Source organism: Peromyscus maniculatus, chromosome 9 (assembly GCF_049852395.1).
Source record: "Peromyscus maniculatus bairdii isolate BWxNUB_F1_BW_parent chromosome 9, HU_Pman_BW_mat_3.1, whole genome shotgun sequence".
Classification (NCBI taxonomy): Eukaryota; Metazoa; Chordata; class Mammalia; order Rodentia; family Cricetidae; genus Peromyscus; species Peromyscus maniculatus.
In genome coordinates, this window is record NC_134860.1 from 64,851,331 (window position 1) to 64,995,509 (window position 144,179).

A 144,179-nucleotide genomic window follows, 5' to 3' on the forward strand; every position below is an offset into this window, starting at 1 on the left:
TCAGAATGGTTCTTCCAATGTTACGGAATGCTTGAGGACACACACACACACACACACACACACACACACACACACACACTTTGTGACTCAGCTCTATCCAGTTGTTTTTCCCATTTTTATCTATCAACTGAATCAGGTTTATCCTGCGATCCTTCAGTCAAGTGGCATTGCCCACAGGCTTTCCCAGAACCTCACCATCAACAGCGTTTCTTGACCTCCTCACACCTGGTCACACATACTTCAGAGTGGAGCAAGAGGAGCCTCTCCTTGGGGTGGGTTTCTAGGTTAGAGAACCCAGCTCTGACTCCCTCTAGCCACAGACTTCTCCTTGCTATAAAGGGTCCAAGGGACTAAAGTCTTGTCTTATTGACACCTGAACTCTGAATAGTCACAGTTTTCTCTCTCTAGCCTTCAGGAATTTCATCTGCCTCCATCCTCTTTGGACAGACATCACAGATTTGTACTTGTAAAGATCCACTGCCAACAGGTGGCTCTCAGGATGCCTGGGCTAAGGGGTTCACATGAAGTTGCATGGTCCCTGCAGACACAGGGAGAGAAGAAGATCAGGTCCAAGTGTGCCATGTTGGATCCTTTTGATGTCATCATTTTCCCAAGTGACTTTTCAAGCTGAGCATCCGTGGCCTATGTTAGGTTAGATGCATATTTCAACTTAAAGTAACCCAAAATGTACAGGGGGAGAAAGGAATTCACAAGATTAATTCATTCATAAGATTAGTAGTGAGAGCCAATTAGGACCAGGAGCAATATTCTTCAGAGAGTTAATTTCATTCGAACTCACTAGCAACTCTGCTAGGTTTCACTGTTCCCTGTAAAAATTAGAAAATCAAGACCCAGAAAAGTCTCACAGGAGATGGGGCTTGCTCCTCAGGTCTCCATGGCCACTGTCTCTTCACTACACCTTCCAGGAGTCTGTGATGTCAACCATGCATTACAGAGTGACTAAGGAAAATGTGCAGTGTGCACACAATGGAGTTTGATTCAGCCATGAAGAACAACATTATGTCATTTACAAGAAAGACTTGGATCTGGCAACCATCGTGCTAAGTGAAATAAGCCAGACCCAGAAAGGCAAACATCGCATATTTTCTTTCATGTGTGCAACTTAATCTATACATATATGAGTATAAAATACATAAATATTATATATGACACGAATGCAGAATGGGAACTATTTGTGAAGATTTAGAGAACTAGTGGGAGAGCGTAATGGGGGTGAATATGGTCAAAGTGCATGACATAGTTGAATAAAAACATCATTTTTAAAGCTATCATTTTGTATAATAAATATAAGCTGATTTAAAAAAAAAACAGCTAAGAGTAAGTAGTTCCCCATTTGTGAATTGGTGGTTAGCAACCAGAAGGCTAGTGTTGAGAGTCTTCTTTGTAAAGACTGACATTTGAAAGCTGAGACCTACTTGGTTGCAGAGGTGGATGTTGGACTTGGGCAACAGGTAGTTAGTGGTTGGGATGGATGTGTTCCCATTTGTCGGGCTTAGAGACTCAGGAATTCCAAAGACCTTCATTCATTTTTCCCTCCAGAGCTTGTTTTCTTGCAGACAAAACCACTTCCCTTCTCTGCCATGGATCACGTATTAAAGAGAATGAATGTTCATGATGCAGGGAAAAAGGACACAAATCTGAACAATGGCTCTCCCTCTAGGGGGCGAGATTCCCAAAGAACTCTTACACATTTACCAGATGGGGTGAAAGTCTTAGAGGTGGTAGAGCAGCCTCCTCCAAATGGGGAGGGGAATCTCAGAAAGCATATAACCTAGTCATTAATGGGCTAGTGTTAAAAGAGCCGAAATTCTTGTCTGCACATTCACCAGGCTTCTTCCAGACTCCAAGGGTCAGTTTGTGAAGAAGCAAGCCGTTTGCACACACTTTCTATGACACTGATGTCAAATCGAATCAAAGATAGTAGGTGTGGGTATTATGTCTCCAGGCACGGGGTTAGGGGAGTTTATGTATAGAGGAGAAAGAGCTCTAAGTACCAGTTAGTCAGTGTTAAAGGACCCCTGATCTCACCACATGACTGTGTCTCTGCACATTTTGGAATACTGCTATTTTTTTTTAAAAAAAGTCTATAAACTTCTTTTTTGGAAAATGAATAATATTAACACATTTTTGCTCAGGAGAGGGATACAGGTACAGCACTCTAGTGATCCAACCCAGGCTTTCATCCACGCATGCAAGCAAAGACTCCGCCTACTACTACAGGCAGCTGAAGCCCTGTGTTCTCCTAAGGCTAATTTCGTATTACCAGACTTAAGGAATTCTAGAAAGCACTTCAAAAAAAATTATGTTCTGTCTGAGTCAATAACGACAAAAGAGGATGGCCTCAGAAATGGGCACCATTCTGGGCAAACTCTTGTTTGTCCTTAATATTCTGAGTAGTCCTAAGTTAAGCAGACCACAGAATTTGTCAGGAAGAGATAAATAAAAAGACTGTGTGAGCCCTCCACTCAAAAACTATTAAAAAAAAAAAACGGAAGAGAAGAAATTCTCCTCCGAGGATACATTTTTTTTTTTTTTTGAGAATTGGAAACAGATAGGTTTAAAGATACTACATTGTGGTAGAAATTGCCTTGAGAACATACAATTTTTAAAACGCCATCTAACCAAATGAAAGTTGGATCATATTTTTTTTCCCTGAAACTATTGCAATCAAGCTTAGGCAGTCTTCTCTGGTTTGCGAACTTTTTAAACATCTGCAGACAATGCCGTGCACTTACACTTCTGACACCACTTCCTGACTTAAATAAACCTGGGCTGTGACTCAACTTTTTAAAGTAACCTTTGGGCAATTTATGTAAACACATGGTGTATTCAGTAAAAACTTGAAAGGATATCTGTGTTTGTTTGTTGGTTTGTTTTTAATGTATGCATCAGCCCATTGATAGGTGGAGACCCAGAGAAGGGAAGGAGGGAGAGGGATCTAGAGTGAAGATAGGGAGGAGAGAAAAGGAAAGGGGGAAGAGAGACACAGAGGGACAGAGAAACAGAGAGGGGCAAGATGAATCCACTTCCAGGCAGGAAGGAGAAAGACACCAACTCCGAGGTTTACGAGATTGTGCGGGTTGCCGCAGAGGAATACGGTAACAGCTGGAGATTACGGTACTCTCTGGGCTACTGCCTGTACTACGTCAACCAGAGCCGCAAAGTTCCTCGCTTCTCTTTTCTGGTGTCCAGGAACTGAATATCAAACCGGTGATCGCGGAGTTATTGGCTCGTTATATTTGTCTTTTCTTTTCTCTGTTACCAGTCTTTAATTTTAAAAAGATCTAGGAGAAGCAGAAGCGAGCCCGGAGTTTAAGGTGCTCGGCAGTGGTGGGTGAGTCAGCGGGTGCTAAGGACTGGGACTTGGTCTTTGGAGACCGTCCCCTCTCCTCCCTGCAGAGAAGCAGCGGGCGCTGCAAGGACTGAAGGTCCGCTCTTCCCCACGCCCGGGCCTCCGCATCCGCGCAGCAGGTGAGTAGCGCTGCGGTGCCCGGCGCAGGCATCCCGCAGGGCCGGGTGGGGGTGGGCAGGTGTGCCTGGCTTCCAGTTGACACTGGACCTCCACTTAGCCCTGCGTCTTCGCTTTGGGACCCGACTTGAATACCAGCACCCCAGAGCTCTGTGTTTTCCTGATTTGCCATGAGAAGTTACCTTCTAGTTAACAAGTGTCATTTTAACCCAGTTATAGACCCCAGATGGGAGAAAGCGGGTTCCGCAGTGGCGTGTTTTTGATATCGCTTGTGAAGGCTTGAACTTGGGATTTTCACAGCAGCCTTCGCCTGAGATCCCTGCCTTGGGGCTCAACCTCAAAAGACCAAGTGTGCATGTCCCCAAGCCCGGCACTCCTGTCCCACGTTTCCTAGTCCTTTGCAGTTGTAGAAATCGGGTTATTTAGGTAGATCATGACCCCTGGCCCAGAAAGTCCCAGACATCCCCGACTGCTGGCACGCAGGTTTGATTTTTTTTTTTTAGACCCTTGGGGAATCCGCAGTGACTGTTACTCGCAAAGCCTGGTCCGAGGAGTGATGCGCTCCTATTCAGCTCCCCAGAAGCCCGGGTGTGGCTAGAGGCTGGAATCCGTAGGGCGGGCGCCCCTTGGAGATCCTGCCTGAATCCATCAGGGCCCTGTTTAGCCCTGGGGATCAGCTTTGCTGAGAACCTGGCTCTCGCGCGCGGGTAGCTTGGCAGGTAGACAGACTCGCGCGCTCTGCTCCCACGAGCGCCAATTCCGCGGGAGTGAGCGTGCGCGTGGCCCTGCGGTTCCGTGCTCTCTGAGGTTCGCTCTCCCAGGCCGCCCTCTCCAGGTGACTGTGGTGCAACCTGTTCAAAAGGCAACCCGGAGGATCCTCCAGATTTCCACCCGCTTGACTCTGTGCGACAACCCGCCGCCGCAGACAAGGCTGTGGAGCTGGGGTGGTGGTGCAGGGAGGGGGCGTTTCGGGGCTTTTATTTTCTCCATCCTGGCTCTCGGAAATCCAGCTTCCAGCTACTGCAGCTTGGGGTTTGGTTGTCATTATTTGAGGTGGGGATGTTGTTCTGTTTGTTTGTTTAGGGGGTTTTGTTTTGTTTTTCTGCTTGATTTTTGTTTTGGGTATTGAACTTGGTCAGCCACGGGGAGGTGGAGCACTAGAAGGCAGCCTCCCAGAGGGGAGGATTGGGGAGGACTGAGAAAAGGGACAGAGCACGCGATCCCCTCCTGTGTCTACTCATCGCCTGCGTCAAGGCCGCACAAAGCCACTCCTGGACTGCAGAGCAGCGGGCTCCCAGCAGGAGTCTGGTTACTGGGCGAGCTCAGCAGGGCCTGGCTGTCTCCGGGCCCTGGCTCACCGTCCGCCTTTTTCTTTGCGCTTTTTATTTTCAGCTGGATTCAAATGAACGAAGCTCCAGGGCCGCTTCGGTCTCAGCAAATATTTCAGACCCATGCAACCTCGCCAGAACGCCTAGAGGCTGGAGCTAGCAGGAGCCCATAGTTGGGCGACCAGCTGCAGCGCCCAGATGCCCAGATGTTCCTTTTGAACTTCGACGGCTAAGCCACACTTAGCTGCTACCCTTTCGGCAAAGACTGGCAACAGACTTGTGAATTTCTAATTTACCTGTGAATGCACAGGATGGATCAGACCACACAGAAAAGCGAGCTCCTGTAATCTCTGGGACTGCATTCACAGCGTGACCCCTTGAACCTCGCTGCATGCTTAGGGTAGGGAAGGTGTCCCCAGCAGTCCAGAGCTTTCCTGGCCATGTCACCGTTAATGATCTGTGACTTAGTGTGGCCCTCGGAGGGTTGCCAGGGCTGCCCACGGTGGTTTCCAACAGGTGTGTTCTCTCCCTTCCCCAGCCCAACCCAGCTGGCAGGATTCCCCCAAGCTGAGGTTTTTTGACTTGGCTTCCTCACTCCCACCTCCGCCCCCACCACACCAGAGGGTGGCCGTCCAGAGCCGGACCTGGCCCCCCTCCCTGGGACCATGGTGCTTCTCGCTGAAAATGTTTCCGAAGGTTCCAACTGTACCCACCCACCAGCACCGGTGAACATTTCTAAGGCCATTCTGCTCGGGGTGATCTTGGGGGGACTCATCCTATTCGGGGTGCTGGGGAACATCTTAGTGATCCTCTCAGTGGCCTGTCATCGGCATCTGCACTCTGTGACTCACTACTACATCGTCAACCTTGCGGTGGCAGACCTTCTTCTCACCTCCACCGTACTGCCCTTCTCAGCCATCTTTGAGATCCTGGGCTACTGGGCCTTTGGCAGGGTCTTCTGCAACATCTGGGCGGCAGTGGACGTCCTATGTTGCACAGCGTCCATCATGGGCCTCTGCATCATCTCCATCGACCGATACATTGGTGTGAGCTACCCACTGCGCTACCCCACCATTGTCACCCAGAGGAGGGGCGTCAGGGCTCTGCTCTGCGTCTGGGCGCTTTCCCTGGTCATCTCCATCGGACCCTTGTTTGGCTGGAGGCAGCCGGCCCCTGAGGATGAGACCATCTGCCAGATTAATGAGGAACCTGGCTACGTGCTGTTCTCCGCGCTGGGCTCTTTCTACGTGCCACTGGCCATCATCCTGGTTATGTACTGCCGAGTCTACGTGGTGGCCAAGAGAGAAAGCCGAGGCCTCAAGTCCGGCCTCAAGACCGACAAGTCGGACTCAGAGCAAGTGACGCTCCGTATCCACCGGAAAAATGTCCCGGCAGGAGGCGGTGGGGTGAACGGTGCCAAGAATAAGACTCACTTCTCCGTGAGGCTGCTCAAGTTTTCCCGAGAGAAGAAAGCCGCCAAGACTCTGGGCATCGTGGTGGGCTGCTTCGTCCTCTGCTGGCTGCCTTTCTTCCTAGTGATGCCCATTGGTGAGTGTTCTCAGCCCCCGCTGCTGCTTAAGGTTTACAGGGAGGGGAGTCTCCACGGGAGACCTCGCCTAGGGTGGGAGGAGGGGGTCTGCATTTCAAAGTGCACAGAAGGACTCCCTGGTGGGGATTAGAGATTTCCCTCTTTCTATTCCAGTCTCCTTTGCACTGGGTCCTAGGTCACTTGGTCCTCTGCAGCCAAGAAGGCTCCTCCTGGCTGCTCCAGATTCGTTGGTCTCTTTATTGAGAATGTCAACTTTTCATAATGCTTTTACGCCTGTTTATTTTAAATCTACTCACTCCCTTTAGTGTCCCCAAAGCAGACTGCTGAATACTGCTTGTGCTCTACAATGGGTGGGAAGAGAGTCCCATTGGCTTGTAAATAAAATAACCACCACGCTGAATTCTGGGCAAATGTGTGACAGCAGGATCGATCGGGTTAGATGTTTCGTTCCATGGTGTTAGTTCTAGCGTCTGCTTAGGCTCTGTCTGCCCATTTTGTTTTCTGAATTCATTACGGAAGAGAATATGGTAAGCCACCCATGACAACAGAAATGGTTTTTTTTTTTTCATCCAAACCAATTAAAAACTGTTAAGAATCCACCATATCAATCCCAGTGAGCAAATACTCTTTCATTTTCAGCAGCGAGTTTGAAAGCAGACATCACTCTTACCCAAAATCATCCCGGAAGTTACAGAAAACAGCTTGAAAACAGTACAATAATGTTGCAAATCCAATTTTTGCAGATGCAAAATTAGCTGTTATCAAAATTAATTAGCTCATTCTAAGTATCAACGAGCTGATCCACTCAGAACAGTCCCCTGTCTCTGAGAGGCCTTCGATGCAATCCCAAAGCACTTCTTGGCTATTTTTAGTTTGTAAGCTAAAACCCAGACTCACAGGCTGGTTACCACAAACTCTAACAAACATAAATTATAGCAAATAACGACAATAACACAACCCCTCCAAAGTTCCTATGAGGCCAGTGTCAATTACAGAACCATACTTTGCAACATTGCGTCAAAATAATAGGTCTAGTTTTTGAGTGCCAGCGGTGCCCCAGATGTTGACCAGACTTTTCAACCAAGCTACCATCCTGCCACCACAGGTGGCAGAAAGACACTTTTCAAGTTCTATCAAATGATATAGCCACCAGTCATGTGTAACTGTTCAAGTGTAGATTAAAATTAAATTATACCCAAATTCCCTCTCTCAATCCCACTAGCCACTTTTCTTTTTTGTTTCTGTTTTTTGTTTTTTGGGGTTTTTTTGTTTTTTGTTTTTTTTGTTTTTTGTTTTTTGTTTTTTTCGAGACAGGGTTTCTCTGTGTAGTTTTGTGCCTTTCCTGGAACTCGCTTGGTAGCCCAGGCTGGCCTTGAACTCACAGAGATCCGCCTGCCTCTGCCTCCCGAGTGCTGGGATTAAAGGCGTGCGCCACCACCGCCCGGCCACTAGCCACTTTTCAAGTGCTCAACGACCAGCTCTGACCAGGAGCTACATTTTGAGACAGTAGGGACACAGGTGATTTCTACCGTTGTGGGATTTCTGTAGAGCGAGGCTACTGGAGAGGCTGACTCACCGTATGACCTTTGTGCCTGCCTATCACTGTTCCTAACGCTTCTCCTGGAAGGATGTTGGAGCTTTGAGTTTACAGGACACTCTTCAGCCTCTCTGTTTACTTCTTTTCCCACATTCCTCCTCTTTGCATCCCCGAGAGTACACGATTATGGCTGTACTTGCTCACTCTACAAATGCTTGCCGACCCTGGTTTTAGCTGCTAGCGGGGAACAAGACAGAAAAGCCTTTGCCCAGGAAGTAGACATGCGCAAATGTGCCCTAAAGGTTAAGGATTTATAAGAGCTATCAGAGAGCAAGCAGAGTGAGGGGCCAGGGAGCCTAAGGACGATGGGTCAGTCTGGGAAGTTCTATGCAGTGTCGAGACAATCAAGCAGAGCATTGACTCAACTGAGCTTGTAAAATCCAGAGGGAAGAGCAGGTTGGCAGAGGCAACAGCAGATGCAGAGACAGGAAAGCTTCGTCTGCTCAAGCAAGGGCAAGAGGCAAGGGCGAAAGGAGGCTGAGGGCAGATGAGGTCACGTCACGTGAGGTCTCTTTGGTCAAGGAAAAATCGTGTACTTGTCGACTTGCGGTTGGAAGCTGTTGGAAGCCGTTGGCGGGTATTTAAGCAACTAAGTGGCTCGTCTTTGTACTTTGTAATGATTGTTGTGGTAGCTGGGTGAAGAATGGCTGATTGCAAGCAAGAGTGGAAACAGGGAGACCGGCGAGGAGGCTTCGGAAAGGTCTGGGAGAGAGATTGTGAGGCCTTGGACTCTGGTGTACTGGGCGAGTGGAAGCAATGGAGAGGGAGCACTCTGGATGCTTCCCTCAAAGGCGGAGCTGACAAATGTGGACAGGGGAACGAAAAAAAAAAAAGGAGAAATCAAGTGTGATTTCCAAGTTCAGAACCTGAATAACTGGTAAAGGGTGATATATTTGAGGGGGGGCAGGGAGAGATAGAGATAGAGATAGAGATAGAGATAGAGAGATAGAGATAGAGAGATAGAGATAGAGAGAGAGAGAGAGAGAGACAGAGAGACAGAGAGACAGAGAGACAGAGAGAGAGAGAGCTGGGAAGGGCTGGAGAAGGTGGGACATCATAGTGTTGCTTTCCTGCTATGCTGGGAACGTCTATTAGACATTTGAGTATCTACAAGGTGGGTAGTGGTGCGAACTTGGAGCTGTGAAGGGACATGTGTCAGGCAGGAAAGAAAGAAGACAAGAGCGAGGAGGAGTGTGGCCCAGGAGGTAGGAGAAAAATGAGGAGAATGTGGAATCCCCGAGGCAGAAGATAAATGTTTAAAACACGAATAGCTTAGTCTACAGTGTGAGTTCCAGGACAGCCAGGGCTGTTACACAGAGAAACCCTGTCTGGAAAAATAACAACAAAAATAAGAATAGTCAATTGCGTCACACACAGCTCCTGGGCAGAGCAAATGGAGGACTGGACACCAGCAGTGGCCTTGATGATGAGGCAGTCCTAACTGATGGACAGTGGTCAGGTGGGTCTGGTCACTCCTGCAAAGAGATGGGAACAAAAGCCCAACTCTGCGTCTTCGGGGAAGAACGGAAGATCAAGGGGGGTGAGGAAAAACAGCTCTTAGGAAGAGTTTGCTAGAGGGGAGTTGGGAAGGGGTATTGCTGGAGAGATCCAGAGGCAGTTCTCAAAAGCGGAAGACAGGCCATGGTGTTTGTATTCTGGTGGGAAAGATCGGATAGAGCAGGACAGCAATGGCATAGGCAAGAGCAGAGAGAAGTGTCCAAGAGAAGGAAACGACAAAGAAATCAAGGATGTGAGCACCGTGGCAAGAAAAAGTGGAGGAGAGCATTAGAGATCTCTTCAGAAAGCTCCAATATCCCCCAGTGAGCTGAGAAGCAGAGAGGGGAAGGAATGAGGAATGTGTCTGTTGAAAAGACATGAAATATCTTAGGAACAAGAGTCTGTGTATTATGAAAATTTAGTCAAGACAGTAAAGTCCCAAGGGCCCATTCGGAATTTATGATCATGAATATGAAACAGAGCAGGGAAGAAGGCTACATGATGCTCTCCCAAAGCTAAGTGGCTGATGGCTACAGAGGTGTGGCTGAGGATAGATAGGAGTTCTAGGGAGCAGGGTAGAGAGGGCACATCTGTGATGGATGGACATGGACTGGGTCAGATCACAGCCCACACAGAACAGATGGTGGAAAGGGTTAGAGACCATGGATACCTGGGACCTCAGGACTGTGTTGGTGACGGGTTCTAAAGAGATGGGGCATAATGACTCAAGTCCTGATGTCCTGAAGGACAGGTGGATGCCTGGGACTTAAAGGAGTCTTCTCCTGGGCTTACGTGCACTCTCAAGGAGTGAGAATGCTTGGGTAAAGGTGTTGTGACAGGGGACTTGTGATGTAAAAAATAAAAGGACACAGAATCAAGAGGAAAATTGAAAACCTATAGTTAACAGTGTGTTAGAAGGCTGCTCAGTGAGGTGGGAGATCCCTAAACTCACCAATATGTGATTGGCAATTTCCTTCTAACACCAAAGGAATACGAAGACGTTTCTCCCAGGAGATACGGACAGGTGATAAATCCCAAATACCAAAGCAGAAAGAATGGAAAGATGCATACAGCATGCCCTTGCTTTCCCAGGGCCTGGCAAGCTAGTTAAAGAGACAAAGTGAGTAATTAGCATGGGCCCAAGAGACTGATGCTCAAGCAGTATTAGGACCTTGTGGTGAGGAATATAGTGGTTGTAGTCATCTGGAAATCATTGAAGAAGCTTCTAGAATACCACTGCTGATGGAGCAGGTTCTTAAGACAGCACTGCTTCAGCTGAGCCATCAGTGAGATGTTATTTGTTTTCATTAGCAGCCTCAAATGCATTTTTCACACAAGATGTGAACAGAAAAATAAATATGCCATTATGTTTCCAAACCCCAAGAGAAGAGGCCATTAATCTGCATTAGGCGGTTCGAGAATGAAAAGATAGAAAGAAAACTGGGTCCTGAAGGAAGGGGGTGTGGCAAGCTGAGACTGAAACACCCACATGTGTGCTGTCCAAGGAAAACCAATGAGGGAATACTTTTCGTTACCAACGGTTTCTGACCACTGAGGTATGATGGCTTATACCTGTGATCTCAGCACTTGGCAGGTGGTAGCCGGAAGACCAAGAGTTCAAGATCACCCTCCGCTCCACTACACTCAATCTACAGTGAGTTAGAGAGTAGCCTGCGTTAGGAGAGACCTGTCCATCAAAAGTCCCCATGGAGACCAGGAGGAGGCTTTGTCACTCTGACATTGCTAGGGTAAGCCCCTTTTCCCCAAGCTTCTCCCCACCGAGCCTGGGATGCGTGCGGGATTGAATAGTGTGTTTGCAGGTGAGAATCCAACTGAACGGCTTTCAAACCCAAGTCTTGCTTGTCCTCTTTCCTTTCTGCGAGTCCATTGTTGGGCTGAAACTCAGAAGCCATTCAGCTGAGGGAGGTCACACTGGAGGCTGCTGTCAGCCATCCTGAAGTTGCAGTGACAGCTTGTAAAACGTGAGTGTGGACGGTAGAGAAGCGTGGAGAGGCTAGGAAGGTGTCAGCCTTCAACTGTGTGAAGGAAGGAAGGAAGGCTGGAGACTGTCCCCTAGGGAAGGTCCAGCAGCTGCATGAGATCTTTGGTACTTAACCCCTTGTCTGTCACCTACCACTTCCTGAGGGCTGAGACTTAGCTCCCTTTCTCATAAAACAGCAGTTGCCATACAAACCAGCTTTCCATGTAGTGCCTAGCTCAGAGCAAATGACAATTACTGATCTTATTAGGACTCATACGAGCTACAAATTATTATGGCTATGTTGACATATGGCTGTTGTCATGGGGGGGATGGCTGTTGCCATGGATGGTGCATGTCCCTGGGGGTATGAGAGGGAGAGCGCATTAGAAAACAAGAGGGGGCACCATTTATCAAGCATATAGTTACATGCCTGAATTCTTTGTTTAGTACCCTGTTTTAACCCAATGCCTGCCATTGCTGTTGGACCCGTATGGTTGCTTCTGCATCAAAGGAGACAATAAATAAGTTGGATTTTGACTTATATGGGCAGAGAACATTTGAGAATTGTGCTTCCCAGAAGACAGAAAATGTACAGCGGCAGTGAGGGGGAATGTGTTCTAAGCTGGGGTGTTGGGGTGAAGGAAGAGCTGGCGAGATGCTTACCAAATGGGAACAGAGAAAATGATGCGTTTACTCAATACAATTTCATAGACTATCTACTATGTTTTAGGTGGCTAGAGAATCACTGGAGATAATGATGACAAACCCCTGAAAATCAGGACAACTGAATATGTAGCAAAGGCTTCAGACAGCTGAAAGTATACCAAAGATGCATAAAATATACCACTGATGCATAGAATGGCTTCTACATGTCACATAATGACTGGTTCCTCAATAGGTGCCCAGGTAACAGGTGTCAATCATTGCTTCCCAGTAATGTGAAGACAATCTAATCATGATCAGAGTTTAAGATAAAAGACCAGTATTTCATCACAAACCACCCCAATGCAGTGCCACAAGGCAGCATCCACTGTAACCGCATGTGAGTCTGTGGATGTAAGTCAGAACCCAGCTTGGATAGTGATCAGAACTGGCTGGCCTTCAATGGTGGCCTCCATTCCTCCAATGCTCTAAATCAATTTTCTTATAGTGGGACCATTTGTCTCCATGATAGAGTATTACCAGGCCTCTGTGGAACAAGCTACATCTACTTCGGGCCCAACATCACTGCTTCCTCTTTTCTGGATCAAAGCAAGTGAGAAGACTCAACCTTAGTCCAAAGAGAAGCAGATCAGTCAGTGTCTTGATATGGGAAGAGTGAATCCACATAGGGAGGAAGGAGAATTGTGGTCTTCCTGCCAAGTGCTCATCATGGGTGTGTCAAATAACCTCTCTCTTTTATCTACTGGCTACACTGAGAATTTCTCATGAGCTGTACTTTGCATAACACTCAAGATCTTCTTTGTCCTTCCTGCAGGTTTCCAATTTCCAGACACACACGAACAACCCCAAACCATATACAATGCTAGAAAGTGGGTCTAGATGGTACCTTAAAGACCCATACAGTATACTAGGATGGTCCTAGGCATCAAAGATCGAAATTCTCTCACAGAATGACCTAACCTTTGAGCCAAGATCTACTAATGTTTGATCATTAGTGCTTAAAAGTGAGTGGGAATGCTGGGTATATGGCTCCATTGGTAGAGCGTTTATGTAACAGGCAGAAAGCACACTAGACTCCATCCCCAGCAATGAGTCAACCAGGCATGTGGTGCACACCTGGAATCACAGCACTCAGAGGTGGAGACAGGAGGTTCCGGAGGTTCAGCAGTTCAAGCCCACTATGTAGTGAGTTCAAGGGCCAGCCTGGGCTACATGATAACTTATCCAAAACAAAACAAAACAAAACAAAACAAAACAAAAAACAGAATGTACACAGAATTTGGCAGGGCCATCCTGATGCTCACAGTGATTCTGCAGATGCTCCTGTGGGTATCAGATGAAGCTGCAAAGAGAGGCACCAGATCAGGCAAGGTTTGAGAGCCATTTTACAAGTTGTTTTTAATCCAATGACAGCCAGGGCAAGAAAGATGACAAGCTCACATTTCAACATCTCACAGCCTTGATGAAAGCAAGATTGTGGATAGACCAGTTGTGAGACTTTTGCCTCAGACAGGCCGAGCTATCACCTGCCAGGTGTGATCTGCATCACGTGTTCTTTCCGGGAGCCTCTGCACGGCTCTGGGGTGCCTCTTGGGCCAGCGCCTCCTGCGTTCTGATTTACAAGAGGACATATCTCATCCTCACAAATAGTATACCCGCAGTTGGCTTTAAATTGACGCCAGCTCCCTCCACAGGACCAATCCGTCTTGAAGACATACGGTCATATTCAAAAGAATGCATTGCTGGCTTGGGAGCTATTGGCCGTGACTCCTGCAGTGCTTTGAACAATAACTAGCTCTTTCAAAGCACTTGCCTAGCCTGGCAAGGTCTTAGCCCGAGGAAGCCTAACTCTGCAGGCACCACGTAAGGAACACAGCGATAGCCTTACCTCAGAGTTTTCGGTGGGGAAGAGGATGTTTTCAGAGGCATTTTCTTTGTCTAATGAATTTCTCTGCTTCCCACCCTACAATTTAGCTCACCAGTCTGACACTTACATAGAGGCCTTTCATTTTTAATAGCAGATCTCTCTGCTGTTTGGACATTTCTTTGCACGTTTGTATTGGTCACTTATATTTCTTTCCCTTTGGCGAAATTGCTTGTCTGTGCTTTGAGGGCATTTTTCTGTTTCTTTATGGTCTTCCATCCATGGAAGATGGTAATCACTCATAACCACTGGCTTGCCTGCCTTCTGCAGAACTCATATGGGTTGAGGAGTTGGAGCTGCTTTATTCATTTCCACAGCAATGCACACACAGAGACACACCACAAACATTCACACACACACAGCTACTCACACTTTTAATAACATCCCAAATTAGCTCCTTCAGATCGGCTCATCCTACCTGCCCCGTCTCCTTCACATGACTTGGTGCCTTGGTCCACTTGGATGTCATTCTACACCAGGTCATTTCTAAACAACAGAAACTTATTTCCCAAAGCTCTGACACTGGTGGGTCCAAATCAAGGAACCAGCAGATTGGGTTTGTAGCAAGGCCATATGTTCTGGTTCATACATTGTTCTAGCTGTCATGATGGAAGAAGGGAGTTTGGGGGGCCTTTTCCCTCATCCCATCCCAAAGCCCCTACCTCCTAACACCATTCTATTGAAGGCTGAGATGTCAACATATACCCGTGGAGCAGAGAGCCCTCAGAGCAGAGGACTTGCCCTTCTAGAACTTACCTCAAACATGCTGACTATGCCAGATTCTTGTAAAACCCCAGGGTTGTCAGAGATAGGAAATAAGGGCTTGTGTTAGTCAGCTTCCCATCACTATAAGACAGTGGTTCTCAACCTTCTTAATGCTGCAGTCCTTTAATATAGTTATGTTGTGCTGACCCCCAGCCATAAAATTATTTCATTGCTACTTCATAACTTTGATTTTGCTACTGTTATGTGGCAAAATATAAATATCTGTGTTTTCTGATGATCTTAGGCTACCCCCGAGAAAGGTCATTCAGCCCCAAAGGGGTCATGACCCAGAGGTTGAGAACCACTGCTATGATGGGTTACCCAAGGAGATTGGCTTGTTGGGGCTCACGGCTCAGCAGACTGCAGTCCAAGGTTTAGGGGCCTCACTGCTTAGGGCTTCTGATAAAGACAGTGCAGCATGATGGGAGACTATGGCAGAGCAAGTACTTAACTTCGTGAGCCAGAAAATCAACCAAAGATGAGAGAACAGGAATCCCCTATCCACCTTGGAGCTCACTCTCAGTGACATAAGGACTTCCTATAAGTTCCCACCCACTGAAGGTCCACAGTGTCACCCCAAACTGCCAGTCCTGGGAGCAAGGCTTTACGGAACCCATTACAAGATGTTTAGTATACAGACGATGACCCTGAGTTTGTCTGGTTAGTTTGTGGTTTTTCAGCCTCCTGCAAAGAGAGGTTGGTTAGCACAGTGGCTGGCCCGTGGGTATCTAGTTTCTGACTCTTACACCTGAGGAGCCTCAAGCTGATCACCTGGTGAGCCAGCCACACTCTACCCTCCCTTCCGTTATAGACCCTCAAGGCCTGACCGTGATCCCACCATCCCTGGCTAGGGTCCACTTGCTCTATTGCCATTAGGCAGGGAGTCACTCTGTCCCAAGAGCCCCCTTGCCCACCTCTGCTAACTCCCAAGCCAAATTCTCAGTGGTGTTTGCATCCCGGTCCCAGCACAGAGAGGTCTATGAGCTCCTTGCACGTGTGTACCGGCCCAGGCTTCTGTCTGTCTCTGGTCAGCTGCACAGCCCTCCGCGCCAGACTGCCTTCCCCACACACCGGGAATGGAGAGTGTGAGAACCTTCCCTGTCCTCCTTTGTCATTTTATTGGCTCCTGGAGCTGTGTTGAGGAGGGAGCTCAGAACATCTCCCTCCCTCTCTTCACAGTCCCCCAGAGTAGACAGGGCTGAGGACTCTTCCTTTGGCAAATAAGTAGGATTCTGCTTTGAATCTTGCCCCCCAACTTCCCAGGGGGCACCCAGCTTCTATAGAACAACCATAGCTAACGGACTGCTGAGAGACAAAAATGGGTTTAAAGAGAAGACTGGAGATATATTTATCTAATCCTTATACACGGTGACCATTTTTATTTGCGTTTTATGGGGTTTATTTTTTTTTCAGTCATGTAGACATAGAAAATAGCTATGCAGTCAAATATTTTAATCCATTTCTTCATGGAATGTGTCCTCTGGGGATACTTGGAGGCGCTTCCCCAGTGTGAGTCAGATAGCCGATTTCTTCCAAAGCGTGGTGTATATTCTATCTGGAAGTTTTTGTTTGTATCTTGGTAGACGACCCATAACTGTATTAATTTTGAAATGGTTTTAGATCCGTCCCCATAGATTTATCGAATAATCTATCGGATCGGATCATACTTTGAAACTGCTGGTTGTCATGTAACAGGGACCGTGAATCTGTCTTACTTCTCTCCCATTCCTCAGTCTCTGTCCTTGGGTGTTGGTGCCACACTAACTGAATTGTTGTGCCTCTGTATCACTTTATTTCCCTATGTTCCTCCACAGCTCCCTACGTGTTTGTAAGGGACGCTGATCCGTTTAAGACCTCCTGGTTTAAGACTCCTGAGTGAATATTCCTTTTCAAAATGATCCCGTGCAGTTGTGAGTGTCTACTCTTCCCGGAAACCTCTGGGCTCTTGGTGTCACTGTGCTTCTGGACCCAATAACTGTTGCTGTCTCTCGGCTTCAGGCACACGTCTCCCAAAACCCATTTGTGACAATGGCGTTAGGAGGTTCTGCCTTGATACTCTAAACACACACACACACACACACACACACACACACACACACACACACACACACGACACTGACTGTTGGTTATGGGTCAGTACACCTCATCAAGTTGAGGAAGGACCTTTGCTATTCAGGTCCTGTTAGCAAGTGCACTTTAATTTATTTCCCCTTTGGAAGACTGTTTCATCAGAGCTGGATCTACAGCTTCATCAAGCACAGGTTTTCTTTTCAGTCTCTTTTGGTGACATTGACGTAACTTTCTCCTATCCCGTTGTCCTATCTTACATCTTTGGATTAGGTGTTGATGGACTAGGAAGCCGACCCACTAAATACTTACTTGCAGTTGTATTTCAGCTTCCATGCGCAGTCAATCATCTTTACCCCCTTTGGGAAACAGCTTTATGAAGAAAACTGTGACACTTTTCATCTTCTTTTCCGACCATCAGCAACAGTTGAACTAGTGTAAGAATTATGTGTGCCCTGAAGCTTTGAAAAATTTGCCCCATAAAACACTTGGGCTCGGCTCCTTTTATGGATGTAAGTCCTTGAGGAGGCTCCTTTCTATTCCTTCCATGGATACTGATCTATCCTGATTGTCAGGTTTGATAATTTTTCTTTTATTTTCCATTTCCCTTCGCCTTGACGTTGAACATTTCAGTTTGGATTTATGCATGGCATTCTATAATTTCTCCTCTCTTGGACACCTTTCTCGTCTTCCTCGTTAGACAACAGCGACCTCTTTCTCTGACACCATTCCTGTTCACGGTGACAAACTGGAAGACTGTCAATTTTATTAGTTTTTTTAAAATTTTCTTTCAACAATTTCAGATTCGGAGTTTATTATTTTCATCTGTTTTCCAATTAGTTAATTTCATCTCTACCAGTTTCATTTCCTGGTTACAGTTTTGTTTTTCAATTTTGGCCTGACCACAATGTTTGTGTGTTTTGGTTCTCTCTTATTGAAGATTGATAACAATCAAAGCTATTCATCTTCCTCTAAGCAAATTCTCATTTCTTCCCCTAATGTCTTACTCTCCTCTTTTCCCATCTGCTTGGTCTTTATTTCTAATTTTGGTTTTTCTTTTGTTCTGTGTAGATGTCAAAGAAGTCCTTTGGTAGTGGTTAATTTGAAAATAATTGGTATTTTATTGTCTGGTTTCTTAAAATTAATTCTAATTAACTCCATTCTGATCAGAAGATGTAAACTCAGTAACTTTTTAGCTATGGAAATAATTGAGGCTTTAGAATTAATAGATGATCAATAGTTCGTATGCTTCACAGATTTAGTGTTTAATAGATGCATCTTGACAATTCATTTCATTTTTACCCTTATCCATGATCTAGTTTGCCGAACGCTCTGAGGGCTGGTACACTCCCGCTGCTCCTGAGTTGCTTGTGGGTGCTTCTGTGTGGCCTGATGGGAAGCCGTCTTTGTCAGCCTGGGGCTGCCGTAACGGAGTAGCACAGACTGGAGGCTTAAATAGCATCATTTATTCCTCGCAGCTTTGGAGGCTGTGATGACTCCTGGCTGGGCTCAGGCTCAGGAGGAGGCAGGATCAGTTTCCAGACTCACAGACAGTCACCTTCCCTGTGTCTTCACATGGCAAAAGAATTAAATCCTCTTCTCCTTATAAGAACATCGGTCCCCTCATAAGTCTCCACCCCACAACCTCATTGAGTTCTAGTAACTACCCATCTGCCCACACCCCGCCACACTGAAGACAGGAGCTTCGGCATACCCGTGGGGAGCATGAACACCGGGTGCTTCTGTGCCATTGGTGTGTGTGTATGTGTGTACGTCATTTATGGCATCAATTTAATCCTTAGACTTCAGGATAGAAGCTGCAACACTGACAGAAAGTGAAGGGACTGAGATACAATTGGGAGCCAGTGACTTCCTGCTTGCCCTGGGTGGCCGCCTTGCCTGGGGCAGTGCAAAGGGCCTCTCTGTTCAACCCAAGCCCTAGGCTCTCACCCACAGGACACTGCCCATCTTCTGTACTCTGCCTGCTTGTCCCCGGGAAGTGGGGAGGAGGGAACAGCGTGGTGTTAGGCTGGTAGCTTTCAAACCGAGTTTCAGAATCCTGTGTAAATTATACCCAAGCTATAAACTGGATTCAAGCGGTGCCTTGCTGGTGACAGCAGACTGGAAACCCTGAGGCCTGGGCACTAGGTGCCACCCCACCCCCCTGCCGCTTCCTGCTGGCAGCCCTGCCAGAGGATCAGAACACAGGTTGCTCTTCACTCATGGTGTCAAATTCCAGACTCAATAAATGGCCGAGAGAGGACTGCTGCAGGAAGAGCAGCCTGCCTGCCTTCTCCAGAAGGAAGGGGACAGAGCTGACCTGGGCTCACAGGCTGTCCTTATTCTGGAATGCCCGCGGAGCAGTAGCCTTTGCCCAAAAAGGGTTTGAGAAGGGAACAGTTTGCACACTCACTTTTTTTTTAAATGTGCTGTTCACATTCAGCTTATTGCCAGGCATCTAGTTGCAAGTTAGAAACCTACAATTCATGAGCTGACTGTGTAGATCTGTCCCTCGTTATGAGAAATGTTTTGGAAGGATCCCTGCGGTCTACAATGGTGTTGGCTTGTCTTTTCTTATGATTTCACTATCACTGGCCGGTTACTAATTGGCAATCTTAGAAAGAGAAAACTTTTGAGCCATATTTCATGCATATCAGGCTGACCTCAACCTCCTTATGGAGTGAAGAATGGCCTTAAACTTCTGACCCTCCTGTCTCCAGCTCCAAAGTGCTACAAGAATGACCGGCATGGGCCACCATAGCCCACTGTGCTTCCCACATCTTAAATAATGACTTTTTTAAGCCCCCGGATTCCTGGAGGTTCTTAAAAAGTCTTTCCATCGTCCTGTGTCTATGTGTTTGTTTACCTGTGGTTATTCACATGACATACAGTTTGCTGTTTTAACCATTTTCAAGCGTCAGTTCAGTAGCATTGGACAGTACACTGAGTATTGTGGTTCCATCACCCACATGGAACTGTATCCATCAGCAGTGATTCCTCTCTTGCCTCTGGCAGTCATCCATCCTTCTCTGTCCACATAACTGGCCTGTCCTTAGTACCAGATCTGTAAGGAATGACACAATGTGTGGCCTTCTGTATGTCCTTCCCTTAGCCTGCTCTTCTGAAAGTCACCCATGTTGTGACTTGTCAGCATGTAGTCGCTTTGTTGGCGATTGGCTAATATGCCATTTTGTGGATATACTATGTTTTACTTACCTCTCCTTCCACTGATGGGCAGCTGAATGGTTTCCACCTTTGGGCTAGTTTTGGATATTTGCCAAGATGAATACTCATGTACCAGTCTTGGTTTGAGTGTCTGTTGCAGTTCATTTGGATACATGATCAGAAGTGGAATTGCTGAATCATCTAAGGCTTCCATGTTTGGTTTGCAGAGGGTCTGGACAGCCCTGTCCCACAGCAGCTGGCCCACTGTCTGCAGCCACCCAATGCACGAGGGTCCCAGTTCTGTCACCACAGCCACCACATCTTCTTTTCTTGCCTGTAATCATTGCAGCCATGGACACTGAGGTTTGTTTGGGTTTTGTTGTTGTTGTTGTTGTTTTTTGTTTTTGTTTTTTTCAGTTTTTTGAGACAGGGTTTCTCTGTGTAGCTTTGAGCCTTTCCTGGAACTCACTCTGTAGTCCAGGCTGGCCTCGAACTCACAGAGATCTGCCTGGCTCTGCCTCCAGAGTGCTGGGATTAAAGGTATGTGCCACTGCCACCCAGCCTGTCTTGAGTTTTTACACGATGAAGTTCATCTTCTTTTCCTTTTGTGGTTTGTGATTTATATCGGAACCACTGTCTGACCCAAAATTAGAAAGATTTATTCCTACCTGTACTTATAAGAATCTCATGCTTTAGCTCTCACGGTTAGCTGTGAATTGATTCTTGTATTTGGTGTCAGGTACGGTCCCACCCTTTTTCTTCAGCATGGAGAGATCCAGCTGTTTCAGCACCATGACTGAAGTGACCGCTCTCTCCCCCGCTGAGCAGCTGTGGCACGCGGACACATTGCTCATATGCCCATATAGAGGCCTGAGGGTGACTGTGTTCTCGACTGCTGTCCACCATCTTCTCATAGCCTCAGTGGACTTAGAGCTCACCACTCAGAGACGGCCAGCTGTGTCCGCCTCTGCCCCACGGGCACTGGTTACAGTCATGAGACACGGCTCCTAGCTTTCTTTTCTTTTCTTTCTTTTTTGTTTTCTTTTGTTGTTGTTGTTGTTGTTGTTGTTAACATCGGTGCCTGAGGTCAGAACTGGGGTCCTCATGCTTGTTTGGCGGTCACGATACTGACTGAACCATCTCACGGGCTCCCACCCCACTATGTGGAGTCCAATTGCGTATCCCACAGGTATGTTATCTTTACGTTAGCAACACACTGTTCTGTCTATTGTAGTTTGGAGTAAGTTTTGAAATTGCTACTCACTATTTTTTATATCTCTGGATACTAAATGGAAGCTTTCAAAGATTATTACTTCTTATAGAAAATTGTGTAGTGTAGTACAGAATCATGTTTTCTTTGGGATGTCTAATTCCAAAACCTACCATGACAGAAGGTTCAATATTAACAAGTTGTGGTGCTGATAAATTATTTTTAAATATTCCAAGATATGAAGATGCTAATCTTCCTGATAGGATCACTCAGTGTCTACACATAGTAAGTGAGCAAGAGGCACCTTGTAAATAGTTATAATTAAAATAATAATGGGGACCATAGCCTGACCTGTTGAGAACTCTCTTGGCAGAGAATGCAATCTGAACTCATGAACCTATTTGTAGATTTTCAACTCATACAATATGTTTCACAAGTGTTCATATTTTATTTGGGCACATACCTCACTAGAAATATTATATAATATGTAGTATATGACTCTTTACCTTCATGAAAATCTAAATTTCAAAACACATTTAACTCCAAAGATTTGGGGAAAGGAATTGTAGGTAGTTACCTCACAGGGCTCAGAACTCTGAGGATTTCCGGTCTCCACTTAGAAATACACCAAGATGATTAATAGCCACATTTGGTTTGTGCAGCTAACACTGATGGCACCCCTGAGCTCTGCTGGCTAAGGCATGGCGTGCTTCTGGGTTACTCCTGGATCCACTGTGCTTCCCGACAATTCTCCTTCTGTTTCACTTACAGTCTTCAAATTTGTACCTTAATCAGTCTCTTTGATTGATTGTCACCTTTCTGGATTATCTCTTCAGATCACAAGCTCAGGCCATCCCTGAGGTGCATATGGTCTGCCTCGGGCATAACCAGTCCAAGATCATAGCTTATTTTACTCTATAGTTTGCTGGTAGGGCTTTAAGAGTATTTTTTTTTTATCACATTTTCTGCTCCTGTTAATGGGGTTCGTAGATGATAAATAATTTAGCTGATGCTACCAAGCTACTACGCGAGAGAAGCTCTGCCGGTGTTTTCTTCCTTGTCACGTTAATTTTCTTTGGCAAATGCAGCATTAACTGTGGCAGTCACTTCAGGAGAAAACAGACAACCCCACACTTTCCAGCCCACCCCGGATATTAATAGCTCTTCTTGTCCCCTGCACGAAGGGGAGAAACAAAGGAGTTCAAGCCAGAGAAAGGCACCAGGAGCAGGGGATCGGGGAAGCAGGGAGCAAATGATTAACTCTGTGGTCTAATGTCCACTGGGTTCTCTGGTTTGTTCATATCCAGTGCTGACCCTGAACTTGCTGATTAATCATGAGTTCTTAGGAAGCACAGGGGTATTTACTGTACCCTCAGTCCTGAGCTGAGTCTCGTGAGGTACTTGGAAGAAGACCCACGGCCTACTTTGAGACGAAACAACAGTCATCGGGACGAAATCATGTGTGTTAGGAATGGTCCAGAAGCTCAGAGATACGATGGAGCAGGGAGGGAGAGCTTAGGTAGTCACAAGATACTCCTTGGAGAAAAGGAATTCAATGGAGTCTTGAAGAGTAGGATTGGAAAAGCTGGTCAAAATGCCAAGAGCGGGCATAGGAAATGCATGAGAATAGCCTAGTGAGATAATCAGTGGATTGTGTGTGTGTGTGTGTGTGTGTGTGTGTGTGTGTAAGTGTCGTATAGATTGAAAGAGTCATGGAGTAAACAATGATCCGATTAGGTGGGACATTATTCTTAAAGTCTTTTTGAAAACCAGATAAACATTTGAGTCTTGAACTAAGAAGAAGTGAGAAACCACTGAGAATTTGCAAACAGCTAAGAAACATAAAGAAATAGGGTTAGAGTAAGTTCAGAAGCATGTGTGGAGATGAGAGGTTCAGGCTGATTCTCAGATTTTAATGGCAGAGATATGACAGGGAGACACAGAAGACCGGGAAGAGAGTGGAAACATTTCAAGGCAGATCAGTAGGAGTCAGAGGTCACACACATATGGGAGGATCAGAGTGGAATTCGTGGGCACTCATGGGTGGAGAGCCATGTGGAATACTACATAGGTAGAGGTGATGGGCAAGCAGGTGGCCCCAACAGACCTTGAGTTTAGATAATATTCAACCAATATTATTCTGTAGAAGTGCTGCCCTACAAGATGCCCCTAGACACATGGTATCTAAGAACTTCCCAAGGGTCATAGGAATTAAATTGAAATTACGTAAAGTTAAAAGTCAGCGTCACCACACTGCAAGTGTTCCATCTCTACATGGAGCTAGTGGCGCCCATATTGGACCGAATAGAGATAAATAGTCCGTCTCCTCAAAGTGTTCTTTTGGGTAAGACTGCTTTAGAGATCAGGACCAATATCAGTGCTTTGAGGAGGAGAGAGCTAGCAACCCATTTCCCTGTTCCTGATGCCACTGGGGAAATCATGAATAAGAGACACTGGGCATTTCTCAAGGAGGGCTAGGAGATGAATTTTTAGACATGGATGCAATTGGAAGGAAGGAACAGAACAAAAAACATAATCTACCTGAGGTTTGAGAGAAGTAGACATTCAGGATAGTATAAAATCCTGATAAGAGGGAAAAAAAGACAATTGTCAAAGATAGCAACAAGGGCAGAGGGAAAGAAAGCCACAGGAGCACGGTGGCGGTCACCTGAGGTCATCCGTAACCTACCAGACTCCACGCCGAGTGGGAAAGAGTTCTCATTGGCAGCAAAGCCCCATCTCAGGTTGTATAGCATTCAGGACCTGGAAAGGGTTTCTCAACTGAGAAAATGTCTCCAGATTGGCCTGCAGGCAGCTGGGCACTGGTGGCGCACATCTTTAATCCCAGCACTCAGGAGGCAGAGGCAAACAGATCTCTGAGTTTGAGGCCAGCCTGGTCTACAGAGAGCTAGTTCCAGGACAGTCAGAACCACACAGAGAAACCCTGTCTTGAAAAAATAAAAGACAAACACAACAAAAAAGATTGACGTGTAGGCAAGACGGTTGGGCATTGTCTTGATTAATGATTGATGTGGGAAGGCCTAGCTCACTGTGGGCCGGGCCACCCCTAGAAGGGTCCTCAATTGTATCAGAAAGTGGGCTGAGCAAGCAATGAGGAGCAAACCAGTAAACAGAGTTCCTTCATGGCTTCTGCTTCTGTCTCTGCCTCCGTGTTCTTGCCTTGAGTTCCTCCCCTGATTCTCCTCAGTGATGTCTAATAGTCACAAGCTGAAGCAACCCTTTCTTCCCCAGGTTGGGTCACGGTGTTTTATCACAGTAATAGAAACCAACTAAGACAGCAATGTAAGGAAGCAAGGGGTCTACTCTGGCTCACAGTTCGAGGTTACAGTCCATCATAGTCAGGGAGCCGTGGTGGCACAGATATGAGGCATGGGGCTCCATTGTGCCTGCGGTCAGGAAGCAGAGAGATCAATGTTCATATTTGTTCTCTCCTTTTCATTCAGCCCAGAAACCCGTCCCTTGGAATGGTGCCCACCCCCCACGCCTTCAGTGTGGGTCTTCTCACCTCAGTTATCCAAATCTAGAAACTTCCTCATAGAGGCACACAGAGGTCTGTCTCCCACATGGCGCCGAGGTGGCACAGTCAGTCAGTATGCCCATGGCAGGATCCACAGGAATGACCACCTTCACATGTGGATGGATGTGAAGGGAAGGAGGAGGGGGTAGAGTTTGGGGTCTCAGGTGAAAGGAGCCGCAGGTGGACAGGAAGACAGAAATGTCTCAGAGCGCCGGATCACTTTCATTTCCGTCTTCCCTGGATTCTTCTTTTGGATTGGCTTGTTCTTAGACCTCAGCACACTGCAGCCTGATGTGCAATCCTTTCTATCTGTTCACTCATGCAACCCTTGAAGACGGCTGGAGCAGTGATTTGGGTTCTCATTTTGAAAAAGAAAGTGTGGCAGGGTGAGATGAAGTAACTTACCCGGGGTCACGCAACCAGTGTGTGGCAGAGCGAGAGCCGGAGTCTGGATCTCCCTGGTGCCAAATCTCATGCCCTTAATGTCCCCTGTGCCCTTCAGACAAGCATGCTAGAGAGGCCAGTCTTCTCCAGCTATGGTGAGTGGCATGTCCACAGCTGTGCCCATGCCCACATAAGGATTCGTTTGCTCCTTTCAGCCGTAATTCTGTCTTGTTACTGAGAGGTGGAAAAATGGGTGTGGGAAATAACACAAATAACACCTCCCAGTGTCAGCCCAGCCCCCACAGGGGACAAAAGTGCTTTAGCAACTCCTCTAAAGTAACTAAGGCCAAGCTTGACCTTTGAGCAGTTTCTCCGTTTAGAGTTAAATTTGTCTTCAAACAAATATAGTCTGAATAAATCAAAACCTCCTGCTCCAGCTATGTAGCTGGGAAGGTGATATTTCTAATCTGATTTAAAATTTTTCTTTTGCCAAATTCCACAGGACAACATATTAAAAAAGGAAGGAAGGAAGGAAGGAAGGAAGGAAGGAAGGAAGGAAGGAAGGAAGGAAGGAAGGAAGGATGCCAATGTTAGAATAAAAAAGAAATACCCCAAGAAGTGCATTGTTATAAGCCATCTCCATGGTCATCATAAATCTCACTTTATGCTTCCCAAACCCAAGTCTGGGATTTTCATTGTAACTGCCTTTATCTCGGCTGATATAAATAATGATGTTTGTGTAGAAGCCATTGGCAAAAACTGGATGTGTGTCAAAGGTCAGGTGCCAATATCAAATGGATCTTCTGGGACAAATACCAGAAAGAAAAATCCTGTGCACAGTACCATCTCCCACCCAGTCACTGCCTTCCCACATCCTACTACTGTGGGGACCAAGTTCTCAGTGCTACCCAGAATTCCTGTCCTCTCAAAGTCAGCCCACTGCCTGCATCCCACTGTGAGCATCTCTACAGTCCAATTGTGTCCCTTAGAAGGGAATTATAGCCACAGGCCCTTAGTTTACTAATGTTGACTCTCTCTGAGTGTTCTTGGGTAATAGTGTTTCACAAGGGTCAGGATGGAGATTTGACAGCGTGAGCCAAACACGAACTTGAGAAACTGCGTATTGCCTTCCTGTGATTCACCCAGGCTCGCGGATGGAAGCAAGGTCCAAGGTCAGTGTGCAGCTCCATGCCAAAGTGTCTCATATGGAGAACATATGGCAGGAGGTAGTGCCAAGGGCCTTTCTCTCTCTTGACCTTGGCTAACTTAACTTGCCTGACCCTCCAGTCACAGAGGAGTCATGAAATCAGTTTGTGTGTTCTCCCCTGACTCCATGCCCTCTCCATCCCCAGGCCCTCCTTTCTTCGAATTTCCAGTCTCTGGGAAGGACAGAGAAAAATACATGCTCCTTCCACCACATCACTTCTACTTCTTAAAATGAATGCCAGTGCATCTCTTCTGGAGAGCTATCCCAGACTGGACTAGGGTTCAGAATAGCTTTAAGAAACACACTGAAACCCTAGTGAATGCCAGACTCCAAAGACCTCTGCCTTCACAGTTGGCCTGTGACCAAGTGCTCAGCACAGGGCTCTGATAGTCACACAGGTATAGTCAAAGGGGGTCAGAGTATCACTCTAGGCTCACAACCTATCATCTGTTGAGACAATTAGCGGGCATTTGAATCTCAATTTCTCTCTCTCTCTCTCTCTCTCTCTCTCTCTCTCTCTCTCTCTCTGTGTGTGTGTGTGTGTGTGTGTGTGTGTGTGTGTGTGTGTGTGTGTGTGTGTGTGTATATGCATGCCTGTATGCACTCGTGTCCATGTGTATGTGTCTGTGTGGATGTGTGGATGTGTGGATGAACATGCTTCTGGAGACAAGAGGTTGATGCTGGGTGTCTTTCTTAATCACTCTCTACCTTACGTTTTGAGACAGGGGCCCTCCCTGAACCTGGAGTTCACTGATGCAGCTAGACTAGCTGGCCAACCAGCCCCACGGACCCTCTTGTCTTTGCCTCCCCAGCACTGAGATGGCAGGCGCATGCCACCACACCCAGCTGTCTGAGGGCACTGGGAATCCAGATTCAGGTCTTACTGCTTGCGTGGTAAGCACTTTGTCAAATGAGCCGTCTCTCTGACCCCCATGTTGGTTTTGTGTGCTGGGTGGGAGGTACGGGTGCGGCTGTGGGGGGAGGGGACTATGGAAGCCAGAAGTCAATCTGAGGTGTTGCTCCTCCCTGGTGCTCACCTTATGCTTTGAGACGGAGTTTTACTCCGGCCTGAAGCTCACCAAGTAGGTTAAGCTGGCTGGCCATTGAGTCCTCGAGGTCCGCCTGCCTCTGCCTCTCGAGTGCCGAGATTAGAGATGCTTACCCGCACGCCTGGCTTTGTTTAAAACAGATTCTGAGGCTCAAAATCAGGTCCTTGTACCTAGATGTCAGGTACTGTGTGGACTGGGCCATCACCCCAACCCTATATCACATACTTTAGATCCCCACATTCGTAAGCAACCAGACTCTCTCTGTCCCTCAATAGCAGCTCTTCCATGTGAAAACTTAGTCTTGTACTAGTTTGAGTTCGATATCTAACTTACCCAGCTAAGAACGAAGTCGGAGTCATGATGATTTGTACTCTCCTTCCAAATCTGAGAGGATTGGTTGGAGGACAGATAGCTTATCTCTGAGAGGAGGTGGCCCTGTGTGGTGTGGAGGTGTGTATCCAGAGAAGGGATGAGAGGTTCCCTGAAGCCCAGGGCTACAGAGGAGCACCTTGGACTTGGATTTTTGTTTTGTTTTGTTTTGTTTTTCGAGACAGGGTTTCTCTGTGTAGCTTTGCGCCTTTCCTGGGACTCACTTGGTAGCCCAGGCTGGCCTCGAACTCACAGAGATCTGGCTGGCTCTGCCTCCCGAGTGCTGGGATTAAAGGCGTGCGCCACCACCGCCGCCCCGCCTTGGACTTGGATTTTATCTGCCATTGCTTTTGTTTGCTTGCTTACTTTGTAGTAATGGAATCCAGGGCAGTCCAATGAGTTCCAGCACCTAAACGGCCCAAACTCTTCCTTGCCCTGTGTACCCTTAGAAAGCTCCCTTGTCCCCAGGCAGGCCTCTGTGCTCTATCAGCAGGACAGCTGGGCTGGCTTAGGGATCAGTACTTAAGCCCCAGAACTTATTCTACGTGCCTAACCTGGATCTGTCTTAATCATATTTGAATTCTCAAGACCTACTAGGCATCAGTAGTAAGGGCTGAATAAATATTTATTGAATTAAATTAAAGAGAATGAAAGTCTCATTGTATTTCATTGGAGAGCACCTGGCCAGCTGTAGTTTGTTTAATACAGGAAGCTTGGGTTTTCTGCCTGTCCCCTAGACTCCAAAGGTGGCCTCAGTGATTTGATCTTTAACTAGGTCCAAGCTGGCTTCTTACGATGGAGATTCAGACAAGTCCTGGATTTGGGTCACATGTTGTTGAATACGTAAATACACATGGGAAAAGCAATTCGGTTATCCAAGGTGCTTAAGTATGGTCTATAAACTTAAAAAACATGTATCCTAGCTGATTTTTATGCCTGGGGGGAGAACATGGTGTGAAACATCTGTATGATTAACTGCCTGCCTGGTTTGTACTCAATTACTTGGCTTAACTTTACACAGCTTGGAGAGGCAGGAGTCTTGTGATTGGTGTAGACAGCCAGCTGGAACAACTCAAGCCAGGAAAAAAAAAAAAAACTGAATTGTCCTGATTGTGTGTCCCGCTTACAACAAGTTGATGAATCTAATTTCCTTGCCTACTGCGGTACTTCAATAAAGACTAAAGTAATACAGAAAGACAGACATCAAGGTCACTAAAGGTCACCGGGGAGATGGCTCAGTTGGCAAATGTGTGCCTTAAAATTGTGAGGACCTCGGTTCCATCCTCAGAAGTCATGTTAAACGTCCCATCACTGAGGAGACAGAGACGGAAACATCCTTGGGGCTTGTCTGGCCAGACAGTATAGACTACTTGGCAAGTTCCAGGCCAGGGAAAAAGCTGCTGCCCCTCCCCACAAAAAGGACAGTACTGAGGAATAACACCTGAGGTTGTTCTCTGGCCTCCACATCTGGATCCCACAAGCAAGCTTGTGCACATGCACACACACACACACACACACACACACACACACACACACACACACACACACACACACATACACGGAGGGAGGGAGGAGCCACTGAAGCTGGGACCATTCTGAGTCACGCGTCCAGTCACAGAGCCATCTGCAAACAGGCTAGCTCAGCAGTTCAGGCATCTAGACAGCCTCCACCAAGCAGCCTCTCCCAAGCTGGTGTGGCTGTACCACATCTCCTGGACCTTTAGTCGCTCTGTTCCCATGCCTATTAGAGACTTTCGTATTAATCTTCTCACTTCTCCTAGTCTCTGTGTGTGTGGATTTTTTTTTAATGTAAAATCTGTTCTCCTCCTGAAACTGTTTCATCCTACATGGGATGAAAATCATAGGGGTGAAAGGACTTGACAGTCTCTTCAGGTAGGGCTGAAGGGGTGTAAGCAGAAAAAGATGAAGCCGACAAGTGTTAGTTTTATTAGAATTCCCAAGGTCAACTGGTGACTCTGTCAGTCAAGCTCCTTTTCTCATTGTTTACTAATAATAATTCTTGGGCACAGCAGATACAAGACCGTGAGTTAGGAAGTGGCTGGACTGGGATTCTCCCCAGGACCTCTAGAGTCTAGAGTAAATGCCTTTCCCAGCTGCGTGGCTCTCCTGGTCTGCTATGGGCCTCTGTTCTCCCCTCTGCCCTTTGGAGCCTCGTTCAACTGTGCACAGCCCAGTGTGACTTTAATACTAACCTTGACTCACCACCCACACAGCCCCTGGTAACGAACACGTGGAGGGGGGCCACACCTGACACCTGCACAACACAGAGGAAACACACCTGACACCTGCACAACACAGGGGAAACACACCTGACACCTGCACAACACAGGGGAAACACACCTGACACCTGCACAACACAGGGGAAACACACCTGACACCTACACAACACAGGGGAAACACACCTGACACCTGCACAACACAGGGGAGCACACCTGACACCTGCACAACACAGGGGAACATACCTGCACAACACAGAGGAAACACACCTGCACACAACACAGGGGAGCACACCTGCACACAACACAGGGGAGCACACCTGACACCTGCACAACACAGGGGAACATACCTGCACAACACAGAGGAAACACACCTGCACACAACACAGGGGAGCACACCTGCACAACACTGGGGAGCACACCTGACACAACACTGGGGAGCACACCTGCACAACACAGGGGAGCACATCTGCACAACACAGGGGAAACACACCTGCACACAACACAGGGGAGCACACCTGCACAACACAGGGGAGCACACCTGACACCTGCACAACACAGGGGAGCACACCTGCACAACACAGGGAAAACATACCTGTAGAACACAGGGGAGCACACCTGCACAACACAGGGGAGCACACCTGCACAACACAGGGGAAACTCACCTGCACAACACAGGGAGAGCACACCTGCACAACACAGGGGGAGCACCGCTTCTGAACAACCACCTGGGTTTTGCTTGAAAGTCCTGTAATCTGTTTGTGATTTCCAACTTGGCATAGGAGAGCTACTGGCTAGCTCTCACATGCGTTTATGCAGGCAGATACTGAATTTGCAAAAATTGCTTTGTTTACAGTTATGGTACTGACCCAGCCCCCCCCCTCGCATTTTGTGTTTATTGAGAAAGGGTCTTACTACAGCCCAGGCTGCCCTCAAACTCTTGATCCTCCTGCCTCAGCCTCTCAAGCCCTAGGATTGGAGGCAGGCACCACCATACCCAACCACATCTGTGCTCTTAGCATTTAGTAAGTCTTCAGTGACTTAGCAACACTGTTTTTATTGTTTCTGAAATACACCTGCTTTCTGACTGACAGGTCGTTTGCCACTTCCCCTTACACAGATACCGCATGGGAGCCTCAGCATTGGCCCCAGGAAAGGGGCTTTGGCATTTATGAAATCATGTTCAGCACCGCAGCCATATCTGCTCACTGAGCTGTAGACTAGAGGCCCCAGTCCTTTGCCAAATAGTTGACTCTATTGAGGAGTAGGAAGAACCCAGGATCATGAAGGAGAACACTATAGGACACATTCTGGCTTAGACACTACCCACTCAGGATATGCTGTGGAGTGTTTCTCTAAGCACCCACAAAATGAAGTGTGTAACAAGTTCCCCATGGAGCTCAGAGATAGATTATTGGGGACTTCCAAAAGAGAAGTGATTTGTATACCATAGACAATGAAGCATTATGGATTTATAAGATAGTGTTGCATAGATCATGAGGCATGAAGGTTTGCCTACTCCAAAGGAAGCCAGGCTTTCTCTGGTGAGTTACACAGCAGTCAGTGAGGGCCGCCTAAGAAAGCTAAGTGTTTGGAGATATTATTAGCAACAATGAGACCAACCTTCTGTCTGCTGCCGAACATAATAAAACCAGCAGCTGCTTTTCTTGTTTCTTTTACATTTACAATGAGCACCTGATGGATTTGAAAATGCTGACTCTCCCCACAAAGGATGTGGCCATTACCACCATGTGAGGCCTCAAAAGTCTGGCAGGCACATTAAAAATTAAAACTGAGGTCTATACCTTTCACCCATGAGGTATGAGGCCCACAGGAAGTGGGAAGCAGCCAGTGTTCCAGCTGGATGAGCCGCTTCTCTGCCAGATGTTTATTGTCATGGAGACCCAGCCACAGGATGTGCACTGAGCTACAGGCTCTCTCATCATCAGTAGACACGGGTCCAAATTGTAGGCCTAAACTGCTTTGTCTAAGATAATGCCTGGAGAGTTCAGGGACAGGAGCTGGGGACAGTGGTACGAGAAGCCCCTGTGCAAAATGATATCTGGGAGAACCCACACTTGCCTGAGGAGAGACTGCTGATTTCTGTGTCCAAAAACGTTTTGGCTGGGTAATGTAGCACAAATCTTAAATGGTCTTATTAATAAGAACAAACCTAGAGCTGGGTATTGGGGTCAACGCTGGAAGATCAGAGAAGCAGAACAAGCCACAGCTTCCTGACCTTGCCAGTTCCTCAGCTGATCCTGTTTCCTCAGACTGGAAACCTCTGAGTCCTCATTCAAATGGATCTCAGCTGAACTGCTGCTCAAAAGCCTAAAAGCTTAGCCAGCCAAAAGCTTCTAGTTCCTGGTTTTCATGCCTTATATAGCTTTCTGCTTTCTGACATCACTTCCTGGGATTAAAGGTGTGAGTCACCATGCTTGGCTGTTTGGCTGTTTCCAGTATGGCCTTAAACTCACAGCGATCCAGATGGATCTCTGCCTCCCAAGTGATAGGATTAAAGGCGTGTACTACCATTTTCTCACCTCTATATATCTAGTGGCTGTTCTGTTCTCTGACCCCAGGTAAGTTTATTAGTGTGCACAATATTTTGGGGAACACAATACCACCACAGGGTAATTGACAGAAAGCCTGATCTGTATTTTATTACAAGTGTTTATAAATATACACAACTTTATTTTCATATATTTCATTTATGTGTGTGTGTATGTGTGTGTGTGTGTGTGTGTGTGTGTGTGTGTGTGTGTGTGTGTGTGTGTGTGTTTACACTGTGCATGCTATGGTGCATATATGGAGGTCAGACAAAAACTTTGTGGATCTTACTGTCTCCTTTCACCTTTATGGCTGCTCTGGGATCAAACACATGTTGTCCTGCTTCACAGCTGACACTTTTACCAGGTACACACCATCTTGCCGGCCTGTATGCAGCTTTAAAAATACAATTTAAAATCTAACCAGTCAACATTCATTCCCTGCTCCGTCTCATTTTGTCTTTTCACCCACACTGATTCCTCCAGGTGAAATTAAGAAGGCTTTTTCCAGCGTTCAGTGGTTTGGGGTTCTGTTCACTAATATATTCAAATGGATAAAACTGATACAGTCACAGTGTAGGCATGTCCTCTTGAAGAAAGGAACGGTTTCCTGTAAGTCGGTCCCTTTTGTGCAGTTTTCCCTGTGGCTCATGCTGTACCTCTTTGCTAATCGTATCCCTAGGTATTTCATGGTTTTGCTACTAACGTGAATGGAATCTTGTCTTCCATTGTGCCAAATTCTGGTTGTGTCATTACTAAATAAAGCCACGGGGGTTTTAGGCATTTATTGTTTAGCCAGATATATTCCTGCTTTCCTACTACACTACTAATTACTTCCAGCTAATCCCCATGGGTTATCCAAGCATATAAACACCATCCTAACTGACCAGCTGCCTCCTCTTTCCAGTACTCATAATTGGACTTTCTCCTGGTTGGCCGCACTGGCTGTTATTTCCAGAACAGCCCAGTCTTAGTTTCTTTCCCTGTTACTGTGATAAAATCCCCTGACAGAAGCAATTTAAGGAAGAATGGACTTATCCTGACTCATGGTTCAAGGTACAGCCCATCACGGTAGGGAAATCAAGGCAGCAGGAGCTTGAAGCTCGCTGGTCATGTTATATCCATAGCCAAGAAACTGCGTGGAGCAACGGGTGTTCCTTAGTGCTCAGCTTGCTTTCTCTATTTTATGTGGTCCAGGATCTCCTGCCCAGGGAATGCTGCCACCCACAGTGGGTGGGTCTTCCCATTATTAAGGCAATCAAAATAATCTTTTCCAGGCATGCCATGCCCTGAAGCTTATCTCCTGGGTGATGACAGATTCTATCAAGGTGACAACACTATCACCAGCACCAAATAGATGAAAATACCCAGTTAGAATAGGACAATCTTCTGAACTGTTTCTCCCATGTCGAAAGCAACAGGTTACTTTGAGATTGTGGGAGAACCTCCTCTTCACCTTCGTCCTCCCTACAACACTTGCTAATAACAACAGAATCCCACGCTGAACAGCAATCTTGGGAGGAACTAACAGGTTGAATGCATCATTTCTACTTGCTTTGGTGATACAGTTGGGGGAGAAAGTGTCTACTGATGAGGCCCTTCCATTTTTATAGCATCTTAATTAGTCTCAGGAGGAGAGCCTGAGTCACACTGGGCTTCTTGTTTCAGGCAGAGGCAGAGAAAGTACCTTCATTTTTTCAGTACTCTGAGTCACTCTCTGCCTAAGGCAGACAGTGGGGTGTCTGCTTAGGGCCTTTACTCTGTGATTTATCCTCGGGGCCCAGTACGAATCCATATTCAAGGTACTGCAGACAAGTCAAAGGGAGATAAAATTTATCCCTTGCTTCTATTTTCATCCCATTCAGAAATAGAAAGCAGTGAGTTCTCAGGAACTGGTTTGCACTCAGCCAGGAGGCCGAGCACCTGCTGCCATTGTGACAAGGTCAGAGAGAACCATTGGTCCTGAGACAGAACCAGCCAGGGGCTTGTCTCTCTCCCATTGAAAAGGAGTCCTGTCAGCCTTGATAGAGTGATTGGCATTGATATATTTTATGAACTGAGAATTAAAGAGCTTTCTTCTGCTTGCTTTTTCTTAGAGTTGCACCCACATGCCTATCGCTTCACAGATCTACACAACCTGTACCCATGCCCCAAGTGCTGCGATGAGCCATCAGCCCATTCACATCCACTCCAGTGTGTGGATGATTGACAGCAGATAGCTGAGTGTCTGCCCTGATGGCTGCCCTCTGCAGATGGGAGCTATCTTGCTCATCATGACTTGCTCAGCCTCTTTCTTATAGAACCCAGGACCACCAGCCCAGGAATGGTACCACCCACCAGGGACTGGGACCTCCTCCATCAGTCACTAATTAAGAAAATGCCCTACAGCCAGATCTTAGGGAGGCATTTTCTCAGTTGAGGTTCCCTCCTTTCAGATGACTCTAGCTTGTGCCAAGTTGATGTAAGACCAGCCCACACTGCCCACACTCCAGACATGGGCTAAGGCCTTGGTCCTGACTTTGTTGTAGCCCAACTCTTCTCTCTCCTGCATCCGACTCGCCTTGCTCCCTCAGGTATAACACTGGGAACAGGTCCAATAAGCTGACTGGAGGAGCATGTCCAACTCAGCCTCCTCCCTTAGCCCACACAGTCTGTTTGACGTCATTCTGTGTACATTCGTGTATATTCCCATGGGTGTGTGTGTGTGTGTGTGTGTGTGTGTGTGTGTGTGTCTGTGTGTGTGTCTGTGTGTGTGTACGAGCATATGGAAGCCAGAAGTCACCCTCTGTTGTCTTTGTCAAATGCCATCCATCCTGGTCTTTTTAAAGACAGTGTCTGCCACTAGGCTGGGACTTGCCAAGTAGACTACACTACCCTGGCAGTGAGCCCAAGGCTTTGCGTTTCTCTCCCTCCCTGGGGCTGGGTTCCCAAGCTCATGCCACCACATCTGGCTTTTCTTACGTGGGTTCTGGGGACCAAACCCAGGTCCTTGAACTTGCAAAGCAATTGCTCTACCAACTGAACGGTCTCTCCAGCTCCACCATGTCGGTTACGCCCTGGCACTGCTCCTCGTGGCTGGCCACCGCCCGCGGCGGCCATGCTGGCAGAGGAGAGTGCCATGGTTACCTTTTTAGAGCTTTATTGGGAGAGAGCGGGGAGGAGAGAGAGAGTGGGGGCGGGAAGGAGAGAGTGAGAGAGGGAGGGGGGACAGACAGAAGGAAGAAGCGGAAAGGAAAGAGAGGAGTGCACAGAGGGCCCACCCACTTTTTAGGCTGGGATGCTGCCAAAGGCTGATGATGTAATTAAGGACCGAATCCTTACACACCACACCTTTTATTTCTCCCCATCTCTTGTCCCATGTACAATCCAGTCTGTACCTGCTTTTTTTTTTTTCTCTTCACATTTTCAATGAAAGCTATCCATAGTGTCTTAGAGACCTTGCTTCCTCTGTAACCACCTACCTTGCCCCAGATTGTGGTGATATATTGTGTACCCTAATAAACTTGCCTGAGGATCAGAGGACAGAGCCAGCCACTAGATTAGACATAGAGGTCAAGCAGTGGTGGCACACACCTTTAATGCCAGCACTTGAGATCTCATGCCTTTTCTTGGGAAACACACATGCCTTTAATCCCAGGAAGTAATATGGCAGGACAGAGACAGGTATATAAGGCACAAGGAAACAGGAACTCACTCTCTTTAGGCTGAGGATTTCGTAGAGATAAGAACCAGGGGCTGGCTGTTCTGCTTCTCTGACTTTTCAGCTTTTAACCTGATATTTGGCTCTGGATTTTTTATTAAAAGACTATCTAAGATTCGAACAACACCAGACTCCACTAACAGTGCCTCAATGGGCATAGGTGCTTTCACTATAATGAGACAGACTTCTAACGGGAGAGTGCCAGATGAAGGGGCTGGCATGCTTACAGGTGTAAAACAAAAATGTCACCAGTTCCCTTTCCCATGAAGCTGGAGCATGTTTCTCTAGCCATGAAGGAGAGCAGCCTGCTATTTCTTGGCCCTGTAAGCATCCCACCTGCAAACTGATGGGCAAGCCAGGCCACTGTATTCCCAGCTGCATCGCCTCTCACTGCTCCCATGTTGATGGAAGGAGGAATTTGCCAGGAGAAAAGGAAGACCGGTGGTCTCCAAGGAAGGGAAGTGCCTAGGCTCTTGGTGGCTCTTCCTCTAAGCAGAGGAGAGACCAGCAGGGCATCCTTCCCTCCTCCTCTCCAGCCTGCAAACCAGGGACAAAGGGGAGCCAGCCTGGAGTATGGGCTATCCAAGACAAAAAGCACAACAGTGCACAGGCTGCTACTACTGCTGACAGCCCCCAGAAAGGAGTGGGGGGCACTGAAGGGCAGAAGCTGAAGATGGAGCAAGGATAGGCAGAAAGATGCATGCAGAAACACCCAAAGAGTCCTTAGTTCCCTGTGAGTAGGATGCTATGTTTTTCTCTGGGAGAGGAGAAGACAGGAGAGAACTCTGATGCTGCTCCCCTGCCCAGCCCAGGAGGGGGACAATCAGGATGACTATTCTCGATTTTAGAAAAACCTACTTGGACTATTGCAGCACAACACACCTCCTCCAAGTGTCCTCTGGAATTCATGACCTCCCAACTGTGTGTGTGTGTGTGTGTGTGTGTGTGTGTGTGTGTGTGTGTGTGTGTATGTGTGTGTGTGTGTACATACGTGCAGAGGCCAGAGGAAGATGTCAAGTGTCCTGCTCTATAACACTCTGTCTTATTCCCTTAAGACACTATCTCTTATTGAACCTGGAGCTGGTGGCCAGCAAGTCTTGGTGATCCTCCTCTGACGTGCCCACACTGGTAATCCTTCTCTGACATCCCCATACACCCTGGTGATTTTCCTCTGACATGCACACACACCCCAGTGCCGGAGTTACGAATGTACAGGACCACAGCTGGGCTTTTACATGAGTTCAAACTCAGGTCCTCACCCTTGCCTTCACGGTAAGTGCTTTTGCCTGCTAAGCAATCATCTGGGCCCCCTCTTAACATTTCATAAACTGGTCATTGTCAGTGAAGAGGTGTTGTCAAGGGCTGGCTCCCAGGCAAGTTCGGAGGGGCTCAGTGCCAGCACATCTGGCACAACATCATCATCACTGTGTTCCTGCCTTTGCATGGTTGGCATCTTCTCCCCCCCTCATCTGTGTGTGAAATGGAGCTGACCCTATAGGCTGATTTGTGGCAGAGTCGTTATCCACAACAAGCATTTCATAGCTCCATCTATTTTCCCAGTTCTTTTAGATCCCCCTCATTAGCTGCGTTAGGCATGCTGTTATCTTAATCTTCGTAAGGTCCATGTGAGCTTGACAGATCCGCAGGGGCTCTCTGTGCGGCTGCCAAGGAAATGTGATTACGTTATAACTCCACAATCTGGGGCTCCTCAACCCCCCTCTCCCACCATCTGCACCCCAGATTCATCTCTCAAATGTATACTTCTTTAACCGTGAGAAACTACGGAATCTGTGAATGATCACGAGTCAGGGCGAACAATGGCGCTTATATGCAGCAATATCTTGTGTTTTCACCCAGTCATTCAGTCTTGTGTAGACAGTAGATAAACAACAAACAGAGAGAGAGAGAGAGAGAGAGAGAGAGAGAGAGAGAGAGAGAGAGAGAGAGAGAGAGAGACCCCACCCACCCACCCTGATCTCCTTTCAGAGCCTGCTGTGGCAATGCGGACCAACTCCAGTAAGTGGCAAAGAAGCTTCCAGAACATTCAGGGGTAGAACTGGCTCTGTGATTTGGAGGATTGGCTAGGGTAGGAAATGCATCTGGGTGTGGACAGAATGGCTCATTTCTTAGTTAATCCCTTAAATAAACCGTCCATCATATCCCTAGATTCTTGCTGCAGCCACAACTGGTGAGAAGGTCCAACTGTGCTGTCCATCCAGCCTGATCGTCTTTGGTTTTCTTTTGTACTAATGCTGCCTTTTCTGTATTAAAGGAGTATCATCTGACTCCAGGGTATCATCTGTGAGGATGACTGTGTGCTAATGTGTGTATATCTGCATGTATGTGTGCACATATGTACGGAGGCCAATGAACAACCTTGGCACCATTCCCTGTTTTTGTGTTTTTTGTTGTTGTTTTGTTTTCTTTTTTGTTTTCTGCGGCAGCCTCTTACTAAACCTAAAGCTAGGTGAGCTGGCTAATAAATCTCAGCCATTCATCATTTCTGCCTTCCCTGTGCTCGGATCACACCCCACCATACTCAGCTTTTTGTTTTAGTTTTTGTTTGTTTTTAATGTGGGTCCAGGTTTCAAACTTGGGTCTTCATGCTCTCACAGCCATCACTTTTTCAACTGAGCCATCTCTCCCAGCTCCCATGGTACCTTCTTTCACGGTCACTTCTCGGGGGTCCAAATGTGTGGTATCCTGACACGAGGTAGCTGTAGGGACTACACTTAGAGTTCTAGAGATGGCAGGAAACACCGTTTCAAGCCAGTCATTAGGACTAGCTTAGGGAACACTGCCATTGACAGTCATGTTCTTCCTTTCCTTTGAAACGAACCCCCACGTCTACCCTCAGGTTCAATGGCAGGTGCCAGAGGACTGTGCCAGCCAGGCCTTTTTCTAGTGTTGTCCGGTGTCTACGCAGCTTTCTTCGTTCTTTCAGAAACAGACTGGTAGTCGTTGTCAGGGGACACTCAGGGCAGGAGGTGACAGTGCTCACACTCTGATGAACACAGTCCCTATTCTTTCACCTAAAAGCCCAACTCTTCCTGCCTGAGTGGGTTCTCAGCAGATCTCCCATATGCCACACACTTGAGTATATTAGAAACTCAAGGTAATGGCCACCCTCGCACCCTGCTCCAGCATGTGACATTCCTTCACCCTAAAATACCCCAATCAACTTCTAACACACACACACACACACACACACACACACACACACACACACACACACACACTCAGCATTTACAATTAAGGAGCCATGAGTCCCCAAATGAATAAGCTTCTGCTTGGCGTATCTTCACCTTCCCTCAGGTCTTCCTTTTCTCTTAGGCTGCTCTGAATCCCATCACTAGCTCTCTGCTCATCTTTATAATGAACCCAAGTGTGAGAAGGGCACCTTGTGTTCAGGACTGTGAGATGTCTAGCTGCATCTCTTTGATGTCTTATTGAGCATCTTATGTTGCTGACTGGACACTTGTTGCTGATTCTCATCCTTTTTCCATTTGTGCTAAGGAATATTTCATTAGAATTACATGTTGTTATATTTTATTATATAGTATTTATATATTTACATGCAAATTTGTATATATACACCATGTATTATATTATAACAATAACATACTGTTAAAGATAAGACATGAATGGAAACTTGCAATATTATGCACAGATGCTGGTATTTATTTTTTTGTGTGTACGTGTATGTGTGGGTGTGCATGTGGGGGCCAGAGGCCCACATTGAATATCTTTCTGTATAACTCTCAACCACATTTCTTGAAACATAGTCTCTGACTGAATCCAGTACTCACTGATCCGGCTAGGTGGGCTGACTGGCCGGGGAATCGGTGGTGCTCCTGTCCCCAGCCCCTCCCTGCTCTCACCCATGCCCAGCCCTGGAGTTACACACAGGCCACTACGTCTAGCTTTTAAGTGGGTTCTGGGGACCCAAGCTCAGGTCTTTGTGCTTGTACACAAGGAAACTTTCCCACTGTACTTCCCAAGTGCTTTGCTGTCTTGTCTAAGGGACACATATATCTCTTTTTCTTGCTTTTTAGAAAGACTGTCAGTGAGCTGGGGGCAGTTCTGTGTGATAGATAACACCGAGACACACTTGAATTTGCTTTGTCTATGGTCATATTTTCATCAACCCCATATATGAACCATCTTGTGTGGAGCAGGATTTACCCAGACTCTGATGTTAACAGTGGATAGGACAAGCGGGCTGCCTATACTGTACTGGTCACTGTGGATAATGGTCCAATCCCAACTCAGGTGACAGGTCTCTGAGATCCCAGAAGTCATGATCTAGTGTGCCTCTGCAGCACTGAGAACTGCCACCGTGGCAAAGTTACATATATCTCAGACATAGGATAGTTGTCCAGCACTCCCTTGAGACTACAACCTCCTAAGGTGGACACTGTAAAGGAAGAGGCACAGAAATCCAAAGACAGCATGAGTTGGCACCTGAGAAAGGCAGAATTTGAGCCAGGTCCTGGGCTCCTCCTACCCAGGGTGCCCTGTGTCTGACGATCACATGCCCCTGACAAGTGGCCATAGGCATTGCTTTGTGAAGTTGTTTTCGTTGTTCAGCTCAACTAAATATCAGATCAGGAAGTACAAGGATTTGAAAGGACTGGGATAGCAAGCCACGGCTTCATTGGGAAGGGCTTTTCAGGGCATGAGGCTCTCTCAAAGCAAGCGGATTTTGTCATATTGTGGAAATCCCAGTGTCACTTGGAAAAAAAAAAAGTCAGTCCCAGATTCTTTTCTTTTTTCTTTTTTGGTTTTTTGGTTTTTTGGTTTTTCAAGACAGGGTTTCTCTGTGTAGTTTTGGTGTCTGTCCTGGATCTCACTCTGTAGACCGGACTGGCCTCAAACTCACAGAGCTCCACCTGCCTCTGCCTCCCAAGTGCTGGCATTAAAGGCATGTGCCACCACCGCCTGACCCCCCCCCCAGATTCTTTTGTACCAAGCCTACATCTTCACATCCCTTCACATCCCTTCACATCCACATCCCCAGCCTATATTATCACACCCGTATCTGTCCCTAGCCTGTATCCTCACACCCATACCTACCCCCAGCCTAGATACTCAACTTGCCCACCTGTCCCAGCTTACATCCCCAACCTCCCACCTCTCTCCAGCCTACATCCTCAAATCCTCCACAAGTCCCCAGCTAGTCTGGGAAATGAGAAACACATATGGGTTAAAGTGTTAGTGCCTGACGAGGGACATGTACGTGACCTCTTCCAGGAAGACTGCTTTTATTTTACAGAGATGGGAACAAGGGAAGGGAGCTGGCATACCTGAGCTTAACTCCAAATCTGGTCCCTAGTGAGCTCCTGGGAATTAAGTGCCACAAATAAGTCAGAAGAATTTGTTTAGACACCAATATTCCTTAATATGAGAGAGAGGAGGGAGTGACTGGGATATCTGAGACAGGTTTTTGATCTTTGTGTGAAGTACCATGTTAGTATCACACAGTTTCACAGATGAGAACATGGGGTCTCAGTGCTATGGTCTGACTATTTGAACCCCCAGATTCATATGAGGAAACCTTATCACCAGTGTGATGGTAGCAAGGGCTGAGAACGTTAGGAGGTGATGAGGTCATGAGGACATACATAGCCCTGATGGTTAAGATCACTGCCATTACGAAGGGGCCCCACAGAGCTGTTTAATTCTTCCACCTGTGGAGACACAGCTACAAGATGGCACCTATGAATCAGGAAATGGACTCTCATTAGACACTGAATCTGCCAGCTCCTTGATCTTGGCCTTCCCAGCCTCTGGGAACATGAAGGATGAATCTCCATCGCCGATATGCTACGTGATGTGAGCTATTCTGTTATAGATGCCTGAAAGAACCAAGACAGAAATGAAATGGGGCCTGCACACCACCTTGCTGGGGCGTGACAGAGCTGAGATCTCAATCTATGCCCGTGTTACCCCAAAACATTTCTACAAAACCTCAACACTTGATCCAAAACTGTTGGTTACAGTGAGACACAGAAATTATAGTCTGGTGTCTGGTGTCCTGCGGCAGTTCTTACAAAGGCCAAGTATTCCATAATTACAAGTTGCCACTGTGATTCAGCAGTATGGGGTACGGTGGTCACAGTTAATGCTCCCATAAAAGAATTGCATTCTTGTACTCCATTTTATAGATGAAGACACTGAGTCACAAACTTGTTCAACCATGCATGGCCATGTCATCCATATGCACAGTGCCCTGGCTCTAGACAAAGCACAATACAGTGTGCTGGAAAGCAAGCAAGAGACCCACTCCCTACTGCCTGTGTGGGGGAGGTGATGTCCATGAAGGCAGCATGAGATGATGCTAAGGCTATGGAGCCGAGTGAGATCAGAGATGATGAGGGGCATAAATTTGATAAGCGTATGTCTACAATGCACTCTCTCTGTCTCATCTTTGTGTGTGTGTGTGTGTGTGTGTGTGTGTGTGTGTGTGTGTGTGTGTGTTCACATGCACACAACAGCCAGGAGATGTGATCACATGTCCTTCTATAGCACTCTCTGTCCTATTCACTTGAGACAGAATCTCTCACTGAACCTAGAGCTGAGCTGGCAGCCAGTAAGCTCCAGCAATCATCCTGTCTCCATCCCTCAGAGTTTGGGGCTTATAGGCAAACACGTGGCCATATCTGGCTTCGGACATGGGTGGTGAGATCCAGATCCGGGTCTTGGCACTTGCAGGGCAAACACGCCTACCCACTGAGCTATTGTTCCAGCTCTATACCACAACGTTGTGAAGGCCTCAGAGAAATGCTCTATTTCCTTTAAAATCAGAATAAAAATTAACCTTATGTCAAATAAGATGTACTGATGCACAATAAAGTCATCTCTGTGCCAGTAAGAGCTATAGAATATTATTTTTGGTATTCTGCATGGCAGAAGGGTCCCATGAAAGCAAACGTAGCTGGAGCTGGAGCAGTCACAAAGCCACATGCCATCTTCCTGTGGTCTTCTCCATGCTGATCAGTCAAAGCCAATTAGGTGGTGGTATAGCCACAAATAGGAAGAGTCTGGATCCCTTCTATAGCACATGTACCTGTCAACCACAAAGACCCAACTACCAGTTAGAAATAGATTCAAGAGATCACGTATGACCTTCATCAATTGCTTTAGCATTCCTTATGCCTTTTTCTTGGCAAAATGAGAATGTGAAGAGTTATATATTCTGAGGAAAGCCACAGAAAGAAATTCAGTCAGCTCTGAGCTATGACAGGCAGAGAGTGGTAGCTTGGCTGGAGCCCTGCCCATGGTCACTGTCTCCACAAGGAGAATGAGGTCAACTTGTGGTGGTGTTGGCCTCAACCACAGGAAGAGGAGGGAAGTGCTCACAGAGCAGAATGTAATTCTGGCAGGGCCAGAGCCCAGCTCAGTATCTGGAACACTGGAGGAATTCAAGAAATGGAGTTCGCTTCCTCATGCAAACAAAGTGAGCACGCTTGGAGCCTGGCTTTCTTCTGTAAGAAGCCATTCCATGGACAACTCCCCGGTGCCCAGCACTGTGCTAACACGCCCTTTGCAGAACACCGGAGGGTGGAAGGTATGGTGCCTAGTGCTTGTCAACTCCACAGGATCTAGAGTCACCTTGGAAACGAATCTCTAGGCATATCTGGGAGAGATTTTCTAGATTAGGTTAAATGAGATGGGAAGTGGGCAATACTAGCCCCGTGGCCTGGGGTCCCAGGATTTATAAAAGGGAGAGGGATAAGCGTTCATCTGTCTCCCTGCTTCTGCAGATACAATGTAACCCAGCTGTTAGCTGTCTGCAGATACAATGTAACCAGGTGTCTAGGCTCCTCCGGTCCTGCCTTCCCCACCATGATGGACCGTATACTTGAACTGTGAGCCAGGATGAATCCTTCCATCCTCAAGGTGACTTTGTTAGCTATTTGATTACAGCAAAAACACAAGTCATGACCACCAAAGGTTGATCCCTTCTCTTAAGATCATCAGTCAGGACTGACACGTGTGATGAATACAATTCAGATGATGTCATAAGCTAATTTCAGATCTATTCTAAAGCAGTGACAGGAGCCTGAGGGAAGAGAAGCAGGATGAATTAGGATGTTTTTGAAAAGAATGCTTGGCAGGTCAATATGGCTTTAGGGAACAAGAGACCCTAGGATAACCAACATGGAATGAATGTCCATGACCACTTCTGAACTGAAGAAATGAAACTCATCTACCCACCCTTCCTATGTCTTAACCCAAACTCTTGGTAGTTGATGGGAGAAAGCTATAGTTACCTGTCCATCATGGACTTGAAAATGAGAAAAAGTGTATTTTATCCTTCAGTTTCAGAGATGCCAGTCCACTGACCACATGTCCCTGTTGCCAAAGCAGTGCATCATGAGTGACATGGATCATATGGTCAGAGAAACTGTTCACCTCATATCTTCCAAGAAGCAATGAGGAGAGAAAGGCACCACAGCTCCAATATACCATTCAAGGGCATGACTCCAAAAATCTCCTTTTGCAGTTCAGCCTACCTTCTAAACTTTCCATTATCTCCCAGTAGCAGCAAAGCCTTTGGCCTGGGGTCTCTGAGGAACATTGAAGATATGAGGCAAATGAGCAGGAATACGGAGAAAACTGCAGGGAGCTAGAAAGAAGAAAACAGGCAAGGGATTGATGACCCACAGAAGCCATTAGGAAATAATTCCCCCATTTAAAACAACCAATAAATGACCTGCAGAAATAGCCCTGTGGGTGATGTACTTGACTCCTGAGATGGTTCTCAGGACATATGTAAAAAGCCAGGCATGGTGTGCCTTCTTGTGATCTCAGAACCAGGAAGGCTGAGACAGGAGGATTCCTGGGGCTCACAGGCCAGCCAGCATAGCCAACCAGTGAGCCTCAGGTCCTAGTGAGAGGGGGACCTGTCTCTAAAAGCAGGTTGGGCAGTAACTGAGGCATGACATCTGAGGTTGACCTCTGGCTTCCCGTTGCACCTACACACACATATTCAGGTACTTGTGCACTTGTATTCACGGGTGTGTGCAGACACATGAACACACACACAAATCCCCGGAAAATGGCACTCTCTCCTACCTCTCTCTCAACACAGATGCATGGACCAAGACCTTGACATTACAGCCAAGTGAGGGCGAGATGAGTGAGTTCCCATGGCCTCCTTGTAACATGTAGTCACCATCTTTTTATACAGTTCTTGAGTTCAGAAAAACCAAAAGCAGACAGCGTGGAGCTGCCTCAGTTACAATGGTGATTGGGTTCCACAATGTAGATGTTTAAATCTATTCTTGAGGAAAAACTCCTCATGCAACAAAGATCCAGCATCTGACCAGAAAAGGAAGCTACCCTCTTCTCTTTGCCCATGATTAAGGAGTAAGCGTGCTCATGGATCAGAGAGCATTGCTGATTTTTTTTCTTTCAGGAATAAAGATGGGCTCATTTAACATAATTTCTACCTGTTCTCCTGTGATTAGTGTTTAAGTGACTGTCTCTGGGTATTAGTCACTCTGAGGAAATGAAATGATGCCACGGTAATTGGCCATGTGGTTTCCTTTGCTTCCCCGGGGACTTCACTGGGCTCAGAAATCATTTTTTAACATAGGTCCTGTCTGCACTCTTTATTTAGCTAATTAGAGGGCTTAAGGGAGCAGTTGGCATGGGAGGGGGCGTGGGAGGCAAGAGGAGAGACAGCGTGTTATGTCAGAAGAGTTGCTTGAAATGGACTAAGTTCTCATCCAAACTAATAAGCTTTCTCTCCCATTACATTCCTACCTCAGACGGCTGCATCATGCACTCATCTCACTTAACCCACACCCTGCAATGCTGGCATCATGCCCTCCTTCACACTGATGAGCAAACCGAGTCCCAAAAGGCTGCCTTGGTCAAGGTTTCCTAGCTGGGAAGCAACAAGAATGGAATCAGAGTTCTCCTCAGCCTTGATTCCTCGGTGCCCATCTATCATTGTTTGGCCTGTTGTATACACCGGGGTTTCCTGGAACCGGCCACTCTGCCCCTCCATCTTTGCTTGCTCTGTTCACGGTAACGGGCAGACACCAGCTCTGCTGAGTGTCTGAGTGCTTTCCTTTCTGAGCAGAAGCTTTTAAGCATCTTCTCTGACTTTCCTCTTCCCTGTTCCCCCTCTCTCTTTTGTGCTATCCTTCCCTTTCCTTCCACATCTAAACCAGAGCTGGGGTAGCAGCTCCAGAGGGTGGAGAGGGGAAGGACTGGGAAGAAGAGAGAGAGGCAGTTCTGTTCATCACAGGGTCTTTTAGAGCTTGGTGATACTTGCTTCTAAATGAGCTCAGAGCAACATGGGAACGAGATGTGAAATTGCTGTCTCTGTTTCTTCGCCATCTTTTTTGTTGAGAAGCATCCAATATGGATATCACACCTCTTCGCTCTGTGTCGCCTTTCCAGCTATCATGATCTGCAGCTGTCATGTCTTAGTTAGATTTCTTTTGTCAACTTTTGACACAAGCCACCTGGAAAGAGGCGACTTCAATTGAGAAAGTGCCTCCATCAGTTTGGCCCATAAGCCAGTCCATTGTGCATGCTCTTGATTAGTGATGTAGGAGGGCCAAGACCACTGTGGGTGGTGCCACCCCTGAGCAGGTGGTCCTGAGTTGTATAAGAATCCATCTAAGCAAGCCAAGGAAAGCAGAGCAGTAAGCAGCATCCTTCCGTGGCTTCTGCTTCAGTTCCTGCCTCAAGGTTCCTGCCTAGAGTTCCTGCCCTGACTCCCCTTCACAATGAACTCCAAGCTATACAGTAAAATCAATCCTTTTCTCTACAAGTTGATCTTGGTCATGGTGCTTATCATTGCAATAGAAGGGATGGATCCCTCAAAGTCACAAAATCCTCCAAACGTCAGGTGTAAATGATGGACTTACAGTCCCAGGACTCCTAGGCCTTCTAGTCCCAAACTTCTATTGAACAGGGAGTGGGGGTGAATTTCCTGGTCCTGCACAAATGATGGTGGCCTCGTGCCTGGAGAACTCTGCCAGCCCATTTTTAAGAGCATAGAAAAGGTTCCTTTCTCTTCATGGAAATCACACCCTCCGTAGAGCATTTGTGAGCTCTCCACCTTAAAACTCTAACTTCCCTTGGCTCCTCTGGAGGTTCTAGAGACAGGGCTCACCAGGGGAATCATTGGTCACCTGCCTCAAAAGTCAGTCCCCTGCAGTGAGTAGAGCTCACTGCCAGTACCCAGCCCCTCATTACCCATGCTGCCGGCGCAAGGCAAAACTCAGCAGGTGATGAAATGTGGCAGGTGGGCACTACAGAATGTGGCCTCCTGAGTGTGCATCACAGGCAAAGGCACACTCTGAAGAGAGACCAGCCACATTGTCTGCCTCCACCACCTTCCCTTGTTTTGTTCACTTCTTGCTTTTCTATCTGTGCTTGCAACAAAGAATTTCAATTTACAGTTGGGGGTGAGGTCGTCCTGTACTCCAACATCCTCGAGCTACTATACGGACTGTAAAATCACTTTAGTTTGTACGCGGCAATGTTTACAAAGCACATTCCCATCTTTGTTTATGCTTTGCATCACCCTGTAAAGATTATTGGAATCTTATTTTATAGAAATGTGAGCCTGTCTGCCCAATTAAAGAGCCGCTAGTCACATATGGCAATTCAATTTCAAAGGACTCCAAAATTGAGTAAATAGAAAGCTTCACTTCTCCACACACCAGCCACATTTCAACTCTCAGTAGCCACGTGCAATAGTTAAGCACATGTGTGTAGTCATGTTTAGCCCTCACAAGACTTAGCAAAATGATCCACTAAGCAAGTACAGCTTTACAGATAAGATGCTGGGCTTTGGAGGAAAGAGCATACAGCAGAAGCATGGTGGATATTGGCTACTCGGGCTCCTGATTCCCCCTTTTAAAGAATCCTATCACACTGTTCTCAGGGTGGAGAAATAGCCATGAGGATGCTTACTGGATGCTTTGGGCAAATTCTGCTTCTGAGCGGTGGGGGCCCAAGGTCTTTTACCTGCTCTTCTCACTTAAAGCACAGTAGAAAATCCTAGGCACTGTGTATGCTGTAGACATGAGAAGATTCTGAGAGTTGGACAGAGGTGACTGGCTACAGACCTGGAGACCTGAGAAGTGATCTGGTGACAGATCTCCTGTGACTTCTTTATACCTTATGCATCAGTCACCTCATGGGAGCTAAAGAAGCCCGCAATGCAGAAACTCAGGTTCAACAAAAAATACTGTGAGCCAAGGCTGCTTTCTTCAGCTGCGCGTCCTTGATCGGAGCAGATAGAGTATGACACATTTTAGACAATAATTCCTCTACTTCAAAGAAACAGCTAAGGGAAAAAAAAAAAAAAACGTAGCCCCGTTCCCACCCATGTCAACAGAGGCTGAGTATGTAGCTGAGACTTCCACCCTTTCCAGGCTTGGATGAGGCACCTGGCCCTGGTCTAGGGAGCTGGGACTTTGATCTCCATCAGCTGAAAAAAAAAATGCCCTTCACCATATGTACCATGACCTTAATGGAGACACTTGAGGAGCCTAGGCCCCCATCTATCAGGGGTCCTCTCCCCTTCTAACCAGCTAGGGGGGATTGCTGCTTATGTGTACTGAGTAGTTAGACTGGGGTGTTGGGTTTGCATCTTATAGAACACGTACAGAGTTATAGCCTTACTATTTTTCTTAGGATTATTTTTAAGAGTGTGTGTGTGTGTGTGTGTGTGTGAGAGAGAGAGAGAGAGAGAGAGAGAGAGAGAGAGAGAGAGAGAGAGAGAGAGAGAGAGAGAGAGAGCACTCAGGTGTCCCAAGAGACCAGAGGCATCCAATCCCCTGGAGCTAGAATTACAAGTGGTTGTAAGTTGCCCAACATAGATGCTGAGAATTGAACTCAAGGTCTCTGCCAGAGTAGTGCAAACTCTTAACCACTAAGTCATTTCTGTAGCCCCATGATTATTCTTTAAACAATACAGTATGACCACTTCTACTTTTTAAGATCTATTTTTATTTTATGTGAGTGTTTGCCTGCACGTATGTTTATGCACCACATGAATGTCCAGTGTCTCAAAGGCCAGAAGAGGGCATTGAAGGCCCTAAAACTGGAGTTACAGATGGTTATAAGCTGCCATGTGGGTTCTGGGAATTGAACCCAGGTCCTCTGCAAAAGCAGCAAGTGCTATTAACAGCTAAGCTATTGCTCAAGCCCTGGAATAACAGCATTTACATCATGTTTTATAAATCCCCTAGAAATGCTATGAAAGAGTGTGCGTAGGTTATAGAGAAACATGGTACCTTTTTTATAAGGAGTTTCAGCATTTGCTGACTTTAGTATCCTGGTAACCAATAGATTTGAGTTCTAGAACAAGTCCTCCACAGATACCATAAGACTGTCTCAAAAAAAATGTTAGAATAGGGGGCCAGAGAAATGGCTCGTCCAGTTCCCAGCACCCACGTGAAGTTCATGGCCATCTCTGACTCCAATTTCAAGTCTTCACACTTGAACAGCATGTACTTTAACCATGGAGCCATCTCTCCAGGCATTTCTTGAATCTGTATGGTTAGTTCTTTTGCTAAATTTGGGGACATTGCTGCCATTTTTTTCTAGGCATGGTTTCTTGGCTTAGTTTTATTTCTCTTCTCATTCCAAGGCTCTTTCCTCCGTGGTTGTGATGGTCCCCGGAGCTGGGTTCTGCTCCTACAAAGAACCCCATTGCCTCCTCTGTTCCAGTGTCATCATTGCTCTTGCTCTGTCCTCCAACTGGCTAATTCTTTCCTGTCTCCTCTGCATTTCTCCCGAGTTAGTCATGGAGACGGCTGTTGCTTGTTCCAGTCCCAGGGGCTCTGGTGCCCTCTTCTGACACCGATGGGTATTACACACACATGGTGCACATACTCCGGGGACAAACACTCATACACATAAAACAAAAATGAATAATTTTTAAAGAGAAAGGAGGAGGAGAAGAGCAAGCGAGAACTAAATTTAAAAGGAGAGAAAGAAGAAAGTGAGCAGAAGTCACTGAAATTGAAAAGAGAAAAAAATCAATGACAGAAAGGACGAAGTCTTTGAAATGATTCATAAAACTGACAAACATTCAGTGAGTCTGAGGAAGAAGCTAAGAATGAAGACATACACTTCAAATATCAGAAGTGAGGCAGGATATTCCCTCAGGCTCTGCAAATATCAAAAGGTACAGAACTAATGCCAGCAACTCAGCCCATGGCAGCTTGAGGACTGTCTTAGATGAAGTGGATTGGTGTCTTAGAAATACCATAACTCTTGCATATGGATGAACTGAGCATCCCTGCCATTAACCATTTGGGAACATGAATTTTAAAACTGCCAGAAAAGAAATAGCCAGTGTCAGATGACTTCACTGAAGAATTCAATCAAAAGAAGAGTCAAGAACAATCGTAGGCATTTTCTTCTAGGAATTAGAAGGTAGAATCCCTCACAATTTCTCATGAAGCTTATATTGCCCTGATACTAAAACCAGAGGCCATTAAAAATAAACACCAATCTAAGAGTCTATTGTGAATGTAACCCAAGAGCCCTTAACACAATAATAGGAAGTAGAAAAGTGCTGGGAATGGTGACGGGTGCCTGTCATCCCAACACTTGGTGGGTTGAAGCAGGAAGATCAGGAGTTCAGAGCAATCCTCAGCTACACATCAAGTTCAAATCCAGCTTCAGCTACATGGGACCTGATCTCAAAATACCATAAGAGATGGTTCAAGCAGGTAAATGTTCTTGCCACCCAAGCCTGATGACCTGTGTTTAATACCCAGGCCCCACATGGTGGAGGGGAGGAGAGAACCAACTCCTACAAGCTGTCTTCTGACTTCCACATGTGTGCAGTGTCATGCCCATACACATGCACACACACACACAGAGAGAGGGAGAGAGAGAGAGAGAGAGAGAGAGAGAGAGAGAGAGAGAGAGAGAAATAAATAAAAATGTACACACATACACACACAGAGAGAAAACAAATAAATAAAAATGTGAAAACAGAACAGTAAAAATGAACTCAAATGTACATCAAAGAATTGGTTGGTTGGTTCAGAGCCTCAAAGTGTGCCTGAGGCTGCCTGGAGCTCAGCCTTCCAGCACTGGAATGGTAAGGCATTAGCCACCACACCCAGCTTCTCTTTAAGCCTTTTTAAGTCATACAGCCCCTCAGTTAAGATGGCTATTGTCATTTTAAAACACCATCCTGTGCTTCTGCACTAGAGGGAGGGCCATTTATAATTCATAATGTCAGAGCATTCTGAGTTTCAACATTCATTTGTCTTTGGACGTTTTACAATTCATTATGTTTTTTCCTGTTATCAGTTAGTGTCCTTTGATTTCAACTTGAAGGGCTCCCTCATGTTTCTTGGGAGGCAGGCGTGGTGGGACAAACTCACAGCTTCTGCTCACCTGAAAATATTTCTGTTTGTCGACTCTGAAGGACAACATGGTGAGGCATAGAGTTCCCACTTGGCAGGGCGTTTCCTTTCTTCCTTCCTTTCTTCTTCCTTCTTTCTCCTTCCTTCTTCCATTCCTTCCTCCTAGGGCTTTGGGTCCATCACATCACTCTTCCCTGTCTTTCAATGTATCCACTGACCAAGCTGTTAGTGGTCTGATGTCATCTGCTTTCTATGTAATGAGCAGCTTTCAAAACTCTTGATTAGATGTGTTTCTCCATAATTTTTGATTGATCCTTTGGAGACCTCTGAGGTGCTCAGTGAACGGCCTTTCCCTCTACGGCCAGTGCTCTGGTGCCCTTCAGTTTGGGTGCCTTCTCTATAGGCCCTGCCTGGCTAGAGGACTGTACCAACTACGTGGGAGAGAAGCTCTGAGTGCTGGGGTGAGGGTGGACCAGTTGAAGAGGATGGCAATGTGGGATCCAACATGTGTGGGTTGTGGGTAGGTCTCATTGTGACCCTCACATGGGACTCAATAGAAAGTGAGGTAGGGTCGACACTGCAGTTGCTGTGGGTCCCCGCCTTCTCCTCTCTCCCTTCTGCCACCAGACTGTTTCTTTGACTGTTCAGATCCCTTCTGTGTTCATGGTAACGTGAGAAATGGGTCTCTTGTGCAGTGGCCTAGAGGTGTGTGGGAGTCATGGTCATCTCTTTGGCCTGAAGGGATCTCTCTTGGCTCTAGTTACCTTTAAGGTAATCTAGGTGAAATGAAACCATCCTCACTTCTGAGGTGCATCTAGCCACAGATCATCTTTGTTGCAGGGGAAACAGAGTCATGGAACCACCTTACTGGGCCCCTGGGTGCTCACAAAACTCCTCTGCAGGTGTTGTTCAAACAGGTAATTCTAGAAAGATGAGGTGAAAGAGGGAAATGCTTACCCCATATCCCACCCACTTCCTGATTCCATCTCAAAGCTTTTAAAACAACCCAAGGAAACAAATGAGTGAATGAAAGTCTCTTCTAACCTCTCTCACTGAAACAATAATTACACTCATTTCCAAAGACAACTACAAAAAAATTAAATGAGAGGATGCATGTAGAAATGCTAACTAGAGCTCACCATGTTAAAAGAGATTGATAATGGTTAAGGATTTTCATATAGAAAATTCCCACTAGGCCTTATATGGAGGTATAATTTATAGCCAATAAAATGTATTAAGTTCCAATGTAGGGAGTTCTACATTGTTTTTGACAAATGTACATGTCATGTACCTGCCACCACAATTAAGAAATAGAAATGTTCTGTCACCACAGGACTTTCCCCACCCTCCTTTTCAGACATCTACAGCGCACACATTTCTACCTCTCTCTCTCCCTCCCTCCCCACTTCTTCCATTCTGCCCCCCAACCCCCACCCCCACCCACAATTTCTGACTCTCCTGTCTCTACAATGCTCTCTTACTAAGAACGCAGTCATGAAGGCATCCACAATTGGCTTCCTTCGGCACCCACATTTTAGATCCCTCAGTGTTGTGTGGACGACTCTTCTTACTCAAACCGAGGCCTATCCTGTGGTGTGGATAGGCCACATTTTCTGTTTCCCAGCCAGAGGACACTTGGTGGTATTCTCAGCTTTTGACTCTTCCGATCCAACTGCTGTGGGCATTCACATGTGAATCTTTGAATGGATACTCAGCTCATTTGTGTGAACATCTACAAGGGAATTGCTGGATTGTTTTCAGTACTGTAGTTTAACATCCTGGGACTGCCAAACTGCTTTCCAATGTGACAGTAATGTCTTGTGTTACTCTGAGCAATTCAGATAGGATTGTCAAGGAAGATTTTTGTTGGAAGGGATGTGTTAGTCCAGCGCCTCACATTGTGGTAAGATGTCTGATGCGCTTCGCACGAAGGAAAGGGATTTGTGTTTTCTCAGTCTCAAAGACGTCAGTCTTCAGTCAGTCCTTGGCCCCATTGGCTCTGGGCTCTTGGTGTGGCAACACATCATGGCGGCCCATGTGGCACGGGCTGTTCACTCCACAGCCAGAAAGAAGAGAGCTGCACAGAGAGGAGAACAGGACTAGTTACCAGTCCCCAAGGACACGCCCATAGTGACCCACTTCCTCCAGCTCTGCCCCATCTCGATAAAGTTTCCAGAACCTCCCAAATTAGCATCATCCAGCTGGAGATCGAGCCTACAACACCTGAACGTTCGTATTCAAACCATGTTGAGGAGGAGAACTAGTTTTGTCTTGTTTTTAACTATTCTAATGCATGCATAATGGTATCTCATTGTTTTAATCTCCATTTTCCTAAAGACCACTAATGGAGCAGGCTATTTATTTGCTATTGTCATTTATTGGTGAGCTGTGGGTTAAAATCCTTTGCACCTGTTTGTATTGAGTTGCTATCCTACTGTTGAGTTTGGAGGATTTCCGTGTACTCTGAATACAAGTCATTTACTAGACATGATATTTGCAAATCTGTTTCTCCCAGTCTGTAGCTCACCTTCCATTTTCCTAGTGGACACTAAAAGCAACACGTTCTCTTGTCTTTTCCTTGAGTTAAGGGAAGAGGTTGTACATGTATGAACATACACATATGTAAATGAGTGTGTTGGTATGTACATATTTCTGCACGAGTCTGTGGAGGCTCAGTGTTGCTTTCAGGAATTATCCTCATTTACTTTGGCACTTTTTTTTTTTTGTCTTTGTTTTTCCAGATAGGGTTTCTCTGTGTAACAGCTGTGGCTGTCCTGGAACTCACTTTGTAAACCAGGCTGGCCTTGAACTCACAGAGATCTGCCTGCCTCTGGCTCCAGAGTGCTGGGATTAAAGGTATGTGCCACCACCGCCCCACTGCTGTGGCACCTTATTCATTGAGGCAGGGTCTCTCCAACAAACCCAGAGCCAGATATCAGTCTAGCTAGCTAGCTTGTCCTGAGAATCCCCTCCTGTCTCTACTGTCCAAGGCTGGAATCGCAGGCTGCTGCCATGCCCAGCCAGGTTATCCAAGGCTTCCTGGAATCCTAACTCTGGTCCTCACACTTGCAGGGCAATCATTTTAACCCCTGAGCCATCACTGAGCTTTTAAGTGTATGCTTGAGTCTTCAGCATGGGTCTTCCCTTTGTGAACGAACCACACCCAGGTCCTCTCTTTTCATTCCTTCCCTCCCCCTAGCTGTAGCCCAGAGTTTAATATCTCCCCACAAAGCAAGTGATGCAACAGTGCAGAGACGTGGGAGCTGAAGGGAGGTGACTGAATCCTGAGGGGTCCACCCTTTGGAATGTATTGATGTCATTATCAAGGCGCTTGAGGCTGAGCCCTGACTCTGGCCCTCTCCCCTTGCCATCCCATCTTCTAGGCACCCATAGGATGACCTTGAATGAAGAAAGCCCTTAGCAGTAATGGCCCTTTGATCTTGGGCTTCCCAGCCCAGAATGATTTTCTAGAAGTTCGTGTTCTTAGTAAATTTGTCTCAAGTATTATGTTTTGGCAGCACGAGACAGATTAAGAAAACCACAGTTACTTGCTACTCTGTATTTGTGGGACGGTGCCGGGGGAGCAGGACGGGGTGTTCCCTGGTGTTCTGATTAGGCCTCTGTCCTTGGACTCGACTTTTTCACGGATCCCCCATCCTGTAAGTCTGAGCCAGCAAGAATGCCCCTCCTTAAAGAAGAGGTTTTCCCTAGACCCTTCCCTGGTTTCCATGGTTTTTCCAAATTTCTTAAAAAGGGACAGGGCTTGTGGTTGAAGGCTCTGGAACTGGAAACAAAGGTGCATGGGTGTCGGGTGCAAATGCACCCCTCCCCAGGGCCTGCTGGGCACAGTGCTACTCAGGACCCCGATTGAGCATTGTTCTCTGCTTAGCCGTTCCGTTCCATAGCTCCAGAGCAGTGACTGAGTGATCCAAGGCTGGCCAACCAGAGCTCGCATATACCGCAGTAAGCAACAGGTGCCTGAACACATCACCTCTCCTTGTTTCTCTGTCTTCCTGGCCCATTTGCCTCTGCTTCAGCTAACCCAGCCCTGGGGCTGGACCTCTCAGATGCCTTAGCGCTCCACCGCTTGCCTTGGCCTCCATTTTATAGGCAGCAGAAACAAGTACTCTGCCTGTTAATTTTCAGCTTCCTTTTTTTCCTGTGAGAAACACATAAGGTGGTGAATTTCCCATGGCTGCTTGGGCCGTACTCTGTAAGCTTTGATGTTCTGTATTTTTGTTATCGTTCAGGTCTCCACACAGCACAGTCTTGCACGGTGTGAGGTGGACGAGGGTCCTTCAGTCAGTCGGTTGGCCTTCTTGTGGGAAGACTCTCCCCCCTGTGATGGGATCCCAGCTCTTATTCAGGGATCACTGGTTGCATTTCCTAATATTACATAAATCATTATCTCTTGTCCCAGTGTGGCTCCGTGCAAGTTACATTTCCTGCCTGTTATGGTGATGCACTCCTACAAACGTACTTGGGAGGCTGAGGAAAGAGGATTGCAAGTTCTAGTCCAGCCTAGATAACAAGAGCCTCTCTCAAAAATAGAAGTATGGGGAGGAGGGGAGGGAAGGGAAGGGGAGGGGAGGGGACGAGAGGGGAGGGGAGGGGACGGGAGGGGACGGGAGGGGAGGGGAGGAGAGGGGAGGGGAGGAGACTTATTCCTTAGTCAACAGTCTCTTCTTCATCTACACTACCAAGTCCTCCACAGGCTAGCTTGGGGCCAGTGTTTCATGTTTCTTTTTCTTTCTTACCTCTTGATCCTTGAACAATTATTTGTCTGTCTTTCCAATTTAGCCACGTGCTCCAAGGGGAGCCTGACAAAATTTATCTAGCAATTAAATGCTCTGCCACAGGAGAGTTTGTGAGCTTTCTAGACTGCTCTCTTTCCAAACCTGGAAGCCTAAAATATGATCTTCAGGTGTCAGTGAATGATGCCCATTTCCTTGTTTTCTCCCACGTGATTTAATCCAGTATGGCTTGGCGAGACTTATTTAACGGAAAGTTTTGACATTTTGGCCCATGCTTCTAAACGATCCTGACGGACGGAAAGGGAGAGACTGTGCCATTCTCAAACACCAAAACGATCTGAGAGCTGAAGAGTTTGTGCTAAGGAATGAGGCTGCCTGGCCACGGCGAAGTTCCGATTCCAACTCATCTTAGAATCTGAAAAATGAAACTCGCTGTCCGCTCACTTTCATCTAATCACGCCCACTAAAAGCACTGCAATAAAAAATGAATTAAGAACCGGTCAACACCCTCTTCTCGTTAGGATAAGCCTGTCTCGTATTTTATGTGAAGTAGTCTAGCTCTAAAATTTAACAAGTGCAGGACATAGTGGTGATGCCTTTAATCCCAGCACTCAGGGGGCAGAGGCAGGCGGGTCTCTGTGAGTTCATGGCCAGCCTGGTCTACAGAGCGAGTTCCAGGACAGCTGGGGCTACACAGAGAAACCTTGTCCCAAAAGCCAAAGAAAACAAATGACAGGTAATACATTAAACTCATAAAATGTTTGTGCTGGCCAAACAAAACACATCTGTGGTACCCAAGGATCGCCACATGACCCTTTCAGGACTGTGCCCTTGGAATCTTTCTCCATCCCCAAATGAGATGCTCCAAGTTACACCACAAACCTTAAGAATGGAAGCTGCCATCCACCTACAAGGGAGAGTGCATGGCGTTTGTCCTTCCTGACTCAGGATACTCTGCTTAGTGTCATTTTTCCAGTTCCATCTATTACTTGCAAATCTCATAATTTCATTTGTTTCTTTCTAGGTGAGCAAAATCTCATTCTGTGTATGTACCACATGTCCATTATCTGTCCATCAGCTGGTGGGCATCTAGGCTGCTTCCATTTCCTAGCTCTTGCCAATGAAGCAGCAATGAGCACGCATGAGCAAGCGTCTCTGTGGTAGAACAAAGAGTCCTTTGGGGAGATGCCTAGCTGTGGTACAGCTAAATCATACTTCTAGCTCAACTCCTAACTTTTTAAGGAACCCCCGGGGTTCCTTAAACTCCAAACATCAATTACTCTCACTAAAGAGCTGAGAAACATTTTAGGAGTGGGCTCTGAGTGGATGGATATTTAGTGGCCATAAATGAAGGGAGGCTCAGGCCGGGAATAATTTGTCTTTGCACAGACAGAGAGTGAGCTCACCTAGGCAGGATCCAGCCATCCATGTCACTGCTTCTCTAAGAGAATGATGAGCTAAAATAATGATGAGCACAGCCATTTGTCAATCAATTCAGGGCTGTAGAATGTCCTGTGCGGATTCAAACCATTCCTTTCAGTGCATGATTGTGTATTAATTAAGTCCTGAACACTGGCTGAATACGCTGCTGAGAAAGGATGAAAAATTAAAATGTCACACCAAGCAAATCCTGATTTTTCTTTGTGGGAGGGGGTGTTACAGGTTTTCTAATGAATTGCTTGGTGGCCACTGAAATCAAAGCAATTCTCTTCCTCTCACTTGAATATGACACACGCTTGTTAAAGATTAGTTGCAAAACCTGCCATTCAAGGAACAGCCATGAGAGCAGACGTGATTATGTAGAGGTAGGCATTCTACTGCAGGAGGATGACCTCAAAATACGACTTCTGGTATCCTCTAGAGCAGTGGTTCTCGACCTTCCTAATGCTTTGACACTTCAATACAGTTCTTCATGTTGGGCTGAACTCCAACCATAAAATTATTTTCTGTGTTAACTCTACTTTTGCTACCGTTATACATCATAGTGTAAATAACTGTGTTTTCCGGTAGTCTCAGGCGACCCAAAGGGGTCACGGCCCACAAGTTGAAGATTGCTACTCTAGAGTCTCTATACCATGTGATGGATGGGTAGTTGATTTCCTACAAGCAAAATCACTGGGCATGCTATAAACTGGATCGTGCCAGAACACCATCACCAAAGCACTGTAGCATTGGTACATTATGAAGACCTTCCTTTTTTTTTTTTTTTTTCAAGTTTCCTTATTTATTGGGAGGAGAGGAGGCATGCCATAGTATACAAGTGGAGATCAAAAGGCAACCTGTGGGGGCTGGTTCTCTCCCTCCAACAATCAAGTCCCAGAGAACAGCACAGGTCATGAGGCTTGGCAGCAAGCGCCTTGACCCTCTGAGCCACCTAGCTGCCCCAAAGTGTCCCTTCTTATCTGAGTGTTTCAGAACATTAGGAGAGTAATGGGGAGCAATCAGTCGCCTTTAATTGAGCTTCTTGAAAGCGCGCCCCACCGTTCCGTCCCTTTGCCCATGGCTGGAAGATTCCAGCAGATGGCTCCATTCAGGAAACACGTGCAGCCTTCTCCCCAGTGAGGCGGAGCAGCTGCCCCAGGCTTGTTGCCTGTCACCAAGTCTTCAGATGGAGCAAAGAAAACAAAAATCCTGCACTCGTGATTGACTCGGTGGGAATTCAGACATGCAGCATGAAATTAGTCCGAGGCGAAGTTTGTCTGAATTAATAAAAAAATTGCACGGTGGCCCCTTTGTAAAAATTGCTTTGGTGGCGGCCACAATTGGTCAGGATCCTGGTGTTATTGATATGACCTCCGGACATATTTAAGTATTAACAGTTGGCCCTAAGAAAAGACTTGTACAAGCCAGCAGGACTCTGTTCAGGGAAAAGCAGGAAGTAACAGGACAGCCAGCTTCTGTCAGAAGTTTCCTCTCTCAGAACCGAACTTCTACAGCTGTGACAAAAGTCAAGGACTCGGCACTGAAGACGGAGAGGCAATCTAAGGGAATTTCCATTAACCATCTATGAAATGTAAGGCCTAACGTCATTGAAGACTTTGCCAAAATCAAACAAGTAGACTGGAGATATAAGTCATGTCTAGGACTATCACTTTGCTATCATTCTGTGGGTTGGTAGCATTAGTCTGCATGTATTGAGGCTAAATCAGTAGTCATAATTCATTGTCAGTCCTCTCCAGGCCCCCTCTGTTTCCCCCTTTGTCTTAGGGTTTCTATTGTCATAAAGAGACCATGACCATGGCAACTCTTACAAAGGAAAATATTTAATTGTGGTAACTCACATTTCAGAGGTTCAGTCCATACTCGTCGTGGCACAACATGGTGCCATGCAGGCAGACATGGTGCTGGAGACGTAGCTGAGTGTCCTACATCTTGATAGGCAGGCAACAGGCCATGATCTGAGGCACTGGGCATGGCATGGGCATATATGAAACCTCAAAGCCACAGTTAACACACTTCCTCCAACAAGGCCACACCTACTCCAACAAAGCCACACCTCCTAATAGTGCCACTCCCTATGAGGTTATGGAGGCCAATTACATTCAAACTACCACATCCTCTCTCATTTCCACCCTTCCTCCCTCCCTCCCTCCCTCCCTCCCTCCCTCCCTCCCTCCCTCCCTCCCCCCCTTCCTCCCTTCAACAGAAGATAACATTCTGCATCTAGCACATTCTCAGTATAAAAATAAAAGTTAATATACTTTCATTTAATTGACTGTAGGTGCACTATATGCTTGAGACAAGTAAGTAAGACTTTCCGACTTCATACACTGTTACTACACCGATTGTCTCACTGCCTCCTGATTTCCCAATATGGTTGTAAAGTACTTATCTTTCGGCCTCCAAGGGCAAGGTGGCAGGCTTGTTGGGAAACAGAATGGTGGCTCCCTGCTGATTCCAGGCAGGAACCTGGTTCTAATTCCTCTACTGAGGAAAATGTTTTCTTTTGGGCTTTGGTGATTTTAGGATAACTAGGTAATCCTTTCAGAGATGCCAGGCACTGGGAACTGATACACATTAGATTAGAACCAAGAAGAGAAGTCTTTTAGGCAGAGAAAATTGCATCATCCAAGCCATGGGAGCCAGGAGACATCTTTGGTAGTAGTTCAAATGGGCTGTGACGTAAACTTCAGTCTGGGGTATGGCAGGCAGTGAGGCTGGAAGTGCACGTTAAAGACTCACTGCAGAGGCAAGGTCAGCAAATGTGGGCTGGGCAGGTACATGCATTGTTCTGCGTCATGGCAGATTCCAAGGGGACAGTGGCAAATGGGGCAAAATCCCTGGCTGGCAGAGCTCAGCATTATCACAGACAAGCCTTGGCCTCTCATGACAAACAATAGCGCGGCTTCCTTCACTACCAGCAAGAATTGCATTCCCAATGATGGGCATGATGCCCCCTAAGAGGGTGGGAATTTTCATCCCTAGCCTTTTACATAATTGTAGTAGTGACATAGAGGGAGGTTAAAAAAATCAATTGTTATTTCTTACTGTTGTTACTATTGTTTTTAGGCTGATGGATATATATTTTTTATTCCCTCACATTAGGACATTTCTCATGGCATGGTGTCTTCTGAGGATGCCTCCCGGCTTTTTGTGGCCACTGCGTATTAATTGTACAGAATGCAAAGTTTCCTCGTGACATTTTTAGGCACCGTATGGAACCCTTTGTAAACATTTACCCTCCTTATCCTCACACACCTCTCCTCCTGCCTTCCTCTCAGCTAGAGTGCCCTTTCTTCTTTCCCGTCAACTTGTCCCGAGCTCCACATGGAGAGAAAACATGTCCTATCTGTCTGTTTATATTTGGCTCAGAGCAGATGCCACAGTGACCCCTAGTTCCAGCATTGTCCTGAAAACAGCACTCTTTTGTAACTGAAGAGTACTCCATCACATCTTCCTATAATAATTATAACTGTGTGTATGTATATACGTATGGATGTATACATTTTCTCTACCCATTCATCATTGACAGCACCTAGGCTGATTCCGTATCCTGCTGTGATAATGCCTCAATAAGCACAGTGAGCAGACATCTGCCCCCTGTGCTGACTTTAGCTTCCTTTACATATAAATTCAACAACAATAAGGCTTGATCCTACAGTAATTCTGTTTTTAGTTCTTTGAAGAACTTCTATACTGATTTCCGCGGTGGCTGGACTAATTCACGTTCCTACCATAGGTGTAGAAGGATTCATTTCCCCCAAATCCCCACCAGCATTTGTGGTTTTGTGGTTTCGGTGATGACTATTCTGATCACCTTGAGACAAAATCTAGCGTGGTTTTTATATGCATTTTCATCATGGCTAAGGGTGTTGGGGGTTTTGGTGGTAGTGGTGGTGGTTTTGTTTGTTCAGTTTGGTTTGGTTTTTCAAGACATGGTTTCTCTACATTGCCCTGGCGGTCCAGGAATGCAGAGATCCACCTGCCTCTGCCTCCTGAGTGCTGGGGTTAAAGAAAGGCATGTGTCACCCCGCCTGGCTCAGGATGTTGATTTTTGTTTCATGCCATTTGTATGTTTTCTTTGGGGAACTATCTGCTCAGTTTATTTACCCATTTATTGAATAACTGACTTAATCTCTTGGTGCTCAAGGATTTTTTTTTTATTCCTCTGTATGTTCTAGGTATTAATCTTGTGGAATATGCAGCTAGTAAAGATATTTTTCTGATTCTGTAGCCTTGTCTCTTCGCTTGGTTGTTTCCTTTGCTGTAAAAAGTTTTCTAATTTCACAAAATCCCACTTGTCAGTTTTGGATGTAGCTTCTGAGCTACTGGAGTCCTATTCAGAAAGTCGTACCTACACCTCCTATCTTGAAGTTTTTGTCCCTACATTCTCCTCCAGGAATTTCAAGGCCTGCACTAAGCCCTTGGGTCCATTCTGAGTTGATTTCTGCACATGGGGAGAGATGGTGGCCTAGTTTCCACGCAGATACACTGTTTTCTTTTAACCACTAGTCAGACACTGTCTTTTCCCCCAGGAATGTGTTTGGCAACCTGTGTTGGTATTGTGTTCCCCAAAATATTGTGCACCCTAATAAACTTATCTGGGGTCAGAGACAGAACAGCAGCTAGATACAAAGGCTAGAAAATGGTGGCACTCACACCTTTAATCCTAGCATTCCAGAGACAGAAATCCCTCTGGATCTCTGTGAGTTCAAGGCCACACTGGAAATGGCCAGGCATAGTGACTCAAGCCTTTAATTCCAGAAAGAAAGCCTTTAATCCCAGGGAGTGGTGGTAGAAAGCAGAAAGGTATATAAGGCGTGAGGACCAGAAACTAGAAGCATTTGGCTGCTTAAACTTTCAGATTTTGAGCAGCACAGTTCAGCTGAGAGCCATTCGGATATGAGGACACAGAGGCTTCCAGTCTGAGGAAACAAGATCAACTGAGAAGTTGGCCAGATGAGGTTAGCTGTGGCTTGTTCTGTCTCTCTTATCTTCCAGAATTCACCCCAATACCTGGTCCGGGTTTGATTTTATTAATAAGAACTTTTAAGATTCATGCTACAGCACCCTGCTGAGAATCAGTCAGAGAGATGTGTTTGTGTTGCGTTGCTTCTGGATGCTCACCTCCATCCCCCTCCTGTGCATGTCTGCCTTTGTGGACTAAGTTTCGAGTACTAAGTTTTGAGTACCAAGTTTCAAGTACTAAGCAAGCTGTTCTCCATGAGGTGCTTGCTTTGTGTCGTGTGTTGATGGTTCGGTTAGCTCTTTGTTCTCATCACATTCGTTTTGGCTATTAGAGAATTTTAAGCTTATTTTTCTAGATCTGTGAGAAATGCAATTGTATTTTGATGGGGACTGCATTGAGTTTACAGATTGTTTTCCAGTGACATTCTCATTTTAACAGTATTGGTCCTGCTGATCCATGGACATGAGCTATCCTTTCATCTTCCACTCTCCTCACTGATGTATTAGTTTTTCACCACCTTGGCTAAGCTTATGCCTAAGTACTTTTTTCCTTTGTAAGATGCTTGAGGTTGGGACTGTCTTCCTGGTTTCTTTCTCAGCAGCTTCCTTATTGGTCAATTATTCATTGTTTTATGAATAACTAGGTATAGCCAGGCATGGTAGTAAACCCTGTAATCCCAGCGCTCAGATGTAGCGGCAGGGGGATTGTTGCAAGTCTAGAAGCCAGCCCAATCGACACAGTGATTTACAAATCAGACAGGCATATATAGTGAGGCCAAGGAGTCCAGTGGTATTAACAAACAAGAATGAAAAGAAAAGCCCTGTGCAAAAAACAAAACCAAGTTTATTGCTCTGTTTGGCATAGACAAACCACAACCGAGGTTTCTCAGCTCAGTGAGAGCAGTGAGTGTGGCGAGCTAGTGCAGCCTTTTTACTGGGAGAAGACAATCGCAGAGAAATATGAAAGGAATAATCAGCATGAGTTTAGAGGCAGCTGAGATGTGTGTGAGACACCAACACTATAATATTAGACAGGCATCCAGAAGCAGGCTAAGAGACAAATATGAGCAAGGGAGCTTCATCACTGCCACAGATGTGAACTGCAGAGTCCCAAGAATAGCCAAGTTACCATGGAAACAAAGAAAACAAGTATGTAAAGAACCACGATGACAAGCTCTTCATGGTTAGTTGCTATTTCCACAGTGTATGTAACGTGAAAAATAAGCAACCTAGCTACTCAGCAATAGGAATGGGTTGAGTAAACACACACACACACACACACACACACACACACACACACACACACACGAATACAGACAATGGCTTATAAGATTGAAGATCTTTATGCATGATCAGAAATGAGAGGGGGCCAGGTTATATTAATTTTTTCAAACACATGTAGAATCATGTTGCATGGTACCTTTTTGATGGACAATGTCAGAAGTAGGAATATATAAACATAGTTTCTTATATTTCCATAAAATGAAACAGTAGAAGAGTAAAGAAGAAACTAATAAAAAAATGACCACCTGCAGGCCTGGAGGAGAACAGGAGAGATGGAGTCAAGGCTGGAACAGCTCACTGTGCATCACGTACATTGTTCTAATTTCCAACCAAGGAAGTGTTAAATCCTCAGGGTATGAACTTAGGAAAATAAGGCAGTGAGAATGCACAGCCATGTGTCTGGCGGGAGAGAGTTAAGAAGCATGTGTTTCCAGAGAGGAACAGGAGACAGCAGAGAAAATTGCCCATCCTGTAAGAGCTTGAAAAGGAAGAGGTGGGGTCAGAATTTACAGGCAAAGATGGATGCTCCTGGGCCCCTTTGGCACATCCATCTGGTCAGTCCCCCCACAGTCCTTATTCTGTCCTCTCCTGAACCTTCAGTGCACGTTCCTACTTTGGGTCATACTATTGTTCTACCAAAGTGGGCATCCTTCCTGCCATTCCCCACCCACAGGACACTTCCGTCACCCAAACCCCACCTGCCCAAGACACCACAGAAGTCCCAGAGCTGAGCAAGCCCCAGTCCCTCCCTTAAAAGGTTAGGGTTGATGGGCAGCACAGTCTTCTAAAACAACTTCCCAGGCAGGTGACATTTACTCTAGGAACACATCACCAGGTAAGACATTCCCTCTCATCAAGCCAGAAGGAAGCAAAGGGGCAGAGTCAGCCCACTCTTCTGAGCCTCCAGGCGCTGGTCATGGGCATTGGTTGATTTCTTCAATCCGTACCTCTTTATCCCTGGGCTTAGTCACACTCCTTTATTCTTGTACCTCTAATGGTACACAACTGTCCAAATAAGACCTGTGAATACAGGCACGATCATCCTCATTGTATGGAGAAAGAAGGGGAAGAAAATTACAGAAGTCTTTGGCTCATCAAGGTTCTATTCTATTCTTTCTTTCTATCTTTTTCAAATTATCCAAGCAGGCCTTGAACTAGAGTTCTTCCTTTTCTTTCTGAGTCGCTGGAATTACAGGTGTGCCCCACCAGGCTCCCTGCTTAGGGAGTACGATTAGCTTCATGAGCCTTATAAAGAGAAATAATAACTTGCTCTGAGAGGATTGCAAGGCTCTTTCCTTGAAAAAGAATCTTGATGATCGAAAGGCTTCTGGATTTTTCAAAAGCTCATTCAGTTAGCACACATATTTTTCTTATGTGTGGAGGCCAGAGGACAACCTCAGCTGCCATTCCTCAAGGGCTCTCCACCTTGTATTTTGGAACAGAGTTGCTCATTGCCCAATTAGGCTATCTGGGTGGCTGGCAGGCCCCAAGGATCTGTCTGTCTCCACCTCTCTCATGCCGGGATTACAAGCATGTGCCATCATATATGACTCTTTATGTATGAGTTCTGAGATCAAGCTCAGGTCTTCGGATTCTCCATGCACATGGTACACACACACACGCACGCACGCACACACGCACGCACGCACGCACGCAGGCAAACACTCACAAGCATAAAATAAAATAAATACAAAGAGTCACATGGCCCATGACATGACCAAGCTCTGCACTCTTCCCATAGTTGTCATATGTGTCCTGTCTGCAGATGGCTCCCACCTGCACCCACTCTGGTAAGTTATGGCCGTAGCCTCTCCCATGTCTTAATTCATTCTCCTAAGCTGGATTTAGAAAATCACTTGTCATCCTTGAAGATTCAAAGCCAATTCTTCTTTCCTAAGGTTTTCTCTCCACCACTTTTGCCCAGGCCATAGTCACTCTTCCATTCCTCACAACCCCATCCCTGATTCATTCTTGGGGGTGACCGCACCTATTGCAATGCATGAACTCAGAGGCAACTGAAGAGACTGGGGGAGCCATCCACAGTGTTGGAGGCCCTGAACTAAACTGTAGGCTGTTTCGTCTCCATGCATCGAGGCCTGACATCGATCCCCTACTGTGTGACGACCCTTGTAGCCGTGATTCACTGCCTAGACAGGGCCCTGAACACTGGAGCGTTTTCATTCCTATTAGGCTCTGGCGTTGCACTTACATTCCATTGAAACTTGGCCAGAAGTCACAGAAAGCTTGAGCTGTGCTTTTTCCCCCATCTAGAGGCACTATGAACTGGATGAAGGGTTACCTATGCTCTTAGTGTTCATTATCCTACAAGGACGAGCAAAAACAGGTGAACTTAGGTGTGAAAGCTTAGCTAGCATCTAGAGTCAGGAAGGCTGTAGAGGGAGGGTTTGGTTCAAAGTCAGGAGGCTAAATGAATTAAAAGTAGGAAAGTGGTAATCCCCCATGGCCTGGGTATTGCTTAGAGGGAAGAGAGGACAGGGATGGGGAGGAAAGAGGCCATGGGGAAAAAATTTTCTTTCGTCCTTCAAAGGAGAAAAACCAGAGATGGACTTAGTACTTCGTTGTATGAACGAGCTTAGGAGAAGAGGATGTCAAGTGCCAGGGTTCAAACCCACCCCTGCCCACATAGTTTGGGGCAGGTAATTTAGCCTTTCATTCCTGTTTCTACTCTGAAATTCTAATCTATTAGTATCCTTCTTTGGAAAAGTTAAATGAGATGATAATATAGGATAAAAGTTCTGGGGCACAGAGTGGCCACACAGTCACTACAAGGTTCTGTTTCACTTCAACCACAGTAACAACGTGGTAGTCTGGTACACAGCTGATCTGCTCTAATTGGGGTATAGGCTGTGCCTTGTAAATTCTAGCTAGTCCACATTATTCACGTTAATTTATTATCCAGCTGTGATACCTTGGAGAATGAAATAAAGAACCACTAGTGTTCCTTTGCTGTGATAAAAATATCCTGACGAAAAGCAACTGAGGAGGGAGTTGGTTTCAGCTCACAATTCTGGGTTAAAGCCCATCATTGTCAGGAACTTCAAACGACTGGTCACACCATATCCACAGTCAAGGGCAGAAGAAATGAACACAGTCTGCTAACTTGCCTGCCTACCTGTGTGCAGCTAGAATTCTCCACTCTTCTCTAGTTCAGGACTCCTGCCTAGGGAATGGTGTCACTCACAGTGGACTGGGTCTTCCCTCCTACACCAAGTCAGTTCATTAAGACAGTCCTCCAAGGCATACTCACAGGCTGACCCAATGTAGACAATCCCTCACTGAGACTCTCTCCCTAAATGATTCTAGGTTATAATAAGTTAACAAAGCCAACCAGGATAATTAGCTACTAAGCCAAGGTGACATAGATATATTGAGACAGCCTAGGGAAAACTAGGAAGAGAGAATGAGAAACTGGTGTAGACATGCCTGAGATCTCATTGTCAGTGACCACAAAGAGTATTCATCTATTTGGTCTGTTGGGATTTGATTCCTACCCTGCAATGCTCATCAGAATCACCAATGGCATTAGAAGAAAAATCTAGGCCTTGCCTCAGATGTTAGAATCAGAATCTGTGGAACATGAGTGTGTGTGTGTGTGTGTGTGTGTGTGTGTGTGTGTGTGTGTGTGTGTGTTCAAAGCCAATTTTAACACAAAGCCAAAGCTGTGCTCACTGATGAGCTATGAAATTCCAATTTTGTGGCTTCTCTCAGCTGTTAATGTCAGACAATGAGAATAAATTAAATTTCCATCAGCCCTTATCATTGCAATTATTTTCATAACTCGTTTCATTTGGACTCTACCATAGCCGTCTTCTGTTCTGCCAAGTAAACACATAGAGGTGGTCTGTGCCACTCTGGAGCTAGACCCAGATTTTCAGTGTAGAGATTTCTACTTTATATGGTCATTTGTTGATTAAACACTGATAACGTGGCAAGGTGATTCCAAAGAGTTGCCCATGCAACCCATGGCGATGTGGATTTCAGTCACCAGGAAGATGCTGCTGTGCCATCAATCACCTCATCAGCTTTCCGTTTCTGGATTTGGACACAAGAGGAGCCACACAGTAAATGCCTCTTTTTCTCATTCACTCACCACAGTGATATTGAGATGCAGCCATGTGAGGCATGTAGCTTGTTCTTTCTTTATTCTGGAAATGTGTATGTGTGCATAGAGAATAATTTTCAGTGAGCATGTATGAGTGTTTCCAATTTGGTGCTTTTACAAATAATGTTTGAACATGCAAGCAGGAGCCTTTGTGTGGCTATGTATCTTTATTTCCCTTAACCATCAAGGAGAGAAGCCACTGGATCGGAGGAGAGGCCATGTGGTGTGTGTTTAGCTTTTTAAGAAATCACGTTTTTTATTCTCTTGCAAAGTGAAGGCAATGTTAGTAGTACCATGTTGGGATTGTAATTCCCATGTCCCCGATGACTAAAGATGTCATGCTTGTGTGGAACTGAAAGAGTTGGGGTGTACTAAAGGCTTGGTTCCTGTTTGGGGTGCTATAGGAATCTGGCAGAAACCTTTAAGTGGTGAGGCCTAAGAGAGGTTTTAGGTCTTGGGAGGTTGTGCTCTTAGTGGGATTTGTGGGATGCTGGCCTCGTCCTCTTTCCCTGTGTCCAGCATCTGCTGTGAGGTAAACAGCCTTCCTCCACCACACACTCCCTTGGGGATATGCTTTGCTACCACGAGGCCAGTTTGTCATACTGTTGTTAGCTACTTCTCTGTTGGTGGGATAAAATAGCATCACCAAGGCAATTTAAGGAAGAGTTTATTTGGGTTTACAGTTCCAGAGGATTGAGGGTCCCTCGTGGCAGGGAGCACTGTGGCAAGAGCAGGAAGCTGAGGGTGCATATCTTAAATCACAGCATGAAGCCGAGACAACAAACTAGAGGTAGCTGGATTCTTGCAACTCTCAAAGCTCACTTCCAGTGACACACTTCCTCCAACAAAGCCACACCTCCAAAACCTTCCCAAACAGCACCACCAACAGGACCAAGGTGGTGGCACACCTAAGCCTATGGGAAACATTTTTTTTTCTTTCTTTTTTTCTTTTTTTTTTTTTTTGTTTTTTTGTTTTTTTCGAGACAGGGTTTCTCTGTGTAGCTTTGCGCCTTTCCTGGAACTCACTTGGTAGCCCAGGCTGGCCTTGAGCTCACAGAGATCCACCTGCCTCTGTCTCCCAAGGGCTGGGATTAAAGGTGTGTGCCACCACCGCCTGGCATGGGGAACGTTCTTATCCAAACCATTCCACAAACCCAAACTTCCCAAACCGTGAGCCAAAGTGCTCTTCTCACCTCGGGGAAGAAAACTGCTTTTTCCGAATGGGAGAAGATCAAACATTCTCCCAAACTGACCCCAGGAAGTAGCTCAGTAGGAAAAGGTACTTGCCACTAAACCTGAAGGCCTGAGTTTGATCCCTGGGACCGATAAATTAGAAGGCTAGAACCAGTTTTCACTAGTTGTTCTTTGAACGCCACACTTGAGCTGTGACACCAACACCAGCAAACACACACACACACACACACACACACACACACACACACACACACTCAAACTAAATACAGAACTACAAACAATTTGAAAAATAAAATTTGCTCATCCAGCTGCCTGGACACTTGGGTATTGTTAGAAGAATGTCCACTGTTCAGAGGGATGACAAGGTTCAACGAGAGAGGAAGGCAGACATCAGAGGCTAATGGGGGTGAATATGAGCAAAGCACAATAATTTACATGCATGAAAAAAGCCACAAGGAACCCCGCTGGAAATTTTAATTTTAAAAAGTTACTTAAGACTCATCTGTCTGTTGGGGCAAACAGCAACCACCTGATTCTTTTGAATCAAACAGCAAGCTTGATAACTTGAAGAGGTCTCTGTCTCTCCTGCTTCAGCATCAGGACCCCAGACCCAGGGAGTGCTTGAGTGAGGATCACCAATAGACTTATTTATTTATTTATTATGACTTGACTTCTTTTCTTTTGAAATTTCTCTGGAATTCTTCTCAACAAATGGACAATGGTTTTCAGACATTACTGGGCCCCGGCTGCAGCCTAGGATCACACAGGACCTCAAGGAGGTTTTTGTCTTTGTAGATTCTATCTTCCAATATGTACCATATTGGAAATTAAAACTGAGAAAAATTTTAATTGAAAATAGCAAAAACAAACCCAACAGCAATAATAACAGCACCAATAATAAGCCTATATGTGAGAAGATAATGAATATATTTTTGTGAGAAGAAACTGTTTTCCAAATTCAAAAATGGGGGTGAAACAAACAAACAAACAAACAGAACTGGAGAAGAAGCTCGGAGGTTAAGTGCACCCACTACTCTTCCAGGGAGCACAAGTTTAGTTCCCACATCTGGATGCTCAGAACATCCAGGGACTGACTCCTTTAGGTCTCCAAAGGTACCTGCACACATCTCTCACACACATGGATAGATAGATAGATAGATAGATAGATAGATAGATAGATAGATAGATAGATAGATAGATAGATAGATAAATAGATAGATAGATAACCAGATAAATAGATAGAATATAAAATCTTCAAAAAATTTTTATATTAAAAAGATATTAATAATGATTACCAAAATATTCTAGCTCTGGATTCTGTCTTTATTTCTTAGCTGAAAGAATCTCTAAGAGACATTGCTCATCGACTCTTTGAAGTGTAGACACTACACACAAAGCAAGATTAATGCTGAACCTTTGCTTATTTATCTGATCTCTCAATAATTAGGTGGTTAATTAATGTCCTTCAGAGACAATCGGTAAGAGTTTCTTTTCTCTCGCAATCATTAGGAACTTATGGAATTAACGTCGCTAATCCTATTACCATTATTCATCCTCTGTAAATCCTTACTGATTCTCACACTGTCTCACTTCTAGCCAATGGCGACTTTATAGATGAGTTTTAAGGCCTCATGACATGGTCATGCCATCTTTCATGGCTGCCTTCACTGTGGCCAGTCTGACCTCAGGTGTTCGACACAGACCAGCTGTTTCCTCAAAGTGGGTTGGTTCTTCTCAGAAGGTGGAGTGCCATCTGATGACATGTTCATTGCAACTACACTGAGAATTGTTTCTAGGTACTTTTAGAAGCCAAATTTAGGAAATGAGTTTTTCTTTTAATATAAAATATATCATCGAGGGTAGGGGCAGCAAGATGACTCAGGAGATAGAGGCACTTGTATGCTGCCCTGATGACCTGAGTTCAATCCCGGATCCTACAAGGTGTCACAAGAGAGCTGACACACAAGAGTCGTCCTCTGGTCCCCAAATACTTGCCTTGGCACACCTGCCCCTGCATGCACACGTGCGCACACAAACACACACAATATTATTAAATTTAGATACACCATGTTTCCAAGTAACAAATTATCATTATATAGTTCAGAATGAACATTTTTATTTGTTTCTAGTTTTCTTCTCTCACTACACTGATTTAACCTTCTAGAATATTATTAATTGGCTATCATTTAAAAGATCTGTTTTCTGTTTGTAACAATGGAGACAGAAGAATCCCCCTTTACAATAAGAGATAATTCCTGCTGAGTTGTTAGTTAACTGTGGTCTCTGGGTCAGTTCTGGACCAGTCCACCTCCCCCTTTTTGCATGACCCATGAGTTAAGAATGATTTTTGCATTTTTAAATGACTGGGGGGGAATCAAAAGAATCTACATCATGGCAGCCTGTCTAAAGTTTGGATTTTAGTTTCTACACATAAAGTTTTATTGGCTCACATGTTCATTTGCATCCCTACAACTGTTTGCACATGCAATGGCAGAGCTAAGCAGCCAGATCTAGGGTTTACAAAAATCAGAAATAGTCCCTGTCTGGCCCTTCACACAAAAACATTTGCCAGGTTCTGCCCTGCTCTGTCTTGTTGTGTTTCAGTAAACAGATAAATACATTCATGAATTAAGTTTATTATATAATTAAACGTCATATAATGTTATATTGCGTAACCTTGTCTTCTTCCTGATGCCATTTGGGGATGTTTCTCTTTTGGTGGTTAAAGACAGTTGATATTTCTCATTTCCTTTGCTTTGATTTGGAAATGTTTCTGACTTTGGGCATCAGAATTCTGCTGTCTTTAAAAGTGATCACTTTTCATTTGCTTTATTCACTATAACAAAGAATTGGAATCAACCTAGTTGTCCATCAACAGATGAATGGACAATAAAATTGTGTGTGGGGGGGGGGTGTACATATATGAATACTATTCAGCTCTAAAGAAAAATGTAATCACAAAAATTTCAGGAAAATGAACGGACTTAGAATATAAAGTATTAAGTGATATCACACAATCTTAGAAAGAAAAATATCCTGCATGTATGCCTAATACGCAGAATCAAGCTAATAATGTGCAAATAGGTACAGTATATGTGGGGGAAAGACCAAGAAAGGCTAACTTATTAGGGGATAAACAAAGACTGAATGCGAGAAATAACTGTGAAGTATAAAAGAAGACATAAAGTTAACTGTTTTTTAGTTCTAACTCCAGCATAGACTTTTTGTTTGTGATGGTGGATTAGAGTATAAAAGATACGTTCAACAGTGAGAGTGTAAAGCCCAATGTGACGCTCCACAGCTTCCATTGCAAACAACTCTTCTAACTCTATAGAAGTTCATTGAGTTGTGTCGTCTACAAGTCGGCTGATTTCCACATGGACTCTTGGCTGTTGGCTGTTGATGCTGTTGTTTTGCAACATTTTTAATAACAGTTTTAAATTTTTTAAAATAAAAAGTGATCAGGGAAACTTAGAACCTTTAAGGTCTTTGGAAATATTTGTATAGCATCAGTATTAATAAACAGTTTGGACCCAGCACTTGCTGGGGGTAAATTCTGGTCATTTCCATTATTTAAAAGTTTTATATCTCCTTGAATAAAACTGTACAAATATCTACAAAATTACCCCAAATCTTAAGATTAGTTCCAGTTTTCTCCCAAAGTTGTCTTTATCCTCTAACCATTTGAAAAGGTATCTTTTCTCGCTGTTGGTAAGTGCCCTGCTTTCCCTCATGTTCAGGCAGGCTTCTAAGGAACTCTCTGATCTGGGGATCATGACAATGAATCAACCTAAATTTCCTGACTCAGCCCAGTGATTTTCTGCTTTCTAATCACAGACTTTATTTTGACCTTCTGTGTTTTAATTTTTGGGTCTCTTCAAGGCTGCTAGGTCTAATGCCCAGTTGGGCTCTCTCTTGTGTCTTCCCTGGCTGCACACAGACGACCTAACATTCTGTGAAGTCCAGCTGTGGCATCTTCTTGTCAGTGCCAACATCTACAGCTTTCCTGTCACTGCAAATCTGCTTTCAAATGCTTCACTGAAGGGTTCTTAATTTTTATTTGTGTGTGCATATGTGTGTGTATGTGTCTGTGAACGTGTATGTTAGTATGCACATGTCATAGTATGCCTGTAAAGGTCAAAAGACAATTTTTAAGGGTCAGTTCTCTCCTTCAACATGTGGGTCCTGAGACTGAACTCAAGTTGTCAGGCTTGGTGGCAAGTGCCTTTACACACTGAGCAAAATCTTGCCTGGCCCATATCATTGCAACTTTTATTTTTCAACTGAAAAATTGTTAGTGGATATTTTGTTTTATGTATATTTTAGACAGTGACATTTGAGTGCAGATTTCAATTTTTCTAATAATTTTAATTACACATACATTATTTGCTATCATTTAGTACATAAAATTTGACAGCTGTAGCTCCAATTTGGTAAGTGTGTCATTTCTTGATTTTGAAAATTTAGTTGTTGTTGTGAGGACCTTGAAGCCTTGCATTGATTACACATCATACCTCCCTGTGACTGCAATTATTTTGTTTGTTTGTTTGTTTGGTTGGTTTGTTTTGTCTTTCGAGACAGGGTTTCTCTGTGTAGTCTTGATGCCTGTCCTCAACCTCACTCTGTAGACCAGGCTGGCCTCGAACTCACAGAGATCCGCCTGGCTCTGCCTCCTGAGTGCTGGGATTAAAGGCGTGCACCACCACCACCACCACCACCACCACCACCACCACCACCCAGCAACTGCAATTATTTTTCATTCTGGCACAAATGTATATAGGTGTGCTCTGTTCAAAGAAAAATTTTTAAATAAGGGTTCAAACACACACACACACACACATACACACACATACACACACACACACACACACATATATATATATATATATATATATATATATATCTCATGTGATTCGTAAATCCTTTTCTAAGAATGTATCTTGAGAAAACACATGAAAGAATACCTCTCCAAATCCAGTCACAAATATATATGTACATATATATTTACTTTTTGGTTATTTATAATGTACAGAACTTAGAAAGAAGCAAAACATTCAAATTAGCAAAGTAGGTAAATAAATTTCATTTGACTCATATGATGAAACACTATGTCATGAAAAATTGTTTTCTGAAACAAAAATAAAATAGAAGAATGTTGGTGGTTTTAAAATAAAGAAAGGCTGTCACAAAAGCATGTGCTAGAAATACAATCCCAGTTGTTTACGATGTGCTCTTGTAACCAGAATTTAGGTTGGGGTGTCACACGGAGGCCAGTGCTCTGGGGATGAGTGTTGAGAGGAAGGAATGGTGTTTGCGTCTTGAGAGGACAGAGCGGCTGTCACCTCAAAGCTCCACCCCAAGAGCTCAGAGGACAGAAGGACAAGAAGCAGGCTGTAACATGGCAGTCAGGGTCTTCCTCATTCAGGGTGTGTGTATCCTTTTTCACAATGGACTCAACCCACCCACCCCCTCAAAGTAGAGGGGTGGCAGTTCCTCTACTTCATTTTGGAAAACTTGGTGCTTTTTCTGTCAGTTAAACCGCCCATCAAGTCTCAGAGCCAGAGCCCAGGAAGACGATTTCCCAAAGATATTCTGGGTAAAAATGAATAAAGATTTAACTATAAACACCGTAGACCCCTTTGGTGAGACTTTCCTTTAGAACTTCAAATTCTTGGCAAAGGGGATGGGGAGAGGCAGCCAAGGTATGGAAGGACCTAAGGAAGGGAAGGGAAAGACAGTTCTGGGGAAGGGCCCACCACATTCGTGTTTCTAGACTATAGCACCGATTGGCTTTGGCTTACCGTGTGCATGTCTACATATACACACTTACACAAATGTGAGTATGTGAGTATCCCTTGCATAAAATAGGCGCACAGTGGGGGGCACACCAATTATGAATTAATTTAACGGATTGTACATATTTGGCATTTGCAACTCAAACACAACCATTTTTAAGCACAGCTATAATAACCCCTTTTCAGATGGTTTTGGTGCCAGGATACAGGCAAACTCATTCTCAAAGGAAAGCCACTACACATTTCTATATGAGAAGTTTCTAGAAGTATCTAAATCACTGATTCAACCTGCTTTGCTTTTGCTAAGTCGGGACCTGGTTTTTGCTGATGAAGGTTCATCCACAGGCACTCAGTAGCACACAGCATGGAGAGAGAGTGGGCGTGGTCATGCAGGCCTCAGCAAGTGTGAGGGCTACAGAGCAGGGTTGAAGCCAGGCAGGGTAGCCTAGAACTCAATGGTTGTTTGTTCTCTGGAAAATTACAAAATAGCACTGTCTCATTTTCCTCACCTATAAAATGGGAATAAACTATATGCAACTTCCACAGTCGAGCTGAGACAACTCAGTAACGCAGAGCAAGCACCCAGCACAGTTGTATGAACATACCTGCTGAATTGCACTGCCGTTACAGTTATTGTCAGTAGACAACACCACAAACCAATATGCTAAAAACTCCTACACACACACACACACACACACACACACCTCAACACATGTTTTATTCAGGAATAAACATTTGTTAAACATCTATACTGTACCAAATTCAATTTCTTTCTGAAAGAAATTTATGTAGAGAGAGAAAAGGACGTTGAAGAAGTCATCACACACATTTTCAGAGAACAGCAAATGTGTTGAATGCTGTAATGGAAGAGCCTAGGCTGTTTTTACAATGCTTACCAAGACAACTGGAGTCTGGAGTCATGTGACTGGGTACAGGGGGAACAGAGGTCCTTTCCAGAGGAAAGTGGAATGTAAGCTAAGTTCTCAGCAGGAAATGGGAGCTTACATTACTAAGGGGATGGAGATGTGTAACACAAATTGCTAAACGGTCTTATTAATTAAAAAAAAAACAGAGCCAGATATTGGGGTAAATTTTGAAAGATCAGAGAGACAGAACAAGCCACAACTCCACAGCTGATCCTGTTTCCTCAGACTGAAAGCCTCGGAGTTCTCATCCGAATGGATCTCAGTTGAATTACTTAAACGCCTAAGAGTTTAAAAGCCTCTAGTTCCTGGTCCTCAAGCCTTATATACCTTTTTGCTTCCTACCATCACTTCCTGGGATTAAAGAGTGTGTCCTTCACAAGCAAGACATGAGATCTCAAGTGCTGGGATTACAGGTGTGTGCCCCCACACCTGGCTCTGTTCCTAGTGTGGCCTTGAACTCACAGAGAGCCGGATGGATCTCTGCCTCCCGAATGCCAGGATTAAAGGTGTGTGCTACCATTGCCTGACTTCTATGTTTAATATAGTGGCTGGCTTTTTCCTCCGATCCTCAGATAAGCTTTATTAGGGTAAACAATATTTTGGGGGACACAATATATCACCACAGAGATGCAGAGAATACTCCATATAATATCGTGACAGAAAGTCCTAAGGAAAAGAAGCATTCCATGAATCAGAGTGGCCAGAGCAAGATCAGAGCAACCTGGGAAGGAAATCCCAGGAAGGAAAAAGAAACAACGATCCTGGTGGATCATGTTAACACTTCTAGATTTCACCTCAGCGTCCACAAAGATGTTTATGGTAGATTAGCAGAAATGTTACCAAGTTGGAATTATAACTTTTAAGATGATCCTTGGGAAAGGGGACAGTGATAAAACACACAGAAGTCCTATGAGAAGGCTCTTGCAGGGGACAAGTGTTATGACTTGCCTTAGATAATGGATAGACATGGAATGCTTGGGCATTGTTAGGCTTGTCATCTACTGGGGATGACCAGATAAAGATGTCAGAATTGATTCTGTGGAGCTTTTCATTCGTTGTGACAAACACCTGAGGTAAACAATTTCAACAAAGGAAGATTTGCTTTGGCTCGTGTTTTGAGAGGTGTTGGTCCATCATTCCAGGAAGAGATGGGTAGAGTGTTCACTAACAGCATCCAAGAAGGAGGGCTAACTAGCCTTCTCCTTTCTCCTGTCCTACTCCATCCAGACCCCCCACCAGCCTATAGCCATTCCACTCACATTTAGGGCAGGTCCTTCCTTTTTAACTAATCTCTAGAAATGTCCTCACAAGGCCTAAGTGAAGATGTGACTTACCCATCTCCCAGGCGCTTCTAAAGCTAACCAAATTGAAGACCAAGATCAGCCATCACTATGTCCTACTTTTTGTGACAAATGAGCAGTTGCTATCCTTATAAAGTGGGAAGCCCTAGAAGACAAGCAGAGTCATGTGTACCACTTTGGACTTAGATGTCCTAGAAGACATCTAAGTGGAAATATATATGAAGTTGTGAGTTCAAGCAATAAGGACCAGGCCCCACACTTGAAAGCTAAATGCCAGCTGCAGACAGTCATCTCAAAAGTGCCCATGTTTCTCGAGTAGGTTTCCTGAGAGATCTCAAATAATTAGAGGACGTTTCCCCCATTGCAAATCAAAGTTTTAGTGTATTAATTAACAGGAAGCATTATAAGCCAAGAATTTGAAAATTAAAGCACCTCACCTGGGCCTTACTTTCCTGGATGGTCATATCTGTACCTATTTGCAGCCCAGTCAACTTGACTCTTCCTGCCTTAAGGGTTTACAGGCAGTGATAGGTAATAATTTCAACATTATTTAGATGAAGACACATCTGTGAAGAAAATCTGTAAAGTCCTTTCAACATTTCTACTATACCCTCCCCCAAAAGCAAGTAAGTCAAGCTAAGTAACTTGTGATAGCAAACACGATACCCATATTCTTTTATACGTGCATTTAAAAGTGTTCCAATGGACAATTTCTTTGTTACAATATTAAAAAGAAATCAAAACAACCAACTAGCTTTCCCTCGGCACCGTTTGCTTCTCAAGAAGTTCTAAGGCTTTGGGGTTAAGAGGCTTCATAAAGAGTATTTTTATTTCATTAATTTGTTTTTATTAGTTCTTTGAGAGTTCCATAAAACTTGTTTTGATGATATTTACCACCCTCTCCTTACTGACTCCCTAGCTCTTCTCAGATGCACCCCCTTCCTTACCGACCCAACTTTGTGGCCTTGGTTCTTAATCCCTCAAGATCAATCTGTGCTGCTGAAAGATTCTTGGATGTGTGGTCTTCCACCGTAGAACTGTAGAACGATCGACTTAACAGAGGCTACACTTTTATGGATTGTTAATTTATATTTTAATATTTTTAATCTTTTCTTTGAAAATGTCATGCATTTCTACAATGTGTTTTTATCACCCACCATCACTGCCCTCCAGGCTCCAGCTTTCCCTGGTACCTCCCTCTTTTCTTCATGTCTTCCTTTTTTTTTTCCCCAGTAAGATGCTCTATAATGAGTAGAATTTCAGTCATGTGATTTCAAGCAATTTGCTAGTGGGAATATGTATCAGGTGATATATCAAGCAGAAATTATAACACTGGAGAACACTTTCTGTCACAAACATGGCTGCCCTTGATAACAGAAAAAAACAACACCCTGAACCCAGGATGGGATCTTTCTTCTTAAAATTTTTACTTATTTCTGTTTTTGTGTATGTGTGTGCCTGCTTGTCTGTACGTATACCACATGTATGCAGGTGCACGTGGAGGCCAGAAGGGGGCCCTGGATCCCCTGAGACTGCAGTTACAGATGCTCGTGAGCTGCCTGATGTGGGTGAAGGGAATGGAAGAAGCGGGGTCCTCTGCCAGGGCAGCAAGGGCACATAACCATTGAGCCGTCCCTCTGGCTCCAACACTAGATCTGTCAAACAGCCTTGAATGCTGTGGTTCCTGCTTTAGATTCATCTTTGCTGCTTTACCAGACTTTCTGAACCACTGTCAGAACTTCCAATGGAGCTGCTGCATATTCTGCATGGTTTCTATCCTTTGGTCTTAAGATTTTTAGTGCAGGTGTTGCTGCCCAGAAAATAAATTTTTAGTCTAGAAGTAAACACATCAGCCACTGCATATACCGTGCATTCTAGCCTTACGTCAATCATAATGAGTGAAAGACACTATACCACACCACTGACTTAACAAACACACTTGTATTCAAATCCTGCACATTGAATTCCCTGTTCTTCTCTGATACTTTCAAGAGACTTGGGTAGGCACTAGAAAAAAACATGTAGCTGGGCAGTGGTGGTGCACACCTTTAATCCCAACACTGGGGAGGCAGAACCAGGTGGATCTCTGTGAGTTCAAGGCTAGCCTGGTTTACAGAGCGAGATCCAGGACAAGCACCAAAACTACACAGAGAAACCCTGTCTCAAAAAAACTAAAAAAAAAGAAAAAAGAAAAAACATGTAACTAACTTGTTACCAAACAAAGTGGATGTTCAGTCTCCTAGAATTTGCACTTCATTGGAGAGGAGTCACTGAGCTTAATTAACCAAGGGAGGGATATAATCAGGCTTGCTTTTTTTCTCTCTTTCTCTGAATTTCTCTGGCTATAGTGTGAAAAATAGGTTGGAAGGTATATAAGTCAAGATTCTTTAGAGTAACAGAACTTATAGAATGTATATATATATACATTTATATGATTTATTAGAATGACTTACAGGTTGTGGTCCAACTAATTCAACAATGGCTACCTATGAATAGAAGGTCCAAGAATCACTGTGTGTCTCAGCTGGTCTTCAGTATATTCCAGAATTCTGAAGTAGTGGGTTCTAATGCCAGTGAAGGAATAGAGTTGCTAATGAGGAAAGAGCAAACAGGCAAAGAGCAAAAGCTTCCTTCTTTCATATCCTTATGGAAAGCATGGCCCAGATTAGAGCTTGGTTTTCCCACCTCAAGATCCTGAGTAAAGGTGTGTCTTTCTACCTCAAAGATCTAGATTAGAAGTGGATCTTCCCACTCCAAATTAAATGAAAATCCCTCCCAGGTGTGCCCCTCCATTTTGGGGTTTTAGTTATTCCAGATGTAGTCAAATTAACAACCAAGAGTAGCCATCACAGAAGGGGTAACACCAACAACAGGAAGCCAGTTGGAGGGATGACACAGGGTCCTAGAAAAGGAGGTGATGGCCTGAGGGGAGATGGACAGTGACGGGACATTGGAAGTTCTGCGGTCGGGACCCATTGCTTAGCTGTCATTGAGGAGTTAGAAGAGTGAGTGGTTGAAGATACCAGCAGGATTCTGGCTTGAGCAACTGAGGGGAAATGCTGCCATTGACTACAAGAAGGAAGAGTAGGCTCCATGGTGGATAATGAGTTAGAATTGGTTTATTAAGGATGAAACCGTTTGTGAGCATCAGGAGGAAGGTCTGATGTTTGTGCACTGGAGACCGAGCTAGGGATTCAGATGGAGTCTAGGGAAGAGGATGTGAGAGTCATGGGTCAAAGAAGAAACTCAAGGTTCAGAAATCAATGAGTTGCTCCAAGCTTAGTCTTCTCCCTGGAAGTACCCCAGTTCTTAGGAAAGACCACAGAAAACTTTATTAAGTTTGAAGAGTAAAAAAATGGTTCCTTCAAGCAAAGTGGAAGTACCTAAATGTTGCAAAATTTACAATGAAAGACAAACCTACAGCCAACTCTCTTTTTGGTTTTTGGTTTTTGGTTTTCGAGACAGGGTTTCTCTGTGTAGCTTTGCGTCTTTCCTGGGATTCACTTGGTAGTCCAGACTGGCCTTGAACTCACAGAGATCTGCCTGGCTCTGCCTCCCGAGTGCTGGGATGAAAGGCGTGCGCCACCACCACCCAGCCAGCCAACTCTCATTTGCAGTCAGTGATGCCTATCATCAATATACTATTGCTGTTTTAAAAAAATTCATTGCTCCAATCCCTTATAGTAAAACTGTCTAGCTTTGCTGTACTTAGAAGCCATATTATAGATTCCAAAATATATCCTGCAATTTTTAAATAAGCTATTAAACCTCTTGGCTCTATCTTCTCTGACAGTTAAAATACCTATATCCAGTAGAGATCAGGGACCATGGTAGTCAGTATAACCTGAGCCATGGCTGGTTCTCTCAATGGCTGGAGGGAAGAAGCAGGGAGCCATAGACAACCCCATCCCTGGCTCATCCTGGGCTGTTGTGGGCAGGAAGAGGAGGTTGGCCTGTAGGAGCCAGCAATGGAAAACAAGTAGTTATCCAGATTCCTTCATGCTGCTGGAGAGTGGCTCTAGAATCAGTGGGCTGGCCCACGGGTGACCCAGTAACCATCAAGAGTACATGATACATCGTTTCCAAGAGGGGAAATTTTCCAGAAAGCACTCAGCAGCATCCAGAACCAAAGACGTTTTTGTGAGTTCCCCTGTTCACTTTTCACTACCCCAACATCAGCTGGCTCACACCATGACCTTGCTGGCACGAGCCAGGACATGGACTTCATTGGGCTTTTCAACTCAATGCAAAGGAACACAGTCCTGAAAAGGTCCCACACTTCCTCCTAGGAAGACCGATTTTGGTTATTTATGTCACCGCTTTGGATTGATGGTGCTTGGCTCTGGACTCACGGCCACAAATATATGGGTGGAGATGATGGCTATCGCAGCTGAGTTACAGGCTTTAGCTCTTCCTTCAAGACCCTATTAAATGTTTTTATAAGTACTGGAAGTAATAATTTTATGAAGTGCCTGAAACGTAACCATATAAAATGCTTGGAGAATGCTCTCATTTTCTTGTAAGTATGAGCATCTTAAGGATCAGAAAGACACAGTTTTGGAATTGAATTAAGATCTCTCTCTCTCTCTCTCTCTCTCTCTCTCTCTCTCTCTCTCTCTCTCTCTCTCTCCAGTGTATTTATAGTTGTGAGTTGATGAATCAGGAATTTTATTCAAAATACCATTTTCTTCCATCAACAGAGGCCATCATGGACTCCATAAACATTCATTGAGCACTGTGCCCATCACCAAGACAGAGATAAAGGGTCACAAGTAACACATATCTTCAAAAAGTCTAAAGTCATAGAGGTAAAGGATACCATTCCACAATATTGGCAGGAGCCTACATATCCCAAAGCCTGTCACCAGTGTTGAGGATACAACAACAAAGCCAAAAGTGAAATGTCTGTCCTCTGGTTTAGGGACAACAAACAAACAAACAAATAAATAAATAAATTGTGGGAAATAGAAGTAGATGTCAGAGAAAAAACTAACTTCTGTGAGCCAGGGTAAACAGTGACAAGCAGGTCAGACTGCAGGTATAAATGGGGCTTGTAGATGAGTGGGATATTGACCAGAGACTTGAAAACAAACCAAAGGAATTTGAATAGATTTATGTGTAAGTATCTGTAGGAGGCAGGTAGTTAAGAAGAAGAGAAGAATGGAGAGAAGAACCACAGCCATGTCTCTGAGGCTGTAGTGATCTCAATGGATCAACTAAGAGTCAGTAAAAGTCTACTGTGCCAAGAAGAAAGCCTTTGCATTGGAAACTCATGGGTCATTTGCACAGGCATTGACTGGGCATGTGTATAGACTCTGAAACCAGGCAGGACCTGTGTGACTGCTTCTGACCACCCTCTCTTTAGTCCTCCACTACACTGCCTGACCCAGAGAAGTATTTGTTAAGCAAATAAAGTAATGGAAGAGAAACTTGTATAGAGAGTGCAGGGTCTTGATGAAGGATCTTTAGTGATGGGATGTTATTTAATGATCTTGGACCCGGTCTTATTAGCAACAAGAAGTCAGTGTGTGACCCATGTCATCTGGCATATGCTTTACTTTTCAAAGGAGAGAAGGAATGCTCTGGGCATTGTTGGCTAGGGAGACAGGACTTTTGAAGAGCTTTGGCTTGGGCAACTTGAATGTATTTGGGGGGAAATCCCTGGATCTGCAGAGCTCTGTTTGGATAACCAGAGAAAGCCACAAAGTGCTCTTCATCTACCATTTGCTGGTTTCTTGTCTTTCCTAATCAGGGAATGATGATGGATCCCCCTCTAGGGGACAGATAGTCATCCCATCCCACACTGGGCAGGACCCAAGAACTTGGGTCCACTTGGGAAAGGGGACCCAAGCTTTCCCTTCCACTCTTGCACACTCCCCTTTCCACCGTGCTCTCCCATGCCACCACCCTTTCTTGCCTTCTGCCAGCAAGGAAAGACCCAATGTTCTGACTCTCTCAAGGAAGGAACCACTTGTCTACACTCAAGCATACAATGAGAACCATGCAGTTTCTAGTTATAGTTAAACAGAAAAAGGAATAGGATAGATCCTTCCAGAAAGACCCTCCATTCACATCTGCTGGCCCTGCTTATAAGCTGGGCACTGTCATGGGACACAGGTTGGAGGAGGTGCACCAGGCAAAGGCCCAGTTTGTCCTCACTAGCTTCCCAGGCTTAACCATGTTCACTATCACCACAGACCACTGTAAGATGCTAATAAAAACTGAAGTTTCTTCCCAGGAAAAATGTAAATTGTATATACAAAGACCTGAACTGTGGTTCACAGGGAATCTGTCCATGGGTCTTGAGTTGTGAGCCTAGGGTTCCTGTAAGGGCTAACCCAGGCAGCATTCCTAGTGATTCCTGGCCACCACTCCATGTGGATACTCTAAAGATTTCTGGTAACTGAGAACTATCCAACTGTGACCTGGATGAACCCCAGGAGATGATCAGTCAGGTCACAATGACACAGTCAAAAGAGGGACCCAACACGGGTCATCTGGTAGACCCCAGGAGACTAAGAAATTTGAGTCTCCTCTTACGCTGTCATACCTACAGCGTTTCTCTGGGGTTTGACTGGATGAGGAAATTTTCTCCCTGGTATTAAGGTGCCAACTTGTTTGGCCTGAATGTTACTTGGCACTGGAGATCCTTGGCATGGCAAATGGGCCAATTGTTTCTCTTCTCTGTTCATTGGCTATGTACCAGGCCTACTACTGAGACCACTGGTTAGATAATAATCAACAATTAAGGGTAATTTTCTCCCATGGTCACATAGCATCAGATTCTCCTTTAGAGTCAGCTTTTTATTAAATCCGGAGTCATTTAAACTCTAATTTTCAAAATATGATAATAAGAATGTTCTGAAAGCTTTCTGAACAGTACATTCTAACTCTTTAAATAATGTAGGTATCAATTATACCAGTTCACACTTCCTTATTATATGTGCCATACAATGGAAGCTGCCTGCATTGCTACTAACAGTGCCCATGCCATCTTTGGATTGCTAAAAAGACACATGAAGATTGGGGAAAGTGAAATGGAATCTGGGTCTAGTCTTGACCCAATCACGGAAGAATCACGCATTTTGGAGAAATCACTGGGCTATTCAGCTTAACTGTCTTGATCTCTACAGGGCAGAGGGAGGCTGCTGTCTCTAGAGTCTTGGCCATCCTTGAAGCCTAGAAATTCTATGGCTGCAGTTACCTGGGACTCATCACAACTTAGAGTCTCTTAAAGTTGTCACCGGGATCTCAAGCTTTTGGATAGGTAATGTGAAGCATGCGTGCTGGGAGGCTAGCAGCTTTCTTCTTCCGTACTCAGTCCTCCTGATTCAGGAAGAAGCAGCTGAGCCAGAAAAGCGAGCCCTCTGCATACCTCTGTTGAGTTAGAACTCAGGCACTGCATTTCTGCTCTCACTGAGTTTGGGGGTAAACGGAAGTGCTGTGGGAGCCAATGTGGGTAAGGGAATCAACACTGGTTGATCTTCTCCTGAGAGCACTGAGGGAAAATGGTTCTGTCGCCTCATAGCTGAAACATATCTGTAACAGCCCAGCCTTTTAGTGTCTCCTTACCAACGCACCAATGGAACCCTAGCTCAAAACTGAGAAGTCAGATGTTCCTGATGGTTAGGACTTCAGAGGAAAAGCTGGGAGGCTTCAATTTATTTCACTAGAGTCAGTTTCTCCTTGGAATCTAGAAGCTTCTGCAATGGAAGTGAGGAGGATTCGGACTCTGTAAAGGTGAGAAGATTGTTGATGTTGGCATTTGGCCGTGAGCACCTGCTCTCCGTGTCTTTAGCCAGCTGGTTTTAAGGTGGTCACAGTGTTTTGGTTGGAAAAGAGTCCAAAAACCAGCAGCAACCAATAGTGGATGGAAACTCATTTGTCCCAAGCCAAAGAGACGGCTCAGCAGGCAAAAGCACCCACTGTAAAACCCCGACAAACAAGTTCAGTCCCCGGATCCCACCCTTCGCCAGAGGCAGCAGTACACATCACAATCCTGGCACTCCTACAGGGAGATGCAAGGCAGAGACAAACTGGCCAGAATCCAAAATCCACAGGCTAGCTGGCTTGGAATACACAGAACAGGGGCAACATTAATAATAATAATAATAATAATAATAATAATAATAATAATAATAAATAATCCTGCCTCAATGAAGCAGAAAGAATCTTCCATATAAAGTTCTTCCTCTGACTTTCACAAGCATGTTGTAGCATGGTCTCTCTCTCTCTCTCTCTCTCTCTCTCTCTCTCTCTCTCTCTCTCTCTCTCTCTCACACACACACACACACACACACACACACACACACACAATGAATAAATGAATAAATAAATAAATAATAAATAATACAATAATTTTTAAAGAGGAAGCTCCAAAGAATTGAAAAGCCCAAGAATTAAATTAGGGAGCTGGAGAGATGTCTTGGCATTTTAAGAGTACTGGCTGCTCTTCCAGAGGTCCTGAGTTCAATTCCCAGCACCCACATGGTGGCTCACAACCATCTCTAGTGGGATTTGATGCCCTCTTCCAGTATAAAGGTGTACATGCAGATAGAGTATTTGTATATATAAAGTAAATAAATAAATCTTAAAAAAAAAAAAAAGAATTAAATTAGGTGAATTCGCGTGTAAAAGATGACCTGACCTACAGGGCAACATGTTTCAGCAACTAAGCTGATTGCTGTTGGATTCCTGGAGGCAAAGTCTGGACAGAGGTCACTGGGGCATGAAACACAGCAATGCTGACCAAAGGAACAGGACTTTCTCACAGCAGGGTTTCAGAAGACATACTCGTCCTACGAAGCATGACAAGAAACGCTGGGGTATTTGACAACAAATGATATAGAATGGGAGAGAAACTGGAGGGAAATGCCAACACAGAAAACAACGGAGGACTAGAAAGTGCACAAAAAGTAAAGACAATAGGAAGAAAGGCAGGCTCAAGGAGAGAAGTAAGGTGCTATGGTGATTAGGACAAAGCTCCATGTCACAGAGTAGCCGCCACAAGCATAGAGAAAACAAGGACACTCAGCCATCCAGTCAGCTACAGCCATCGTCAACCAGGTCAACCACTTCATAGGAATGAATGGCAGTTGGCCTTCCAGGTCATCGTACTGGATTCTAGAGCTGTGTGAGTGAGCAAAAACAAGGTCCTGGTGGAGTGGAGTCCATATCCTACTGTCTGGGTCAGAGAAACCATCTTGTATTAGTTACTTGTCTGCTGCTATGACAAAACCCCCAACAAGAGCAATTTAAAGAAGAAGGGCTTATTATAGCTCATGGCTGAAGGGAATATGGTCTATTGTGGTGAGTAAGTCATGGTGGTAGAATGTGAGGCAGCTAGCTACATTCCATCCCCAGCCAGGAAGCAGAGAAGAATGAACATCGGTGCTCAGCTAGCTCCCTTTGCATCCAGCTCAAGACCCCAACCCACGGAATGGTGCCACCCACATTCAAAGTGGGTCTTCCCACCTCAATTAACTTAATTTAGAAAATCTGTCACAGACATGACCAGCGATTTGCCTCCAGGGTGATTCTAGACCCTGTCAAGGTGACAATCAATATGAATCGTCAGTCACACAACCTTAGCATGACTGGTTCCACCCTGCTGCTCCTGATTAATGGAGGGCCAGGGACAGCATTCTCTAACTGTGCTCACACTCTCAAAAGCATCACCAGGGACCTGGGAGAAAAGGATCCAAGAAGAAACTGAGTTTGGGGAGAGAAGTTTCGGGAGTTCAAAGAAGACTGGGTCTGTGTGGTCAGGTCTAGGCAAGGAAGGAGGTGGTGGAATGAGGAACGTTGTTGAAAACTGGGTCGTAGTAACTTTTCCAAGCCCACTCCAGGCACTCTTCCTAAGACAGGAAAGTGAAGTGAGGAAAGAGAGCTGAGGAGTGGCTAACAGTCAAAGAAGAACTCATCCTCTTGCCATGCTTTCTCACCCACTGGGAAGTTGCTAGCAGAAGTACTATTCTGTATCCTCCCCTGAGCACAGCCCATCAGCATCTGCTCAGAGAGAGTCACATGCATCCCCTCTAAAGCAAGAACAATGCCCTATCTAAGAAAGGAGATCCAGCCACCGGCCTCGAGGGAAATCAGCAGATTGAGAGTGGGCAAGTAAGTACTAGGCTTAGACGCATCCCAGTACAGTCCCACACTTAATGAAATAAACCAAATGGTGCTGTTTATGGAAAGGTCTTTAGCCTGGAAGTATCTCCCATTCACCGTTTGAACAGCCAACGTCCAGAGATGTTCTTGGATTAAAAAGAAAATGTTTGTAAAGAATTGAGGCTGGAGATTGTCTTACGTCCAAATCTTAATATGTTGATTTTTTTTTTAACTAAATCCCTTTCTTGCCTTATATCTCAGCTACAGGAAAAAAACCAATGGGATGTTTTGAGTGGTGGGTGTAGACACAAGAACTGCACCTCCTGCTGACAGTGTGGACACAGCATGGAGACCCCAGGAAGGGAGCATAGGAACCTAGCCATGGGTCATCTGGACCCAAGGTTAAGGAAGCGGGGTCAGGGAGAATACAGAGGCTCAGAAACCGAGGAGTGAAAGAGAAGAGTGAGAATTATTAGTGCAAACCTGGACTCTAAGCAGAAATAGCATCCTGGAGGGAACCAGGGCTCTCAAATCACTTTAATAGCTTCACGTTCAGAGGGCATATGGGCTGCGTGGTTGCTGCTGTTAGCTAAAAATTCTTCAAATAAGGAAAATTCTTGCCCCTGTCTCGCTGATTTGTTTGTAGCGAAGTCTCCAGATAAGGTGGGTTTTGCTATGCCCAGCTCATCTCTGCTTGCCATCAGTCATTAAGCCCAGGAAAAGGCAGAGGTTTGTAAAATGGGTTGCCTTAATCACATTACTGTCACCATGAGAGAGAAATATTGAACAATAGATACACATTGGAATGCAAAATGAATTTTTCCCTAGAATTGACCGTATTTGCACAAAGCCAGGCGTCTGTTAACATAGACCACTTTCTCTGCTCCCAGACAAAGTTTGAAAAGTTTGATTCTAATACAGCCTTCCCTGACTACTTATCTCACTGTTCATGTATACTGGTCTCTTTCCAAGAAACATGTTAGTCTAGGAGATTCGGAGAGTCCACGAAATTAAACTTCCTAATATCAAGTCTTAGCCCTGCCAGAGACTACCTGAATGCCCCTGGCTGAGTTACTCAGCCTCATTAAATGGCAGTTTCTTTCTTGGCAAAATAGAAATATTGATATTAAGTATGTATGCGGGCACCTGTTTATAGGCATGTACCTATGTGTGCGTAGATGCATATGCATGTGCATATGCTTGCATGTGTACGTGCATGAGTGTAAAGGTCAGAAGGGAACTTTGGGTCTTGTTTCTAAGGCACTATCCACTTTGTGTGTGGAGGAGGGGGAAACAAGGTCTCTCACTGGCCTAGAACTCACTAAGGAGGCTAGGCTGGTTGACCAGAAAGCCTCAAGGATCCACCTGTCTCCACCTCCTCAGTGCTGGGATGAGCATGTGCCACCACAGCTGTATTTTTTAACACGAGTTCTAGGCACCAAAGTCAGGTCCTCCTGCTTGCAAGGCAAATATCTTACCGACTGAGCCATCTCCTCAGCCCAGAAGTCATGTAACTCACAATATTACTAATAATAGTTCAATTCTTTGCAAAAAGTTAAGTGCACTGCCTGACTCAAGACAGATAATTGGTGACTCTAAATTTTGTTTTAACAACTAGACAGACTGAAAACTTGGAACCTGAAGAATAAAACTTCCCCAGCTGTATGGTTTTCCAAATAAACACCTGTCACCCTGTGTGTGTCTGTGATTTCTTTGAGACATGTTGAACTTGACAAAATTTGTGCTTTGGTGATAAATGTTTCCATCATCCGCTGCACCATTCTGTCTGTTTTGACTTCTATGGAATGTGAGTTTTGTCTCTGACTGAGCTCAGGAGACTGTTGGCTGGAGCAATCTGTAAGAGCATCCAGCATGCGGGCCATGTGTCCTGATTCTGATGGCTCTGCAGCTCGGAGAGAAAGAGAAACCGAGAAAATCAAGACCATAGTCTTCCCAGCACGGATAGAGAAGGTGACCCATGAAATCCCACTCTCAGCTGAGGGTCCTTCACCACCTGATGGCTGCTAGAGGAGGCAGAGGATCGGTTTTCTTCAGGAATGCATCCCCAGATGGGCTGCCGCTGCTCCAAAGCACATTCAGAACAGAGTGGGCTCAGTGAGGCAGAGGAAGAGTACATGAAGTTGGAAGGGGAAAGAGGTGAGGGTAAGGGAGAAATCAGAGGGGAGGATGTCTGGGTGGATCTGACCCAAACACATTAGATGCATGTGTGGACTTCTCAAACAATAAATTAAAACAATACTACTAAAGACCATAGGCTGAAAGACAGGAAAAAGATTGTGTGGGTCCATGAGGGAAACTCTCACTCAACCTCCCACTTTCTTCAAAAACGGAAGCCCACGGGTGCCAAAAAGACTTCCCAAAGCCACTCGCCTGAGTGGACATGAAACTATTACAAGTAGCGAGGAAGGAAAGGAGAGCAATTCAAGAGTGAAAAGGGGGGAGGGGAAGACCATGAAGCTCTTCTTACAAACCCTCTGAAAGGAGTAAGAGGGACCTTTGGGGGTACATAAAATCAGACGATGCCTTTTCGAGGAGCTAGTAAATGTCTAGGAAGGAAAAATAAGGAGTGCTGGGCTGGGCAGTCTAGAACCTTCTGCTCACAGAGGATATGACTGGGTAATGACATTTTTCTTCTCTCTATGTAACAGCTCTGGCTCTCCTGGATCTCACTCTGTAGACCACGCTGGCCTCGAACTCACAGAGATCCTGCCTCTGTCTCCTAAGTGCTGGGATTAAAGGCGTGTGCCACCACTGCCCGGCTGGGGTAATCGAATTTTAATGTGGATGTGGGTTTGAATGTTTCCCTGTCTTATTTTATAACTCAGGCAAAACCATGTGTCTAGACTTTACCAAAAATGGGTTGCTGCACTCTCTAAGGCTTGAGGAGGCTGAAAGATGATTCTCTATTACTGAGAGAGGGAGCTGGTACAAGCCTATCTGTCTGAAAAAGTCTTTGAAATCATAACAAAGAGGTTACCAGCAAATGTGAGGCACTTGCTAGCATCTGGAAGCTTTTGAAACTCTTTACAGATATAAAAAGATGCGTGTTGGTTTGTAGTTTCAGCTGATTGGCCTCTTGACTGGCCAATCACACATGTAATCCTTTGTGTTCTCTTTCAGGCTCCTTCTTCCCGGATTTCAAGCCCTCAGAAACCGTTTTCAAAATCGTATTTTGGCTTGGGTACCTAAACAGCTGCATCAATCCCATCATATACCCATGCTCCAGTCAGGAGTTCAAGAAAGCCTTTCAGAATGTGCTGAGAATCCAGTGTCTGCGCAGAAGGCAATCCTCTAAGCACGCCCTGGGCTACACCCTGCACGCACCCAGCCAGGCCCTGGAAGGGCAGCACAGAGACATGGTGCGTATCCCCGTGGGCTCAGGAGAGACTTTCTATAAAATCTCCAAGACAGATGGAGTCTGTGAGTGGAAGTTTTTCTCTTCTACGCCCCATGGATCGGCCAGGATTACAATGCCGAAGGACCAATCTGCCTGTACCACAGCCCGGGTGAGGAGTAAAAGCTTTTTGCAGGTCTGCTGCTGTGTGGGGTCCTCGACCCCCAGCCTTGAAGAAAATCACCAAGTTCCGACCATTAAGATCCACACCATCTCCCTCGGTGAAAATGGGGAGGAAGTCTAGAGGATGGGAAAGGTCACGGGAAGAGGGGTAACTCTAGGTACTGCTGATTGCCACTCGGAAGGCCAGTGAGTTCTTGAAGGACAAGCCAGGACCATTCAAGGAGGTCCCCATCTGGGAAAGGGGAGAGGGAGGGTACCAGCTCACGGGACAAGTGGGTAGGGCACAGGGGAAGGGGAAGGGTGTCTGGTAACTAATAGGTTCTGAATGATGCAAGGGCCATTTCCCTTCAGCTCAAGTCCTCAGTCATTCTCTGATCCTGCTTTCCACAACTGACCCTTTCAACAAGAAATACCATGGGAAAGAAAATTTCATACACAATCCAAAAGACTATAAATACAGGATGATGATTTCATTGTGAATATTTTGAGCACACTAAGTTTGGAGCTATTTCTTGATGGAAGGGAGAGAATTTTATTTTCAGGCTGAACCTACTGGCAACTACATTTGACATTTATGGAGCAGGGACCCAGAGAGGAAGGAGTGTAAGGTAGTAGCCAACATGCTTTTAGGGCAAGTTTGGAAACGCCACCAGATTCTCAGCTTGGTGAACCTGGACAGAGGGCTTCCCAGGGGTTGCTTTTTGATGGGTTCCTTATCCCCATTTGAAAGTGGGGTGCATTGTCCAACCTTGGATCTAAGGAGCAGAACTTACCAGGGACAGCATGTTTTCCTCAAGAGAAGGCATGCCTGGGACAGCAGTTGCATGACCTGGTGGAGGAAGGCCTTCTACTTGTATCTTCTTAAAGAGCAAGACGCTGGCATGGGATGGGTACTGACACCAGGCTAATGCCCTGTGGTCATGCAGCCTCTCTGATGTGACAAACCACTTCCGTTTCCTGAACTCCATCATGGAAGTCCAGGACTGGCAGAATACTGCTTCCATTACCGGCCCTCATTTCATTGCTGTGTAGTGAATGGGATTCAGCTGTGGCATGTAGAGTGAGTTGTGGGGTCCAGGTACACCCCTCCTGAGCTTCCCAACATACTGATGCTTACCCTCAAATATTTTAATTGATTGCAAAACAGCTGCCCAAATTGATTCCTAGTTTTTGCAAAACCTTGGGGAATGTGCTTTTTTTTTTTTTGCTTTATGTGTACCAAATCCTTGCATCCTTAATAATTCATGATATTATGAATAGTGACTATGGTAATCACACATAAAAATTAAAACATGCCTGCCATTCCACCTTAAGAATTGTAAAATAAGGTTTAATGTTTGTGGGAACAACCCTCCTAAGAATTACAACCAACATCTTTTGTAACTTCTTCCCCTAAGAGCTTCAGAGCAGGCTGATGCTATTGTGAAACCTTCACAGAGAGGCTGCTGGCCCTCACATCTTTCCTTTCCTCCCTTACATCAAATTGAACTCTGCCCCTAAGTCTTTCTAAAGGCAAATCTTTATCCACATTGCAATGAAGAAAATGTGTGCATGCGGCTGTGGGTTTTGTGATTGGTTGTCTTAGGACCTTGAATCTGACCCACTTCCTCCCTACCTTTTCCTGAGCTGTGTCTACTTGTTGGCCAGCAAGGTAGTTACTTGGCCTTGTGTTCTAAACTTGGCTTCTGCCGCTGAGAAGTTGGCTGGGATTTTAGGCTCTCTTGGGCTCTCGGCAAAACTCCTAACAGCTCTTCCAGATGTGGGTGTCAAAGCATCTAGGGAGAACTTCAGAATGCAAGCCTGCATCTTCTCTATATAAGCTTCATTGTTCCAATCAACTTCATTCCAGATTTGAATTCTAAAACCCGTCCTTGTTCTTAGCATGCCTCCATAGAAGAACATCATTACAGGAAGAAGGATCATAGCTTTTCTTCAGCAGGGTACCATCCCGTGTTACCGATGATCTTTAAATCCTTAGTGAATATGTGTAAATGTTAAAAGTGGGAAAACTGCCGGGCGTTGGTGGCGCACGCCTTTAATCCCAGCACTCGGGAGGCGGAGGCAGGCGGATCTCTGTGAGTTCTAGGCCAGCCTGGGCTACCAAGTGAGCTCCAGGAAAGGCGCAAAGCTACACAGAGAAACCCTGTCTCGAAAAACCAAAAAAAAAAAAAAAAAAAAAAAGTGGGAAAACTTAGGCACATTATAAAGGTACCATTGGTGCCAGTTCTAATCAGGAAGAAAAAAAAAAACAACTCCAAAATCTTCCCGTCCTCACATAAAAACCATGACAATCGTATTGGTGCAGAATTGCCCATAAACAACTGCCCGCACACTCACTCCGAGGCCATCCCCCCCTCTAAGGAGGCCAGTATCTAATAGGTTTTTTTTTTCCCATTCCCATAGCAGGGCACTGAATAAAAACACAGCTAATTTATAAGAAATTGATAATGCCACCAAAACATGGTGTCAAAAGCAGTGTCAACAACGTAAAAGTGGAATTGCTTTTTAATCACCCGCCAAAGGAAAAAAAAAGTCTGTACCTTTAAGTGTGCCAAAAACTATCTAAAATGGTTGCAGCCAAACAAATGATTGTCATATTTATATTCATGTGTTTACTGCTTCTATTTGGAGTTTGAGGAATTTACCCAGAGTAACCCCAGTTAAAATGTCCTCTCTTGTGTGTTCTAAAAAAAAAATCGCTTTGGGGATGGTCTTTGTGACATGAAATCAATGGGGCATTATGGTAGGCAACTTTGAGACTAGTGTGAGATTCAGACCCTGTGTATGAAGAGGGACCTTGGATCTCTTTACTCAAAAATTTCTCCAGGGCATCAGAGATGTCGTAGATCAGTGGGTGGAATGTTTGCCTGACATACACACCCCGGCATCACCTAAACCCGAGAGTGGCAGCTCATGGCTGTCAGCTCAGCATTCAGGATGTGCAAACAGGAGGACCAAGAGTTCAAGGTCAACCATGAATACTTAGTAAGTTTAAGCAAGCCTAGACTACTTGAGACTCTGTCTCAAAAAAAAAAAAAAAAGAAAAGAAAAAAGAAAAAGAAAAAAATTCCAGGCTATACCACTGCAAGAAAAGTGCTTCCCCTTGTCATAGTTTCATCCAAGACTGCTTCTGCATGGCATCACTCTGCATGCGACACACTTTGCAAGGCACTGAGGCTCCTGACTCTCATCACTGACTTGGATTGCTCCATTTAAGATAGACAGTGATAGACAGCTGAGTTATAGGCACTTTCTTATGGCGCTTCTGTTAGCTCTATTGCATGTCATGGATCAGTGGCTGTGATCCTCTAGAAATTCTCCCATTACCATTTCTAAAATGAAACTCTGATGGATGAGAAAGGCTAAGGACTTGCCCATGGGCAAGAAGGAACTGTGACTCAAAACTGAGTTTCCCCCTAGGTATTCATGTTCTGTGTGATACCTCTGTTTCACACACTGGGACAGGGGAGTTTGAACTGAATATTCTCAGGAGACCATTTCACACCCAAACTGTAATGTAATTTATTCCCTTGGGGTTTTCCTACATATTAATCTTAGCAAACACACCACCAAACCTTGTGTCTACAATTCCAACTACTAGAGAGCATTCCCCTCTCCAGGACATAGTACTCCCAGATATGACTAAAGCCTTGCATAGAGGATAGGTTGTACTAAACCAGGACAAGATGAGCATATAACAGAACATGGAAGAATTGGTCAAGAATGAAAAAGCCCAGTGATAGATGGGAAACTTCCTAGGTGGTGTGTGGAAGTCATGAATGGCCAACCATGGTTAACATGAACACTTGAGAGGCATGCCTCTTCAAAAATATATATCAACAGATAAAGCACTTGTTCTTGTTCCCCTCAATTCCAACCTTTATTTTACAAGTTATCAAAAAAGCCCATACTAGGCACATGATTTTCCTGGATGCCACTCAGAATGCTGGTCTCCGGGTAGACAGAGACCATGGCAGTTTTGGAAGACAGGCCATTGGCAGACAGCTGTGCATCCTAGCTAGCTTCCTTTCTATATGAACCATCATTAAGCCCTTTCAGCCCAGTGTGTTTGGGGGTGAAACTATTTTAGGAACCATTTTCTTGAGCAGGTAATTATTCATGTGTTAATCACAATTCCTTAATCACCGCTAACAAACATTCCTAATTGCTTCTGGGGATATCTCTGTCCCCATCCTCTTGCCAAAATATGATGCTGCCTCTCCAGTGGATGCTTGCTGACTTCATTAAGGGAAAAGATTGGCTCGTCAGCAAAGGGAAAAGCAAACAGGTGGAAGGCAGGTAGATGAAAGGCACACGAAAACCAGGGCATCGAGAGAAGACAGAGGGAGCAGATGTACAGGCATCAGAGATGCTCACTGGTCACTCTGGTCTCTTTTTTACACTACCAGGACTTTTAACCGTGAAACCACCTGTATATGCACAGCTCCGAAAGAGCCCAGTTGGATCACTGCACCTGCCCTGGGCCTCCAAACTATGCTGAGGAGCTGGGCTGAGGCCACGTCTTCCAAAAGCCATGGCAACCGTGGCCCCTGGCCCTCCAAGTCCCCTGCAAGATGAATGAGTGGACATGACCGTTGTGGGGGCTGGGCCAGGAGGCGAGTTAGGATTTCAGCATGTGAAGCCGGCCCCTGGCCAAAGGTGCCATTCACTGACAGGATCTCATTCATGTTTCCCAGACCCTATGGCTGAGAGTGAGCTGAGAAAGAGCCTTCCCTGCTCTCTGCAGAATGTCATGTTTCAAATGGCCACTATTGAACCTACAAAGGCTGTAGGGGTGGCAGGGAGCATTGAGGGAGGAGATTGACCATAGCCTCGGCTCACAGCTGGGAGGGTTAGTCATGCTTTGCCACAGCTGATGAGAAAGGAACTGTCCTGAAGCTGGTGGCTTGTTCAGGAAAAGGCAAAATCATGACCTTTTCTTCCATTTGGCTTGGGAGTTATTGCCACGCTGTCCCTATAGCACACCCGGAGCAGTCTCATTATAAGCGAGGGTTGATGGTTGTTGAGCCACGAAAAATACAGACTTAATTAGGTGGGGAAAAAAATCTTAGCACAACTTAGCACTGCACTTAGAGAAAAAAATATAATGAACATCCTGGTCTATGAAATAGGCTGAATAAAAGAAGTGTATTGGAATGTCATAGAGAAGGAGCTAAAACAGAAATTCCAACATGAATTTCATGTTTATATATATATATATATATATATATATATATATATATATATATATGGAAATCCATATATATATGGATTTGTGTATCACCACATACTTACCAAACCTTTCTCAGGTCATCTTTGTGTGGAATAAGGAAAAGCTTTTATCTACATTTGGCATGTGAAGAAATAGAAGCCATGAGTTAAGAACTTCTTTGAATACCCTCATATCCAACCTTCTCCACGATGCTTCCATGTCCCCAGGGTCCGCCATGTATTTCGACTCTCTAATTTTCGTAGTCCAGTACTTCAGTTCCAGCGCGTAACTCCATCTCTGTCCACACTTCTGCCCTCCTGTCCTGGCCAACAATTGGGAAGAACTTGCAGCACAAGGCCACAATTCTTGTTTCCTTGGCTAGCAGACAGGCACGTGTCATTCTGTTCTTTCTCCAGACAAGCTGCTACAGACCCAGGGAACTAGCCAGGGACAGAAAGCTGCTGCTCTGCCCAAAGGGGCGACATGTAAGGCAAAGCCAGCTGTGACTGTCACCCTAAGGTCCTCAGGAACAGAAAGGTCCCAAAGGGAACCTGTGGGTCACTGGGCACACTCTGACCAGCAATCCCAGACGGCCTCTCTTCACTGTACCAGCCCGGCATGAAACCAAAGGGAGGAAGAGACAGTCCCCAGTGTACGAGCCAGCAGGATTCTGAGTTGAGGTGTCCAGAAATCAAGTGTGTGTTTTTCCAAGAGGCATTGTTATAAATGGGGAGGTGTTCCTAGAGGAACCAAAAATAAATAAATAAATGTCTGTTTAATGTATACCAGGAGTTGGCAAACTTTTTCTGTAAATGGCTAGATGGTTAACATTTCAGTCATGATGGACTATAAGTTCTCTTTTTGGGCTCTTTGGTGGGAGGCTATGGGCAGACCTTCAAAAATGTGGATCCATTCGTAGCCCAAAAGACAGCAAGGTGTGGACCAGGTTTAGCCCATGAGCCCAATTTTCCATCCATGCTCCAACCTACCACTAGATTGTGGTATAGAGCCAATACTACTGAACTGTGGCTGTAGGTGATCAGCATGCTTATAAAAAATAGGTCACTGATGTATCTCTCCTGGACTGAGTCAACGTTCACAGACTGCATAAAGGGGTAAGTCACATCTTCATCATTTCCAGGCAGGTGGTAGGAGCAGAGGGAGGCACATGCCACTCCCCCATTGTGCCCTATGGGCAGCCAGGTCAGCAGAAGCCAGTGACTCCAGGGGTCTTCCAGGCTAAGAAGACAATTTCCCCTATGACATCTGTCCAACTCAGAGCAGCCACTTGCCCAAGGCTGTCCTGAAATTTCTCCCAGAACTCATCAAAGTGGAGATCCCCAGAAAGCTTTGGGGCTCCTTGAAGAGGCTCTCTGACCGCAGTGCCCTCTGTTAGGACATTTGGAACCTACTGGAACTCATTAGGAAAAGTGACAGGACACAGAGAGCATCTTCCAGAAGATAAATGGGAATAGAATTGTCTCTCACGCCTCCCTCCTCCTGTGCCTCCCTTTCTTTCTTATTTCTTCTCTTCCTCTTAAATTGAACTCACTAATGGAATAGAAATGGCTCCCCTATAAGAAAATTTGCTTAGCACTCCCTGAGAAGTGCAAAGCCGTGTTTCCCTGAGCTAGCGCTTCCATGGAGAACCCCCTTCCTTCCCTCTCTAGTCCTGAAGGGTCAGTGAGGAGCAGGGTGTTTCCAGATGCAAATCAGGCTCAGATCACATGACTCAGTGCAGCATCTGAGTATTGAGGAAGGAGGCTCAGTGACCAGGCTGTGGGTAGGACAGTGGAGGCAGACACAGTTTGGAAAGACCCGGAACTATTGGCACCATCCAGTGAAAGCCCCACAGCCAAACTGAGAGTGGAAAGGGAGGCGTAGGTGGGTGCTGAACGCCAGCTTCCCTTCCACACCCCTTCTCCTACCCCTTGCTGTGTCTACACCCTTTACCCTTTCTCGGCCCCTTTGCTGATTCCACCCTGCCCCCACAAATCAGCCCTGCACCCCTGCCAGGTTTACAGACAATGAAAGGTGTTTCATTAGGGCCCCTGTCTGTGGGATCTGTGCTCCGTTCTCTGGTAAAAGGACAAGTTCCCAAAGCAATCACAGTACCTTTGGCCATGAGCCTGGGCCAGGAAATGAGGCCAGCAAGGGGAGAGCATCCTCGGGGCCCTGGTCCTTCCGGGACCTTGATGCTCACCTTGGATTTCTGCCTTTCTGTTCTTGGGCCATCCACCCCATGTGAAGGGCACAAGCACACTGTGCAGCCGCATTTCAGAGGAGCTGCGGCTTGGAATGGTTTCTGGAGGACTTCTAATCAACCTCTCGTACTTTGGGCATCTTTCCCATGCGCTCGAAGTCAACTTTTATTCTCCATCATCGCCTTTTGCCTCTTGCTTTTGTTCTCTCTTGCTTGTGAACTTTTCCTCCTAGGAGTTCTCTAGGGCCTTCAAGGTCTTGATGAACCCATCAAGTCAACTCAGTTCCCCTTTCACACTGAGCAATGACTGATCCATCAGGAGGCATACCCTCAGCTGGGCCGTCCACAGGGATGCTGTTCCTTCCACGGCTCTGTTCCTTGTTCCTCCTACACACACATGCCATGCTATGTGCTCCTGAAACTTAGGATTCCCCTTCTCATTACCCTGCCCTTGACACATCGGCCCTGAAGAGTCTTCTCCCATGTGAGTGCTCCAGTTTTTGCTGCCACCTTCAGCATCAATAGCCCCATGTTCATTTCCTGCTTCCATTTTTGCCCAATAATGCAGGCTTGTGTGGCTTCAATGACATCCACTAGTGTCCTTACGGTCCTGGATGCTAGAAATCCCAAATCAAGGTGTTAGCTGGCAGTCTCATCTTCAGCCAATGTTGACTTCCCCCTGAATTCTCATGTGGTCTTCTACTTCTTACAAGAACACTAGTCACATTGCAGGATCTGTCCCCGTGATCTCACTGCACCTTAATTACCTTCAAAGGCTACTTCCAATCATAGTCACATTGTGAGGAAATGTGAGATTGAATTGAAATAGGAATTTAGGAGGCATTCAATTCCACTCATATGATTCCATACGCTCTCTCCTTTCTTCCCATACCAAAAAAAATCTATAATCCTTTACCTAGACAGGAAGTTCAAGTTCAGTCCTTTCTGTTTATTCTTCCCCCAAATTTTTATGCCAATTGTCTGTAAAATGTATTTAGCAACTAATTATGCACTTACTTGGATCTCCCGGATGCTTCTTAAAACCTTAGCACTTAAAGTATTTTGAAAGGTGAATCATATACATTGACCTTACATGGGTTCTGACTTCTCAACCAGATGGTAGTTCTGAAGGGCAGGGACAGTTGTGTCACTCAGTACACACACACACACACATACACACACACACACACACACACACACACACACACACACACACACACACAGCAACACTCTATCCCCAAGGGAGGAAAGCCCCTCAACCCCCAGCCAGGCAAGGAGGAGGAGAAGGGGTGGCTGGGAGGACAAACCAACAAGAACTTGAAAGCCTAGAGTAAGAGTTGGAGACCTGGAGTTTCTAAAAATTTAGTAACTTTAATTATGCACCAACTGTAGAGATTCCCAAGCTAGCATATGTCTTGGGTCAGGTGGGCATTTGCTCTCCCCCAGAAACATCAGTACCCAGGAAAGCAGAGCCCCAGCACTGAGTGGGACAGACCCTCGACTACACAGCTGGAGTGAGGCAGAAGAAGGTGGGATTAAAGACCAATGGCTTAATTCCAGCACTTGGGAGGCAGAGCCAGGCAGATCTCTGTGAGTTCGAGGCCAGCCTGGTCTACAGAGCAAGATACAGGATAGGCACCAAAGCTACACAGAAAAACCCTGTCTCAAAAAACCAAATAAAAATAAAAATAAAAAATAAAAATAAAGACCAGTGGCAACCTTGGTCCTGAGAACTGGGTCACTAGGGCCTCTTGGGAACACTGTGATGAGGTCCCATCTACTGAAATAAACTGACCGAAGGCCACGATGTCCACCCCTGGTGAAAGAATTTCAATTAAGACCTCTGAGGATGACTTCCTTTCATGACCACCAGAGCCTCTCATAGTGATGTGCTTTCCCCTCTACAGGGCCGCTGAGTAGCTCGCCCTGTCTAGATCACTTCTCCTATGAAGTTCAGTTCTGTTTCATAACCCACCCCAGCAGTACACAGATTGGCTGCTCCCACGGTATCACTGTGGTGACAAGCAGAGCAATGTATTCTCCTCTGCCCAGGTTCCTGACAAGAAGTAGAGAATCCACCCTCATTTGGAAGCCTCAGGTGCCCCACGGTATGGCATCTCTCCCACCATGCTTTCCTCACACTGAAGCATGCTGCTCTGGTTTCCTACCCTGGCCCCTACCCCAGAACCTTTCAGGTGGAAAAAGTCTCTGGTCCAGCATTCGCCATCCCAGTGCGGAGGCCTTGGCTAGAGCATCGTGGCCTCCTTAGCATTAGTCTAATCCAGAAAGGAGGAAGAAGACAGCCTCTTGAGAAATCAAAGCCTACGGAAGCGTTCAGAGCCAAAAGCCACTCCAAAACAGGTCTGAATGTATGTGGCTCTGTCTTGATGATGGGTCCACTAAAAGTGTCTGTCCTTTGTCTCCCTCCTCACTGATCAAAATCTGAGCAATGGATAGCGAGGTCTCCTTGCCCTTTAGTGCCTCCCCTTCCCTGTCCCTGTGTCATAGCAGAAGTGACAGCAGTTGTAAAAAGCAGAGGCATAGAGGACAGTGACGGATGGTAGTCAGTGAGAAGCTTTCATCTACAAAAGAGGTGCTCGAATTCAAGCTGACAAATGAGGAGGCTGTTAAAAAGTCCACCAGCAGGTACTTGTAAGAGAAAAACACGCAGGTACTCCAATACTTGCATAACAATTTGCCTGTTTTCCACAACCTTGTTTGTGTTTCTTTAAGAGTAAGACACTTACTGGAGACTAATTGAATTAAAAGGTAAAGTCCCTGGCTTGCTCTCACCTCCGTTTCTGGCAGCCAGCCTGGCTCCTGCCTTCCTATGCTGAGTATTGCAAGCCTCGTCCCTAACTTTGCGTGAGAGCAGGCCGTCCGCTACAGCCATGCTGTCTCAGCTTCGAATGCCCAAATCACAATGCATGCTTTCTTCATCAGATGTGAAGGAAAGCAAGTTTTTATTCCATGGCCCTCATCAGTTACAAACAAAAAACACCCTTCCAGTTACTGCAATGGCAACTTAACCCAAGACTGCAGACACTCTGATTATTTTACTTCTTCCTGGGACTCTGATAGATGGTGCAGAAGCAAGGCTTGAGTCATAAGAAGTGGATTTTTAGGTCTATGGAGAGAGCTTAGCCAGAAGGAAGGAAGGAAGGAAGGAAGGAAGGGAGGGAGGGAGGGAGGGAGGGAGGGAGGGAGGGAGGGAGGGAGGGAGGGAGGGAGGGAGGAATGGCAGTGCCTCCTTGTGATGGGGAGCACTGGAGAGCACACAGGTGCACCCCTGGAGCTTGATGGCTGGCCAGCCCAGTCAACTGGTCCAGTCAAAGTCAGTGAGGTCCAGGTCAAAGTGAGAAGCTGTACTAAAAGACAAGGTGGTCAGCTCCTCAGGGACAATTCCTGAGATTGTCCTCTTGCCTATATGCACACACACACACACACACACACACACACACACACACCAATCCCACAAACTTCAAATATTTTTGTGTACAACTGTGTTTTTAGCTGCTCCATTGTACGCCCTTTAACACAGTTTGAAATGAATGAGGACAAGATTTTATAATCATATTGTAGATGAAAGATTTTCACACAGAGAGGGGGCACAAAGATTTGGGCATCAAAGTAGAGAGAGGGGAAGGTCCCACAGGGAGTTTGGGAACTAGGAGCCCGAGACGTGAACCCTTCTTCTAAAATGTTCTAGTGTGAACCTGAACCAGACTCAGCTTGCTGAACTGTGACCTGCTCAGCTCCACCCAGACCAAATCACCAGAGGGAAGCTGGAGGGATGTTGAGACTGGTATGACAAGAGCCGAAGACAGGGCATCACAGTCCTGTGCTTCAGTGCACCCCCATCTCACAGCAGCTCTGCACAGGCCCCTGGACCCCTCTGGCCCCGTGTCTTCATCTGTGAAAGGGGGAGCAGGTGAGATGTGAGTGCAGAAAGATGCCTCAGGAGATGATAAAACCACTTCCATCACAGTGGGCTCCACTACATACATGCCCGCATGCTCCCTAGCTCTCTTCCCCCTCCCAGCTGTTACCTACATGGGACCAGTATTCTAGAGGACCTTTAAGCCATCTGCAAGGCCCGAACACTCTACATACAACAATTGAGAGAGTTTTCCTTTATCCTGCCTCGGGCTTACCTGCAGAATTCGCTAGCATTCCCGGGTGACACTCATTTCTGTATAATTATAAAGGAAATCAGAAACAAGCTGTGCCATGCTGGAGGCTGCCATTCTGAAACTCGGATGTGGGCTTCCAGTTATCGGCACCCTCTCCACCATGCTATTTTCTTTGGATTAGAGAGACCTTTACCTGGAAATCCCCCTTTAATATTTTTTAAGTTAAGCTCCCTGAGCGGCTTGGAGGATTTCCACGAGGCTCTCGGGACTGTCCAGGCAAGGATGGTGCTGTGCACTTTTCCCGCTACCAACGTGGTGCTGGGGAGTGTTTCATATTATCTCAGCTGCCTTGTGCAAGTCACTACACACCAGGTGCATGCGTGTTCATAAAACTGACGCCGTGAGAATGGAAAGTCGTTCTGACTGCAGTACGAGAGACGGGATTCGACACACAGCTTAGGTTTAAATTTGTCTCTAAGGGTACAGGGCTGAGTAGTACCTGGCAACTGCCAGAAGTAAATGTTTGCAGGATGAGCAGCCATTCACAATCGCTAACAGGGGCAGTTGGAGTTGGAGTGAAATTGAGTACCTATCACATGAGCTGTAGATCACAACCTATTGTCCTCCGATATTACCATGGGCCCTTGAAAGGACCTCTGGGATCCTCTGGACAGGTGAGTTGACGAGCAGGTCCACACCCCAAGTTCAGCGGGGCATGATTGGACATGAGCACATTCAGAGGCCATCTCTGGCAGAGGCCGGCCACCGTCTCCTGCCAACAACCTCTCCTGACTCAAAATCTCAAATGTGCTCTAAGCAGAGGGGAAAAGTCAGTTTCCGAGCTTAGGTTCTTGGTCCAGCTATGCTTCAGATAAACACAGTCCGTGGCTATTTCGGTTCTGGATTTTAGGGAGCAGCTGTAAGGCTATGGCAAGAGCCAAGGGAAGAGCTTTGGCCCAAATGACTGGTTCTCTGAGTGCTGGGAGGGAGAACGCTGGAGCATTAGCCCTCGGAGGGTAGGAGGGCAACATGGGGCTGTCCCACTGACAGAGGGCATGTGTCCCAGTTCTAGGAACCCTCTCTGCCAAGGTCTGACTCTCTAAAATACGTATACTTGGGGTTTGAAGTAAAAATTACTACTCTATGAAAAGATAGGATTTTATTGCGTTGGTGCCTGGTATTCTAAAATCAGAATATGAGGGACATATTCTGCCACCGAGCCTGATGATTAGGGTTCAGTCCCTGGGATCCACATGGTGGTAGGAAGGAACCAACTCCTGAAGGCTGTCCTCTGCCCTCCACATGTGTGCTATGGAATACACACAGAACAAATAAATGTAAAACAAACAAGCAAAGCTCATTTTTTTAAAAATTACAATATGGTTCCCTAAAGGTCCATCTACCCTGCTTTTTATCAAAACATATACCTATTACAGGAAGCCACATCCACATCTGTAACCGCTGTCCTTTCTCCCCAAATCATCCTCTGTGCTTTTGGGATCACTTTAGGAGACACTGAGTCCTTCCTGGCATGTGGATCTGTCCCTTGTCTAAGCTTCATCTGACAGGGACACAAATGTAACATATGACAGCTGTCAACACTGAACAAAAGCAGTTCAATGTCTATAAAGCAAGCTTAGGCAATTTCCCCCACTGGCTTCTTACAAATTAAACACCAAGGCTGGAGGTGTGGCTTAGCGGTAGATCACTTGCCCAGCGTGAACATGGCTCTAGAGCTGATCCCCTGCATGACACACAAAAACCAGTTAAACCCTACCACCAACATTCCTGTAGTCCCTCCAGCTCCAGCATATCCACAGAGGCAGAGGGAAAGCCAGAGTACAAAGCAAATCCCACCTTCTTCCTGAGGAAGCTGCCACTGCATGCAGCTGTGGGTCCCGTCATTGATCCAGTATGTAGTATGGACTGTCTGGGACCTAGGGGATGGATGGAGAATAACAGCGACAGAGACACAGTCTTCACCTTCAGAGTCCCTACGGTCCATGAAGGGGAGACACACACCAGGATCCTGCACGGGAGCTTGGAAGGAAGCGCCCACTAACCACAAAATTAGGCTTCTCAAAAATTCTAACCTCTTTCTGGGTCCTGAGAGAAAAGGACAGTGGGGAACAGAGGAAGTTGCTCGCAGAAAGGAAGGGACACACCCATGCAAAGCCCCAGGGGCTGGTGCATCCCAAGTGTGGGCTAGGTTTGCCCCTCCTTCCCTTTGCCAGGCACAAGGAGGAAGAGCTTCGTTAACCATGGCAGCCCCTTGACTCAGCAAACCCCATTCCCCCAGTCCTGCCAACGAACCACACCTGTTCTGCTACCCACTCCTTTTTTTTAAGACAATGGAAAACTCACTGGACAAACCAGGACACGGTGAGTGTGGGGTTCTTTCCTGGTAGGGCCACCAGCTTGGCCTGGCTGAAAATTGAAAAGCATGGGTTGGTTATTCAGTAGCCTGCATTTGTTCTCAAAGCTTTCTATATCACGATGAGATGCCTAAACAGAAGAGAAAGATCTAATTTCTTTCCCATCATACATTTTCTCAAGCATGAGGTGTTTGATTTTAAAGAGCAACCAAAGGCTTGAGAAGACTTAGTAAGGGAACTATAGGGAAGGCAATTCAGTGCCACTAAAAGCAGAGAAACTGTTGCAGCCAGAAAATACGACACAATATGTTTGGGATGAAGGAGTTTTGTCCTGCACAAAGTACTCAGTGAAATGCATCACTACAATACCACAATGGCTGCCTTCCATGCCAAAGAGGCAGTAGCTGGTTCTGCCGGGACACATGTTCAGCCAATGGTGTTTGGTGATTATTAGAAACTAAACACAGCCCAGGAGGTGGAGAAAAGAGCAGAAAAGGCAAAGGACCGGAACTACGCTTTTACAATCCGCCAGCGCTTACCTACTTGACTTGCTAGGGCATGGGAAAAGTGTATCTTAGTAAATGGGGCTGCTGCTACTCAGACATGAACCATGACGTTTGCTGGCTTATTGCAGCTTTTCTGCCTGTCTCTTCCTCCGAGCTGCTGAAAATGGAAACCCAACATTGCCATGCTGCCAGAGATGCAGATGTGGGCTGCCTGTTTGGTTTTAGATGCCATTACTCTCCTATAACCTTGACGATTGTGATATGTAAGATTCCCAGAAGGCACAGTCCTTAAGTGCCCAGTGCTTGAGAACTACGCCCACCGGCTCCAGGTTTGGCCTTGGGTCAGCGGAGTTGATGATCACATTCCCTTCAGTTAGTATGAATCATGCTGAGCCTGGTATGTGCTCTGTGCTCTATAAGGAAGAATTCTCTCCCATGTGAAAAATAATATATTCATATGTATGCATTGTTGTACTTGAATTGTGTGCACTGTTGTGTATTGATGCATATAAGCAACACCCAGACATCTACAAAGGCTTTGAAGCATTTAATTCCATTTAAATGGACTCCATACCCTTGGAATGTGCTATTTAAGTGTTCATGAAATTTTTTACACACCATTTTTACAGTCCATTTGTTTATGATGTGACATGGTAAATAATCGTGTTGGTTTTGTGTTCTTTTTGTTTCTCAAGAAAATAAATGTACATAATACTAAGCAAATGAATAAATTATTAAAATATGGACTTTATGATCATGCCCACTGTTGAAAATAAATTTATTTTATTTCTTTCATAATGTGACTGTTCCAATGATGAAAATTTATATGGCCCTTATACATATTGATGTCATGTATTTAAGCTTTGTTCAATATTGATGAGTATTCCCTAATAAAATATTTTAAACCTCTTTCTCTAAATACACAATGCCCTCATTACTCAGTTGTGACGTGCTATTAATATGGCTAGTGATAAATGGAGTGGATAATTGAGACAAGGAAAGCTGTTGTTTGGAGAATGGACATGCAATATGCAGGATGCCTGCATTCAAGACACATGCCATATGACTGGGTCATCAGGCTTAGGGGGAAGTAACCAGAGAAGAAAGTAATAGAAGTCAGACGTGGAGATATTAAATGTGTTCTAGGCCAATTGTATTGAGTGCCCAAAGCCAAGGTAAGATCAGAGCAGCCAGTGGTCTGAAAAGGGTGTGGGCAATTCAGTCCAAGGAGCACTTTCCAATAGAGACTAGTTTCTAACCACAAGGTCAGAATCTCAGAACCCCAGAGTTACACTTGAGCCCCATGCCCTCTAAAAGATTGCTCACTATGACCAAGTGAGCTTTAGTCCAGGGGTGCAGGGATGGATCAACATGTACAAGGATGGATCAACATGTACAAATCAGCACATGAGACTAGTAGATGCAAGAGCAGAAATCACATGATCGCCTCAACAGATGCGGAAAGGCCTTCAGCAAAGTCTAACACCCTTTCATGATAAAAGCCCCACAGGACTAGAACTGAAATAAGCAGACAGACAAAAAAAAAAATGAATGGAAGGGACATACCTCAACAAAATAAAGGCTTTCTATGCCAAACCTATAAACAACAGTATACTAAGTGGGAAAACACAAAACATCTCTACTAAAGCCAGGGCAAGAGCAGGGTGTCCATCTTCTCTACTCTCATATGTACAGGCTTTGAAGTCTTGGTTATAGAAATAAGAGAAAGAAATAAAAGGACCACAAATAGGAACTAAAGAAGCCAAATTACTATGATAGGCAGATGATAGTTCCCATACATAAGAAACCTAAAAATCCCACCAGAAAACTCTTGGACATGGTAAACACTGTCTATAAAATATTAGGATATAAAATCAGCATACAGAAACCAGCAGCTTTCCAATATGCTAACTGCAAATAATTCCACTCATAATAATATACAGAAAATAAAATATCCAGGGAAAGCCTTACTAATGAAGTAAAAGACCTCTATAATAGAAAATTTAAAATACTAGAGAAATTGAAGAACTCATTTTAAAAGACTTCCCATACCCAAGGATAGTAAGAATTAATATAGTGAAAATAACTACATTACCAAAAGCAATATACTGATTCAATGTAAACCCCCCCCCATCAAAATGCCAACATATCATATATGTGATATATATATCCTAAAACCCGTGTAAAAACACAAAAGACCCTGGTGTTATTTACTGGGCGTGAGTGAGAACAGACCACGAGATACAACAAAACTCACTTTTAAGAGTTTATTAGAGCTGGGCAGTGGTGGAGCACGCCTTTAATCCCAGCACTTGGGAGGCGGAGGCAGGCGGATCTCTGAGTTTGAGGCCAGCCTGGTCTACAAAGTGAGTTCCAGGAAAGGCGCAGAGAAACTACACAGAGAAACCCTGTCTTGGGGGAAAAAAAGAGTTTATTAGGAAGGTAGAGGGGGGCAAGTGGACAGGCCTGACGGAGAGAGAAATATGTGGACCGAGGCAGGGAATGGATGGAGTCTGCTTTTAAGGATCACCTCGAGCATCTGTATAGGGGCTTACATAGCCACGCCACACACATAGATTATGTGGCCATGCTGCACAGGGATTACATAGGACGGAAGGCCCCGGAGTGACCAAGCATTTTGCCTGAATGCTGATAGTGCATGTGCATCTGTGAGTCTGGAAGCAGCTAGGGTGTCGGGAATGATAACACCTGGAGTAACAATGCACTCCTGAGAAGAAAACAAAACCAGACCCACTTTCAGGGCATACTTTCAGAACCACGTTCACAGATGCAGCATGGTGTTGGTCAAAAGCAGACACATACATCAGCAAAATAGAGAACCCAGCACTGAACCGACCCAAGCACAGGCACCTGACCTTTAGAAGGATGCCAAAACAGACATTCAGTAAAAGACAGCCTCTTCAACTAGTTGTTCTTGGGCAACTGGCTGTCCACGTGTAGAGAAACAAACTAGATCACTATCTCTTATCCCACACAAAACAGATTCCAAATGTATCAAAGTCCTTAACTAAGACCTGGACCTCTCGAACTGTTAGAAGGAAACATTTCAACACATAGATGTAGGGAAGAGCTGTCTGAACAGGACTCCAGGAGCTCAAGAGTTAATGCCAATGCTTGACAAATGGGGTTGCATGAAGCTAAAAACTTCCCAGCAGGGGAACAGTTATTAAGCAAAGAGACAGAGTGCAGCATGGGAGAGCATCCTAATTAGCAGTATATTTAGTACAACATTAATGTCTAGTATATCAAGAACTCCAAGGGCTAAACACCAAGGAAAACAAAGCACCAATCAACAGACAAGCCAATGCACAGACCTCAAAAGATGAACTAACAAACTGTCAAGAAGCTAGGCGTGGTGGGTGCTGGAGAGATGGTTCAGCACTTAAAAGCCCTGTCTGGTCTTCTAGAGGACCTGAGTTCAGTTCCCAGCACCTACATGGCAGCTCCCAACTGTCTGTAACTCCAGTTCCAAGGGATCCAACTTCCTCCTTTGGCTTCTGTAGATACTACACACATGAGATGCACAGACATATGTGCAGGCAAAATATCCATACATATAAAATAAATAAATCTTTTTTTAAAACATATGAAAAAATTCAATATCCTCAGTAATTATGGAAATTCAAAGCTACACTGAGGTTCCGTCCTCCGTCAAGAAAACTATAAAGGCAGGTGCTGGCACAGATATGGGGAAAGAGGGACCCTTAGATACGGCTAATGGCAGTGTGAGTTAGGCAAGCCGTGATGGTCAACGTGCAGGTTCTTCACAAAGCTAAAGACAGAGAACTACCATTTGGCTCTGCCTCGCCACCTCTGGGTATGTACCTGAAGGATGCTTAGTCATCCTTTCCCAGAGATACTTGAGTCCCCTTGCTCACTGCAGCGCTCTTCCTAACAGCCAAGTCACGAGTCAGCCGAGGTATCCATCAACAATGAATGGATACAGGAAACACCATAGCCATACATATGTGCATACATATATGAGGAAGTTTTATTCAACCATGAAGAAAGGAATTGCGTTGTTTGCCAGGGCGTAAGTTTAACTTGAGATCATCATATCAGGCAAAATAAGCGGAACCTGGGAAAACAGATATCACAAGTTTTTCTCTCATTTGTAGATCCCAGATTTTGTAGAGATATATAAACCCATTTACATGTGCATGACATGAAAGCAGAGAGGCTGGGGTGTGGAGAAGAAACTGTCTGGACGGGGAGAAAGGGGAAGAAGGATATGGAGGTAAATATGGTCAAAATACATATTGTACTTGAAAGAATTCTTTATGAAGCCCAGCACCACATACAGTAAACACTCGCCAATAAAAAATGTAAAGAATGGCAAGTCTTTTCTGCATTCAATTCCTAAGAAATGCCTCTTGTGGGGTGTATGTTTTAGGTACTCCATAGCACCGGCTCCTTACTCCCACCTACACTGAATTTGTTAGTCTCTTTCAGACTCAAAAGGTTGAGTGATAATTCTGCCCCTTTCCATTTTGATGTTAGCCAAGGTATTTAATGACTCTATGAGCCAGCTTTCCCAGACAGAGACTGAACACTAAGTCATTCTGCTGACCAGTTATCATCAGTCTTGTTTATAAATGTCAATTGCTTCTAGCAGAATTTCCAGAAAAAGAATTAGTGTTGTGTAGATGGGAAAAAAACACTCTCTGTCCTCTCCTCGCTGTCATTCTGTTCTGATCCACTCACTCCTGATTTAAAACAGGATTTAGGTACATGGAAAGCTGATCACGTTGAGGTTGAGGTGAGTACTGGGGTCTGCAGACTACCACATGCCACCACTGTGCAGCTCCCTTCTGCAAGAATCCAGTGCAGAAGGCCACGAGTCAAGGAAGTGACACTCAGTTTGCAGTAATCCCCAGGAGAGGTCCCGCATCCTGGGTGTCCTTACTGAGCCCTTCTGACTCCTTCAGGCTTTCCACACCTGGCTTGTTTGAATCTAAAATGCCCAGTGTTAAAGTACGCTGGAGGCTCCATCTTGAGATCCTTCCAAAATCCCCACATAGAAATCTAATTTCCAGTGTGAATGTATTTGAGGATGAGGCCTTTGGAAAGTCATTAAGTAAGGAGGAAAGAACCCTCTCGTACAGGACTGGTAGTCTCCCCACATCCCAAGTATTAGGCAAAGTGAAGGTAACGAGGGAAGATCAAAGAGAGATGTTGAGAGGGCATAGAAGGGTGTGTAAACACAATCAAAGCATGGTATGTGTGCGTGTGGAAATGTCCCAGTGAAGTTTATTAACTTGTACAAGATTACCTTGATTGTCAGCTTGATAAGATCCAGAATCGCCATAAACACAAACTTCTGGCCATGTCTGTGTCAATATTGGTTGGGTTAATTGAGATGGGGAGTTCTACACTAAATGTGGGTGGTACCATTCCATGGGCTGGGGTTCATCTCTCTCCACTCCCTGACTGAGGATGCGATGTGACCAGCTGCCTCCTGCCCCTGCCACCACGTCCTCACAGTGGGGGACTGTGCTCTTGAGCTGTGAGACAGAATAAACCTCCCCTTCCATATGTTGCATGCATCAGGTACTTGGTCCCAGCAACATGTAAAATAGCTAATACAACTAGTGTATCTTAACAACTATAGTAAATAATAAAATGGCAAGACTTCCCCCCCCCCCGAAAAAAAAGACCTCAGAAAATTACCTCACCCCTTCTGCCTTATGAAATTACACACAGAAGAGCATCTACAAACCAGAGAACAGGCCTCTGACACTGTGCTCCTGGGTACCTTGGCCTCCACAAATTCCTGTTGAGTACCTTCTTCCTTGATAGAGGGGATGAGAACGCTGGCTGGTCCAAGGGTTTAAGGAAGGTCAGGGCCCTAAGGTCCTTCCTCTCTGTGTACAAAGGTATAAATACATAGAGAGAAGAGGCATCTTCTCAGTCTCCACATAAACACTGTATGAGGGTTTAAATTGAGAAGGCCCCATTCCAGTGGCCTTCAGCCCTGTTCCCAGGAGGCAATTACCACTGCTTATTAACTGATTCATAGAACATATTTCCACTGAGCATTCCCTGTATACCAGATGTCATCTCAACATGCATTAAAGAAAAATGTAATGGGGGGAAAGACGTGGGCCATGATGCTTGCAGGCTTGACATCTTCCAGAAAGGGTCTACGCACATTCAAATATGCAGCTCTTTTTAATCGCCTTAAGAGGCAGAGTGAGCTGGATCTTCTGATTGGTTGCCCTCAGTGCATTTTACAGACCGGCAACTGAGTAAATGGAGGTTCTTGGTTATCTTAGATCTTGTGTTTCTGCCTTAACAAACACAGCGCAGAGTTAATGCCAAGTCCAGTCTCCTGCCCTTTGGAAAACAGCGGTTTAGTATCAAGAGTCACAAAATGACTGTGAGAGCTTATTTTAGAGTTTCTAGCATTTTGAAGGGCCATAAACTTGTTTCAACAGTGTTGTCACTGCCCAAAATATTTCTGGAACTTCTGAGATTGCCTTTGGAATCAATTTATGTATGGTACTGCCCCCTGAAAGTCCCTTATTTGCTTGTGAGCACAGATAATACCAGCCGTGACTACAAAATTCCTTTCTCAAATGAGAAGTGTGAGCCTTCTAGGCTCAGGGAAAGCTTCTGGGACCCCTGCTGTTGGGGTCCTCAAGTGACTGTCGCCAATGCATTGGCCAGATGATTCTGTCATCCTGTTAGCCAGATGCAAGTCACAGAGGTCAGACCACTATAAAAAGCTGTTCGGAATAGTCACTGGGAAAAATTAGGTCAATGCTTTTTACAGATTACTCTCTCTTTTTTTTCTTTATACTTTCTTTTTTTCCTTCTTACATTTCTCCCGTGTGTGTGTGTGTGTGTGTGTGTGTGTGTGTGTGTGTGTGTGTGTAAACTGGAAGTTAGCTTAAAGTGTCATTCCTCAGGCACCATTCTTCCTCGTCATTGTGAGACAGTGTCACTCATTGGCCTGGGACTCTCCAATTACACCAGGATTAGCCAGAGAGCCCAGGAATCTGCTCAACCTCCCACCTCCCTGGCACTGGGATTACAAGCACAGCCACTATGTCTGACTTTGAATTTTTGTTTTTTTTTTTTTGTTTTTTTTTTTTTTACGTGAGTTGTGGCAAACACTTTACCAACTGAGTCATCTCTCCAGCCCCCAACGATTCCTAATCAGTGCCGTTGTTACAAAATGACTAGTTTTACTCCGATGCCCATCATGCAAAACAAGGGAAAAGGAAGGAGGCATCCACTCACTGCTGTGAGGAAGAGCGCAGACCCCAGCTACTCAGTTACTCACACACATATCCTCTCTCTGTGGCATCCTCCCTCAGAACCACTGTCGCAGGGCTGAGATTGAGCAGAACTGCATACTCTTCTGGAGCGGCAGCCATCTTGCTTTCCCATAGGCTCATTGCCCACAGCCATCAATCACAGAGAGTTCCCCAAACTAGGGAGGGACTGCCTGACTACTGATGTTGGAGCATGGTCCCTGAAGGGCTTGGCTTTATGGAAGCCTACTTATTATAGTCAGAAGGAGAGACAAGGACCAAAGCTGGTTACCACACAGGGCCAGCGTCTGCAAGAGCTCTTCCTGGAAGACTGAAATCGAGAGCAACCTGAAGTTTAGGAAGAACTGAAGGAAGCAGAGGGACTGCTCTCAGCCTCAGGGCATGAGGTGTAATAGCTTAGGACAAAGAAGGTGACAGTCGCTCAGGTCTCATCTTGTTCCCTTCCTCCCCAGCGAAGAAAATATTATGTTTTGAAAGTAGCTCAAAGACTGGAGCAATGACTCCATGGTTAAGAACACTGTCTGCCCTTACATAAGACCAGGGTTCAACTCCTACCACCCACATTGGGTGGCTCACAACCACCTTAACTCCAGCTGGCGCCCTCTTCTGGCCTCCTCAAGCACCTGCACTTATGTGCACATGCAAACACAAACACATTAACAAAAACTCTTTAAAACTAGCCAAGTAACACATGCACATTGAGCACGAGTGTGTGGGAAGTATGCCCAAGGCAGGTAGAACAGTCCAAGGAGTTCCATGGACAGCGTGGCCAGAGAAGGAACAGAGCCCAGAAATGAGTCGTGACGGGCCCAGGCTCCAACATCCCACCTTCCCTTGGCACTGGCTGAGTAAATGGTAAGCAGGGTTAGTTGCCCTCTATTTGCAGCTTAGGAGCAGGTGTTCTTTGAAATGCTTTCAATATGTTAATTCATCTAATGCTTTCAATAGAATTTTGACACAGGTTCTGGGGTTTTTTTGTTTTGTTTTGTTTTTTCTTTCAGGAAGAGAAACTGGGGTTCATCAAGGACTGAGAGTTTAGAAAATTGACACACGTGGCCAAACTGGAATCTGAATCCAGCAATTTTGATTTCAGAGATCTTGTGTGTACTTGTGTACATGCACACATAGGGGTGTGTGTGTGTGTGTGTGTGTGTGTGTGTGTGTGTGTGTGTGTGTGTTTTGTGTGTGTGTATATGTGTGTGCAGGCGTGCTGGTCCATGTGAGCATGTATGGAAAGCCAGAGATTAATGTCCACTTGTCCTCCTCAACCATTGCCCTGACTTATTTTTTGAGACAGGGTCTTTCCCTGAACCTAGAACTCTGTTTTGACTCCACTGGCTGGCCAGCATGGCCCCAGGATGGGCCCATTTCTATCTTCCTGGAATGAGACAAACACACATTCCTTTACTCAGCTTTAATGTGGATCCAGGGGATCTGAACTCAGGTCCTTGCGGTTGCGAAGCAAGTACTCTACCCATTGATCCACCTTGTCAACACCTCAGGAAACCAACTTTTTAACCATAGCTTCTGCAAATTGGACTTATTTCAATAGAGACTCAAATGGAAGAATGCGGCTTACATCTGTAGGCAAATGCGCTTTGAGAGGACCTCCCCTATAAACAGCGTGGATCTGGGGAACATGAAGGGGGAGAGGTCAGGGGGCCGTCTGAACAGTAACAGAGCTGAGAGCTGCTAGGGGAAGGGCTGCTCCCCAGGAGAGGGACTGGAGTCTTGAAGCTGAGTCTACCAATTTGTTGTTTTTCCAGACTCACCAATCAGATCAACCTCTTCCTAAATGAGAGGGATGAAAGAAAAGATAAAGACTAGGGAGGGTCGCTCCCTCCAGCATAGACACACAGGATAATTCAGAGCAGCAGAAGGAGCCAATAGAAATCCAGTGTGGCCCACAGAACCAATGATAGCTCAGTGAGGAATCCAAAGCCAGGATGGAGGAGGTGGAGGGGCTGGCCAAAGACAAGGCAAGGGCTGGCAGGGTCAGCAAGCAGGACATTTGTGAAGTGGCTGTAACCGGCTTCCTGAAATGGGCCCTTGACCCGAACTGTCTGCAAGGCAGCCATCTGTTACTGTGACGAAAGACCTGAAGCGATTAACAAGAAGAAGGGAAGATTTATTTGGGGTCATGGTCGCAGTATCTGGTCATTTGTCAGAGTTGCTTTGGGCTTGTCGTGGTGCATACATCACAGTGGAGGCATTTGACAGGCAGCTCACTGTCTGGAAACCAGAAATCAGAGAGAAACCAGGGACTGAATTCCTTCACTCTGATTGAAAAGCTTGTCCCCAAGCTGGGCGGTGGTGGCACACGCCTTTAATCCCAGCACTCAGGGGGCAGAGCCAGGTGGATCTCTGGGAGTCCAAGGCCAGCCTGGGCTACAGAGTGAGTTCCAGGAAAGGTGCAAAGCTACACAGAGAAACCCTGTCTTGGGAAAAAAAAAAAAAAAAAAAAAAAAAAGCTTGTCCCCAATGAATTCATTTCCTCCAACTAGACCCATCTCTTTTTAAATGTTTTTATTCACTTACTTTGTATGTGTGTGTTCGGAAGGAGCATGTATAAGCCACCACACTGAGTGGAGGCCAGAGAGAAATGTGTGCGAGTCAGTTCTGTCTTTCTATCTTGTGAGTCTCAGGATCAAACTTGGGTCACCAGACTTGGATGCGAGTGTCTACCCACTGAGACACCTCACTCAGCCCTCCTCACCTCTTACAGTTCTCACCTCTTCCTTCAGGATTGTGGCCTGAGGACGGCCTTTGACCTAGGTGGCTTGGGAGGATATTTTAGACCCAGACTAGCCTCTGTCTAATCTCTGCCAGCTTTTAAAGTCTAGACTGTGTCCCTTTCACAGATGGAGAGACTGAGGCATGTTCCCAGCACATGCTGTCATTTGCCAGAGTCATATCTCTCCTCTCTCTGTCATGTAGCCTAACTTCTTAGAAAAGAGGAAAAGAAACTGGCTGAGCTATGAACAAGGCCCCACAAACCTTCAAATTATCTATTACATATAACAAAAGTCTTAGTAAAATCTTTAATGTGATTTCTTTCTTAAGAACTGCCATTCCTTATGCCTGACAGTATTTGGAATGGGGGTGCATGGCTTTAGAACAAGACGTGACATTTAGAGCTGGGGCATCCCCGGATACGTGGCTGCCATCACTGTGCTGGTCCCCAGTTCCCAAAGCAGCAAGCATCTTCAGGAAAATGCTCTCCTACACTCAGCTATATTAAGTAGCCTCCAAACTAATTCTGTAGTCCCAGGAGTGAGCTGATTCCATCTGACTTCCTCCTTATCTGATGAGAAATCCAAGGAGACACCCCCCATTGTCCAGGCTTTTGCAGCGACCTCCAGACTTCAGACTCTTTGGAGACTCAGTGTTGAAACCCCAAGATAGTAAATATTGCTTCCAGGGGGGGAAAAAAATCTCTTCTCAGAACTCAGCTCAGTAAGACTCTCTTCAGTTACAGCAAAGTGAGCACCAGAGTTAATACCCCGGCTCGCCACAGCTGGCTGATAGCTGGGATGCCCATTTAATCCTCCTTTATTCCCCACACAAAGGGTCAGGGGCTCCTGTCATGTTATAATAAACATTTAATGTGAGAAGAGAAGGCCTGTTCTTACCAGGCCTGGTATTCTGTGGACAGTCAGGAGCATGGAGACAGACTCCCACCTGTGCTTAGACCCCAGGTCCCCATCTCTTCACAGTGTACAGCTGTGAGGCCGAGGCGAGGATGCTAGGCCACAGCAAGGCAAATGAGAGAGAGGCTCGAGTCTCAGGGGCAAGTTTGCTGTGCACATCTCTGTACTGAAATGGTCTGAGAAACACTCCATTCTTAAGGGGAGAAAATTACCCTGCAGGACAAGCCACGCTTCACGGTTGGCTTGGCATGAAGCTTGTGGGGGACGTGACTCAGGGGGTACAGAGCTTACCTCACAAGCATGAGGAACTGTGTCTGATCCCCAACACTCATGTAAAAATGCCCGCGGTGGCAGCGCATGCTCGTCACTCCAGCCCTGGAGAGGCAGAGACAGGAGGATTCCTGGGCTTCCTTAGCTGGCCAGTCCATCTGAATCAGTGAGTTCCAGACCAGTGAGAGACCCTGCCTCAAAGGAGATGTTCATTTATGAGGATGGTACCCAAAGTTGTCCTCTGGCCTACACACACACACACACACACACACACACACACACAAGCATGCACACATACACATTTTATTTTTAAAAAATCTATCTAGGAGAATCCTCAGCTGGATCAGGAGACCCACCCACTCCTTTATTTCCAGAAGCCTCAAAACCAAAGGTTTATGGGAAGAAATCCATGAGTTCAGAGAACTATCCCTCAACCCTGGAGACCAGGTTGCAGTTACCCTAGACCACAAGTTCCTGTCCCAAGGGCCTCCAGTATTGCTTCCAGAACCTGCTCTGGCCCCTCCCCCAGCCATTCCAGTTAATCCATTAGCCAGGAAGGGCTAATAATCAGCCTATGGGCACAGCTTGGAGTTGATGCCCAGAGAGTCTGAGCGTGGGCTCCGAATATACTTTCAAGTTATAGCAATAACATTGCCTCAAGCATTTCTGTTCAAATACTGTTTATTCCGTATGTATTGCTGATTCATTCACATCAAACCCACCACCACCACAGTCAGGACATCTCATCCTAAGAAGCGTACTCAGCATGTGTGGGTCTCAGTAGGAACCTGCACTTGGGAAGTGCAGACAGACCTACAGTACCTGCCTGTATATGTGTGTCGGGGCGGGGGAAGGGGGGATGGGAATGGGGGAGGATGACAACACTGTGATCAGCAAAATCTCCAGCAAATAAAAAACAAAATGTGGCACTACCTAGGTTGTTAGAGGACACCTGTTTACTGAAGACAGACTGTCACTATGATGGCAAATATTGATTGGCAGCTTGACAGGTCTGGAATCACCTAGAAAATAAGGCACACCTGTGAAAGATTTTGTTAGATTAGGTTATCTTCTAGACATGCCCCGTAACCTATATTAGGTTAATAGGGGCTTGCTTAATGATATAAGTCCAATTCACAGTGCTCACATAAAAATTCAGATGCAGTGGTATACATCTGTAACCCCAGCACTCTTGGGGCAACATGGGAGGTGAAGCCAGGAGAATCATTTGGAAGCCTTGGGACCAGCTAGCCTGGAGTACACAGCACCTTACCAGAAACAAGAGAGACCCTGCCTCAAAAAGTGGAAGGTGGGAAATGACTCCTAAAAGCTGTCCTCTGACTTCCACTTGCACACCACTTGCACACCATGCATGCACTCTCTATAATAATAATAATTGTCATTGTTGTTGTTTAATTTTCTGAAGGAAAATGTTTCCTGAGCATCACCTTTCATGGCTCTTAGCTTTTGACTGTGAACACAATGTAACCAGGCAACCTCAAGCTCCCGTTACCATTACTTCCCACCATGATGGACTGATCTTTGAACTGTAAACCAAAATAAGCCCCTTCACCATCAAGTTGCTTTTGTCAAGGAATTTTATCACAGCATCAGACAGGTAACTGATACAGAAAATACAAGACAAGTAGTTGATGCTCAACTTGGGCTGGACATGTGCGCCTCTGAGTGGGACAAGTCACTTTACCCCACCCTTTCTTACTTTCAATCTGGAGTTTAACTTAGCATATGTTGTAAGGTTAAAGCCCTGTTTCTTTTTTTTGTAAACATCTGATTATTCCAGCAATTTCATCCAACAACTTCCTTGTCCCAGCTTCTATAAATTCTCGTGGAGTAATTGAGGTAGGTGTTCAGTCTTCAGAGCTCTTGTAGATGCTATTTCCATCACTCACAGAGATCTTTAAATTAAATCTATCTCGATGTCACCATAAATACCAAATGAGGAAGCTTCATTTATTTCCCATTTCTGATTATACTCAGTTGACTCATCCATCTACACTCCACAGATAAACGAATTCAGTGCATTCCAAATAGAATGTTCCTTGTCACATAAAATTTCATGAGTTGTTTTTGGGGGGGGGGGGGGATAGGTACATGTATGTGTGTACGGATGTTCCCGGTCTGTGTACATGAAGAAGCTGGAGGTGGCTATATCTTCTTCCACCATTTTTCTGCTTTATTTTTCAAGACAGAGACCCTCACTGATCCCAGAGCTCATCATCTGAGCTAGACTGGCAAGCTTCCAGGATCTGCCTGTCTCTCCCCTCTAGTCCTGGGGTGCAGGTGTGCATCACCATGCCAGCTTTTACGTGGAGGCTGAGGATCCGAACCCACGCCCTCAGGCTTGCATAGCAGACACTCTACCCACTAAGCCATCTCTGCTCTGTCCCCAAATTCCGTGTCTTAAACCCACCTTTCCAACAACGCAGTGCTCCAGTCTCATGGGGAGAATGAGGTCTACAAAACTAGTTTCCAGACAGCCTAATACGAGTCACACCTCGTGGTGGTTTGAATGAGATGCCCCCTCCCCATCTTCAGGCATTTGAACACTTGGTTCTCGTTTGGTGGTGCTGTCTGGTGAGACTTGGGAGTTAGGAGCTGGGACCTTGCTAGAGGAAGTATGTAATTGAGGACAGGCTTTGATGTTTCAAAACCCACGTGCCATTCCCAAGTCTGTCTCTCTGTCTGTCTGTCTGTCTGACTCTGTCTCCCTCCCCCCTTCTCACTCCCTGCTATGGTTGGATGTAATCTCTCTGCGGTCCCTGTCAACTTGCCCATCTGCTGCCAGGGCCCTCGCAGCCACCATGGCCAGCAGAGTAAGGCTCCATAGGAGACAAGAAGGTACTTCGGTTCAACACGACTATGTAGCCAGTGTTGGCTCAAACTTCGGGAGTCTGACCCTAAGTTTATTTTAGGCATGTTTAAGCACAGCACAATTTGTTGAAAACTTTCCCGGTGATAATTAACTCAATCCCTTGTGCACAATAAAGCATACATAATCTCTTTGAGGAACAAAGTAAGCTAAATAAAGATCTGATGTGACTACATCAAAACTCTTTGTTGGCCGGGCAGTGGTGGTGCATGCCTTTAATCCCAGCACTCAGGAGGCAGAGCCAGGTGGATCTCTGTGAGTTCGAGGCCAGCCTGCGCTACCAAGTGAGTTCCAGGAAAGGCACAAAGCTACATAGAGAAACCCTGTCTCGAAAAAACAAAAACAAAACAAAACAAAAAAACCTCTTTGTCAAAAAAAAAAAAAAAAAAAAAAAACTCTTTGTCAAATGCAAGTGACACTCTCCATAAAAATAGGTTCTATAGTCAAGCTCATGATAAGGGTCTGGGGAGGACTTGGTCTGTGTGGTCTTGATCACACAAATAGCACAAAGGTCACCAGGCTGTTAACCACATCAGCTCCCAAACTTCTGGGTTGGTAACAGGTTATGCATCCCTTCATTTGAAGGAACAACCCTGTGTTTAACATTCCAGGTTCCCAGAGTTTATCTGTGAGCACAAGGACCTCCATGCCTCCTATAATAGTGGTGATGGACTCTTAGCCTTCTGGAACCATAACCCTAAAATAAACCTTTCTTGTATAAGTTGCCTTGGTTATGGTATTTTATCCCAGCAATATAAAACTAACTAATACATGGGTCCCAGTGTCTCTAAATCCCTGGTGTGCCGCTGCTCCACCCTACAAAGGACCCTCCAGATGCCTGGGTCTGAAGCCTGCTTTCTCCAGAGCCAGGCTATTAATACTCTAAGACCCTACTAGCTCTAGCTACCCACAAGCCATACTTTTCCAAACTTCCATACAGGCTCCAGCCTCAGAGTTTTGCAAACAAAGGCAATTTAAGGAGGAGATGTGCTATCTTCAACAGCTTCCAAAACAATTGCACACTCCTTTACCTGGCAGGAGAGTCCTGGCTAAGGGGCATTCCAGACTATTCATGTCCCATGCTCAGCAGCCCTCAGGGTTTCTCTGGGAAGGAGGTAGACAGAAGGTGGAGAGGAAATGGAGGGAAATGATTTCTGGCCGCCTCTTCCAAGGTTGTCAGCAAAGCCAAGGAAGGTGCTGCTGTGAGTTAAAATTCACTGGCGATATTCCCCAACAAAGAATAGATTTGAAGAGGGCGCGAAGGAATTAAGTCAGGGGTGAGGATGAGTAGGGAGGAAAAGGATTAATTTGTACCAACGTTGGGGTGGGGTGGGGGATGGGAAGAGTTAGGAGATCTTCCATCCATGGCTTGGTCCTAGAACTCTGACTAGGGGTGACAGAGAATAAAGAAAGGACAGGCACACATGCAGAATAGCTGGGGTAAGGTGGCTTGTGTGCACCTTGATGGAGTGGTAGCAACAATGTAACAGCCTGGAAACCTTAGAGCATTTACTATGCATGGTGGGGGAGGGGGTAGCTAGTCCTGCTGGGGGGGGGGGGATAAGAAGTCTCTGTGGGAGAGCTGTCTTAGACTGCATACATCCTGAGGAGGAAGCAGCACTTGCTAGTTTTCGGGCACACTGGTCAGTCGTTTGTAAACACTCACGCTTGGACCAAAGGATGGTTTTGCCTTTCTAAGCCTGACCTGAAGGAAAGGCTTTGCCTATTTCTCATGGATCTGAAGCCTTGGTCTTTGGCATGGCCACCTCATGTCAAACAACACACATGCCTTCCAAATTTCACTCTCTCCCTACACCGGTGGTTCTCAGCCTTCCTAATGCTGCAACCCTTTAATACAGTTCCTCATGTTGTGACCCCCAACCATGAAATTATTTCATTACTCCTTCCTAAGAGTAATTTTTCTACTGTTACGAACTGTAATGTAAATATCTGATATGCAGGATATCTGATATGCAGCCTCCAAAGGGGTTGTGACCCACAGGTTGAGAACCACTGTCCTACAGCTCTATCAGCTAGGGAAATTAATACTTCTCTCATAAAGAGATACTTTTAAAATAAGTCACAATCACTTAAGACTTGTAGTGACAAAAATTGTATTCCTCCAAGTCCGTGGGCTATTTGTGAGCATGCCTTATTTTATCTCTTCCAAATATGAGAAGCCGTTAAAACCCCAATTTCAATCTTTATCTTCCTCCTGACCCTTGTGTCACTGGTACCTCAAAGTCACCTCTAGAATGTATTTTAATGACACAAACTCCATGTGCCAATCCTAAGAAGCATTCGGCAAGGCTGGTGAAATAGCTCTGTGGGTAATGGCACTTGCCACATCGGCAGATGATCTGAGTTCTATCTCAGAGGCACAGCAAAAAGAGGGAACCCACTCCTGACCCTTGTCCTTTGCCTCCCTGTACATGGTGGAAACAGGAAGCATCTGTGGGTGGCTTTTAGTTTCCCTATCACAGCCATGCCCACATGTGTGAGACTCTTCACCATTGTGACAAATACCTGAGACTGTAAGTTAAAGAAAAGACACATATTTTGGCTCATGGCTTTGGTCTACAATCAGCTGGATCTGTTGCTTCCAGCCTGAGGTGAGGCAGAATATCATGGCAATCAGAGCATGTGGCAGAGGCTGCTTGCTTCATGGCAACCAAGAAGCAGAAAGAAATAGTGGATGGAGTGAGGACCAAGATCCACGCTTTAAAGATACACACACACCCAGTCACACTCTTCCTCCAACTACTTTGCACAGTTTACCACCTACCAATAGTCTGTTCAAACATTTTAGCCACCAGTGAATTAAATGTAATTTATGTGAGCACCCTTATGATATAACGTTTTTAGAAAGCCCTCACAGGCACACCCAGGAGTGTGCTTTACAAATCTCCTAAGGCATCTCTCAATTCAATCAAGTTGACATTCAAGATAAACCATCATATCCCTTAAACCTATACTTCTGGAGCACCATCTGTCAGATGGGTTAAGGAATGAGATTAAAAGGGAATAAAGAGACAGTGGTAAATGCTTCAGGGCTCTTTAGTTGATCCACATCCAGTGGGGCCTTGAATTGGATTTCTCTTCAATTTGGAACCAACTCTGCTTCTTTGGGGAGAATGCATACAGATAAGCCATTTGTCTGACTGACACTGCTCAGACCCTCAAGTTGATGGCTCCTCTCCAATGGTAGCTGATCTTTCCTTAAGAACATCTTCTACCTCAAGCACCTACTCTCTTCTGATGGGAATTTGCCAAACACTAAAGCATTCAGTGACTTGTTGGTGGGGACTAGAGGAACTCTGGGGCACACGTTGCAGATCCCTGGGGAGGTATCACCTACGTTCAGCAGCATGGATGTCAACTGTGCTTCAGGACAAAGAGCCTGGTCGGCATCTAGAAACCTCACATTCTATTTTGTCCACAGATTGTCCCTGCTGGGTCTCTAAGCCATTTAAACAAAAAGGACAAAACTAAGCAAGCAAGTGACAAACAATCCTTACAAACGAGGACTGGTCCCAAATGCTCCCTGATCTTCTGTAGAGACCATCATGTTCCTCACCCCTTAAAACTCTGCAGTGACTTCTCCGTGTTCTCTGCATAGGATCCCATCCTTACCAAGCCCCTGGCTGGACTCTCTCTGCCCTCTCCAACCCCTGCCTCTGCTTCTTGAACTGCACCTCTTACCTGCCAGGATCGTTCCTCCATCTCTCCAACCTCTCTCTACTCATCCTTAGGTCTCATCTGAAACATCATCAGCCCCTCCCAGATGCCACGACCAGGTCAGCTCTTCTATATAGGCATTCTGATAACATCTCCTACAGCTTCCCCGAAGCACTTACAAGATCGTAAGGAAAGAAGTGATCTGTAAATCTATTTCCGTGTCTATGAGGTATTGACTCCATGACTCTCTCACCCTGGCTATACCAAAACCCATGGATGTGCAAGTCTGTTCTTTAAAATAGCATAGTATTTATGTATTAGTTATGCTCATCTTCTCACATACGTGAAATCATCTCTGCATTACTTACAACACCAAGCATGATGCAATGTAACATAAATCATTGTTATGCCCTATTGTTTAAAGCCTAGCAACAAGAAAAAGGGCTGTACATGTTCAGTACCAATAAATGTTTCCCCATTTATTTAGTGTGTGTGTATGTACTCGTGTGTGTGTGTGTGTGTGTGTGTGTGTGTGTGTGTGTGTGTGGTGTGCTCACCCATATGTGTGTGCCTGTAGAGACCAGTAGCACATGCTGGGTGTCTTCTCCTAACACCCTCTACCCTATTTGTTTAAACAGGGTCCCCCACTGAACCTGGAGTTTGCCACTTTGGCTAGGTTGACTGGCTATCAAGCCCCCGAGATTTACCTGTCTCTGACCTACCAGCACTGAGGTTACAGACACATACACAGCCTCTGGCTTTCACATAGGCACTGGGGATCTGAATCCGGGTCCTTACGCTTGAGCAGCAAGCATTTACCTCCTGAGCCATCTCCCCAGCCCTTCTCCAAATATATCTGATCCACAGCTGGTCAGAACCACGTGTGCAGGACCCGTGGATTTTGAGGGCTGGCTGAATTTAGCTAATATGTCTAGATAAAATGTGAGCTTCATTTGGTCCAGTGGGAACCGTGTCTGTTAGGAATTCTGTTTGCCTTCTCGGGTAATACAACGCCTAGTGCATAGCAAGAACTCAAAAATACCTATTTATTGGGTAAGTAAGTTGAGTGGGGTCTAATATTAACAAAAGAACTCACAATTTCCTTCTCACCCTGACATTGTATTTTTCTATTCTTCTTGTAATTGTCAGCCTCATTCTTCCTTAGTGACTTAACAATGCTCTTCAGCCAAGCCTGGCCAGGGCTCACACAAACAAACATTGAGTACCATCAAACAAGCCTCATTACTTCAGCTCCTCGTTGTCAATCAGGTACCACAGTATCTATGTGCCTCTCCCCACAAATCAAGCTCTCCCTGTCTTCCCTGGAGCCATTAGCCTCAAGCTTTGAAATGCTAATTTTTCCTAGAAAACTCTTATCTCTTGAAAGAAAAATGAAAGCTCTTAATCTCCCTGTACTGGCCTATCTTTTCCTTTGTACAATTAATGTGTTAGAGCAAGTCATCGCTGACGTACTCTGGATGCAGTTATGACCACACTGCATGGGATTCTGTGCAATCAAGTTCACCCAAACTGGAGGTAGCACTTCTGACACTCCACTCCACAATTCTGGCTACCTGGTTGTCCACAGTAGGGAGACAGGATGAAGTAGCATCAATATTTAGCTAAGGATGGAGAGTCAAACTTGGATTCCTATTCTGGGAGTTCCTTTACCAACTGTGGGACCCCACACAATTTCTTAATCTCTTAGGTGTTTCTCTTTGTACTATGGATACATGGGTGACAATATACTTCACACAGTCACTGGGGATAAAATAAAGTGATGCTTACGACTTTAAAATCCCCAGGTCTCCAAAATTCCATTATTGTAGATGTCATCAACATCAACATTGGCCTGGGTCACCTTCAATTGTAGGGTCAGATTCCCTGTCCCATTCCACAAAGTATCCTTCCCAGCTTACCAGGAGCCTAGTCAATTCTTCCAGAATGATAAAGAGGTCAGGTCACATGAAAAATCAGGAGGGAACAAAGTGCCCAGTGTGTAGGGCAGGTCCTTAAGGACTCATTCAAGAAGGAAGTAACCTCACTGAATTTGATTAGATACAAAAATTTACAAATGTTGGGTTACATGTTTTTCTTAAACTTGCTTAAAAACAAGTTTTAAACATTTTGTTTAAACTTTCCCACTGGGATTTAGAATTCATGGTGCCTAAAATCCTGACCAATTTAACTTTTTTTCTTCAACCAGTAATGTTCATCATAGCCCATTTTCTGTCACTATAGCCAGATACCAGAGACTGGGTGATTTATGAAGAATAAAGGTTTATTCAGCTCTTAGTGCAACAGGTTAGGAGATCCCAGGTCAAGAGGCTGCCCCTGGTGGTGGCTTTTTTGCCAGTGACATAAGGGATCAGGTGCTGAGAGGGATAAAAACAAGTGACAGAATCAAACGGGCTTTTATAACAGATGTACTCTGCAGACAACGCATGAACTCATTAATCCATCCATCTAGGAAGGGGTTAACTTATTAGTAAGGGTTCTGTCTCATGACCTAATTACCTCTAAAGGTCTCACTTCTTTTCTTAAATAAGTTTTTATTTATTCTTTGAGAATTTCATATAGGTACATAAAATATGCAGGTATATAGTGTACATGGACCATATTCACTCCCCATTCCCTGTCCCTCTTCCCCTGCTGCCACACCAACTCCAGTGTCGTCCGTGTGACATGAACAATTATGTCAATAATAGCGGACGGGAGATACGTGTCCCACGGGACTAAGCTCCCTGGAGGTCCCTGGCAGAGTACCCGTGTTATGTCTCGTTCTCGAAGGAGACGTGCTTCAGAGATCATGAGCTCCCTGGGCTATGGGTTCTATATAACTGCTTTTCTGATAATGTTCTAATTAATCTATAAAACACATCCAAAATTAATGAATGCTTGGGTTGTGAACTATGGAGGAAAGGGGAAGCTGGACATGGACCTTATTTAGATATAGCAGAATGAACTATTCCTTAAAGACCTCAAGCCTCAAGTCGCTAGATAATAGAAAGTATAATAGTTCAGGCACTTCTAGGGAATGAACACTCACCCACTAGGAATCCTTTAGGAGTCCCAACTAAAGTGATTTATGGCAGAAAACATTATCTCATAGGAGGCAGATGGTGGGCCCCTCTGTTGAGGAAGTTCAGCATGGAAAATTTAAGGACTACAGCAGAACCCCTTCCCCTTACAGGTGTAAAAGTACAAGAGTCCATATTCCAGCAGGTAAAAAGGTTTTATATTAGAAGAGATATATGGTGAAGAACTGAAGAAATACTTAGGGAGGATCTGCAGCATCCAAATTGGCTAAATGGGTCACGAGAACCAGAAAAGTAAAAATGAATAGTAAACTAGCGAGCGGCTGAGATAAAGATGAAGGACACAGCTGCAAGAAGCCTACACAAGTCTAGGGACTGTACTAAGTTTAAAAAACACAGACTGCTCTTTGGGTCATAAAGTTCTTGTGAGTGAAGGGATATGTCTAGCACCGATTAATAACTGTGTGCTTGATGTTTTTTAAAGATGATGTAATTGAATTATTGCCAAGCTCTTGTTCCCTGTATGACTTGATAGTTTTCTTTTCTGTATATAAACTACTGATTTGCAGTAGTTTATATACTTTCGAGTGTGTTTGTTGTCTGTCTGTCAGTCGCCGAATCCTTGCCTTCCTGACTACCCAAGCCCTGATTCTCCTGCGGTCGTGGTACTCCCGGTGGGCCAGTCCGTGGCACCCTGCACCCAACCTTTCTTTGTCCCAACACCGGCTCCCTTTCCCTGTTTTCCTGTCTGTTCTATGACTCAGAGAGTTTAATTAGGATCATTTGCAAGTCCATGGGTGGGTGTTCTTTCCTTGAGCATGAGCAACTCACCAGCAGCTACAGCCTTGAGAGAAAAACACCTCTCCCCAGAAGGTGGTCCCTTCCTCGGCTAGAGGTGGGGCCTCATGAGCCCCTCCCCATCTCTGCCGCATTGGTGCTGGGCTAGGTCTTGTGCCCCTACTCCTCCTCACCCTGCACTCTTACATTTTGGTTCCTCCCCCGTCTCCTGTCATTTTCCTTGAGCATGGGAAGGGGTAGAAGATATAGATGTCCCACCGAGGGCAAGGTTTCCCGTCTTAATATCTCACAATGGGAATTAAACTTCAAGGTAAGTTTTGATGGGGTGTTGAAACAATAACAGCATCTAGATCATGCAGACCAGTGGTTCTCAACCTTCCTCATACTGCGACCCTTTAGTACGGTTCCTCATGCTGTGGGGACCCTCAACTGTAAAACTGTTTCGTTTCTACTTCCTAACTGTAATTTTGCTCCTGTTATGAATCATAATGTAAATACCTGTGTTTTCAATGGTCTTAGGTAACCCCTGTGAAAGAGTCACTTGACCCACAAAGGGGTCTCGGACCACAGGTTGACAACCTCTGATGTAGACGGAGCTTATGAGCAATCAACACAGGGATATGATACACTCCTTGCTTGATAAAGTAGAACTCATAGAATTCAGAGAACCAGTGGGAGGGGAAACATAACTTGGACGGTCAGAACATCCCACAATGAACTAACTGCCCATCCCTAGACTCATTGCCCTAAATAATCTGCCTACATGTCCCAATATGTTAGTTTCCTGAGACTTCTATGAGAAAATCCCACACATTTGGCAGCCTGAATCAATGGACATGTGGGCTGTGATGGTTTTGGAGACCTGATGCCAGGGATCAAGGTATGAGTAGAGCTGCCTTGTGAACTCAAAGCAGCTGTGATAGCCTGAATACCACCTATGTGAGACTGAGCTGTCGACCCTTCATGATGGACAGGGGGGGAGGTGCCCTGAGGGGTCCCTTCTGTGTCCCCTGCTCTGTTCTGTTCCTGCCAGCAATCCTTGCATTCCTTGGCTTGTGGCTGCGTCGTGCCAATCTTGCTTCTGTCCCCATTTCTGTTTGTGTCTTATTTCATTTTTCCTACAAGGGCTCAGGGCCCATTCTAATTTAGGATAAACCCCACTCAGGATCTTCACCACCCCAAAGGCTCGTCTTCTAAATATGGTCATATTCTGAAGTGCTGAATGGACGTATCTCTGAGGGGGAAATACCCATGAGCCCTCTCTACTCCCCGTTTGATTTATCCTTCTCATCCCTGTGGTAAAATAGAAGAGAAAAGCAACTTGGTGGAGGAGAACGTACTCTGGTCACCGCTTCAGTCCCCCACATTGTGAGACGGTTGAGGGGCTCCTTATGTCTTGGTGGGTCGGGAAATAGAGGCAAGACTAAAAGTGGGGACAGGCTATACCCCAAAAGCACCTCCTCCAGTGACCCCCCCCCCCCCCCGCCGCCAGTGAGGTCCCATTCCCTCCCCAAGCAGTATCGCCAGTTGGGGATCAACTGTTCAATACACGAACCTATGGGTGACATTGACAGGCAATCCCTAATACACACCTAATTCGTTTTTCCCGAGTGTTTGGAAAGCAACTCTCCACTTGCTAGCTCTGGAAAATTCCTGCACTGCCTGCTCCAGGAGCTTCACCATGTTCGAATTGGTTTTTAGTCGGAGTCTTGTGTGAAGTCATCTTGATGAGACTTGGAAACACCTGCAGAAGCTGGGCGTGCCCCGCATCTGACACACAGCCTCTGAGAATCATTGCAGGCTCTTGTGCCCCATTTCTTATGTGTCCCTCACAATCCGACCTCAGCCACAGTCTAAGCTCCAGGCCTTACTTCCTTCCCGTACATGAGTCAACACCCCTGCTAGAATACCCAACGCCCAGCCACCACCGCGTGGCAAGCTTCTCTCCATGTTTGCCCTTACCATATTTTCTCTCTGGCCCCTCATCTTTTGTGATAGTAATTAAATCCCAGCTTCTCCAAAAAGGCTTCCTTGATGATATCTGGATGAAGAATAAATATCTTGTACCTACTATTTGAGGAACAGTTTTCCTATTTTTGACTCACTCCAAGACCCCAGTCCATGGCATGGTGACACCCGAATTTGGGGTAGGTCTTCCCATCTCAACCCAGTCTAAAAACCTGCACTCACATGTGCCCAGGGGTTTGCTTCTACAGACAGCTGAAATCTCCTCAAGATGATGTCACACAGGGCCCTGACTAAAAACTAACAGGAATATGTTGACGCTCCTGAAGGATGCAGTGCGGGGATGTTCCAGGGTTAGTAATTTAACTTACAAAATGCACAGCTGCCTTCTGATTCCAGATAAACAAATTCATCATTGAAGTGTGTACCAATTGCCATAGAATCCTTTGCTTCTGATCTAGTTTCATTTCTGTGGTTGTCATTTAGGATAGATAGACAGATAGACAGACAGAAAGACAGATAGATAGGTAATAGATAGATAGACAGACAGATAGATAGATAGATAGATAGATAGATAGATAAATAGATAGATAAAGCTGTCCAAAAGCAACAGAGGAGAGGAAAGAGTTTGCTCAGCTTAGAACTCCAGGTTATATCCTGGGGGACATCAGGCCAGGAACTCGAAGCAGAAATTGAAGGCAGCCCAGCTTGCTGTTCCATACACTGTTACATTGGACCAAGGAGCTCACCTCACAGCTGAGAAGGACAGCAGGAGCCCTAGAGGATGCTGCTCTCTGGCTGGCTCGAAGGCTCTCTCACACTCAGCTGCCTTTCTCATACACCTCAGGCCCACCTGCCTAGGGTTGGCACTGCCCGAGGCAGGTTGTACTCTCCTACATCAATTGACAATCAGTATAATCTCTCACAGACAGGCCAGCTTTATCTGAACAACTCCTCAGCTGAGGCTCCCCTTTCAGATGACTTGAGGCTGTGTGGAGCTGACAGCCAAGCTGATCAGGATAGTCTCTAACTCAGGATTCCTACATCTTTCTGCTAAATTCCATGAGACACACATGCCACAAAACGTTGAACACTAGGTTCCATGAAATAGTCACAAACTGACTTCTTAGCTTAGAGAAGTGTATACATCAAATCCTACACTTGACCTTAGACAGCCCAAAGCTCCAGGCCACCCCAGCCCTCCAAATATGCTCTTCAGATAGACAAGCAATGAAAACTTCTAAAAATAAAGACCCAGCAACCTCCCGATGCCCCATCACCTAGTCCGCTTATAATGAGGAGCCCAGCACGGAAGCTCATACCCAGCATACACCTGAACAGGTCCAGGCTTGTTATCAACCTCAGAAGAACAACACCTCAAATGTACAGAAACCTCAAGTGGTTGGTTTGGTCTTCACTGTTGATGTGATTGCTGTGTCCTGGTTGAGACGATTTAGTCTGGCCGCTTGCTCAAGATCACAGCAGTGAGCTGATCATTTACCGCAGGTCCAAGGACAGTCGATACATCTTAATTGAGCTCAGCATGTGCTAGACAAAGTGAAATGCAGCTGATAGAGGTCTGTTTTATTTTATTTTTTACTTGAAGCCACCGAAGCCACACCTTGCTAACTTGAAATGTATTAAGAGTCCATCTGCAAGCCCAGAGAACCGGCAAGCGAGTCAAGGGTAGTAGCAGGTCTGTCAGCAGACCTGGAAAGGAACACAGCTGAAGCCACACCACGGCCATCAAATGAGGACACCATGTCTAGATCTGATCCCTCTGCTACCACGCGGCAACTGAACAGCCCTCGCCCTGAGCAGTGTGCTCTGGCTCACTCTGCAAATTTGGTGTTCCGGGATGACTAAGCTTAGGTTGTGAACTGCATCTACCTGCCAGGCTTGACGACAAGGAGACTGAGTCCTGAATCTTTCTCTTCCTTTAGTGAGGTCTTGTCCTCTTCCAACACTCATCTAATCAAAATAAGAAGGGAATTAACTCCCGGTTACTGGGTAGTAAAATACAACAGTCACCGTAAAGAGGAATTTTTTTTAAAGCATGATATGAATCCATCTCTAAAGCACACATGACAACCAAAGGAATTCCCAGGCTGGAGAGATGGCTCAGTTGTTGAGAGCACTTGATGCCCACCCAGAGGACCTGAGTTCCATCCTTAGCACCCACATCAGGCAGCTAACGACTACCTATAACTCCAGCTTTGTGGGGAGGAGTCCTGATGTTCTCTTCTGGCCTCTGTGGGCACTGCACACACACACATTTGTAAGCATGCATGCACATACACACTCACATATTAAACAAAACAAAAACTTTTTAAGAATTATAACCTAGTCCTCTCCCTGCTTACCCCTACCACCTCCAGCTGCCAAAGGAGATGACTCTCTCCTTTACTCAGAAAGCCACAGGCCCTGTACCCTGTCTGGGCAGCACAATGGAGCTGACTCTGAGGGGGGCGGGCACAGGTGAGTCACCCCGAGAATGTGAGTGTGAGAGATGTGGCGCCACGCCTCCTCTGCCATATGGTGGCATGCTCGGGGTGGGAGGAGATGCCCTCCCCTCCCCCTCTATGCCTGAGGTGAGTGGAAGAGCTGGCTCTGAGGTCCTAAGCATGGGAGGGCTGCCCCTGCCCCTCAGCAGTGGCCCCAAAGGTGTAGGTGTGGGTGAGTCAGTCCTGAGGGGGTGAGGGCAAGAGAACCGGCCCCGCCCCTTGCTCATTGATGCAAGAGGTACCTAGCCCGGGCAGTGCTGGAGAGCTCGCCCTGGTGGAGGTGATGGGGGAAAGCTGGCAGGCTGACCCACCCAGCTATCAGCCAGGCCCAGAGCCAAGGCTATGAGTTAGCCCACCCCAATATTCACCTCATCAAGGAACTGGGGCAGCAGGTGAAGCAGCCGGACCTGCAGACCCAAAGCTTCAGGATCTCCATGACACAGGGCAACAACAGGATATCCAAGAGGAGTCCCCAGTGAGGGTCCAGCATTGATAGCGTGGCAGAAACCAGAGGCCTCGAACCAGACCAATGAGTCTTTGCAATGACCACCTGAACATAAAGATATGTGGACAAAGGGTTTACTGTGTGACTCACTGGGTCACACTGCAGCTTCCATGATGAGATTTTTTTTTCCTTTATTTTCTCTTGAATTTTATTTTATTTGGTGGGGTTGCAAGGGAAAAGGTGATTATAAAGGGCTTGGAAATGAGTGGGATAGAGATAGAGATGCATGATGTGAAAGACACAAAGGATAAATAAAAAGGAAGTTCAAAAAAGAAAAAAAAGTCTAACCTAGTCCTTATGGAAGTAGGTGAAAACATTGAACAAACTACAAAATAAGGAACTATTAGTCTGAGATGAACACTAAGGAGGAGGTCTTACTAGCCACTGAGCAAGGAAGGCGACTTCAGGGCCAAATCCATGTCACCGTACCTTCAAAGTTCCCTTTCCTCTGTCTTCAACTAAAACCCCATTGGTGCAGACTGAGCATGCCCAGAGGTAATCCATCCATCACTTTCATATTTTAAACATGTGCTCCATGACCATAAACTGAGCAGGCTCAGGAATGCACTCATTAACTGGGCATGATCAAGTATGAGGACCTGAGTTCAATCCGTAGCACCTATAGGGGGGAAAAAAAAAACAAGCATGGCAGTGCATGTCTGTAATCCCAGGTCTGGGGAAGGAGAGACGGAAGGATCCTGGGGCTAGCTGGTCATCCAGACAAGGAACTCAGCAAACTCTGAAGGAATAATGCCTGAGGGTAGCCTCCGGGCTCCACACAAATGCATAAATATGGGTGCACATGCACCTGCATGAGAGAGAACTAACATGTTCCTAATCCTGTCCAGGACACTGGATCTTTCCCTCCTGCTCTGGTGTTTTCTCAGTCCTAAGCCACTGCTACCCATGGTCATGCATGGCTACAACAGCTCCTGCCTCTTCATATGCATAGGATCAGACCTCAGAGAACATGAGCAACACCAAGGCAGGCTGCTGAACTGGCCAGGTTCTGTGCTGAGATGGTTGGGAGCTGAGTCATGGAGACGGTCTCTGGCTTGGCTGGAGCACGGGCCTGGCCCCTGCAAAGCCAATCCAGTTGATTCCAGATTCTGATTGTCAATCCAGTGTCCAGTGCTTTTCTATGATGAAAACTAGAAAGTAAAGTAAATGGATTAAAAATCATGGAGCCTGAGCTTCTGTTCAAAAGAGATACAGACAAAGAAAGAAGGAAGGGAGGGAGGGAGGGAGGGAGGGAGGGAGGGAGGGAGGGAGGGAGGGAGGGAGGGAGGGAGGAAGGAAGGAAGAAAGGATAAAAGAAAGAAATTTGATTTCTTAGTGAAGCAACTCACTTTGACCCCAAATGAAGAGTCTCAGGAAAGAAAGTCAGGACCATTCCAGAGTCCTGGAAACCAAAACATTATTCCCAAATTTTCAAAGGGACAGTATCCACTCCCATTCATAAACTAGCATCCCCAGGGCAGGAAGAACACTTCTGTGGCCTCAGGTCTTCAGTCAGGTTATCTTTAAGTGAGCCCAGAACTGTAGCATCCCTAAGTTCCCAAATGCAGTCAACAAAGTAGAAAGAGACAGTTAAGTACTGGAGTTTGGCTTCCTCATTTCTGGCCCTGCGCCATTACCTGTGAAAGCTCCTGCTTCTATCAGAAAGTACCCACTGTGACGCTCATCCTCACAGCTCCTTTCATGGCCCTGTGGACGTAGATGCATTCTAGACCTCCATCTCCACAACTCTGTCCATGGCCCCGTGGACATGGATGCATTCTGGGCCTCCATCTCCACGGCTGCATCCATGGCCTTGTAGACATGGATGCACACTCTGGGTCCTCTGTCTTCCATCCCCACAGCTCTTTGTGTAGCGGTGTGGACTGGGCACATTCTGGAACCTGCAGCACACACAGTTATGCCTGTGAGTTTCAGTGCTCTTCTTGGTGGAAGGGGCAGGACAGTAAGAGGGGGCAGTCCACTAAGAAGATGAAGAGAGAACATATGAGCACAGGATGGCAATCCTGCCTTCAAAAGCAGCTCACAAAAGAGGACAAGGCCCGTCACTTTCCAGGGAAATCTTCCCAAATCCCCTGACACAGAGGAATGCTGTAAAGACCCTCGATGTTTGTCATGGGACTTTCTGAGGCTCCCTCACAGTGGACTGGCTCCGTGTTGATGGCGCCTTACTCCGCTCCTCACCATTGAGATAGTCCGAGTTCAGCAATGACCTCACAATACAAGAGGCTTCTTCTTCCCTGCCTGCAGTCCTCTTCCTGCCTGGGGACATCTGGCAATAATCATTTCACTCATTGCACAGGGTGAATGGTGTCTTATTTCCTCCCTAAGCACAAAGCCTCAAGTATGGCCATTAGAGGGAGGCTCTCGTGTGTCAGCGGATGTTCTGTTTTGCCAAGAAAGTCTTGTTCCTTGTTTTTAAGCTCTTAGAACAATCCCATTTTAGGGTATCTTCTATCCGGACTGGCTTTTCAACGATTTGCAACACGTGCTTTTTCAAAAGATGATTTATCATCCTCTTTCCACATTGGGTGCCTCTGGATCTCCTGTTGCAATGCCCTTATGTTGGTCCCCAAGGTCCTTCTCATTTAGTTAAGAAGGCAGCAGTCCTCATGCCTCAGGCATGAACTCTGATGACTCCAAGGTCAGCTCCAAGGAAATCTTTGGGGTACAGGAGCTATTCTGCATCTTGTCTGTGATGGGTATTTCATGAGTCTAAAGGGAGGGGGGGGCAAGGGTGAGGGAGAAAAACAAACCTCAATGGTTTGTCTTAGGTGGAATCCAGGGTGTGTGTGTGTGTGTGTGTGTGTGTGTGTGTGTGTGTGTGTGTGTGTGTATGTGTGTAATATGGTTGACACTGTATGGTAATGGTATGGAGTGGAATAGCATGGCATGGCATGGGATGGGATGAAAATAGAGGGAGCATTCGTTGTGGGGGAAGAAAAGACCAGCAGGAAAGGGAGCAGGAAGAGTAGTGGGCCAGGGCAAAGAGGAGCAAAGACAACAACATACGTGTAAAAATGGAAGAGATGCCTGAGGATATATTTTACTTTAAATCCCAGAGCCCAAGTCATATCTAAACTAATCAATTCATAATTTCTGGGTAGACACCAGGCATCTGTGTTTTCTCCAAGCTCCCTGAGGTTCCCAGAGTGTAGTCAAGGTCAAGAGCACAACTGTGAGTAATGTTTGTTTTACATGAAAAGCTGTTCTGTCAGCAGCTCAGTGTCCATTTCCCAGAGGCAAATTCTGTCAGTCAGGACGCACCTGCCCCAGCTTGGGCAGGGACTGGCTTTGTGATTGGCTTCTCCACATGACTTCCTTAGAGACTGTGGTTTCTGTCACTGAGGCCCCAGTCGGGAACCCAGAAGTAGTCCCATGATACACAGAATGAGCTAGGACCCTACATTTCCAAATTCACTGTCCTGTCCAGGCTGCCAGCTGTCTTGGTCTACTCTTGCAAGATTCCCGAAAGTTGCTTGCATCCATCTACCATTTCTCAGGTACCATTATATTCCTTCTGAGGTCTTTGATGAGATTGAAGACTAGCAGTTATAGTTACAACTTAGATAGATAGATAGATAGATAGATAGATAGATAGATAGATAGATAGATAGATAGATAGATAGATAGATAGATATAAATATAGATAATATAGATATATACTAAGATATATATAATATCTTAGATAGAACATATTAAGTATTAGATTCAGGTTCTTTAGGATAGGACACCTTTTGGAATGATCTTTGTAACATACCATTTACCTATGCTCTAGCCTTCTCTGGATTTTAGTATGTGTTTATTGCTTGATATTGTTCGCATTGATTGTAGTTCCATCTTATCTAGGTCACTATCCCTCATTACTCCTGGACAATACTTGATAACCATTCCTTTGTATATAGTCTTGTATTAAGTTAGAACCTTCTTATTTAGACAAAAAGGGGAGATGTAGTGGGTAGCCATTCCAGCTTTGGTCTGGAAGTTCCAACCCCCATTGAGGCTTCAGTAACTATCACGCCTGAAGTGATAGGCAGGGCCAAGAGAGGGCCCTGAAGATCCAAGATCAGAATGCACCACGCTCTCTCCTTGCTGGGGGCCCAGACGCTAGAGGTGGACTGAGGAGCATTCTCCAGAGAACACCACTGGACTGTGCTGCATCTTGCCCAGAACGCTCAACCTACCTATCCCTTCATTTGTAAGTTATGCCATTAAATAAATCTCCCTTTTAACTACATGGAGTGGCCTTAATAATTTCACCAATACCCCACCCACACCCTAGTCACCACAGGTGTTTAAAAAATAAATAGAAACGCGTTGTTTTAAAGGCGCGGGAAGCCTTCCTGGTCTGGTGGCCCATAATTTTAATCAGAACACTCAGGAGGCTGAGTCAGGAGACAGCCATGAGTTTGGAGACAGGCTGAGCTGTTTAACAAACCTATCCTTAAAAACAGAAGAAAGGCACAGATAGTCAGGACGAGCAAGGACAGATGACAATGTTATGTGTCAGTTTGTCCTGCCCACAGGTGCCCATGCATCACTTTGGGTGAAGGTGTTTGGGGAGGGAGTCCTGAGAGTGGGGGCCTCACTCCATCAGCTGAAGACCCCAACAGACCAGACACCCACCGACCAGACACTTCTCTTGCCTGTGTGACTTGAGACTGAAACCTTGGCCTTTTCCTGTCTGTGGCCTTGAACCAGCCCTTCATTTCAGGGGTCTAGGGGCTGTGTGTGACCCGATCTGCAAAGGCTTGCAAACTTACCATGCAGATCGCGGGATCCTCAGCCTTCAGGGAGTTGCTTGAACTAATTCCCTGAACAAAATAAACTCTCCTCCACCCCCATTTCTTTGGTGAGTTCTGACTAATACATGTTTCTTTCTTTTTGGAAAAAAAAATTTACAGTGTGTGTGTGTGTGTGTGTATGTGTGTATGTATGTGCATGTGTGTGTATGTATGTGTGTGTATATGTATGTGTGTATGTGTATATGTATGTGTGTGCATGTATGTGTGTATATTTAAGTCTGTGTATGTGTGTATGTATGTGCATGTGTGTGTATGTATGTGTGTGTATATGTATGTGTGTATGTGTATATGTATGTGTGTGTATGTATGTGTGTATATGTATGTCTGTGTATGTGTGTATGTGTATATGTATGTGTGTGTATGTGTGTGTGTGTGTTTGTGTGTGCGCGCATACATGCACCATGACATTCAGGTAACAACTTGCAGGAACTGATTCAGGTCATCAGCCTTGGGGACAAGTGCCCTCACTTGATGAGCCATCTAGCTCTTCCGTAGGGGGAACTTTCTCAGTCCCACTTGGTCCTACCTGGGCAGTAGCCATATTTTTTATAGGATAATCATTCAGAGGCTTAATATTAATTACAGACTGCTTGGTCTATGGTTCGGGCTCATTATTAACTAGCTCTTACAACTTAACCCATTTCTTTTCATTTATGTATTGTCACATGTTCCGTGGCTTTACGTGTGTCCCATTACATCTTGTGTCCAGGGTGGTGGCTCGCAGCGTCTGCTCTGACTCCGCCTTCTTCTCTCTCTGCTTGGATTCCCTACCTGGCTCTATTCTTCCTGACCATTGGCCATAGCAGCTTCTTTATTAACCAATGGTAGCAGCACATATTCACAGCGTACAAAAAGACATCCCACAGCACTCTCTGTGTTCTTCCCTCAGTTTCAGTAAAGTCTTGAGAAACCGATACAATACTATAGGCAGAATATTAATACTGATCCAGGAAAACTCAATCACGATTACTTTCCTTTCTCCCTGCCTCTTCCTTAATTCCTGATTGTATTTCCTCCATTTCTATAATTTGGTCGTTTCAAATTTTGCATAAAGGACATCACACAAGAGCCTACTTTTTACCACTAAGTTATACCATTTAAAAAATAACAAAAGCCACTTTCCTGGGCCTTTCTAGAACTAGAAAGACTGTGGTTAGGCTCGCAGCCCTTCCTGACACGTATTTCTGCTCCAAGACACACCTTTCTTCCTAGCAGCCATTCCCCCACCCCCACCCTACCCTCACCCCACCCCCACCCAAGAGCAGTCGGGAGAGGGAAGGAAGCTTTCCTGCCATCTTCCTAGAACTCCGTGATCACACCCTCCCTAGAACAGACTTGGGAGCTCCTCCGCTCAATCCGCTTCACCATGGCTTCATTTCGTTGTGCAGCCCTGCTTGAGTCTATGGGAAAGTGCGCCGCTCTCCTTCCTCTCCTGGGTTGACCCACTAGTACCTCTTCTGGGTTCAGATGCTGGGCTTCTCCTCCACATCCCATGAGGGATGGAGCATGAGTTCCACCCCCAGGGTGCCCACCGTTCTCCTTCCCACCCAGCAGTCACTCCTGCAGGGTCCACGTGTTTCTTCAATTACTTTGTAACTTCAGCACCTGAAACAGGAAGTCAGTTTTGAACATATGTATCAATGTACTTTGTTCCTTCTCCTTCTCCCTCTCGACCTTCTGTCACTCTATTGCTGGTCCTCTCTGTCCCCCTAGGATCAACCTTTCTGCTTTCACATTATGCCATGCATCTTTCATTACCCTCCCCTCTTCGGATCTCTCCCTCCCTCCCATGGTCCTTTTTACGTTGAAGCTGCTGCATCTGTAACTGCTTTGTAGTAATTTGCTTCCTTAATTTGCATCCCATCCTCTTCCCTTGTTGCAGCATAACTCCTTGTAATTTCCTACCCCTCTGCAACTGAAAGGCAATGCTATGCAAATGACCCCTTCGCTGCCCTTCACACACACACACACACACACACACACACACACACACACACACACACACACACACGTTGGGCTGCTGTGTCCTCCAGCTGAACCTGCTGGGGTTGCCTATCACCTTTGATGGGATGGGACTGCCTATGCCCCAGAGGGAAACGTTTTCTGTTGACTGGTTCAATAAAGAGGAGATACCTATCTAAACTCCTTGTTTACCAAAATTCAAGGTGTATAGACTGTCCTTGGCCCTGAATACTCTCTGCTAAGGGGCTGGCTGAATTTCTGTTCCTAACTTGCAGCTGGGGAAGAGCTGCTGGATTCGGCAACAGGATCGATTTCCATGTCTAGAAAGCCTTTGTCTGATGTGAATCTGTGACGCTAAAGTGAAATCAATTTTTATTTCCAGGACCTGGCGCTCTGCTGCTTGGAATAAATGAAACACACACAAAATCCAATCCACAAAACGTGCTGCCACTGTTCAGTCTCTGAGCCCGCACAGAGAGTGCATAATTTAGGACATCCGTGGCAGAGATGGGTTAAACAGCTCCCCATGAAGTGTGCCCTGGCCAACTCCTTCCCTCTTCTTTATTGATCCGTGGACAGAGATGGAAGGCAGACACAGGACAGGAGGGGCCCGATCAGCCCTTGCCACAGCACAGAGCCTGCTGCCTTCTTGGCTGCTCAGTGCTGCGTAGTCTTCATTGAGTACCACTGAAACATCTGCTCTGTGTGTGTCTCCTCGGGGCGAGTCCGTAATAAAGTTCCCCTATGCTCCCAGGTAGAGAGTTCCTGAGAAGCTGCAGCAATGAAGCGTTAATGTGTAAAAGCCAAGAAGAGTCCTAGAGGAGGTGGAGAGGATGGGAAGTGCCCCAAGAGGCAGAGGGACCTGGGGCAGCGTCTTACAAATTGACTTCTAGCAACTGTTTCCTACAAAATAAATATGGCACACAAGCCCAATACAGAAGGTGTGGTTTCAATGGGGCACTCAGCTCCTCTTGGGGACTGTCAAATCCCATCACAGGAACCTAGGGCACAGCTCCCAGGAGCCCACGGCTCATCCTGCTTTCAACATTTCAGTGGTGGTAAATATTCAGACTTTGGGAGTGGGTTTGGTTGGTTTCTGGAAACATGCTACTATCTCTCAGAATAGGTCTGATGTCTAAAGTAAGCGAACAATCCGGGATTTGCATTTAGAACCCCGAAAACAAAGTGGGAAAATTGAATATGACTATTTTTTTTGTTCTAAGGACGAGACTTGCAAACAGTAGTAACTGTGAAGGCAACTGCAGTTGTTCAAAAGAGACGGCAGTTTTAGAATACAGAACTATCCCAAATGAATCCTCTCAACGAAGCGCATGACTGAGTCGGGGATTCCCCAGTGTATTTAATTCCCTTTAAGGCTTGAACCCCAGGAAGAAGGATCCTGGGGTAGAGAGAACAGACATATTTAATGTTCAAACAGAACTGAGACTGAAGCCCAGGGTGCCATGTGGTGTTCACATGACCTCAGACAAGGTAACTGACCTCTCTGAGTTCTCTTCTGTAGAGAGATGAGCATCCCCAAAACCCTGATGAACATGGGGTGACACTCAATGTCATTGTGTTCAGGGACATGTAAAGCCAGATTATCATAAACTGTCATTTTGTACCAGGCAGGAAGAAACTCTAGAAAAGTCAGGTGATCTTGAGTGCTGAGGAACATTGACTGTCTTGCAGATTGCTCACAGAGACATGTGTGAAACTAGACCGAAAGCGATAAGGCCCTTAACATGTACCCTAGGGGGTCAGACTCCACTCTTAGGAAGAGACATGAGCTCAGCTACGGTAGCTATGGACTTCTCTGCCTCCAGCAAAGCAGTTAAGCTACAGTAACACAAGTTGCTCATTAGATTCATTAGTACAGGTCAAAGTTCACAGTCAGTAAGCCACAAAAATGAACTAAAGATGAGCCATCACTGGAAACCATGAAGGCTTGGATACCATTGTGAAAAGAGGAAGTGGGCTCTCTCTCTCTCTCTCTCTCTCTCTCTCTCTCTCTCTCTCTCTCTCTCTCCCTCCCTCCCTCCCTCCCTCCCTCCCTCCCCTCCTTTACTGTCATATGTGGAGGTCAGGGGGGGATGTCCCATAGACTGTCTTTCTATAGAGTACTCCAGTACAATTTAGAAGGGCATTTGGGTCATTAGTCAATTGTTTGTCCTCAGTGGGAGTTAGATGGACATTCAAGGACATAACTTCATCCAACTATAATTTAGGTTGTATGTACTAGTCTCTATGCATATTATATTCATTACAAAATGACTAGTTTCTAACTAGCCCAAAGACATTCACAAATAAAATGCAAATGAGGTGTCTTGAACTGGACCCCTGGGAAGTCCTGACAAAATACCCAAATGTCAAAATGTCATTCTGTCTCATCTCTTTCCAGTGATTTATCACTGGCTCCCCCACTCTCTAGAAGCTTGGCTCCTTGTGGACACCCTCATCACTGTATTGATGACTTGGTTTACTTTCTCATGCCCTCAGTTAGACCCTAAGCTCCCCCTGAGAGGAGGATATATCTCTTTCATCTGTGCATCCACCTTTGAGCACACAACAACCAGATGGAGCTTAGTGAGGATTTCTCAGTAATAAGCCAGTTAAGTAGAAAGGATAGCTTCCTGAAGAATGATCCTCTAATTGTGACCTGTCATGGTGCAAGATAAAATGGTCACAGTGACTGAACAGATGCCATCGAGAAGAAAATGAGACACGTCTTAGACTCTCAAGGAGAGGAGAATGTTTGTAGGAAGGCCTATGGACAAGCATTCTCTTCACAGCTTAGAGTATGGAGGATGTGGAGAGAAGGGATCATAGAACCATGGCATAACTCCAGAGCAGGGGAAGCCAGGTTAGCTGAATAAAAAAAAAAAGGTTAGTGGATTCAGCTTCTGCAACACACAGGAACCTGTGAGTGTCTCCTGATCCTTTGTATAAGACCCACTTCCAGAAAGGGGGTGCTGTGGTCTCCAGTTCTTCTGGGGTCAGACTTTTCATGTCTAGAAATCAAGTTTCACATAGATCCATACTCAGGTGCTGTGGGATGGTCCTTCTGTATGCTGGGAATGTGTGTTGCTATGACTGACTAATAAAGAAGCTGCTCTGGCCTATGGCAAGTCAGGCTATAGCTAGGCAGAAAATCCAAGAGAGACAGGAAGAAGAAAGGCAGAGGCAGGAGAGGTGCCAGCCCACTGCCCAAGGAACAACATGTCAGCAGATTGGTAATACCACAGCCATGTGGCAAAACATAGGTTAATAGAAATGGGTTAATTTAAGATGAAAGAGCTAGCTAGCAGGAAACTTAAGCCAGAAGCCATATGATTAATAATTAATATTTAGCCTCTGAATGATTTTTTTATAAGGGGTTGGGCGGGACTGGAGGAACACAGGGCTGTGGGGCAGAGCAGGACCTGAGAAAACTCACAGCTACGGCTACCCCCAAGCTGCTGGCTGAGGCATAGGCTCAGACTTCCACCGTCTTTGGTGCTCTAGCCAGAGAGAAACTCAGCTGTCATCGAGGTCTTCACTATCTGCCACGACATGTGGATGATCCTCTTAGGAAAATGCCTTTGATTCCCATCCAGAAAGCGTGGGGGCCAAGTTCTGACACAGAATTCCTTCTTTAACGCAGCATATAAAAGTCTGAGGCCCCAGCAATGTTTAGACTCAGTTTGGTCCGCAGAGCTCAGTTACATCATCTAGTGATTTACATCTTTATCTTTGACCACTAATAAGTTAAACTGTCACTTTCTGTGCTGAGTTCATGTGTTTAGTGTCCAGGGAAATTTACAACCTCTGTGGCAATGCCAATCACAGCCCAGAAATTGCCAGCCCACAGGGAATATGCTGACCCCTGGCTGGGTCATTGTTCTGTATTATTCTTCATACAAATTCCCCAGTTGCTTCTTTTTCTTTAGGCAACTTCCCTAACTCTGTAGAATTTGTTTTAACTTCTGCTTTTTTTAGATAAACTATCACTAATTCCCAGGCTGTATTTGAATACAATGTCAGTCAAACTGGCCTTAAACTTACAGCATGCCTCAATCTCCCAAGCACTAGGATTATGAATGCTTTGTACCCATCCAGTTATTCTATACCTTTTATTTAAATTTATTACATTTATAAATAAAGGATGAAGCATCACTCCAGAACTGAATTTAATTTTTAGAAATGATGGAATTAAGAAGAAGCAAAGAAAAGAGAAACAGAGACTGTCGGAGCAAGGATTTGGTTCATGCTTCTCTTAATTGTTAATTCCCAGTGGTCTTTTCTGCTTGTCCTTTAGTGGAAGAGAAGATCTATGCTTTGACCTAGAATGAACTCAGGGTGATGGATGGCCTGGCTGTGTGATAATTACGTTCTGCATGTGTGAAGGAAGAGTCCCTGGCCTACCTTGAAAACTAAGCTCGGCTGGCTCCCAATTCCCACAAAGGCCAGAAGCAGCGCTCCACGTGCCTTTAAACGCCAGCATCTCTTCATCTGCTTTAAAGGATGCTGTGTTTGGTAAACACTTTGTCCTGGAATTCACCAGCAATGTTTCTCACACACTGCAGAACGCACATTTGGAAGTCATTATTCAGCTCCGTGAGCTGCTTGTGTTTGGTGACATGTGTTCTTGGACATCAAAGTAAACTTCCCTTTGAAACAAAATAGAAGTAGGCCAAAGAAAATGTACCTTCTGACCTACCACAAATAATCATCCTGAATCTGTTCCCCCTACCAACACCTTCTATGTGAAAGTGTTGCAATGAACCAGAGGTCTGTGTCCCCCAGCATCCGCATATTGAAGTCATCCCCCCAGAATGATGGGATTTGGGGTGTTAGACTTCAATGACGCTGGAGACCTCAGCACGAAACTAGTGTCCTCATTGGAGGAAGAAGAGCCTGGAGCGCGTGTTACAGTCCCAGTGTGAAATGCATGCTGCAGGCTCATGTGTTTGACTGCTGGGTCTCCAGCTGGTGGTTCTGTTTTGAGAGGCCATGGAACTTTTGCAGCTAGGATGTTGCTGGAGGAGGTGGGTCACTTCCTAGAAGCAAGGGAGGGGGCTGACTAACCCAGACCCACTTCTCATCTTGCGGGGCTGGAAGTATGGGTAAGGTGAGCAATTCCACACTTCTACCCATCCATCCCCCACCATGATGGACTGTATCCACTCAAACCGTGAGCAAACAAAAAGAAAATCCTGAAGATGTTGGCCCAAGACTTATTTTCATTTTTTTAAAAAAAATAAGCCGGGCGGTGGTGGAGCACGCCTTTAATCCCAGCACTCGGGAGGCAGAGCCA

At 45.6% G+C, this 144,179-nt stretch overlaps 1 protein-coding gene across 3 annotated transcripts; it reads left to right on the forward strand.

Annotated features, from left to right (window-relative positions):
- Positions 1–3,015: 3,015 nt before the first annotated feature.
- Adra1a (adrenoceptor alpha 1A) lies at positions 3,016–107,331 on the forward strand. 3 transcript variants are annotated; one of them, XM_016007232.3, is made up of 4 exons: positions 3,071–3,492; positions 4,883–6,366; positions 90,674–91,059; positions 95,480–107,331. In XM_016007232.3, the coding sequence occupies exons 2-4, from the start codon at positions 5,484–5,486 to the stop codon at positions 95,486–95,488; spliced, it is 1,278 nt and encodes a 425-aa protein (XP_015862718.1). In that variant the 5' UTR covers positions 3,071–3,492; positions 4,883–5,483; the 3' UTR covers positions 95,489–107,331. The 3 variants fall into 3 exon arrangements, with proteins under 3 accessions (XP_042140994.1, XP_015862718.1, XP_076401360.1); XM_076545245.1 differs by having other exon boundaries at positions 90,674–90,912; XM_042285060.2 differs by lacking the exon at positions 95,480–107,331 and having other exon boundaries at positions 3,016–3,492; positions 90,674–93,216.
- The last annotated feature ends 36,848 nt before the right edge of the window (positions 107,332–144,179 follow it).

Coding starts and splice junctions, on each gene's coding strand:
- Adra1a (XM_042285060.2), top strand. CDS start 5,484: ATGGTGCTTCTCGCTGAAAATGTTTCCGAAGGTTCCAACTGTACCCAC. Junction 6,367..90,673: donor CTTCCTAGTGATGCCCATTG/GTGAGTGTTCTC, acceptor GTTCTCTTTCAG/GCTCCTTCTTCCCGGATTTC.